Source organism: Manacus candei, unplaced genomic scaffold (assembly GCF_025592945.1).
Source record: "Manacus candei isolate 608988 ecotype Guabito, Panama unplaced genomic scaffold, ASM2559294v1 h1tg000049l, whole genome shotgun sequence".
In the NCBI taxonomy this organism is placed as follows: Eukaryota; Metazoa; Chordata; class Aves; order Passeriformes; family Pipridae; genus Manacus; species Manacus candei.
In genome coordinates, this window is record NW_026138097.1 from 6,901,197 (window position 1) to 7,045,375 (window position 144,179).

The window sequence follows — 144,179 nt, forward strand, 5'->3', positions numbered from 1 at the left end:
GCAGTCTGCACCCACTGGCAGGCAGATGAGCAGAGCCACCCTCCTGTAATGAAGCAAACAAGGGGTCTCCACTCAGTGGCCTGTGCAAGTTACAAGGACAGCAGTAGGTGTTGGGTGCATACAGCCCCGGGTATGTGCTGTAGAGGACAATTTCTAATCCAATGAACTGCTGTTTTGCCACCCTCTCTCCCCTTATAGACTGAGGACACTCTCATGTAAGGACACAGTGTCCAGCTTTTGTTCAACACACCAGACTTCTCCTCCTCCTGTCCTTAAAAGAATCCCAGAGTTGTAACATGCAGCCATCTGGAAAGTGGTGTCTTATAAATGTTGGTGGGTAGGGCGTGGAGCAGTGGAGGGTGTTCCATATTCCCCCAGAAAAATACAGTTTGTGCAGACAGCCTTCTATCTTTGTTTCAGTCTGCAAGTGTACAACCTTACAGAACAACACCAGCATCACAAAATTGCAGCATTAAATCCAATGCACATCTCTGGGCCATCCAGAATAGTTAGAGATTGTACCATGAGTGGTGACAATGCCTGATCAATACCTTTCCTTGCTGGATGGGTATGTTCAGATGAAATGCAAGCCAAACATATCTTCTATTGCGAAAGATGCACAACTTTTAGACTTCTTTTCCATCCCACAGCCCACCTGGGGCCTGCTTTCACCCCCTTAGCCGCCTTATGAATTTTAAAAAAGAGAGATTTAAAGTGCAATGCAAAAACAAAGCGCTGAAAAGTGGCTTGGGTTACTGACAGGAGGAGCCATCTGTGGGGGAAGATGTGTTTTGTGCAAGCAAACCGAAATGCCTTTTCGACCGGTGAGGGAAAAGTGATTATCAGTGATGGATGCTGGAAGACTCAGCTCTTGCTTTTTGAGGTAGGCTCTGAGGTGACACTGCTTCCTCGGGCAGCCTCCACCCTGAGGGAGAGTCAAGGAGGATGCTGGCTGATGGCTGCACCCTGTGGACTCAGCGTAGGGCTGCTGTGCATGTGGGTCCTGTGGTGGGGCTCCCCCTTGGTCTAAGAGGCTGGCTGAGAACGTGGATCCAAGGACAGAAAGTAAAAAAGCAGATAAATCAATTGGAGCATTCTTCGTTTGGTATTCAGTGTCAAGGAAAATAAAGTTTTTCTGTGGGTTGCAGCTATAAGATTAGGAGAGATGAAGTTGAATTATTAAAACATTTATTCACCCAAGTACATGTTGAGGTCTCTGAGGACCAAATACATTCACTTAATTAAAACAGAGAACTTCCCAAGCACCGTTTATATTGGCACTAAGTGACATATTTAATACTTATGTCCTGAAGGGTCATTCATATCCATTTTGGTAGATCTGAAAAGATAAAAAGCTTTTCTGACTTCTTGCTGTACTCCCTGCCCAAAAAAGCACCAGAGCTTCATCTGAAGGCAGCATGATGAGGAGGAGGCTGCTGCCTACAGGCTTTGTTGCTTACAGCTGATCAATAGCAATGGTAGGTTGTGCTTCAGCAAGAACAGCTTGCCTGTTGTGAAAGAGCAACAACATCCGAAGTCTGACAGACAAGGCCAGAAAACAATCTTGGGGACTTAATGATGTTGGTCTCCCTCAGAGCAGGGAAGGGAAGGAGGACTCAGTCCTTCAGATAGTCCTTGGCCATGGACTCATGATTAACATCATGAGTCATGACTAACATCAGTAGACACTCATCACTGCGATTTGCTTTATCAAGGCTTCCCATGGCAGATGTAGAAGGGACAGAGGAGAAACATCTGCACTGCTCATGTCCCGCAGTAGACTTAGAGAAGGATGGGTGTTCTGTCATTGCCTATTAAACCTACATGGCTTTGCAATACAGTTACTGTCTGCCAGCTCTGGAAAGAGTTTGGCTCAGGAAGAGAAGATCTGGCTCAGGAAGAGAGCAGTAGTGACTCAGGAGGAAGGTCTGGCTCTATTCTGCCTTCCAGTCTCCTGATGAGACATGCTGACTCATGGAGGACAGCTCAGTGGAATAGGATAGCTTATAGCACCCTGTGGACACAGCTGTCCATCCCACAGGTAGGGCAACAAAATGCACTTTTACCTCTGGTGTTACAGGTTAGCATCTGCTTGACCTTTAAAATGCCTCTAAACCCCCCCAGTGGCTAAATCAGTCCAGCTTCATCTTGGGATGGAGATCTTTAGAAGTGCCATACATGCTTATGTCTACCAGATGTGGCTCCTTGTCTTGCCAGGAAACAGAATTAGGATGGAGGATGGAAAGAAAAGAGAATTAATCACGCAGGAAACATCCTCTGCCCAGGGAGCTTTTTCTCACTAGGTAGCAGCACAGGCTCTGTGGGCATGAGAGTGGCAGGGGGAGAGAACTCCAGGGGGTTTAAAGCACCCATGCAAGTCAGCAATGTACAGTAATGCAAACACATCAAACCTGTCCTCTGCTCAATGCACACTACAGAGTATGTTTCAAAATCAGGTTCCACCTCCCCAAGTACATGATCTTAGTGCACTGGGGTTGGGGTCTACGCACAACCCCATTCTCCCCTGGGATCAGGCCATGGGCCATCTCTGCTCCCCTCCAGCAAAACAAGAAAGTCACAAAGAATGAGAAGAGCAGAAGGGATAATTGGCTGTACCAGAAACAGAGGGCTTGGCTTTTAGGTCACCTCTGTTTCTCCACAGTTCTAGCAATCCTGTGTTCCAAGTGCCTGGCATCCTCCTCAAACCTTGTTCCCGTATAAAATCTCAAGTGGCTCAAAAACTCCATGACATATATTCACAGTCTCATTAACGTGAGGAAGGGAATTCTCCAGTACAGTGTCTGGTACTGGACTTAGAAGACAATATGCTTCTGGCAACCATTCATCCAAAAGTTTCAGCTTTTTCAGAAACCCAAGAGTGACAACCACACCTGCTTTATGTCTTCACTGTCTTAGCCAGCACGGAAGAGTTAAGGAGCTTATATGACATATGCAACAGCAATCATGCTCCTTGTGTTTATTCTTTTTGCCCACCAAATCCCTTAAAAAAAAAAAAAGTGAGGGTGACTGAGCACAGCCTGTGAACTCTCCATCCTTGGAGATATCCAGAAACTAACTGGACATGGTCCTGGCCCTCCCTGCTTAAGCAGAGGGTTGGACAAGATGACCTCCAGAGGTCCCTTCCCACCTCAGCCATTTTGTGATGCATATATTGATGACAACAGACTTTGACTTTCTTTTTGCTTGGAGGAGAAAGATCACAGGGTACATGTGGGCCCAGTGCAGATCGAGGAAAGCACCAGGCCTAGCTCTTGGGGACAATGACTTAACAGTTGCTGGGAATGATTCAGTTGATTTACATGGGAGCCCAGACTAGAAGCAAAGGTGAATTTCTCTGTATATGGTTATGAGCTGTATGTCACTGAGGATCAAAATTTCCCTAGAAGAAAGATGTTCCTCCCTCCACATGGAATGACTCACACCCAGCCTACAAGAAGGCAGTGGTTTCACTTATCTATTTGTCAATGCTTTGTTACTATAGTTCATCTATCTATCTATCTATCTATCTATCTATCTATCTATCTATCTATCTATCTATCTATCTATCTATCTATCTATCTATCTATCTATGTGTCTGTCTGTTTGTCTATCTATCTAATGTATATAAAATAAAGCCAGCTGATGACTCTGAGTTAAAACAACTGTGGTAGCTACTTTCCACCTGTAGAAACTGAAACTTACCTAGATGGTGTACTCCTGCTGCTCCTGAGCAGGACTACCTTTCTGTACTTAAAGGGGACTTATAAGAAAGATGGGGACTGGCTTTTTAATAGGGCCTGTTGTGATAGGACAAGGGGTAATGGTTGTAAACTAAAAGACATTAGATTCAGACTAGATATAAAGAGGACATTTTTTACAATGAGGATGGTGAAACACCATAACAGGTTGCCCAGAGAGGTGGTGGATGCCCCATCCCTGGGAACACTCAAGGTCAGGCTGGATGGGGCTCTGAACAGCCTGGTCATCAGAAGATGCCCCTTATAATTCCAGGGAGGTTGGAATACATGACCTTCTAATCCAACATGTTCTATGATTCTACACCTTACCTGTGTGGTTGTCCCCGAGAGCTGCCTCTGTATCTACTGGGTTCATGTTTGGGGATCACGAGGCTTATGCTGGGCCAGCAGCTGGGATAGCAGCAGCACACCAGGATGAATAGAATCCTGTTGATAAAGCTTGGGCTGGGGAAGGAAGTATTACAACTAGTGCTGGTTTTGGAACTTGTATGTGGAGATCAGATATGTGATGTGATTGCAAGAAGAGGCGCTGTATAAACTGTATGTTCTTTTTGCGTACTTTAGATGGGGAGTGGAAAGGCTGGTAGAACAATATGATAAACTAACAACTATTAATGGTGTGTGAGTAGGAAGATCTCGTTAGAAAAAAACTGCAGAAAAAACCAGCCAGCTCAACAGGAAGAGCATAGGGTATGCAGCTGCAGCATATCTGTAGGTATGTGTGCCTGCTGCAGGTGATGCTGCCTGGGGGATTAGATACTGCTGCCTCCTGTTCATCAGAGAGGGAGGGGAGTGGAGGCTGTGCTGGGTGCTGGGCTCCAAACACTTCTGAAATGACAATAGAAGGTGGTACTGGGTAGGAAAAACAAATGTATAAAAAGCTTGCTTGCAAGTAGTGAGAACTTGGAGTCTTCTCAAGCTGAATTTTCAGTTTCATGACAAGATCCACTTGCTTAACAAGACCACTATATATTCATTCTTCGGCTTGTCATCTACTGCAATGCTCACTATAGTAAAATTAGGCAGAGCTGAGAAATCTTTAGGTACAGCTCCAGGTTTGTGTGTATTTTCACACTTGTAATACAGTCACCTATTCCGCAAGCAGTAGTGCCAAGAAGGAAACTTGAGACTTCCCACCCTTCACAGAGGATGTTACTATCTAACACTGAGAAGACTCAAGGACCCACTTCACGTATGCACAAAACTCAACAGTGAAAGTATTTACATGCTTGGAGCTTTTCACATCTCTGTGCTAAGAGACACCATTCCCTCATCTCCCCTCCTCCCCAGCACATGCAAAGGGAGAAAAGCTTGGCCACTCCCCAATGCTTTTTGCTTTTATCATGGGTCCCACTACATTCCCATCCCTGGAAACCTTCAAAGGCCAAGTTGGACAGGGCCCTTGACAACCTGGTCTAGTTGAAGATGTCCCTGCTCATTGCAGGATGGACTAGGTGACCTTCAAAGGCGCCTTCCAATCCAAACTATTCTATGATTCTATGATTCCCATCACAGCTGTGATGTCTTCTCATTTTCATAAGAACTACTTAGGGCAAATTGAAAAAAAAGGAAAACTGCTGGTCTTTAAATCAAAATGATGGCCCTTCCTAGTTCCTAAATAACCATCAGATCTTAGGAGCCACCTTCCCTGGCCAGCAGCGATATTCCATGCTTAGAAAGCTTAATGAAGCAAGGTGCACTGTATGCCCCTCCTGTGCTCATTTCCACGCCTGGTACCTTCAGAAACCAGCACTGCCCACTAAGTTCAATACCGTCACTGGGAGTCTGCCCTTTGCTTCAGTTGTGAGAGAGCCCTTGCTGGCAGCAGGTCCTTGCTAGCTACCTAATGCACAGAAGTAGGTCAGAAAGGTAGGATAAAACAACCAGGTCACTTAAGTAAAGAGTTAAGGCCATTTCAGAAATCACATTTGTTGCTTTTCCAAGGATGCTCCTGCATCTTCAAAGAAGTATAAGTTGGTGGGAGTGAGTAACAATTTTATACATCCAAAGACTCCTTGGTGGCAGGTTAGCCGGGGCATTTAACTTATCATCTACTAAATTTTCCGTTTCTCTCCCCTGCCTCTGCAGAGATGCTGGTGACCAGTGTGCTAGATACAGCCACTTGAATGAGCAGCAGTCTAATTCCAGGCAGCAAGCAGGCTCCCTGCCTTCTGGGTTGCTCTGGCAGTGAGCAATGGGTTGGTGCCTCTCGACTCTCCCTGTGCTCAGTCACCCCACTCCAAGGACTGGAGAGCACGGGTTGTTAGGGATACCTGAGTGGAGTTGTTGTCTGTGTCAACAGTTGTTGCTGCCTGCTCCCGGGACCATGGTGTGCCATACAAACTGCAGGTTTCTCTAACTCCTAAACAGGCAGAGGAGCCGTCACTGGCATCAGACCCCTAGAAAGGTGCAGTTCTGTCTAGTGGATAGGTCCCACTTGGTGTTTGCACAGGGTACAATTGATACCAGGCCTAGTGGAGTGCTGATCATTTTTACAACTCCTGCCCAGACACACCCTCCACCAAGTTAAACCAAAACCATCAGCCATAAAACAAATCTGGGAAGAAGGTACAGCCCTTCTCACCAAAATGCTTGTCCATATGGAATCCCTCTATGAGCATCATGAGTCAGCTGCCATGCCAGGGATGCAGCACCCAACAAGCAGCTCGAACCAAGGTAGAGCACTGCTGAGCCAACAGCAGCCTGCCCAGTTCTGCTCACTGGCTGTGTTTACATTCAGAGCCTGAATGCTGCCACAGAGTTGCGTGACTGGCAAAGATCATCGGCCAGAACAAAGTCTCTGCTGGAATTTGTGCTGTCAAGTCATTTACAGCATCACAGTGACCCGAAAAGCTGATGTTATTTCAAATTATTTCAAGAGGAGTTTCAAGAAAACACAAAACACACTCCACAACCCCTGACATTTTAATATTTAATTGCAAGGAGTCATCCTCAGACAGCTGGGGAGGCTGCATTTAGGTTGCTGATAAAAAAAGTATTTTAACTTCCCATTTTACAAGCATTAGTCTTTTTCTTCTGTTATACAATAAAACTCACTTAGAGACATCCTGCTGGTTTTCAGGGAGAGCTACAGCAGGCAGGGCACTGTAGCCTTTAGCTATGTGGCACCTGTGTAAATGTCCAGGAAGTTCAAAATTTTCCCACAAAATTTTAGTCCGTGGATGCTGACCTTGCATTCTGAAGTGGAAAAGCAGTATTAATCTGAAAAGATTCTTGTATTTTCTCAGTCTCCCTTTTATTGTCATTATGCAGCTTTGAAAACCAGGCTGTTATTTGCAAAGCAGCTGAGATTCTACTGAAATACTGTTTTACTGCTAAGTGAAGTATTTTGCTCTCCCAATTGAAGCAAAGACCAGACTCCCACTGAGGCTATTTATTGCAAAATGAAGTATTTCTGACCAGAAAGTGCTTCCTTTTAACCATGACATACGAACTAATAAGTCTTCTTCTGCAAACATATTTTTAAAAGGATTTGACTCTCTGTTGCTAACAATTGAGAATAAACCATGATTCTACCCTCAGAAATTCAAAACCAGACCAACAACTCTTATGGTAATTTCAGAGGCCAGTCAAAGACACCTGAGAAAATGTGAGGATGTAACAGTTCACATACCAAAGAAAAGGAAATCTTCTGAGCCAGTGTTTCTCTTCTGAGCCTCAGCTACCTGCCTGAATCTACAGATTTGCACTAGCTTTTGATGTTTTTCCTTATTTTCATGTAGAATAAAGGAAAGATTACAGAAAAGTGCCTTATGTTTGATGGAAGCAAATGAACATGAAAGGGAAACAAAGTGTACAAAATGAACCTTTATTAAATGAAAGAAAATCTGTTTTGTGGGTCAAATATGAAATAGAATATACAAAAACTTTACATCAGATCTCTTGTCAAAGAAATTAAATTCTATCTAGAATGAAGTAGCACTCATTCTTTCCAAGACAACACAAATGGGTGAATATGCATCTTATGGCAGAACAGGACCACATAGTATGCTGTGCTATATTTCTGGTTACAGAGAAGAAAAGTTAAAAATCTAAACAATGTCTCTAAAGAACCCAACTATTCAACAAAGTAACCTAAAACCATGAATGTTGATCATTATGTATCCTCTTAGAAGCAAATGACAGGTGGATCAAGTGCAGAGTTTACAAAGCTTGCATATCATGTTCTCTGTTTCTATACAAATATAAATAGTTCTTTTTTATTTCAAAAATCCTTTTATATTTGATAGCTTTATTTGTGGAAAAGGATGACCAGTTCATCAGGTTCCTGCTGTACTACCCAGACAATTCCATCTCCTTTCTCTCCTCCTTTTTTTGAAGACTGTAACCCATAAACAACAGCCTGAATTATTTTTAGAAATTTGATGTGTTTTTAATCAATCTTTGTATCACTGTCCTGTACATGAAGGTTCTATAGATCTCCTAACATGTCTTTGGCATAGCACACCATGTCCCACTTAATACTTTTTTTGTTTAAAAAAGTATATTTTCCTTTAGTAAAACAACTTAAAAGCATCTAATTCCAATTTTGTAAAATAATGTGTCACCTCTTGTGTTGCTTTGCAAAATATACACACACATTTTGGAAAAACATTGAGTACTGACATAAGGGAGTCTTCTGAAGTCTGATCTGTTTATGAGAAGTAAAATATAATTACAAACTCCATCTTCTGCATGAACCTCACATGAAGTCATTCAATTCAGCTTCAAGTGCTGCTGCCATTTCATCTGCTTCAGAGCTGCTTCCTTCCTCATCTTCATTGCTGGATTCTTTACTGGAGTCACTGGCAGCATCATCATCATCTAGTTTGCGCTTGTGACCCCTGGAAGGGCAGACAGAGATAATGTCCATGAATGGAGGTACCTCAGTGTTTACTGAGAGACTCGTATTCAACATGAGAAAAAAATGAGGCTAAGGGACTCAACTTTTTTTCAAGCCTAGACAGAAAGTACAGCACTTGCTTTTAAATTAACAAACAGCAGTCAGTTCACAAAATTCATTTTTTAATCGCTGTTGTTATTGTCAGCTGTAGGTGTAAAGAACAAAGTACTGTTAATTTTGTTTCTTCCATCCTTCTGAACAAGGAATGAAAACAAAGTATAAGACTATTCGAAAATAATGAGATTTACTTTCCTCTCGCATCCCAAAACAAAGAAGAAAGCCATTGTGCGAATGTGATATTGCCAAAATACATTATATGTTGTTACATAGTTTTGAAATATTCAAGTGTCTGCTTTTTTTATAAAAATAAAACCTTAACTGATTAACCAAATCTCACTGCATCAGCATCTACACTTTCATACTTCCAAACTTTGGGGGTCTCATGGTTCCCTTTTGTGTCTCTTTGGATTAGTACTGCCAGACTGAACAACACATTTCTTCACATCTCCGGAGAATGAATTGGTTTAAACAAGAAGCTGATGTGCACCATACCTTGCTGAAAGAATCATGTTCCTGGCTCTGAAAGATCTCAAAGGAAAATCTAACGCTTCAACTGGGACATAGTCATAAGCAAAAGAATTTGGATTTGTGGAATCCTAAAATCTCTTTTCCTTGCCAAATGGAATTTTATATCAGACATGTACTTCTGAGACAAAAATAAAGTTGAGATTCTGCATTGCACAGAATTCAAAACGAGCTGTAGAAACACGTTCAAAACCCTTCCTGATCATTTGATCAAATTTCAAGCAGAAAAATATATGCAAAGGGGATATCTCTTAAATAAATGTCCTTTTCGTTGTTGGGTGGGGTTTCATTAAGAAGAGAGTGAACCCACTTGCAATAATGAAAAACTAATAAAATTATCTTCTATCTTTTAGCAAAAAGCAGTAATTTAACAATAGTTAAATTACTTTATTTCTGAGAGCATAGAAAAATAGCATACAGCAAGAAAGACCTTTGATAAATACTGACATGAACTATGCATATCCAAAAGAAATAAACACAAAGATTAACAGTCAAACTTGTGAGTTTGTAAGCAATGTTGAAATACAAAGTCATTTTTATTTATACAGGCATTCCTACTGCTGTTCCCCAAGACACAGGAATGCTCACTAGCCCAGACTACTTCATTTGTAGGCTAGTTGAGCGACACTTGGCCTCCCCTTTCTCAGCTTTTCAGGGAGATGGACAAGAGATCAGGAGGGGAGACCAAATCAAAATGGGAAGTGAGTTTTCTTTTCTGCTGCACCTGTGGGACAAAAAGATAAACTGATGCTGCTTTACAGTGTTCCCTCACAGTGATGTTATGTGGATTTTGCTGTTCAGTGCAGAGTGGTAGGAGTGATGCTCCTGGGAGGTAAGGCTGAAGCCCTGTGATTCAATCTGGGCTCTAAATCCCTAACAAGGAAAAACGGGATGAAGTGAAAGCCTTTCCTGAATACTTTGCTACTGAAACTCAAATGTGGTGTGCTGAGGGAGTTTCAGGACACTAAATGCAGCCTAATTCACAATAAAAAGCAGTTTCTCAGGCATAACACTGATTATTTCCATGTAGCCTCTATTAGCATGCAGTTTGGACAAGGAAGCTCCCATACTTAAAATGCCCAGTTGGAAGAAATCTTAGTACATTTTCATTAAAAGCTATACAAATGTATGGAACTTGAGTTTCACTTGCTGGTTTCACGATGATTTCAGCCTTCAGAGCTAAAGCACTATTTTAGGCATTAATGATACCATTAGCCAGAGAAAAGCTAACTGGGAATTAAAGAAACCTAAAGGAATCTTACTCAGCAAAAGAAGAAACAAGTTGTGCATATTTAACAACTAGTGGATAAGAAGTATATGTATATATTTCTCAGTGTTGACTGAGAAATGAAGATAAATAAAGTCATGGAATCTATAGCACAATGTCCACAGCTGAAAACATTTGTATTCATCTGTTTGTAAGACTGCATCTATGGAAACTGATGGTATTTATCCACTGAAAAATGAAATTACAGTCTGACAGCTATCAGTTACACATACGAAACATGTCCACTGCAGATGCTGTATTAAAGAACGTGTCAGGACAAGCAGGTTTTTAGAGTCATCCCAGATACTGTAAGTTTATCAAGACAAAAACCAATAGCACAGAGCCCGTAGAAAAAAAAAAAGGTCTATGAAGAAATAATATCTCACTGAAATAATATCTCGCTGTCAGCTGATTATGTTTTGAAAGTGTAGAACAGTTAATTTACTAAATAATTATGGCAAAGACTAGCAAATTAGTAATTTATGCAACAAAGCCACTTTTTAATTTAAATGTACTTCATAGTGAGGACAATCAACAAAACACAGGGATCTGAAATACCCAGTGTAACTAGTTTATTAAAAAATGGAGTTCTAGTCTACAAAAACACTTTCCAGAAAACCTGAAGGGATGGTTCTTACATATTTTCATCCCTCATTCAGTTGTATTAAACAGTATCTTTGGAAACGCAAAAGATTGAACATCATCTATATTGTTGGTTCTTGTTATTTCAGCAAGGCTGGAATGACAGCTCTATTCAATCTAGATGTAAAAAATTCCTCACTCACAGGGAGGAAAAAGCCACGAAACAAAAAAAGAAAATGCAGCCAAATATTAGTCCTCTGCTAGAAACCCCCCCCAAACCTCCCCTGAATGTATTGTTTTTACTATGATATAAACACCTTTCAGTATCTGTGTACTGTAAACTGCAGCTTCACAGCTATTCCAAAAACATTGAAGTAAGTATCATGAAATCAAATGCAAAGCTAACTCTAATAGAAGTACGAAAGAAGAGCATCAGTAACACAGAGCTGCATTTTTTCTTTACAAATTCAGAAACAATTCTCCATTAATAAGTTCTACCTTCAGAGGAAAAGCAGTATATCCCCATGGCAGCATATCTACTAACATAACAATTTGAAACATAATATTTTAATTATATTTTTAATTATATTGTTCTCATTTTTTGTGCCCACTGCTTGTCATTTTCAGTTTCAGAGCCATAGTGCACAGCACTTCTGAGTGGAAAAGTTAAGCACATACAGGATTCCTTCTTACTATTTAGAGAAAATGTTTCAGTAGTATGCTGCAGGCTTCCATTAACCTAATTTGCATTTTTAAAAGGAATTTTGCTTGACTGCTATTAAAACCCAAACATAACCATAATAACTTTACATAACTTTTATAATCTTTAACTTTGCATATGAACAATTGCCAAAAGACTGAATGTAGAACTTTAAATATCTGACAATTCTGTGAAAAAACTTCTGCAATTCACATTTCCTTTCCCTTTGCACTAGTATTTTTCTTTTATAATGCCCACTACCAGGAGGCCCACCAATTCATGTGCTTGAGAAATCTTTCAAAAAGAGATTTACATTTAAAACCTGCCCACATATTTAAACTAATTATCAAGATATTTAAATCAACTATAAGTGTAATTCACAATGATATTAAAAATGAAAAAATATTTGTAATTATATATGTATAAAAGTGGTTTTAGGCAAATTTAATCTATAGAATGCTAATGAGAAATATACGTAGTGGTATTCCAAATGAAGAGACAGAATTACAAAATTGCAATAGCACATGGTTTATGCATATAAAAAATAGCACATGAAAAGTTACTGAAAATAAAAATTTATTCAGTTCTTGATCTCTTAAAATGATCACTAAAATACAATTGCAATATACAACTACAGGTCAAATGAAAACTTCATTCTTATAATTTCAATTTAAATTTAGTTCACTGAAAGAGCCATAGGGAACAAAGCAGTGAAAAAAATGTTCAGCACCTGATGCTTCTACAGTCTTAAGGCCTTAATTTATAGTTTGTTGGAAATAAATAATATTTGAAAAAACACTTTTCTTCTATTAACTGAAAAGCAGATTGTGTTTGGTTTGTTCTGCACCCTAATGGCACTCCTTTAAGAAACACAGTGCTACAATAAAATAGAAACATCTAAACTAGCAGAGGAACTCCAAGGGCAACATAACCCTTGTTTATAACAAAGCAAATGCAAAACTTTTCCAAAGCTCATTTTAAACTTGCAAAAGAAAACTATAGCAAATATTTAAAAAATTGTTCACATGTCCTTTAAACTCCAAATATCCACAATCCCCATCTCTCTCTGTAAGATGTAAACTAAATTATTGCAAATTGACCTGATTTTTTTCAATAACTCCTAGAAGAGGTACAGTAACAAAGTAGAGTCTGTAGACTAAATGTGTTTAGTCTTTTACAAGCAATCAATTTACAGCACTGACATTATAAATCAGGACTTAAATTTGCTACCAAATACAGCCAAGTTGCTGTCTAATTGGAACACTCACAGCAGCCATAAGCAGTTTGAAAGGCAAAGGGCATTTGGAAATAGCATGCTGCCTTCCAACAGCATTATAGCCCTGCAAGACAGCCTACACTGCCACAGGCACACCTCTGAAGTTCAACGTGGAAGGTGTGTCCTGTTTTCGCACACACCTAGAGCACAGCTTTCTGTAAACTCCTTCCATAATGAAAAGAAGGTGATGTGGCATTTAGTAATGCAACTGGAAGTTGACTCCCTTCCATAGTAATTTGACTATGGGAATGACTTATCTGGATAAACTAGTTCTGTGGCAATATCCTTCAGTTATGAAGAATTAGGGCTGGTTATCCAGGAAAACTGTTCTTCAACCAACTTTGAAGATGCCAGCCCAGTACTTGGCTAACAAAGTTAAAGTTCTTGAGATCTGAGAACACACAGACTGAAACTCAAAGTTGTGATCATTAATACGTTTCATGGGACAGACAAGATGGTTAAATTTTCAGGGAGATGTTCTAAGTTTTGCAGTTATATTTTCTTAATATGAGATACATGGCAATATCTTTTAAGATCCCTTCCAAGCCAAACCATTCTATGTTCTTTTCTATACACTTGACATGAGAGTGAGCAATTGTCCATAGCATGCCTGTAACTCAGGTGTCTGCCCTCTGGCAATTTCTCTCATTCATCTGTGCAGGAACATGGAATTTTCTGTCCCGGTGCTCTTTCCTGGCACAGCACAGCACACTGCCAAGTGTGCTTGTTTTAAGAGCAACAAATAGCACTAGCCCCACACTGGCAAGCTGGAGTGTGTGTTTTCACTTTTCACTTACGCTATGACAAACAGGACAATATTTAGTGTAACAGGAACAAATGCCAGACACCTCATATATTTCCTCAAGAACTCATCCAATGCTGTCTGCAGGATTACAGGATGATCCAGAAATCTAATATGCAGAAAAATGCACTGAGAATGTTTCTTGCACAGCACTGGGGTGCAGAGAGAGTCCCTGCAGTTGGAGGAACAGCACGCATTTAATGCTGCTCACAAAAGCGTCTTCACAGGCACCCACCAATTCCAACTGACAGCTCCAAAGCGTATTTTAACTAACACAACAGTAAAGTGAGATCTAATTAAATTCTGTACAGCTTCAGTGCCTTTCTGCTTTAAAATCTAGCACACCTGTGCACAATTCTAATGGTGAGAAACTGTTTTGGAAACTGAAAACCATCTTAACAACAGCTTTATAGTTAGTTCTCTGAAGTAAACACTCAATGTATATCTAAATGGAAAGAGTTTTTAGAGTCAGGAAGTCACAAAAAATTTAAAATAAAAACAGAAATTACTACAATGTGTCAACAATGATATTTTGCAAATTTTGCTAAAATTGTCCATTTGACAAGCCTGTGTTTCCCTGATATTTATATCAAGGGGAAAGTTTAATAACAAGATAATCACCGCAATGGTAGTTTCTTAACAATGTTTTCTTAATGTTTCCTTAAGAATGGTGATTTCTTAGCAACTAAACATTTGATTGGGATATTTCAAAAACAAACAGTGTAGCAATAAAACTTTAAAAGGAAAGGCTGATGTTCCCTGCACTGAACTAATTTAGATACAGATATTAATTAAATTGGGTAATGGAAAACTGAAAAGTTGAACATACAATTTTGCTTCTGAAAGATAAATAAACTGTGCCTCTAAAATATTACTTGCTATTTTATTAACTTCAAGTTGTTTAAAAATAATCCACATAGTTGTTACAAGAAGATATTTATGACACACAACATTGATTATTTCTTCAAAAGGCAACTGTGACAGTGGCAGTTTTATATCACACAACAAATATTCCTGTCGCTGATGTGTAGAAGACAACAGAAAATTAAATATCCTTTTGACTATGTGGAATGCCAGACTATTACCTGACACTTCCATAATGGAAAATGCACAGATGCACTCTGGCATATCACTTCTTAATTCTATCTTAAAGCTAAACCAGGCCGTTGTTGTTTGCAGCAAATTCTCTTTCCAGCTTCTTCTAGTTTACAAGTATCATCCATTCTGACAACAAATGTAAGATTTGTAGCTCTGTAGAGATTCTGGGTAGCTCTGGGAGGCTGTAATAGGAGATACCAAGAGAGGAGATACTTCCTTCCCAGTGCCTGGATGGGCATTGTAAAGCAACTCTACTTGGATTTGGTTTGAAAAAAGTCTTTTGAAAATGGACTAATTCTTCAAACTAACTTCTTTTATAGGAAGTAGTGAGAGATAGTTTCAGATAGTGATGAAGAATAATGTTCTCACTAGAGATCTAAATATGAGAAATTGTTTTAAGAAATGGTAGCATGCAATAAAAAAATAAGATGAAAAGTGGGCAAAAAATATAAGGTGTATGGGCAATTTAGAAAATTCAAAACCATACATCAAAAGAAGGAGTTAGAAAAGAAACAGCACCTGATTTATCTGAGAAAAGTCAAATTGCTTTCATTTTTCTCACAGGAGCACATTGTACGTGCAGGTACCCCTGTGCCAATATAGTGGAGTACAACTCCAGTTGGAAGACCCAAGCACTGCAAAGTAATGCTTGGAATCCTGGTTGGATTTGCCAGCACGGCTCAAACATTAAGAACACTCTTCAAGATGCATTATTGGGCTTCTTAACAATTTAGGATGTAATTTAGCAGATAACACGCTGACTGTGCTAACCAAGGAGGTTGGAAGTGGGATTTTGTATATAGCAGCTTTCAAAAATAGATATTCATAGATTATCTTAATATATATGTTAATACATATGTTAAGGGCTACACTAAGTTATACTGTAAGATAAGATGATTTTGTCAAAACCTTTAACTCTGATTTTTACTAACTCTTTTATTACTTTGTCCTTCTTTCAATAAATCATTGAGATTAAACTGCAAATAGCTAAACTCCACATCCTTCTAGGATGTTCATTCACTGAGTTTGCTCATTAGAATATTAACTAACAATATCTCTGTTTCAACATAAAATATAAAAAATAATACAAAACAAATCACTGATTCCGTATGGATACTGGTAATAATGTCATCTCCACTGGAACACAAAAAAACCAGACTTCAAATTCCTTTAAAACTTTATCAGAAAACTTCAGCACTTCCAAGGGCAAGATATGTTATCCTGGCACTTCTTATCCCCACACCTCCTCCTTCCCCAAATTCCAAGCCCTGGCAGCTTGTATTTTTCTTTATTTATTGGTCAAAACTGTATACAATAAATCTTCTTTTCCATGTAGTAAAACACGTTTGTGAAGACTTTGTTTTGGAGACACAACAGCACTGAAATACAAAGCTACAAAGAACCTAGAAAATAATTTATCAGCATTTGGCTTCAGACATTCAAGCGTGCTTAAAGATGTTTTAGAAAAGCTAGTAAATTACAAAATGAAATTACAGTGACAGGAAGTCACTTCTTGGTAAAAGAAATGTTGAAAAATTTGTTAGAAATTGGGCTAGAAACTGCTAGGTTTCCATGAGAAACAGAGGAAAGTTGTAAGAATATCTCACAGAACTATGTGACTTCTACATCAGTTTTATAAGGTTTGCATAAATGATATATACAGCGTACCAATAATAAAATACATTCAAACCAGAATACTATCCATCTTTCTTTAAACGTGCACTACCATTAAACTCCCTAAAAAGTGGGTCTGCATTAATTAAATCTGGACCTCTACAATACTGGGTCATTGAGAGCCACAAATTCCATCTGGATCAAACAGGCATATGCCAACCAGCCTATCTGCCAAATGAAATCACACCACTGAGAATTCACCATACCTGTTGTTTTCACACTATGACAAACTACCCGGTGCAGCAGATCGCAGCTCTTCTGCCTCACAGTCACCATCCCCTCTACATTCTGCTCCACAGTTTTTTCTGTCGGTATTTCTGGAATAAAATTGAACTAACAAAAGGCAGTTTATACCTGATCTGTACTTTCTGATGCAAAGTTGCAAATTTTTATGATGGTGCGGTCCAAAAACCAGATTCACAGTTCAGCTGCAGCCTTTCCCATACCACTAATGAATAAGACATCTGAAGAAGAAGATGCTCATTATCTATTATCAGTCCAGAGTAACAGGCAGAGTAACAGCACACTGAGCCTGTGTCCCAGTTACAGCTGGGATAGAGTTAATTTTCTTCCTAGAAGCTGTACTGTGGGGTTGGATTTAGTATGAGAGTAATGTCGATAATACACTGATTGCTTAGTTTTGCTCAGCAGTGCTTACCCTGAGCCAAGGGCTTTTCAGTTTCCTGTGCTCTGCCAGTGAGGAGCTGCACAGGAAGCTGGTCGGGAGCATGGCCAGCTGACCCAAATTGGCCAAAGGGATATCCCACACTACAGAACATCATGTCCATATATAAAATGGGGGGAGTTGGCCAGGAGAGGCCAATCCCTGCTGGGGGACAAGGCAGCAGGTGGTGAGAAGTTGTATTGTGCATCTCTCTCTTCCCTTAGGTTTTATTTCTCTCTGTCCTTTTAATTACAATTATTATGATGCTGTTATTATTGTAGTATTTTATATTTCAATTATTAAACTGTTTTTATTTCAACCCACAAGTTTATTTTTTTTTCTAGTTCTCCTCCCCACAGGGTGGGGGGAAGCAAGTGAGAGGCTGTGTAGTACTTAGATGGTATCTGGAGCTAAGCCATGACAACCTGGTCTTATTGATGTAGTGGTACCAGCTTTAGGCTCATAGAGAGTAAAATTATCAATTTACCTGGATACATGGATGCACACAAGAGGACTGTGTGAAAAGGTGTTTCTCTGGGCTCCAAATGACTAGAGAGCCACAGCACTTCAAACATTTATCAAAAACTAAGACTGCCACAAGCAGTTCTCTTTCTAGTTGCTGAGAATGAGACAGCCACACTGATGCCGGGACAGGAGCAAGGTCTGACATGCCAGGTAGGGGCCCGGATGGAAGAAAGACCAGACACTTCTCTGTGTGATTTCAGGAATAGAACTATTTTAGAGGCCCATTCCCAAGTGACTGAACACACTTCACAGCTGACCTCATTCAGACATACCCCTGCTCCTTTCCAGCCTGCACAGCTGGGCGACCCTTGGGGGTGGGGGCAGCAGCGCATGTGTGCAGCCGTGGCAGAGAGAAGCCTGACCACATATCGAGATTTTGCACGCAGTTCTGTCCCCACAGCTAAGGTGCAGTTCACACACCCTTGCTAACACAAGGAACACTAAAAGCCTTCTTGTATTACCATTCCAGACACAGTAGTCTGAAGCAAACAGCAACATCAGCTGAGACACGTCTTATATTTCTGTTGATTGCATCTGCAAGCTCTACAGGTTCTCTGCCTAGTAGGAACGTACTTTGCATGAGCATTTAACATGATCTGGTTTGTCTAATGCTTCATTTCACAGTAACTGGCAAAACATATACTGTCATGCATTCAGTTTAGTTTTCCAGTAAATATTTACTGGGATAGCTAAAGACACACTCAAGCAACACTGGTAGTTTGAGAAACAGCAAAAGGAGGCTCTGGACAGGAGACATTGCCTTCAGGAAATGGACCTCTTCTGTGCAATGTGGTGGCAATATGCTTGGGTAACACGGAAAAGGACACTTTTTCCTGCTGTGACATCTACTGTTGGGTGGGGAATTAAATCAATCCATATTCTGCTTTTCATGTGCTTCGCTGATAATAATGCAGGGACAAATCTCCAAAATTGGCTTGATACAACAGTCTTCTGAAGTAAGCTCGAGTTTTGTAAAAAATATGACTTTGTTTTTCCCAATGGAAAAACCTACTAGGAGTTCAAATCATTAATAAACTACTAACAAATGGGAGTATCTACTCATTTTGATTCCTGGATTTTCTCCCCCTGCATTAAAAAGCAGCACTGCTCTTCTTCTACCAATGTTTTTAGCGTGTGCTTCAAGCAGGCACATTAATTGTTGATATACACTGCTGTTTAGCAGCCATTACAGACTTGCAGGGGTCAAGATTAATGCACATTAGTTATTATGCGGAATTTAAAGTACTTTTAGAATTCATTAGGGAAATGAGAGCTATTTTTCTTGATCGGAACACTGCTGCCTTACAGAATTCCTGCTAATGTCCTAGGTCTCAACAGTGGCATACAATGAAGGATTAAAAACCTTCACTGACAGTTGTTAATGTACTTCTTGGTTTCCTTACTCTCAAGAGATATGTAGATATCCACATATCTTACTAAGGAAAAATTTAAATTGTTTAATAGTTCATAAATTGTACTGAAGCATTCAGCCTGACTAAAGAAAAAAAAGATGCTGCCTAAATTACCTGAAAGACAACCCCTGGCTATTCTTTAGTCCTCATGTCAGCTTTCTTATCAACACACAAACTGAAGCACTATGTTTACTACTTGCCTCACCCTGAACTTCTGCTTTACATCTTCCTTATCCCACTCCATTTGCCACAGATGCAAAACAGCATTAATATCTACGGACTGCTAGAATGGGGCAGTGGGGGGTGTGGTGGTAAGTCCTTAAATAGTCACACAGTGCTGGGGGAACTGTTATGTGAGCGGGAGCAGGATACTGGAAACGGGTGTTGGTAATTGCTCCCGTGCAGAAACAGAAATACATCCAAAACAACCTGATGCTCAAGTTCCTTATGTGAATCCAGAGCCCAGAGGAAGGAACTGTCCCCTGTGTGTGTCACAAGTGCTTTGAAGACACCATGACACCTACTCCTCCCTTTGTGAGTGAACACTAAGAGATGAGGTTTTTCAAATTCATTCAGGTTTTTAATTCTCCCCTTATCAAGTCAATAACTCCCAACTCGATTCCTATTATCCTAGTTTCTTGCAGCCTTCATTTCTTTAAACTTATATTGTACTCTAGGCATTTATGGATCTAGGTAATACCTTAATGAAATGCTTCATCCAATAGCACCTCTCCCAGTTGGACTACAGAAACCAGTACTGGGTAACTGCACTTTGTGTGTTGTTCTGAAAACTCTTAACTCCTGTCTGTGAGATTGTTTTGAACAATCCCACAGCCAACAATCTCAAGGGGTAGCATTACACTATCAAGAGTTCTCCTTAAGTAGAAGGTAAACAGCCAGCTCCCAGTACGCTGGGTTAGGGTTAGGCTGGAATGTTGTCAGCACAGGCTCTCCTCCTCTTTCACCTCATGCACCTCTGCTGTAGGCTCCTAGGACTTGCTCAGGGCTATTCCTACTCCAAGGTAGTTAATCCATATGCTTTCCTCCAACTCTAACCTCAGCTTAATGTTCACTTAATCATGATATGCTAATTAATGCAAACAAAACATTTGTTCTTGATTCTGAGACAAACTCATCTTTACTGCAGAAACACAAGAAAAACAGAGCTAGATAAAAAGACAAACGTTGACCTAATTTCTTCTCACTAGTCCAGATCACTGCTGAGGCTTAGGGCTAGGGGCCTGGAAGGGTGCCAGGATCCTCCCTGCTGCACACAGCTTCATCTCCAAACTGAAGTGCTGTTTTCCAGTGCTTTGCACTTTCTTCTTTAGCTTGTCTCACAGTTAAACAAGAATCTCCTGCTGGAAAGCACGTCTCTTCTCTGTTCTTTCTCTCTGATTATGTGAATACCTCTCATCACTTTTCAGCCCTCACTCTTCCCAAAATAATAGTAACAAATGATTTCTATAGTCAGCTTCTACAAAATCCAGCTCTTGTAGACTGGTGCTTCTTGCAGATATATTATAGAAAATTATTTTCCCTCAGGCTCTAGTCACTCCATTGTCCCAGGATGGAAGCTATTAGTTAATGGCTCTGCAGTGATAAAAGGCAATGACTGCAGAAAGACTTATTTCAAATACAGTGATGCATTAGTGAGAAATCCATTTCATTACTTCACTCAGAACTCTAAGTTATACACAGATTCACTAAATCATTATACACAGCAAGATTTAGAAATGAAAAATGCAAGAATAATGGCAATTCCTGTACATGCTTTGGCATTTATTAGCACATTTAAGAAGACAAGGAGAACAAGGTAAATACTTATGCCTGATGACCTATATTACGGTTCCAAACTTTTGCTTCTGTATAAACTAGAAAAAACTGGCAACTTAGATTCCCAGTTCATTTTGCAGGTACCAGCACACTTCTTATGGAAAGCACAAGGGAAGCCTATTTATTATAAAAGTAAATTGAGAAAAATAAAGATATATTTTAGCAGCACTTTCCCAATTCTAGTAACATACAGACTTTAAATTGCCTGTGTGTCCTTCCTGTGAAGTATTAAAGCTGCCAGAACTTAAGCATCACCTAGACTTACATGATGCTTACAATATTGAAGTAGGAAAACCCACTACCAAAAAATGGTATTGATGACTTGGTATATAGAGAATTTCATTAAAAACATACTAACACAAACTAGCTTTCAAATCTGATACTTAAAACAATATAAGAGAACTTTATGTTATTTTTCACTTTTCTGAAGACACTTCTCTTCCTGATCTCAACCGCATATCACTACATTAATTAACAGGCATAACAACAATATCATGTGCAATCCAAGTAATAATAACTGCACACACAGACACAAGTGGACTGAATAATACTGTATCATTGCATCTAAACAACTTCTAGGTATTTCCATAGCAGACAGTAAAAGAAGCTGAAGGCAGATGGCCATTCTAACTAGACTGTATTTCAAAGCATTTTCAAACTTCCCAACTGATGTGGCCTAACACAAACACAAGTTTTATAACCCAGCACTTTGTGACAAAAGCAGTCTTGAGCAGTTTATGTCTTTTGGCAATCTGCATATTGTGGAGGGAAATGTGATGATACCACAGAATTATGTTAAACTATCTCACACAAGTTCAAAGTACCACTGTCCAGCTTTTTAGTGAACGATGAAAAAATCTTTATAGTTCTGTAAACAACTTAATGTAAAACTTATTAGATTTAGGTGATATTTTAAGTGGAGAACACCACACTTATCCCACTAAATGCTAAAGAAACTTGGCAAAAAAGCAACATCATACCCATATGGAGAGAGACTTTGGAAAAAAATCTCTTAGAAAAAGGAAAGAAGGTCAAAAAACTCAACTGCAGTTTATATTTTATATGTCTGATGTGCAAAAAAACCCCCTCATATTTGTAGATATGAATCTTACTAAGCAACCATTTATTCAAGTTGTTTAGGAATGCTGTACAAGAAAAATAGCTCAGATATTCTTTCCAAAAAGAATCATCCCAGTAGAAACCAGCAAAACCCATTCAGTCCCCCTGAACTTCAGCTATGTCACCTGCCATGTAAGATTTATGGAGAAAACTCACAGGTATTAGTGATAATACTGATGTTTACAAGGACAAGATCAGCATCACTGACCATGCAACAACACTGAGCAGCACACTCACATGCATTCCATTCTGCTGCTGCAGGTGCGAGCCCTCACAGAGCAAGTAAGCGTTGTCCCTGCATGCTAGAGAGCACAGCCAGCTCTCTTAGGAGAAGTGCCATGGACATAATATGCATACCCACAGCTCTGGTCATTTCAGGACTGTGGGAACAGCCCAGCTACACATTCAAGAGCTGCCTCCAGATTAATCCAGGCTCTAGTAATGCACAATATAATGAAGTCAGTTGGTTTTCCCATTAATTCTATGCCAAGGTTTGCTTGGTTGGGCCTGAGAACTTTTAGATTGCACATTCACTTTCTGAAGGACTTTAGGAGGATAAGTGTCTTCATTTTAGAGAAGGAAAAAAAAAGCCGCAATGGAAACTTAGCACCCTGAAACTCTGAGCAAACATGTTCAAGCTGTGTACTTGCTCCTTGTAGGAAACACAGAGAAATACAAGACCAAGACTGAAGTCTCATGATCGAAATGTGAACCAGCACCTTGGTTAATTTTAGCTGCAGTTAATAGTCTAGATGTGTGAAAGTTCACACTCTCACTGTTCTCTCCTGTGACTTTTTTTTTTCTTACCCAGTTAATGATCTGAGGCTTTCCAAAATGCATGTTCCTCTTTAATAGATATTATATTAGACCTTTGCAACAATTCAAAGTATTTCAGAATTTGTTAGAAATAACTGTGAAGGGAATGATGTCCTTCTGTGATTTCTCCTGAAGCAGACTTTGTATCTATCACTTGTTCTGTGTGTACCAATGACATACATATGCCAGGAGGACCTTCCTCTTCAACAGTTGAATCAGCAAACCTTTTTTTCCCTATGGATTTATGTATTTCTGAATATAAAGCAGATGTAGTTAGACCTGTATTTTCTCAGCAACCCTTCAGTAATTTTCAGATTTTGCAGTAAACGGAGATGAAACCAATCAGGTATCTCAGCATCCTCCTGCACAGTAAAATTCCATTCTTCCTTTTTCACACATTAGTAATTTCAACACAGAAAAACTATTTTATCAAGGAGAAAGAAAAAATTCAGGATACATCTCTGACAAACAGAAAGAAGGAGAGATCTGTAGCATTTCATGCAAGAATACAGCAAAATGAGAGATAAATACAAATATATAAAAGAATTAAAATTGTTTCTCCATTTTGACATGAATTGTAAGCCTAGCTCAGTAGCTGGAAAAGTAGACTTTCAGGCAATTATATCTCAAAAGCTTTACTGAAGAACTCCCATTCAAACACATCTTTGTTGAAGTTTCAAAATCAAAAGTTTGAGCGTCAGGTGTCAAAGATCAGCTCTGGAATAATTTGTATTTCATGCAACCCCTTTCATTATGGAACAGTAACTTAGAAGAACAGGATGAAGACGTTGCTTCCACTGAAGTTCTAACTATAACAACCCATTTGTTAGAATCCTTAGTCTCCTGCAAAACTCGGTTTGTTACTGCAAACTCTGGATATGAGGAGCAGCTCCTTTTCATCTGTTCATCATACTAAAGTACTTTCAAAGCTAGGCTAGTACTTTAAACACTGTACTTTTCCCAGTACTCTGGAATTACTATTACCCACGCTATATAACAGCATTTTTTTTTTTAAACAAAAGGGGACTTGAGAAAAAATTACTATGCAATTCTAAGGTTTGTATCACCCTCTGAAAACTAGTTTACCCTGTGCTTACATCCTCCCCATCGCAGCATGGACAGTGACATGTTAAAGGCCTAGTCATGCATACACATCACTTCCATGACTCTACTGGAACTGTACCTTCTGGATAATAAAAAATCTGCACTTAAAAAAGTTTCCTGCTTTCCACAGGATTACGAGTATGCTTATGTGAAGAAGAAAAGCATACAAATGTGAGCAGTAGCTAGCTCTGTGTGTGTTGTAGCTTTGCATCTGCAACATTACCTTTCTATTTTAATTTAAAAACATATTTCTTCCCTGAAAACTGTTTGGAAAAACCTGAGATACCTTAAGGGGAAAAAAAATAAAGTATATTTTGAATTGATGTGTGCTTCCTCACATTGGACCTCTCTAGTGACCAATAATTCTTTTTGCTACTTTGTTTTTGAAGATTAGTGAAATCTACACGTTTCTCCCATTTGTCAAATAAATCCTAAGTAAATTCATCTGAAACATGATATAACACTTCAGAAGGCACAAATGTGCATCAGGGACAGGTAATCTCCCTTAAGTATTCCATAAGGCATCCATGAAGAATTTCTTATACCTTTAGCTTCCCTCACAGAATCTTAGCATAACTTTATAATAGAAGTGCTAAAGAAACCTAAGGCTAAAGGCTGTCAACATTGTTGTTTAATCTCTTAAATGTCACAATCAAGAATCACAGTAAAGGAAACTAAAGCAATGCATGCTTCCCAAATGAAGGTGCAAGCACAAAGCTTGCTTAATCACCCCACATACCTTTCCTAAATCCCCAGATTTTAACAGTATTCAAAATTTTCTTTTTAAGCACAAAGAATATACAAGATTACATCCCAGACAAACAAGTGAAATATATTTTAACAAGAACACACAATTTCCTACAAGATTCACTTATGAGTCCTCAGGGCAAAACTGCTAAGGTTGAGCAGCACAGATCTTTCTGTCAGACACACGTTTATCCCTCAGAGCTGACACCTGAGTTTTGGGGAGAGTTGCCCAGTTCCTTCCCCTTTTTATTTTTTTATATAATTGGCTAAGATATACTATAACTAAATATATACATATATTAAAAGCTAATTCTTTATTTATGTGGCAGTTATAGTATAAAAACTATTGCTTTTAAAATGCTTTATCTTCACCACGTACGTAAGATATAAATCACTTAAAATTTCATATAGAGATTGTAATTTGAACTTTTTTTTGTTAGTGTAACATAGCTTTATGTCTGTGCTGCCCAAGAAGTCATGAGTTTCAGTCTCCCTCTTACCATATTTTATGATGCCCAGATAAAATCAAAATACGGTTTTATCAATTGTCCTTTCAAAAATCTTAAAATTACTTCAAATTCCTTATGTAATGGAAACAGATGACAACTTTCTGAAGCCTAAGGAAAAAAAGAAGACAGATGACACTGAAGGGAGAAAATAAATGATCAGGAATTCAGAGAATATAAAAGCCTAAGCCGGCCAATGGGAATTATTAATTAATGTTTTTATTTATAGAAAGATGTTATGGCATATTCATTTAGAAGAGTGGCTTCAGAAAATGGGAAGTCTAACCAATTACAGAGCTGTAAAACACTACCAGTAAGACTAACTGACAAAATATCTAAGACAGGCACTTCTGTACTTAAACTCTTAAGACATTTAAAGAGTACGACTCAAACTTCTCTTCCTCCAACTTGGGAGTCACTGAAAGACATACCTAAAAGAAAATGCTATCATCCCATTATCTCTGAAAGGGATAGAAAGGGTGCACCACAGCAGGAAGAAACTCCAGTCATGACTCTGCCACACTACACGTATGCGGTGCTTTACACCCAAAGTACATAATTTTGATTTACAAGAGTCTATTTTCCTCTCAAATGTCTTCAGGATTTGATTTTGCCAGGTTCTCTTCCCTCTGATCCCTCCAGAACTATCTGGTTCCTTACATCAAGCTACCATCCCTGGCACTTCACATATTTTCTATTAGTTTCCCTAAAATTTTTATCTTCCTTTCTTCTTCTTGTGCCTTCTTTTCTAATTTAAACTCTCCCTCAGCATCACAAGAGAAACCTGCCTTTTTGCCAAGATATCCAACCATATTGAAAGTGATGAAATGGAAGGGATCCCCAGCTCAAAACAACATTGCAAAGTGTTCTGCTGGAAAGAAAAAGATATTCCTTGATAAGCAATATGGATGTCATAGGCATTACACTCTAATATTCATCTCTTATAAATTATACTTGTGTCCACAGCTTCTGCAAATAAAGCATCACATTAAAGTTCATATCTTCCTTTATGAACTGTGAAGGACATTAAATCCACGAGGAGCTGGAAGGAGAACTTCACAAAAATAGGCAATGGTAATAGTTCAAGGGGTTGTTTCCTTCAGTTGTAGACTGAAGGAAAACTATCTAGGCTTGAGAAAGTTTGTGTCACTGTTGTCGACCTCTTTCAGAAGATGAGCCTTTCTACTGAGAACATGACATTCTTTCCTCTTCTTTCTTCCACACTTTAATGCAATACGTCAATAGTATCTAGTGAAAGCTATTTTTATTGGGAACAGTTTTTAATAACTGGCTGCTATTGATCAAATATTTTTACCAGAAAACTATTCTTACAAAGAAATGCTCCTTAGTTTTACAGCTGTACAAAACAGGGGCAGCCAGACTCTATGGGGAGAGTCACTTCCTTCCCCTTCTTTCCAGCAAGATATACAAAGATCAGATCAACATCACAGGATAAGCTGGGTTATCCTTGACAATAGAGAACTCAGGTAAATCAAGTATTATCAGGTCCAGCAGCACAGTCCAAGAGACATCAAGCAAAATTTAGATCCATTGATAGAAGCTAGGGCACTGCAAGACCCAGATTTATGTTACTGCAGCTCCAGAGAATGTTCTCAGATGGGTGCAAAAGTAGTGGAATAAAGGAAAACACATCTCAAAATAAGCCCTTCAGAGATAGCACACTGGAAACATCCTATTTGTATTGCATGGACCTACCTCAGTTCTGGGGGCTTTATAAGCTACCCAAAAGAGACTACCCAGCTGGCAATTGTGCAGCTTGGAGGTGTCAGACCTGAATTTGTACTATGCTCGCTCAACTTCAGCATTTCAGTGTCCATAAGTATGCATCTAGCTCCTAGCTACCTTGGTCAAATATTTACCCCATGTTCCCTACTCCTTCACTGCACAGCATGGCCTCAGCCTTCCTCCTACAGCACTGCACACCACTGAGCTCAACCAACACAGAAGCCAGTGAGGAAAGGTGTTTTGCTGGATCTCATTCATAAATGAACAAGTGAGTGCTGAGGGAAGTGGGTGATGTCATTGTGAGACCACTCTCAGTCTTTAAGTGATTACGGTGATTGAGAGGTGCCTGATGACCAGAGGAATGCAAATGTCACTCCTATCTTTAAAAACAGCAGGATCAAGGGAACTACAAGGCAGGTCAGTCTCACCTCAGGCCCTGAGAAGATGAAGGAGCAGCTGATCTGGGAAACTATTTCCAGCCACATGAAGGACAAGGTGATCAGGAGTGGTGAGCACAGCTTCACCAACAGGAAACTGCTTGGTCAAACTCAAACTTCTACAATGAAATGACTGGTTTGGTAAATGAGGGGAAAGTAGAGAATACTAAGGACTTTGACACCATCTCTCACAAGATCCTCATAGACACTGTTGATGTAGGGATAGGGTGTGGATCTAATCAACATGTACAAAATCCTGAAGGGATAGTGTAAAGAAAATAGAGTTAGGCTCTTCTCAGTGGTGCCCAGTGACAGGACAAGAGGCAACAGGCACAAATCAAAATATAGGAGGTCCCCTCTGGACATCAGGAAACAGTTGTTCACTGTGACGGTGATTAAGCACTGGCTCAGAGAGCTTACTGAGGCTTCATCCTTGGAGATACTAAAAGCTGCAGCATCCTTGGAGATAATAAAACCCCGCCTCTCTAGCTCTTTTGAGAAATTCTGTCTTACACAGGATTGTCATCAAACAGCAGAAATTTCATGATTGCGCAAAGAGCCTGATGCAAACAAATGCTAGAATAGACTTGCAGAGACATGAAATCATTCATCTTACCTGCTATGGGAGCTACTCCCAGTGCTGAGCACCTGGGCACCCATGTGAGGGCCAGAACTTGAGAAGACTGTACTCACCTCTGGCGCTCTCCCTCCCTTGCTTGTTCTCCCCATCTTTCACCCAAATATATTCCAAAACTTTTGGAAAAAACAGTGGCATGCTGGTTCTGCCTCCACCACCACAACTATAGAGCACAGAGATGGGCAGACAGCTAGATGACTTGCTATAATGAGATCTACTTTTCCCATAATTTTCATCCTCCATTGCCTCAAATACAACTCTTCCCAGGTCTGGCTATGCCAGTCATAATCAATCACTGCATAGTCTCCAGTGCTTTACAGACTGATGCATCAGGTCTCACAGAGAAAAAAGGATCATAGCTGAACAAATCGGGGTTATACATTACAAAGACAAGACATTAAGAGATCTATCTTTGCAAACCTGCTGAAAATTTGAATCTCTTCCTCCCTGACAACTCATGACACCAGAAGATAACAGAAAAATCAGAAAATAAGAACAGCTTCCTGTGGTTGGAAGGGTTTCCAGAGTCTCATCTGTCTCATTCTGAATTTGGGATGGCGGTTCCTTATAAATTCTGTAAAGGAAAACTTCTCAAGGGATACTCGAGGTTTCTGGACAAAATCTACAGAATCCAAGAGACTTGCTTTCTAACTGAAGCATTCCTTCTGTTCACCTGGACATATCTATATTTGTGCCTACATTTTTGTATGTGGACAGAACACAATTTCAAGTAAGAACACACAACACTATACCATTGAAAACACTGGTAACTCATGACTCAGGCTCTACAGAGAACAGAGTGAATAAGTGCATCATACATTCCATTTTCTGATTTTCTCAATGCAGCAGCTCACATATCTAAAACTGAAGATGGTACAAACTGCCTGTTAGGTTCTCCCTGAGTGTGTAAGAAAATGTGTTTGTACACACTAGAAATAATTAAGCTGTTGGGCTGCTTGCTTTCCAAAGTAAGCATCCTGAACAGGAGAACAATCTTAGTTATTGCAGCTTTTCACCTTTAAGTCTTCCTGCAGGTTGTAAATACAATTCGTACACACAGTCAAGAGAAGACTTTGTAATATAAATCATAATTTTTCAGTGTAAGTGGATGACATTAGAGTCTTACAGACAACATTATAGGAGTAAAGCCAACTATAAAACTGCAGAGAAGACTTCTCTGAAAAAAAAAACTAGGCAAACTGCAATAACTTTTTTCTCTAACACGTTGAATATTCAAATTCATTTTCTCAAGTATTTTTCTTAGTTTTCTTGAAAACCACAGGCACACTGTTTACCAACAAGACTAATTTGCAGCTGCAAACACAACTGTAATTTAGTCTGCAACTTAACTGAAGTTATAGTAGGTATATTTTTAGTAACAGCTTGAAAATTTAGGCCATTAAATTCATTAACAAGCTTGAAGATATGAATGACTCATCTACTTAAGTGCTTTTATAAAAAACCTAAGCCATGCATTCATTTGCTTATATAGCTGATTTTGCCATTCATCAGTGTCACGCTTATAATTTAAGTAATTTACAACTTGAAATTTTAAAATAAAGCAATGTACTGCAATGTCCCAACATTTAAGGGATCAAGAAATAACTACAAAATTGTGTTCACTGTCTAGATATGAGACTATCAAAAGTGATAAAAAAAGGAATTGAACCCTGTAAGTGTATAGAAGTTTAAACAGAATAATTCCAGTGACTTTTCTACTATTGCCCTGTTGACACTGTATGTACTGAGAAAATACATTTGGCATTTATGCATGTGGTCATACAGCTGATTAAACTCAGAAAGAGGGTTTTACTCCGGACAAGCCCTCAGCTCATTTTGCAGATTGAAGATGTATTGGGGGCTGGTGTATGGAGTTAAACCCCAGCTTATAATGATCTAAAGGAAATTATGAACTCCAAGACCCCTCAGGGAGGCACACCAAAGTTTTGCTTCAAAGGTGCACTCCATATCTGGACTAAAACATGCACACTCACCATCATCATTTGCTTCTCTGCTGAGGGCTGAGTACCTAATACATACACAGGAACTTCATTTCCCATAACTGCTTTCAAACATTTACCATCACATGTACTATAGTTTCCCCCTCTGATTTATCTCTGAAGAAATCTGAAATAAATATCCATTTATTTTATGCTTTTGCTAATTTTGTTCTCTAAATAGTCACAGTAGTTCAAACTATACTTGATGATTCATGAGCTTTTAGATTTTTCCACATGAACTTTTCTATATGAGATCAAAAAGTTTAATTCCTTTAAATTAGGAAAAAAATAAAAAGCTTCTTTACCACAGGAGCATCAGAAAACTAAACACAAAAGCTAAAAGTGAAGGATACACAGACCAGGTCTGGAGGTTTAAGACAGTAATGTAAAGATCACTTCTCTTTAAAAACTCAACAAATTGGTACAGATTTTATCTTAAAAATCCCCCTGGGGAAAAGTCCTCTCAATCAGAGAGCATATAACAAATGAAGAAGAAAATTATTTTTCACTGAGTTTGTAATTTTGAGGTTATTTACTCGTATTAGAGAACTCCAATCAGTTTTTCTAAAAGGTAATGTCAACCTCCCTTTCTAACACCATTATCCTCTTCTGTGTCAGATCTCCCAGATACCCTTCCATTTGTAGAAATTATTTTTTTCTTTTCCTTTCTTTTTAAAATAGAAATGTAACATTCAACATAACAAACAATTTAGTCAGGCATGTCTGACTTTTTTCCCTCTACTATCAAATAAAATACCATATTGAAAATAGCACCACACATTCCTTAGACCACACCTATCTACCAGTAACTTTCAGCATCTTTCAACCCCTCTGTGGGTTTACAAGTGTCTGCATTTTCACTTTCTACTGACACCCCAATGCTGCAAAACCCTGATATAACTCTCATACACACATTTTTCAATCCAACATTTCCATATGGTTTAAAGTTACATGATATAACATACCATAGATACAATTCATAGCTTTGGAGAAGGAGGAAAAAAATACAACCTCTAGTTTTAAAGGGCATTCATTATAGCAGAATGGAGACTTAACTAAATTTAATATTGAGAAAAAACTTGAAAATCACATTTTTGGCACACAAAAATCTACAGAGACCTTTCTATTAGTAAAAACTTCCTAGGAAGATTATACAGAACAAAGCAGAGCAAATTAGGTATAATCCTTTCACAGCAATGGAATTTTGAATCTTTTGCGAAAAGCAATCTATATGAAGCATTATAACCCCTCCAATGCATCCAACAAAGTGAACACGTTAGCCAATTAAGACATGGCAAATGAGTAAAATATTTGTTTTGCAAATATAATTTCAAATGTTTTGTATAAAAGAGCTGGATGATTCAATCTTAAAGTCAAAAAGATTTCTTGAACGTTAAGAAAAGACAACTCAATTGGTAAAGTAGCTTTGAAATAGCATGTAGCATTAACACCTTAAACCTTTTACAAAAAACTATTTTCAAAGGAATTTCTCTCTGTGTCTATTTTGTCCAAATTCAGAAAACTTCTGAATTTCTCAGTGTATGTAGTTTTCAAAATATAATGTGAATGTAAAGCTGTAAGATTCTTCAATATTTTCCTTCAACATTGAGGGGGCTGTGTCTATAAACCAGGCACAGAAATACATATTTAACCCCTTAAGTCACCTGAAATGTAGATCTAAAGAGAGAATCCCTCGTGACTTTGACCAAGTCTGTGTGTTCCTTGTACTCCTTTCTGCTCACATAAGAAAAAATCTTCAGAACAAAAGCAGACTTTAAACAGAAGTGAACAATAAATAGCCAAAGGCTGAATACTGTCTGACCTAGCTAGAAGGGACAGCACAGTGACCTCAGGAGTTAGTGGTATCCTTCATACTCTTAACCCTGTTCTGTGAGCCTGGCAAACTTTGCTGGAGAGAAAAATGTTAAGCTCCAGATAAACTCTGTTTGGTAGCTTTCTTACAAAATAGGTGTTCTCCCTAGCGGAAAAACACGGGAATGTTAAGCTGAAAAAGAAAACAGAACTGTGTAGTCCCTCCCCACAGGAAGCACTCCTTTTCCCTTGCTTGACTAAATGACTTGCCTGCAACAATACTGCTCTTGAACACAAGGTAACTATAACTTTCTGATATGAGGAGACACTGAAGAACAGCAAGTGGTCAGCATAGTAACTTATTTTCTGGGTCATGAGTAACAAACAGGCCTCACAGTTCTTTTGGTTGCTGCAGACATAAAAAGTAATTTTACTCTAACAAGTTGATCTTAGCATGGTGGAGGCAAAAAACCAACCCTTTGCCCTGCCCTTTCCCCTCTGACAAAAAACACAGATAAGCACTGCCTGCAGCTAACAGCTTGCTCAGGGCAGAAGTCATGCCTGATCTCCCATTTTTCTATAATAACCAGAAAGGAAAAAGCAAGTAGTTTCTCTTACCAGTGAGCTTAAACCTATATTCTGTAATACTTTTACATTAATTACAGAATAACTCAGCATTTTACAAGAATGATGCTTAACCTCATTAATGATGAGACAAAGCTTCCCATCTTCTAGTCACACTGTTATAGGACTTACATTGTCATAACCATTCTAATGGTTATTTTCGATATTGCAAAAGTCTTCAAATAGTCCTTCAAAAGAAAGACTGGCTTAGCAAACTGCCATGTTACTCTCACTTGCAAATGAAGCACAACCCATTACATATAGATAATATTTGTGAGGCCACAGCATAAGAATGCTATGATTTGCATCTTTAAGAAAAAAGAAATCTAGTCTAAAGATAATAAGTGAGGTGATAAACAGAAAGATGCAGGCAAGTAGATGCAGTTTTAATAGTAATATTTCCAGCTCCCGATTCCTCCTACTGCATTTTTTAATTCTCCACTGATAGTTATAAAATGCATCCAATATGATGTTGGAGCAGTTGAGTTTGTCAATGACTTCTCTCGACACCTGCAATTACATTCTAAGACTGTTGAACTTTTCTGATTCAAAATCCACTTAATTTTCAGGTTTCAGTTAAAGCTCCAGAGATCAATGAGTAAAGACACACGCAGAATAACTCCCAAATACTTAGTGAAACTTTATGATAAAGATTTCTATAGGGAAGGAATCACTTAAGAGCTTGGACAGTTATTTCACTTCAATCAAATCTACTTTTCATGGAAACAGCTACTCAAATGAAACTGTGGTCTGTAACTACACTTTTCAAGTATAAATATCCTTTGCACAGTTTGCCCTTAAAAATAATCTTTTCTACTTTATAACAAAGACAAGGGGCAAAGGGTGGGATTTATCTTAGCAGATGCAGACATTCAAAGTCATCGAAACAAAGTATCTCCCCAAACTACTTTTTCCTCCGAGGAAAGACAGGGATAGAATGCCTGGTTCGGAAATACGTGTATTTGGAGTGTGACCATTTTACCAGGAATTTGAGAGACAAACAAAGACAAATCTGAGAATCAACCTAAGCAGTATATCTGAAACAAAAGTACCAGCTGTCAAAAGAAATAGTGTTCTAACAACCTAAAGAATGCAGTTAAGTGTGGATGGGATGCACCTCAGTTAACTAAAGCAACCCTAGCGAGCCTCTAAGGTGGTCACTAGTCAGATCCTAACCATATCAAAGACTGCGGCTAAAGGATGCCTGCTTTGCAGGACATCTCTTTACCTTTAGAATCCTAAACATTCTGGATTACAGAACTTTTATAGTTTCTCTAGCAGGAAATATTTGTTATTACTTTACTAATCTCATAAAATGGGGATGGGCTAAAATGTGCTGAACAAACAGTTGGGAGAAACACAATACCTGGAACTTTGCCACATTTGGACAATTTTCAAGAAGGTCTAAAAAGGCATAACCTTCATACATAAAGAATCTATCAACTGAGATACAACACTCCAAAAATCAAGAGTTACCAAGCCATGCACATCTTATTTTTTTTCAGTACAGCAAAGCTAGTATGGTTTTTTTTTCTTCTCCTTTCATATTAAACTTTGTCCCCCCTCAGCTTAAATGGCTGAATCTTTTTTACTCAATTCTTCCAAAAGCAATGAAGTGTAAAGCACAGAGCAAGTCTGAAAGTATTTTAGCTCTAACAGTTTGTCTGGCAAACTTAGATGCCAGTAAAATGGAGTTATGCAAGAAGGCAGTGTCAGGCAACTTAATGCTACTGATCTCACCTATTAAATTGTTTACCAAAAGACCATTTCTGCAAAGATAAATGCCTTCCACCACAACAGCTTACCACTTGCCAAACTCTTCATTCTGCCTGGTTTGCTTTTTAGCCCTTTTAATCTAAGTAAGCCCAAAAGGACCTCAAATTTAACAGGCTCGTAGGTGTTACAGCAGTGTGATTTCTACTTGGTACAACAGCAAAAAGTTTGGTTTGGATGAGTATTTTAAGTATTTACCCCACATGAAAAGAGAACCCCATAAAACCTTTACCAGGTTGCAGTTTAATAATTATGCAGTTGCTCTTTGCTACCTCCTCACACCCCTACAATACATTTTTACAAGACAACTGTAGGCACATCAGCAGTTACATTTTATAACCATAGGCATTTAATGACAAGCCTAACTAATTAGGAATATTCTGAGAATATAAGCTGATCCTAACATACTAGCAAAAGAGTGTGAATAAGTGGAGTGAAAAAGGGGAGAGATACAGTATAAATACTTTAACATCAAATTTTCTTTATGAGAAAATGTATATACATAAACTCAAAAATATTTCTGTGTTAAGAAAAAAAGCAAAGTATCAAATACAAACACTCATTTCCTGCGTGTTTTTGATTTTATGGCTTAATAATAAGGATCTAACAACGCCTTCTGAATTTTTTTTTTGTTTGTTTCCCTTTATTCAATCCTCTAGAACCTGGATCTACACTTTTCTAGCTGGCAAACAGTGAAAGGAACTTGTTCATTCAACACAGTACAGAGGGCAGAATACTTGGGACTAGACACATTTAAAAAAAAAATCACTTTTAGAGGAAAAAACATTAATTAAAATGGCTTAAAAAAGCTTTTATTATCCCAGTATTGATTTTCTCATGTGGAAATTTTGGGTAACACAACAGCTTTCAAGTAAAACCATTCCTAAATGAAAACTTAATGTTTACAGTAGACTCTAATTCAAAAATGATATTTAAGTACAGAAGCAAATTATGCTTTGCATGCCCAGAGTCCTCTTCCATTTTAGAGTCTTCATCAAAATCACTTCCAAACAGAAATGACATTAAAATTTTGCAGAACAGCCGGCTCATGTGAAAACAGCAAGATGTGCTGCCAACAGGAGTGCTTGTCTTTAGAAGCTGATCATGGACTTCAGTCTGGAGAGTTTCACAATTGCTTCTGGGAAAAAACCTAACTGAAACTGCAGTAATTTTTTAATTGCTTATGTGGACTACATCAAGGAGCCCATTTGCTTCCAAACTGTCAGAAATGTAAAGAAATTCAGTGATTTAAACATACTCCTAACTTGCTCCAGCTATGAAAACAGTTGTTGTAACAAGAAAAATTTGTGCCATGCGGAAAGAACAAAAATTTCCACTTTGGAAGTTGAATGCAATCAATAGTTTTGAGAAAAATGAAGTCAGTGGTAGTTTCAGTTCTTAACGCCTCAAAATACCCCTTTAAATAGCCTTTTAAACTCTTCACAAGAGTACTGTACAGACTTGAAATACACGGACCAGTCCAGGTGTTTTACTCCCTGTATAAGTTTTAAACACAAGAAAAAAGGAATTGTGGCAACCTTGCAAAAAAATCCAGTCAGAATTTTGTTCTGTTATGTAAAAAAATATGAACCACATTGCGTTATTACCTGAAGCATGTTTTCTTCTCCCAGATGTTTAATTTGGAATGTTGAATTAGATTGAACTTACAGGAACTAGATGAATCGTGAGAGACAAATTTGGGCTGCTCTCTGTGAAATAGACTTGAATCTTCATAAGTGCAATAATTTATAAAATTGGAGATATCACATCATCTATATTGAGCTTCCTTTACTTGCTCCACCTTAAGAAAAGTGATTTCCAGGGAAGCACCTTCAAGCTGACAAATATCACTTATCACTGCAAATTCTTAGGGCAAACCAGCCTTTCCCACAACTGGGAGAGGAGATGGTTACCTGACAAGGATCTCTAATTTTTTAGAGTTTAGGTCTGTTTTTTTCCCTAGTCAATAATTATACGTTCTCTTCAAAGGCTGAGTGGGTTTCCTCCTTTGTTAAGGAGACATACTGGATCTCACTAAAATGGAGGGAGATGCTCATTAAAATGCAATATTTGAGTAGGAAAACTACATTTATTTACCAAATTACATTAAGGAACAACAATGAGCTGCTGCTCCTATCAAACATACTTTGATTGATTTGGGATTCATGATACCATTGCCAAAATCAATAAATGGGATGTATTTGCTTCCTGTAGTTTTCCAGCAATCTTAACTCTATGCAGAGATCTTAAACCCCTTAACCAAGGCTGCAAGATTCAACCTAATTCACCAACGCTTAACTGAAATGCTGCCTCTGCAACACAAAGATAATAAGCTTTGAGGGAACACAGTCTTTAAAAGGAGACATTTTCATCTGTAATCCCACAGCCACTGGCATGGCAGGCCCACAGCCAAAACCATGGTGCAGTTCTAGAAATGAGCTGATACTCCAGTTCTGGCCAATTTCAACAGTAATAATCTCCTGTTCTTATAGAGGGAGTCTGAACGGGAGATTTTCAGAAGTGCCTCACTATTACACATGGCAAAACTCTAATGCTCCAGAAACATAAGTAGTTTAGAATGACCCCATATCACAGAGATTCAAACTCTGAAGCGATTACTCGGGAGAAGCTATATCAATGAGAGTAAAATAAAGTTCAATTTTCTTCAGACAAAATTTTCCAATTATCTGAAACAGCAAATAATTCTTTACTTTTTTTTTTTTGTTCACTCTGGAATCAAGGCTAATGTTTTCTGGAACATCCAAGCACTGACCACATACAGAAATTTTGACCCCCTTTCATTTTGCAGTTAGCCATCACTGAGCGTCCCCTTAAATAAAATCTACTCCAAGGGAAAGGAGCTAATGAAAGATTTAATTCTTAAAATTAACTTCATACAATGTATTTTTCTAGGGTGACTTTACACAGAAGCTCTTTAACAGACAGATTACTTTATGATGCTGATGCAACAAATGATCCAGGAAGCAGGAAAGGATGAGTTTAAACCATCAATAACTCTGAATTTAGATCTTCAGCTTTTCTATATCAAAACAACAGTATACTCACATCACCTAGACGGGAATTCTGGAAGAATATACAGTGTAACACTACAACTTTACTTGTGAAACAATGCAATGAGTTGTTTGGGTAAGAAAATAGATGAACCATCATTCTTTGGAAGAATGCTTGAATTTCTACAATTAATTCATCAGCCATATTTGAGATGTGCTGTTGGCTATTAAAGGTACTTTCAACAAGCCTTTGGCCATATACCAGTTAGTTCCTTAGTATGTTTTGGATAGTTTGTCACTGAAATTGTTTTCGAAAAAAATCCCAGACTACAACAAATGTAAGTCTGACAGCCTGGGAAGCACTGAGCTGTAAAAACTTAAGTCCCAAGATTCTCAAAACAGAGTGTCTACAGACTGAGAACTGGAATAAAGTTACAGTGACAGTGAATGTACTGGTTCAATTAGAATGAAAGATGTCATCAACAAAACTTTGCACAGGAGTTTGCAGCAGCCTTTTCTGTCACTAAGAAGAAAGGAAAACTATCATTTCTGTCTTCTAGAGGAGTGACTGTTATAAGGAAGTCACTCCTTACATGTTGTATTATATTTGAAAGAAAACACTTGGGAATTAAAATATCACTGTTGTTTTTAAAAGTCTAGTAAATGGGCACAGAAAAGACAGTTGAGGGACTTCTGAGGCTCTGAGTTCAATTTTCCTTGATTATCAACTAGCAAAGGATGTAGGAAAATGATATGGTTTGAAGTTGGCTCCCTGCCAAATCTCCAAACCTCACCACAAAAACTCCGCCTGCCTCCTGAACCAAGGGAAAAGAAAAAAAAAAAACAACCAAGAGAACCAAAACAAGAGAGAGACAGCTAAAGCAATATATATAAGTATATTTACACTTATATTACAGTTATATACAATTGAAATATATATACACAATTTCAGAAGGGAAAGGGGAGGGGGAAGGGAAAAAAGGAACAAAACCAAAATAAAATATACACAATCGATAGCCCAAGATCTAGCAACTAAAAGAATTAGGAAAAGAATATCTCACTACTCTCCTTGGGACAACAGAAAGTCACGCTGGAACGATCGCCGGCAACCTCTGCCTCCCAAGGTCGGCAAGGCCTAACCAGGCCTCGCTCCCCAGCACGGCAGACTCAACAGCAGGGAACCTGCACCTCCAAGCCGCCGGAAGGAAAGAGAGTGAAGGCCCCTCCTCCTTTCTTCTTATAGTCTGGCATATGTAAAAATCGTAGGGAATACTGGGTAAATCTGGGCCCTTCCTTGGTTACAAACTGGTCACCAAGGAAGGCCTAGACTAAACTACCACAGAAAAATACTGCATTTTCCCTCCCCTAGTAGCTATAAGTTTTCCCAAAGATTACTTTTTTCCTCCATGCTTGAGAGCTTCAAAAGTGGTCCCAATCAGAGAAATGATCAAGGTATTCTGTAGATATCAAGACTGAAGACTAACATTAAATTTAAGTGCTAGATTTTGTCTTATAAGTGCTGTGGTTCCAGTGTCACTAACTACTGGAGAGGTACAACAGAACAATGCTTACCAGAAACCTACAGCCTCTGCAGACCTCATCTCTGCTAGGAATGAGCTGAGCCAGAACAGAGGAGTACTGGATTGTATCTGGACTGTTTTTCTCTTGTTCATCTTTTGTTTTTCAGAGACTGTTACATTACCCTTCCTGTATGGTATCTCTGTAGCAGATACAACACTGACTGACCATGAAAACATCAATTTAAAGCTTCAAACTTCAAATGTAATTGGGATGACTGGCTCCTTTCTTATCAAGCAGAATTTCCTGCCTAGTAGACACTGGGTTAGCATCTGAACCAGCATGTCATTCAGGCTCAATCCTGAATGCAATTTAACAAACTGACAAGGAAACTCTTAAGAGGTCAAAAATAGAAAAGTTACTTAAGAAGCTGCTCAAAGACTTTATCCCAGGAATAACACTACTGTGTCTACATAGCTTCTGAGTGAAGAAGTATTGCCAAGCTTACTTACAATCTGTCCTGTATATAGAATACAAGTTAGAGTAAGTACATTTGTAATTATCTTTTTACCCCATACATAGAGAATAGTATTTATCAATATTCCTTAACAGGATTCTTTTTTCCTTTGGTTTTTAGAAATTGATGTATTTTCTACACAATGAAACATGACAGTAATATTGTCATGAATTAACAGTGACATGCCACCACCATGACTCGTTGCTTCAAATTACATTCTAAAAACACTCATCACCTGCTTGCTTCCTCTTCCAACCTTTATTTAGGAGAGAATTTTTCTTCTATCCATTTGAGACAAATTAAATTCTCATATCTTTAGATTGACTTTTTCTAAAGAACAATCATCAGAAAGACTGACAATAAAGTAAAAGGCTGTGCAAGCTTCCCATGTAGCTCCTTCTCCAATAAACCCCTGACACACAGAAACATTGCTACCCCAATCAAAATCTCCTCATAAATCTTTATATACAGCATTCTGTCGCAGTTTTTGCAGTTTTTCTCATACCTGCTTTGTGTGCTAGAACAAAGCTCAGAAAAGTTAAAATAATGTAAATAAGTCGCTTAAGTCCTACTACTTATATAAACCTCATTAAGGAAAAACTATCAGAGTTTAAATTCTTACGGCTGGGAACAGAGTTCGGTTAGAGAGCAGAAAGGAATAAAACACACATCTGAGTCATGTTTGCACTTTCAGCACCTTGTACTATGGGATGATGACTCCAGCAATTCTAAATTAAAAATGCTATAATCTTCATCTTATTCTAAATTGTTAGGCTTGAAAACTAGTAACAGGCTGTAAATTCAGAACCATTCATTAACATTATTAAAAGAAGCACTTACTTATATTAAGTTCTAGTTCACTAGCAAATTGGTTGACAGACATCATTCAACAGTCAATGCTGGGATACTAAAATCAATTTTGAAGAAGAGACTAGCAAGTTTAAATTTCTTTCTGAGTAGAGAAGCATTTTAAGAACCTCATTGTTATCAATAACCCATATAAAAGTATCTAAAAAATTCAGGATGAAAAAAACCATAGCTTCCCAAAACAACACTTTATTTTACTTAAAGTAACACTGCAGAGGACACAGTCCTATATCTGACACAGGATCAAGACTACTTTAAAAGCACAGTTGAGTAGACTTCAGTTCTTTCTGAACAGGCTGGTTCTCAACAGACATTTACTGAGATGACTTCCTTAAATCAATCCCAAAACATTGCAGAAATAAGCATGACAATTTCAGACTTACGAGAAAATGTTACTTACATACAGAGGTTAATGACAGATTGGACTGTCGAAAAGCATGCTGAATAGTGCCTAAACACAACAAAACATTAATGCTGCTTCTTATATTTGAAAAATTCATACCTGGGTATACTGCCTGTTAAGCTTCTTTCACTTGATGATGATGACGATGATCCAGGTCTCTGATCTGTTTTCCTTCCTAGAGTCTCTGTTGCACTAGTTTGAGGTTTTTCACCTTCCTCTTCTGGCTTTTTTTTTTCGCTATCACTTTCATCACTGCCTTCTCCTAAGATGTCATCCACCTGCCAAAGAGTAGAGAGTCAGTGTATCTTCTAACAAACTACTCTGTATCAATCTTTCATAATAATTGGGTTGCTCTTTAATATAATCATCAAGAATATGCTTCAACTTTCCTTGGCCTTCCCCTTGTAACAACTCTGGCAATATTCTGTTCAAATTGAATATATTCAGTTTATGCTTAGCTTAAGACAAATACATCTATACACATACATGATATAGTCACACAAGAAACTATTATAAAAGGAGTGCTGTCTTTTGAAATTAAAGAGACAATGTTTTATACTATTGTTAACATATTGATGCATGTTTTCTATTACATAAATTTTATATTATCATAACATATAGAATCATTTGGGCATATTAAAATCTCTAGTAAGTATTCTTACATTTACAGGTATTCCTTGATGCATATATAACTTTAAAGAAGTCTATTCATAAATAACATAGTATAAATGAAACAATGCACAAACCCCATTTTAAACAGATTGTCTGCTTCTGCTAATTAATAAGGGCAAATCTAGCAAAAGGTTTACATATTTAGTTAAATAATTGTTTGGCCTTTGCTTCTGAAAAGTTAGCATAAGATTTGATAATCCTCTAAAAACATACAAATTTGTTCTGACTCATGAGCCACCCTGATGAGCTTCAAAAGGTTATATTCTCTTTGAGTTAGCATTCAACCTTCAGAAAGAGACAAAACCACGAGAAAACACAGGTGAAGTTCCCACTGTCTCTCTATTGCTGTGAATGGCAGAAGACAGGGAAACAAGCTATGTGTGAGTATTTCTCTACTGATATTTAAGAATTTTTCTTAGAAGCATCTTATCTCAGCATAAGTTAAAATTTGCTTCACAATTACTCTGTTCTCAGTAATCCTCACCTGCTTTATCAAGAAGAAAAACTCTGCATATGAACATGGACCAAGAGTCAAAAGTTGCCCTCTGTTTATCAAACTCATTACAAGGTATACTTGTGAAAAACTATTTCTTCAAATATCTATTTGTTTCAGAGTTCTACAACTCAAGCTAGTACTGGATTTAAAAATCCAGGCTATATTATCCTTGTCTGGAATGATTTCTACACAAAATGAAAAGTAACTTGCAAGATTCTTAGATCTACAGTTTAAGCTGTTCTTCTATTTGCCCTTGTTTTGGTACATATTCACTATCTGAAACATTGCTGTCCAATGCCCAACTCTTTCACTGTGAAAGCTGCAAAGAAAGCATAATAAAAATGGAACCACATACCAGCTTAGTGCATCTAAACACAGATGACAGTTTCAGGTAGAAACTGTAGGAATTATTATGTCAAATCAAATTACATTGGTCAAAAAATGTTTTTCCTATGAGCAGAAGTTGTCATATGCACAGAAGAAGTCTCAAGTGTTTAAGTATTACAGTTTGGGACAGGATGGCAGGGAGATGTTCCCTGTATAGTTTTGGTAGGAGACACTCAAGGTAGCCAACACGGTCAGCAATTGACAGCCCAGTGGCAGCACAGATCTACAGCTCTAACAACTCCTTTCCAGCAAGTCTTTAAAATTACACTGTTTCATTTCAAAAGCAATACTTTTTCGGATAGTCTTATGTTTAAAACTACATTCTCTCTACTAAATATGTTAAGTTTTTCAAAGGACAAAGTTAGGCTGATAGACATTGAGTGTTACAAATGCTTCTCTCATACTTAAGTTTTATAGTCTTTTAAAATCTACTTTGTGTGAAGTTTTGACAGATTAGCAGTCTAGTTATTGCCATGTCTGTTTTTCTTTCACTCTGCACAATGACAACTATCCATTTGAACTCTGAATTACCATTTAGTATTAGAATTACTGAGTTAGTTGTACACATATATGTTCCATTTCTCTGAAAGGGCATATAAAATGCATGTATAAATCACAGAAATATGGCAAATTTTGAAAATCATTGCATATGCAAACAGTGTGGAATGGTCCTTACAAACTACTTTAACTAGAAAGGCACCCAATACACAGATTCTGCCTAATTATTGACCAAATTGCAAATGTGCTGAAAAATACAAGTATTACATCTTCATCTTCCATAATTTTCAAAAGAAATGAAAAACAAACCATGTTTTCATTACGGCAGTGAGATTTAAGCCCTTCGCACTTGAAAAAATTAATAGGTAAAAAAAGTGCATTAACATCTAAGCGCCAACTATCTATCTAGGCATCTATCTAACTAATTCATTTATTTAAACTTCAAAGAACAAGGAAACTTAATCTTGTTCAGAACACGACAGATGCTGATGTACCAAGCACCAACTGCAACTTCAGCTTATATGATTTTATACAATTAGTAAAATGGAACATATAACACTTCACAAGAAAATGCCAGCTAACACCAAATCTTACTGATAAGATAGAGCAAGGGGATGTTTACTGCTTAAACACTACCATAGCAGCCATCTTTAAAATAAAGACTTTTATAATCCAGCAAGAATGATTAACAATGAAAAATAATGATTCATCTCTTAAAAATGACAAAATTGTTCCATTCAGCAAGAGAATGAAAAGCCCGACAATTCTTTTAAACAGCCAATTATAAAAGCCACAAAAAGTCCTCAGCTGACAAAGCACAAAGACCAAAGAGCAATGAGATTTTCAGTCTCATTCTCTGATTGCAAGCTGAAAAGTACTTAAAGCTTTGTTAAAAAGAAAGTCAAAGCCTTCTGTAGTATTAACAAACCAGATCAGCTGGAAAATGTTTTTACTCCAGAAGTTGAGTTTAAACATTCAAAATGAATCCAGACTCCAAGAAAATGCCAAAAAAGAAACCGTCATGAGCAACCTCAATTTGTTATAAAGATTTTGGCAATATTTTGGTATAGTATTTATGGATATGACAGAAACCTACAGTGATGCCTTAAGGTTTTTGGAAGTAGCAATTACATAAGCAGTAATGCAAATGGCATATTAGAAAAAGAAAGGAGGCGTGAATAAATTTCAATTCTTGTTTTTCAACTAGCAAGTACTTTAAAATCCAAGTTTTAATAGAACTGAGAAGCTACCTTAGCAACAGGACAACACTACTTCAGTGATCTCTCTTAAAAGTGGTACAACAGTCTGAAACAATTCTTTACTGGAATTACAGAAAATTCTACAAAAAGGAATAGGTTTCATAAACAGCTGTAAATTTTGTGCTCCAGTTCTGCACAGAAGATACACACATTTCTGCCCCCTCCACAGTCTTTCCAAAATGACCTTTGCTCCCACTGATCACTTAAATTAAGGGAAAATCAGAAAAAAAACCCCAAGTATTTACAAAGAGTTCTTTAGGTATGTTTCTACTGCCACAAAATGACTGTTCATTGTTAGCAATGTAAACAATTAAACTGGTATTGACAGTAAGCACAGTTAAAAATCAGCTCCATTTCAGCATGAAACCTGCATGTCCTGAGCATGTATTTGAGATTGTGTTGAATACATTGCATCTTAGGACGAACTCGCAAAAACTAATATAATCTGCCATCTGAATGCACCAAAAGGTTTCTATATTTCAATACCTTATATTCCCCCCACAGCATATAAAGTAATAAAAAATAACTTAAAAATGAAAATCAGATGTACACTCAAGTACACCAGTAATTACAGGTATCTTCATGTAAAACACAGTGTTACCTCACCATACTCTTTAGAGATACTTTAAAATGCTGCTGTGTTCCGTGCCAGGGACCATGATGCTCTCTTAGCAGTTATTAAACATAAAAGCCAGCAGACCACCAGCTCCATCCAATTAGTGAGTAAATGGATGCTCTGCAAACAAATACAAGACTAAAAAAGACAAACAAGTGTTTTGTGCATGAATTCAAATTTCACTAGCTTTTTCTGCACTGCATTTCCTTTAATGCTCTTTCAATTACCTGAGTAAGTTTGACTCTCAGTGTTCCTATTCTGGATGATATACCTACATCAATAAACGCGACCAATACAGATTTCTTTTAATACATATCTCAAACTGTAAGTGTAAGGTAAAAGTTTATATATAAATATTATATAGATTATATGATATACATCTTGCTTTTCTTGTGGTATATTTTTGAGTGGGAGGTAATTGCCTTTTTCCTCTGTGAAGGGGGATTAACCATGTACAGCTCTCTTCAGTTTAGGTAGTAAACAGATTTCTGAGTTATACTGAAAATCAGGCCTTTGGAACGAGAACAAAACCAAACCTGTAACTTGTGCTTCCTGGCACTCGTGGTCTGGAATTGTTTTCATCTACTGTTATCAAACTGCACATAGAAATATTAGCAGCTCTTGGTAATGACCTACCAGTTTTAGGATGAAAAGCAATTATGTGAGAAGAAAAAGCTTTAAGTCTTAGCTCTATGCTGAGCATAGTTCCTACACCCAAATTTGAAAAACGGCAATTTAAAAACCACCATGTGCAAGTTACTTAGAGGAGCTCCCACTGCAGTTCCTGAAGGCTGGACTGAGACCCTGCTGGGAAATGAGCAGTGGCAATACAGCCCCAATAGCTGGAGTTCACAACACTGCTGACAGCACTGGCTACAACTCCTGCACATATTTTAATTGTAGCCCTGGGCAATAGAGCGTGCTCCAAAAAGGCAGATATTGCAGGAAAGAAAACCAAACACATTGCCTGTATTCATTTGACCACTTAACTTTTGGAAATGAAAAGGTACGGTAATTGTGACTACAGCCGTACAATTCACTACATTTGAGTTTTACTACTGCAGTTAATACTTTGACTAGAATGAAATGTCACTTAGAGATTACTAAAATGCAACACTAATAACAATCCTGTATCATTGCTCATGATTGAGACCTCATTCTTCAAAGAATGCCATTGAAAAGTTCTGAGTAACTTTGAATTTCCCACCTAGAAAAAAATTCCTAGATTTGAGTAGAAAATTCATAACCATTCTTAAGAACATCAAGAAGTTCTATGGCCAGAACTTGAAACTGCTAAAAGAAATGTGAGGTAATTCTTGGTAATTAGGATGCCTCAAGTGCTGACTTAAGGACTGTAGGTAGGCAGTCCTTCTAAAACATGAACATTATTATAGGACAAGGGGGAATAGCTTTAAGCTGAAGCAGGATAGATTTAGATTACATACCAGGAAGATATTCTTTATTGTAAGGGTGGTGAAACACTGAAACTGGTTGCCCGGGGAAGTTGTGGATATACCATCCCTGGAAGCGTTCAAGGCCAGACTGGATGGGGCTTTGAGTATCCTGGTCTAGTGAAAGGTGTCTCTGCCCACGGCAGGGAGGTTGGATTTAGATGATCTTTAAGTCCTTCCAACCCAAACCATTCTATGATTTTATGATTATTAGTATAATGAGAATTGCCATTTTCAATTAAATCAGTAACACTTACTGATATTGGAACTAGAAAAAAAGCCCATTCCTAACTACCAATTTGTGAAATATCAATTAAATTCACATGGACTAAAAGTTACTAATTGTAAGATTCACAACAATTTCTTAATTCAAAGTCTCTAACAAGAAAACATTTCAAGGGAGACAATACATGATTTCTCCAGAGTCTTCCTGAGTCAGTGACATTGCTGCAGCCTAGAAGCTATGGCTTTATCCGATTATAAAGCCATCCAAAACTCTAATCTTCTTTCCTTTATTCTGTTTTCAAAAGAAATCCTCTGCCAAAAGGTCATTAAATAGTAATAGACCTGTAAATCTACACTGTAATTTTTTTAAATGGTGAAATCCAAGATAAAGTAAAAATTACCACAATACCTATGGCCGGAATACAGTTGTTCACCCATCCAGGAGGATAGACTTGATGGGAGTCACTGAAAAACAAGGACAGCATTTCAACTCTGCCTTGTCTGTACACGAGCTTATGACTGGGATGGAAAGGAGAGAGAGCCTGAGCCCACTGGAGGCAGCAAGTATGGAGCTCTCTGCTTCTCTGGTTGCAGCATTTCTAAAATAAAGATAGCCTAGCAGAAATAAGAGCTCTGGCTGCTAAATGCAATGATTCTTCAACTTAGACTGCTGAAAATATCCATGCTAAAATTCCAGAAAAGGCTCCAACTACATAAGTTAAAGGCCAGCGCGTAAGAGGATGATCTACGGCCACCCTTCAAAGAAAGAATGTGTTTTTAGTCTGTTACTGACCATTACTTATGAAAAGTTCTGGCTTTAGGTAAGACAAAAAACAAGTAGTTGGAAAAGGTTTGTCCTGAGGTTCTTTGCATGGGAGCAATCCTCTGCTGACAAGGGGGAACAGAATACTGCCTCCTCAGCAGCAAACTGCTTCTCAGGTCACTTTCATAGCTATGAACAACTATGGGCTGCACCATGACCTTACTGGACTGAAAAGAACCCCCATAGTTTGAGATCATGAACGTTTTTTTCCAAATATGGAGAAGTCTAATAATTTTTAACTTACCTTTAAGCCTAATTTTTTCTTCTGTATATGAAAACTTTTCATTTTTTCCTCAATGAATTGAAAAGCTTTTTTACATATATTTTTACTACCCAGATACTTAGATACAGCTAGCTGAGGAGCAAGATACTACCATACATGTCTTCAAAAAAGCTAGAAGGTATTTTAGCATGCTTTTAAGAGGTGATGATGTGACATAATGCATGCATACAAACTTTCCTACAATATACATAGTCTGTATTAAGAGATTTGGGCTGAATTTAAGTTACTTTAAAACAAAACATTTTCTTATACAAAGATGTCACCGGAAGGACAAACTGCCTGAATTAGGTTAAGTTGTCCCTCAGTACGTAAAATTTAAGGGAGAATGTGTGATGTAACTTAGTCCCATTTCTTCCGAGTAACCTCAGAAGAACTTGCCTTTCACATTCTGTTTCATCTATTATTTTTCTCTGGCATTAGAGCATTTCTCCTCCTTTCAAATTTCTGACTTTTACAGTAACATAATATGCATTTATGCACGTTCTTCAATGCCCCTTTGTCTCAAACACTTCAAATGCATTTTTCACTGTTCTCTATCACAATTACCACTGGCTCATCTGGGCAGGTGATAAATCAGGAAAACCAGAAGTGTAACAAAAACCTAGTCTCGTTCATAATTAAAAAAATTCCCTATTTTTCCTCTATTTAAATATGCACACACTGAAAACTATCTCTGTACTATCCTGATTTTGATAAACACATGCTTTAGGTTGGGATATAAAGTCTGGCAGTGTTGTTATACCTACTTTGATAGCTTGGAAAACAATTGCTGTAAACAGTTTAAGGAATATTACCAAGCCTTAGGAAAAAACCTTCTATGAAATTTATTTCACATATAATTTATTTAGAGATTGTCTTTTATGTCCTGGATGACTACATATAAATTAAAATGCATTCTGCTGAAACAAAAGTTGATAAAAAAAAAAGCTATACATTTATATACTCAATCACGAGCTACACATTCTTCAGTACCCGTTTCCTTGCTGAAAAATCACGGGATTTGTCTAGTAAACACGTTCAATACTTGCAAGCTTGAATGAAATGGAAACCATTTGAGTGCTCAGCATTTTCACTATGCAGAATATTAATTTTGCTTTTACTGTTTTAATTATCCCATCCTTTTTTAAAAAAAACCTGATGGGATAACTCAATTAGTCTGTAAACACCTAGAATCACAGAATAATTTAAGCTGGAAGGGGCTTCTGAAGGTCACCTGATCCACTTCCTTGCTTGAAGCCAGACCAGTTCTATAAGGTTACTCAAAGCTTTGTCCAGGAGTGGTTTGAGTATCTTCAAATATGAAGATCTAAGACCACTCTGGGAAACCTGTTCCAAAGTTTGATTACCCTTGAGATGAAAAGATTTTTTCATTATACGCAGTCAAAGTAATCCACGTTGCAATTTGTGTCTGCTGCCTCCTGCCCCACCTTTGGGAATGGTTCGCCTCTGTCCTTTTAAACTCTCATGCTGTTGTTGACAGATGCTAAACTCTTGTCACCATCATTAAATGAGTTGCCATGAGATTGAAAGAGTGCATTTTTTTTAAGAAAACACACTAGTTTGGATCTTGGTGGGGCTCTAAGCACGAGTTTTAATATAGCACGGCTTTTTCTATTAGGATAGACAATCAACCACTAAACTTTAAATATTCATTTCTGATCTCTGAAGAGCTGGTACTTTAATGATAATGGCAATAAAGACATCAAGACTATGAATTAAAAAAAAATAGGGAGAAAGTTGCATGCTGGAATTTAGCCTTATTTTCACAAATTCAAAGCTTCTAATTTGCTTTTTCTCAGAGAGCCAGGATAGGAACATTGAAATTACATGACAAAAACTGAGCAACAAAAGGGAAAATGAACTTACTTAGATTTATCCAAAGGCTTCTTCCCTCCCCTGTGTAACACCACCCATCATCAAACAGAAACATGAGCTAGTATACCTTCAACAAATAAGTAGGTTTAAATTTAACTACATGGTTTCCTGGTCTTGCCAGATGAACAGAAGCAAGGAGGCAGAAGGATTGATACTTTAAACACCTTGCTGCTAGACTGATGCAACATCAGTTGAAAGCAGTTACTTTCAACTACTTTTTTAAGCTGGGTTATTTACTTAGCTGAACCACTTTCCTGTTCCACTTCAGTTTATGTCTACACTAACACACATATCATAAAAGTACGTGATAGCAGGAATAAACTGCTGGAAATAGACTTTGGATAAGCACCTCTATTAAATGTGTAGCCACAACTCGAGTAGTGGAAGACTGCAACAAGAAACTGAACAACGGCTTGGAAAAGTTCTGTTAGAAATACCTGCAAATCTCAGAAAACAAAACCAAAAAAACCTGAAACGGAACAGAAACTCAAGGTGCATGCTCAAGTTCAAGTGCTACACATTACTAAGTGTCCTGATTTCACCTCAGGCAAACCTTCACCTTAAAGAAGGCAGTGAGCGAATCCCCAGATAACAGCCTGTTGCACTCAAATTCTGTTGCACACTTTTTGTAGAGATAAACACTATCTAAATATCCAGAGACCCAAATACCCAAAGAGTCTGTTGATGCTATACAAATAGAATACTAAGGTACAGAAACTCCGAGGGAAGGAAAAGGAGCACAGAAAAAATTCTAATACACCTTTGATGAATTTCAATGCAGAGAAATTACATTTCAGGTGTGCAAAATGAACAAAGACTAACATCACTAATTTTTCCTAGCTAACAAAGGCTGGTAAAGACTAGTAAATAGTAAAGACGAGTAAAGACTGGTAAATAACTATTACCTTTTTGTTTAACACAGGTTTACAATTCAGGGATTTCAGCTTGCTGCATGCATGCATTAGCACAGCTCTCACCTTGTAAATCTTTATAGCAACAGGTTAAAAATTCATAACAGTCTACAGTAGTACTGCTCAACCTTGTTCTAAAACAAGGCAGTATCATACTTTTTGTTCTCAAAGTTATTTTTTATACTTGAAGTAAAATATATTTTGCTAAAATGCAGCAAGGAACAGCTTGTCTTAGAATTTTGCAAGACTAAGAACTGTCAGTGTGGCTATTAACTGAGGCACAGTTTTGCCAGAAGTTGTCATAACTTTCTTCTTATTCCTAGAGATTTAGCAAGAGACATGCACAATCTAGATTTTTTTCAACATCAATTAATCTAATTTGCTAATGAAAGAACACCTGCACAAGTTGTTTAAATACTGCCACAAAATACCATTGACATATTAGGTTACAAATCTTAACACACTATTAAAAATGACACATGGCAATTTGGGAAGGCACAGAGCCCAGGCTCTGAGTGATCTTTTCTGACATCTCACTGCCAAGGGGAGACATCTGTAGGAAGATGCTAATGAACTGCTAAGGGCAGCATGATATCAGTATGTTAGTATCATGGAATTAAAAAAATTTCTGAGCTCCTAATTTGGTTTTATATTATTTATGTTATAAAACATAAATCTGTGTAAAAATTACTTAGCATAGGAATACTTAGTCTACTTGTATTGCTTCTTAATCATTACCTCAGGGCAAGCTTCCTTTGGACATAAACCTCATTTTACAATAATTTTTTGATTAAAATATTTACAAATGCCCTCTTAAAAGCATCTACTGTCATGAAGTTCCACTTATAAAACACAAAAGAAAAAAATTTATGGATGCTCAACACATCTATTGTAGCATTTACCTTCATGAGCATTTTATAGAGGATAGTATATTGATGGCCCAAACCTAGTAAGCAATGGGATTCCCAGGTAACAAATTAGAATAAAGTGTCATTTACTGCTAAAGCTCACTCCCACTCTGGCCCAGCTGATTTAGTTTCTTTCTGACACACAGAGGCAGCTTTGAAGAGGTGTGGACAGGTTTCCTTCATCACTGCAGCTTGTTGTCTGTCCAAATGGCTTTTAAAATAGGATGGGACAGCTCTGAACACATATTCACTACTTTATCTGGAAATACCTGCTGAACTGGTGGAAAGAGTTTTAAAATAATTTTTTTTTTTTTTAAAATATAAGAAGTGATACAGGTTTTTTCAGCCTGCATTTCTAAACAGAAACAGACAGCTTTTATGAAAAAAGCACTAGGACACTAATCTACATATTCTCTTTCAAGTCATCCCCAAAGGCATTAGTCAATACTGCAGCCAACCTGCAAGTACACTTAGCACATTATCCTTCAAAACTTCTGAGAAGCATTTAGGGCTTAACCCATTTGATTATTCCATTAAAATGAGAAATTCCAAGAGCAGGAAGGAGCTTGATTTGAACTAATTTTCAATCATTTCAACCTGAATTACAGATTTAGACTACATCTGAAGCTCTAATGTGCTTCAGCTCAGAGACAAACAGTAAACTTCTGAAATGCTGCAACTAAAAATGCAGTGTCTTACTGTACAGTGTCATGATCAGAAAACATTGCCTTCGTAGAATAAGTCACAACTGTGGACTTCACTTGAATAGATACAAGAACTCAAGTAATCCTCACCCTAAAAAGAATATATATACAAGCACAGAAAATTTCTGATACACACAATATGCACACAACCCCTCCGTTTTTTAGCACCTCAACTGTTTCAAAGCTTTCTCTCAATGAATCCTTGTTATTAGATGTTTTAATAAGCCTCTTAGCACAGTGCTAGGTTTCACCATCCCAAGTTAACTGAGAGCATATCTTTTGCTTAGAGAGACTGAATATTCATTGCTACATACATATTTCAGAGAAAAATAAGATTTTTTTTCCATTTCAGAGGTTGAACTCCTGAACTTCTTGTTCAGCATGATAGGAAGCTGTTCAGAAGTCACAGTCTAAGGGAAATTGAAAACACTATGGTGAGAACAAAAGACTGGCAAAAACTGCTTTTGTTTACCTGCAAGTGTAAGCTTTCTGCAGGTATCACAGCTGCAGAGGAAAAACTACCGCCATGTAGAGTAACTGGGATACAGCAGGGCTTGCTAGCTCAAAACCACTGCTATATAAACATATGCTGTGTGCAGTATAGATTTATTCACTCATACCATGAAGAAATCTACTCTAAGAGGGGTGAGCCAGCTTGAATCTGCCATGACTTGCTAATTTTAACTTAGCATTGCCAGACATCAGCTGGCTTCATGAAGCATTATTCAGTTGTCATGAACTTCCCCTCTTCAGTAAGCCCAATTAGTTCGGTTTCATTATCACAAGAGCCAAGAGACACTTATCGATGTGTTCAAGCTAACAAAGCCACCTCAAATAATGAGCAATGGAGAAAACTATTTCTGAACCGGTTTTATGAGAAATTTAGGGATGACAGTGAAGACATGGCAGTTCTGAAAGGGTTTCTACCGAACTGGACAATGGGACTGCAAACAGACTCTGCACAGGCAAGCATGCAGCTTTTAAGTGAAGTAGTATAGAAATATGAGCACTGCGTATGTGGAAGTGTCCTGCATACCTAGCCTACTCAATAGCCAGAATTAGGCATGGAAGCAGTTAAGGGGGAAAAAAAATGAAAAACAATCCAAAACACTGTGAAAAATAAGCCTAGCAGCTGAAGAGTGGTCAGTTTCTACAACAAGCTCAATATTAAGGTGATGAATACTATGCAGGTTCTGATATGATCTCTGTGTCATGGTATGACAGCTATATACAGTCCTCAATACCTCTGTGATGAAGTAAGTTTGATGTTGGAGCACTGAAATATCTGGGATAGGCAGCTGCCTGTGTTCATCTCAGAGAAAGCAGTATCATCATATTTGCTAGGAGGAGAATATTGTCCACAGTTGACTGTGACTCTGGGCAAAGAGAAAGTGCAAGCTCATATACAAAAACTGCAATACAGAGTAACAGTGATGTTCTCTCAAAATCTGAAATTAACACCACTACTGTAGACATGAAAAAGTTATAACAGCATGGTCATTTGTGTAATTATTCATTTCGTGACTCATTGCAGCAGGGAACTTTGTACGTCAGTAGAGGGCTGTGGTTCTGCAGCTTTTTGTAACCTCTGTTAAAAGTTGCACATGGAATGGAAATCTTCTTAGTGGTGCTGACACAGGAGCTAGAACACTGGGACCTGACAGACTTTCACACCAGGGTAGAGCTGAGTGACTGTATTCAGTGTGTTCTGAAGCTGGTGCCTGACAAGAATGAAGACCATCAAAGCAAAGATGTTTTCCCTTGAAGATGTCTTGGAAATGATGGATTACAATTATGCATAAATTGAATTAAAAAATAAGTCACCTTAAGATAACTGATCAGGAACAGTTGATTGTAATGGTACAGAGTAATGGTACACATTCAATGCTACATTTAGAAATAACCCGGCCTTTTTGTCACCAAAATGGACTTGCATTTTTATAGCCCCAGAATTCCAAACACAAATTAAGTCTTCTAGCAGACTAGCTTTATGCTGATATTTGTAAAGATTACAGACAGCACTTAAAATACATTACGATATACTGCATATTCATATTTCTTTGTATGTTGAAATATAATAGCATCTTGATAAAAACAAAACAAAAAAAATCATAAGGAAACAGTTCAGACTTAGACCAGGACTTGAGCAGACACCTTTAAATATCACTCACAGAGAATATCAGCTCAAATTTAAATGTAAAAATATGTTAGACTTGTGATGAGGCTCAATCAGGCCCTGTATGCTGCTGCTCAGAATTATGTTAGGGATCAGCTTGCAAATTGTTTAACATGGCTCAAGCAACTCATTTTTAACTGTGGCCAATTAGTGTTGACAGCCTAGCTGCATTTCATTTAGCGTATGGAGGTACAAGTATATGTTAAAATGAGGTTACTGAACTCTATTTAAAGAGATTTTGCCCCATTTTCAGTGAGTAAACAAGCCGTTGGAAAAGGTTTTCAATTTCTCTTTACTAAGGCTAGGCTGCAGATACACAATGTACTACTAAAGTTGGTTGAAAAACCTTCACAAAATGTATGGAAAAGCCTTCTTCCCAACAGGATAACCAACCTTCAGTTTTTTAACACCTTACACCTACATTCTAAAGGTGGAAGTTTTATAGAACTATGTTCCATTTCATATGGAACAACATTAGAATAGCACATTTGCTATAAAACCAGGTAAACTTTAAAAGCCAGAAACATTGTTCATATCTGCAGAAACATACACAAAGCTTAAGATTTAATCTTATTTGTATAATAATTTTTACTCTATGCTTTGCAGAATGATAGTAACATGGAAAAAGAAGCTACTTTTCTAAAATCCCAAGTTACAATGGAACAACTTTGTGATCACCTTTGGAAGAATAGCAGAGTATAATATCGCATTTTAATTAACAACTTGTCATGACTGTTATCAAAGTAATCCTTATATATCTAAGTAATTTCCACTTCTATCTACAAAATGCAGATATTTATAGTGTGCCAAGCAAATGCCAAAAGGTTACAATGTGTCCCCTATTTCCTCATGGCATACAAATTAAAAAAAATAAATCTAAAATGAAAATAAGACATCCAAGTACACCATTTTTATGCGCTTAAATAGTATTTTCTAAGCAACCTGTGTAGAAAAATAGAAGAGATCCAAAGTTGATTGCCTACTTGAGATAATATCAACTTAGATAAAAATCCTTTTCCTATTTTGGTAATCAGTCGTCTCCTTGTAAAATATGGTATTACTTAAAAAAACCCTTTTTCCAAACACTTAAAAAAGCTGCGAAGGCAAGCTTGAACCATGATGCACTCTTAAAAAAAAAAAAGAATCAAAAACTAGCAGATAATCAGCTCTATGCAATTAGTGCATAAACTAATGGTCTGCAGAGAAACATCAGATTAAAAAACCCAGGAAAATATATGTTTCACATTTTGATAATCCATTCGAAACTCACAAGCCCTATCTACACTGCAAGTCTTTCTATTAGCTGAATAGCAATCAAAGTGTCAGTATTTATGGTCAGGATGATTTAACTTAAACGTGACCAACACTGCTTTCCAAAAAAATATGTTTATATCTTCTGTAACTAAAAACCAAATAGAAATGTGTTGCTGCTTTTTAGAATTGTTTCTATTTTTAAGTAAAAAATGAATTCTTCAAAGCAAAACAAAGAAAGGCAGAAGCAAACAACAGGTACCCAGTTTCTCTTAAGTGCTCGTCTTTACTCTCGCTATGTCACTGTACTGGTATCTAATGCTATGCTGCTGATTCTCACTGCCAAACTATTACAAATACTATTGGAAAACTCTACTTATTTCCCTGCTAATCAGATGAGATATGGGCAAAATAATTGCTTTAACATTTTAATACATTAATGTTTAATTACTTGTGTTATTTAACCATATTAGAGAAGGGTCAATGCCAAAATCTTAAACATGAGAAAGCAGTAAAAATACTGTCCTTGGTATACAACAGCTTTAAGCTATGCTCCTTACAAAACAGTGTTACATTTCTTGGTGCATCAGCCAGCCAGCCACCACACCATAGCAAGTGCTTCACAAAGACAAACCAGCACCCTGATTCCTGGCACTGTAGCCTCTCCATTTGTCTCCAGAAAACTCATCTCTCAGTGAAAGCAAGCGACACATTTAGTCCTGCTGGGTTAAGCCATTCCAGAATAAGCACTCCAGAATAAGCTGTCCAGAGCACAGGGACGAGAGGGGACACAAGAGTCAGCATGTGAAGGAAGGTGACAAAAGGGCAGTAGGTAAGGAAACAACAGCACCAGGAAGCATCAAGGCTCACAGCACACCAAGGCCAGCCCATCTGAGAGTTCCCAGGTCTGCTTTTGCCAGAAGATACTTTGACAAGTTGTTTTCATCCAGTCTCTTACTGTCTTGATGAAGAGCAGCATGTTTACCTTTGTTAGTGCTCCATGTGTTTTTTCACCCACAGTTACCTCAAAAAATTTTTCTAAAGTGCGGTTTGAGTGGAAGCTGTGTAATAACTGCAAAGCAAGACTTCATCACTTCTGAGGGCCAAGGTACCTGGATGGCAACCACTAAAAACAGCAAGTGTGCACAAAGCCTCATCCTTTTAGCTTCAAAAAAAGGCTATAATCCGTAAAAAGGGATTCCTAACCAAGTCCAGCATCTGCACAATTTGTGACATAGTACATGCTAAGGTGTCACACATGAAATTTTGTAAAAGAAATGTAGTTGTAGAAATTCAAAGAACTGCTAATGTGTAATGCAGTATCCAACTGAGCCCCAGGCTGCTATTATTTTGCTCTAGAGACCACATCCTCTACATTAAATTAGTACTTTTTAACTAACCAAGAGGCTAACAACTTACTGAGAATAGTTTTCACCAAATTGAAGGAGAAAAACCCCTGCTTCTTAATTCACTGCATGGTACAGTCACTAACTTGAAATAAAAAACAGAATTTAAGGGATAAATCTGCTTAGATAAAAGCAAAATGCAGAGTGACAAAATGGTCTTATGCAGGAGCACAATGTTGCAATTTCAGTCTTTATATATGGCACATAAATTCCAACTTAGTTAAAAGGAAGAGAATGTGCAAAATATGTCCCAAATAAAGAGAACCATGTTGAAGCAAAAGTAGTTCATTAGGCAATTCCCACTCAAGAAAAATCCCTATACTTAAATGCACTGGTGCACAGAACATACCTTTGCAATGTGGTCACTTTGCAGCTGCTGAGTACATATCCCAACCAGATGGTAAGAATCTTTGCAGCTCCACTAACTGATGTGAGAGATGGGAAAGCTGGAGGTCTGACTGGTATCAGATTCACTCCCTCTCTTCTCCTCTCCCAAGTCCCAAACTGAGAGGAATTTAAATCAGCAAAATATTTTACCTTAGATGGCAGAGATGATGACACTTGACAAGATACAGATGCTACTCTCAAATACCCTGACAAAAACACAGTTAACAAACACAAAAACATAAGGATCATTCAACTAGTAAACTATGTGCGCACAGTTGTTCCAGGACATTAGTAATCCTGGGCCATCTTGCATGAGAAGGCACCACAAATTATAAATAGAAATCTTTCTGCCTTACTGAACTTGATCTTATTGCCTTACTGGAAGTTCCTTTTGAACTTCCTTCTCATCAGTGAAGCCCATACTGGGGTATCTAAAAATTGGTCCTGAAAGCACTGACAGATATGAGTGCCTATGGCTGTCTGACTTCGACTGTTACTTCCACTCTACTGTGGATGCAGCAGCAGCCTAGATATGAGCAACTGAGGATAGAATCTTGAGCTCAGTTCAGGGTAATTTCTTTTTCCTTCATCACAGACATTTTATAGGGGAGCATCTTGGAATCTTTCTATGCATTTCTATTATTTATATGGACTGGTGAATTAGAAAGCACTTGAAAAATAACATATGGGAACTGTACTGACAGCCAGAGAATCATTTGTAGCCAAAAGAAAGAGAGGAATGAAAACTCTTGACCTTGTTTACTTATTTCATGGCCAATTGATTTATCATACACAAGAATGTCAACGTAATTATGAAAGGGACACTGATTAAAAAAGGAAAAGTCTTTAAGATTATATAAAGCTGACTCAGTTTTTAAAAGAAGCTAGCACAATGCATGAGGCTAAAAAATCACCTTTTGGGTCTGCAACAGATACCCACAGAGAAAGAACACATTTACAGAAAAGCGAAGTCAAGGTCCATCAGAAGGTCCATCAGAAAGCAATTAGTATGTCAAATCAAACACAGCTTATTAATAACACATAGCACATGACAGCATTAGGATTAGATCAACCTCACTAGGTAACTACACGTAATACTAGCCCAGTCACATAAAGGTTCTCTCCAAATATAATTTAGGAATACAGACTTAGGAGAAAACCATCCTTAATGAAATGGAATTAGCAATAGCTTAAACAAAATAAAAACAATTTCTAAATCAGCATGATTAACAGAGTTTGTTAAATATTGACCTAGTTGGCCTTCTTTAAACATATAAGTAATTTTGTCAGTGCAGAAAGGAATCAATATGCTGGAAGTTCTCAGGAGCAGTTCTCAATGAATTTTGAAGAAACATCCTCACAAAATGATCCATGAGTAACCTCTGGCAATGAGAACTGCATGGCATCCTAGACTGAGACAACTGGTTAGAATGGAAAGACACACGTACATCTTCACATAATTTGTATGTCATTCCCGTCCTTTGTGCAACTTGCTTTAGCTAATCAATCTTACTTCTGGAAATCAATAGTGTCATCTGAAGCCTGGGTTCTACCTTCTGGTTTTTGTCAGTAAACTACAGCAGATCCACAGCAACATTGTAGTGAGTGGTAAGTCAGCAACTTCCACCTAGCCCAGGGGAAGGATGATGATGTCACACAATTATATCAAGGGTTCTGTATCTCTGTGGTGAGCAGGTGAGCAAGTGGATTCCTGGTGTAATGGGGGATAAGAAGAGCTGCAGACAGCCTCATCCTTTCTCACTAGAGACAGGCTTCTGCAAGTTACTTTCCAACAGTCACTGAAAGGAAAAGTACTATCACTTCCCTGTAAGTGATAGTATTGGTTTTGAGAAAACAAAAATCATCCTGGTACAGCTATTATGGACAAGAGAGATTTCTACTTAAGTTATTGACTGCATTTAATTGTTTGGAAACCACTCTTTAAAGATTTTTAGGTGGTGAAATATAAACAGCATTTTTATTACAAAGTCATCTTTTGCAGGTTACGTAGAGGATAACCAGTTATTTAGAAACAAAAAAAAATTATCCGGACCTTTAAAAAAATCACGATAAGCAAGCTAATTTAACTGGCAGAATTAAATTCTGCTTCCCTTTACCTTTCTGTAACAGAGACAAACAGCATCAATCAGTTGCAAAGTACCTGTGTCTAGCTAGCACAGAGAAGAAAGGAGCAAAACATTCTCCTGACTGTGAGGAAGCAGCATTAGCAGGCTGTGTATTTCCTAAGTAGGGATATATTTCTTGTGTGCTTACCCTCATTTTGCAATTGCCTTTGAACTGAATTCTATTACATTGAATACTCTTGTGCTTACACTTCCCTAAAGTTCAAACAGTCCTTTGTGTCAGATGGAAGAAAAGCCACCATTGGATCTGGTCTCCCAGATCTCTGGCACTGAAAAAGATACAAAAGGCTAAGTGACCTTTAACTGCAATCCAATAGCTGAGATGTTACTCATTTCCTTTGATTTACTTGGTATCCCATAGCACAACTACAGCTAAAATAATAAGAGAAGGTACAAATCCACATAAGATCAAGTTTTAGTAGAGATGCCTATCCATGGTAGTTCTTCCTCATGGAATCATGGAACAGCTAGTGCTTTTTTACTAGAAAAAGTGACAAATATTTAAATAGGTAAAGGATGGAAAGGGATTTAATTTGGGAATATATCATAATTAAATTCTCTTCAAAAGCTTTCATTTTGATTCTTCTAACAAAACTCTCCCAACATATAAACTACATGCAAATTCTCTATTATTTGGGGCTGTGCGATCTTTCATAGATTTTTGCAAAGAAAAAGTAAGATTTCCTTTAGATGATTAAGTGCAAAGAAGTTACTTATTGCTAATTATGTCCATAGAAACAGTATATATGAATGCTTGCATTCCCCATTTAATTTCATCGAAAAAAATCCCAGTGCCTAAAGCTAAAAGACTCCTTTTGATCTTATCCGAATTTGCAAGGGAATTCAGTAGAAATACTGAGGATGCAGTTTTAAAGCTTTAAATGTAGTTCTGCCTTCACTGCTCATTCCCAGCTCTTTCCATCTTCTGCCTGCTCCTAGCACTAGTACTCATGCAGCAGCAATGATGTGTTATTTCTGGAAGCTGGAAATCATGAAGATTAACCTGGAAAGTGATCTTTTCTGCCCCAAACAGCTCCCTCAGCTTGCCTGCTGTATGGTCCCATGACTACCAGCAGTGTAGGGGCAAGGACACAGCAGTTGAGACTCAGGTTGGCTTACATTGCAGCAAAGGCACACTGGTTTCACTCCTCTCGGACTGCATACTCCTAACCCAAACAGGCTCAGCACTGGCACATGTAGCTGTGGAGCAAGACATCGCTTTTGCTCTGCCAAGGCAGTCTGCAGTCAGCTGCAGATCTTGTGGCTGCCATAAGTACTAGAATGGATACAAATGAAGCAAAAGCACTTTTGTGGCAGAAAGCAGAAATTTCACGTCGCTTAGTGACATGATTCCAGAAAGGTTCTTACCCTTTAACATGTTTTGAAAAAGAATGAGCTAGGGGCAAACACTTTTCTGTGGAAAGTAAATCAGTCACGGTGAACTGATATTATGTCCTGTGTGCAGCCTTCCTCTATGTCTCAGTGCTAACATTGGATCCTTGATCTAAAAATGTTGGGAAGCTAAAAGATCAGAAAAATCCCCCCCCCCACTTCTGCACCAAACCTAAAACATACCCCCCCACCACTGGTTCAGTTGCCCAAGGAACAGAGAGTGGTGGAAGGGAAAACTTCTGGCAGCACCTATAACCTCAAATCATACTCCTGGAACCAAAGCTAAGTCAACTATGAAAACAATGCACTGGAATTTAGGCTTCATTTGTTCTGAAGTTCATATAGTCTAGTTTCCAAACACAAATATGCAGCTTAAGTAAAAGCCTAATTTAAAAACAAATCATAGTAATTTAAGATATATTTGTAGGATAAGTAGAAAAACCTTATTTTTTTTTAGTCTTAACTGTAGCAGTACAGAGAGCAATCAATCACAAAATGAACAGTGCCAAAAGATTCAGATTTTTTACAATGTTCCTAAATAGTATCTTTAAAAACAGAACAATAAATACTTTATATGCAGTGAGTCTGGAAAACATGCACACTTCCTTTTGGCTCAGTGCACACATTGCATCAGCAATTCATTAATATTTTCCAAAATCCACACAATTAGAAAAAATGTTAGTACATAAAAACATGAAGGCAACCTGTAATAAAAATTTCCTTTAACTACCACTGATAACACAGATGGAAGGCACAGATGGATTCAGGGACTGGTATAATGACAAGAAGAAATACTATTTCTGGTAAAAGTTTGAGATAAAATGGGAAACATACTTCAGAATAAAAACCAAAAGAAATCAAAAGTTGTCAGTTCCAAGAGTTATCAGTTAAGTTAAAGCTTGAACTCACCTGAAATTCAAAGTAGATCACCACAGCAGTTGAAAGTTATTGGACTTTTCCCTAGAATACTAGCCCAAAGTTCTTCCAAAAGTCCATATCAAAATTACACTGTGCTGTATACATAAACTCTTCCCTTGGTGAAATATGCAGTTTCCTTCTCACAATTTTATTATATTTTCTGAAGATAACTCAAGGCCTGTTATGGCTAGAACCTTGGAACGAACTTACTGACGAGAACACGGAAAGATATATGCTCCTGTTCCCACCCCAGTGAACCATCTAAGCTCAAAGATGAATTCAAGCTCCAGGGCCACTAGATTTTATAGTAAAGTCATACACAGGGTTACAAATTCATGAAAACATAGTGCACAACGATAAGTATTTTTATCTGTATGTATCATTTAATGTTATTTAAGATGGTGGCTCATTTGAAGAAAAGAACACAGAACAATAAGTGAAAAATAAGAAGCTGCTAGAGGTTCATAATGAATTTCAAATAACATGCTTTTGTATGAAAGATGTACAGTTCACTAACAGAAATCCTCCTTCACCTGCAAAACCGTAATAGCTACAACTCAACAGCACTGCAATTACATGTCTACAGCTAATGAGACCTCGTGCTCCCATTTGTCTCCCTGATCTTCTCCACAATTTGTGCCTTTTATATCTGCAGACCTCTCTTCTCACACCCCACCACTGATTTTTGTCCAGATTATTTTGAGATATACTTTAAAAAGCCAAACCAAAACAACTCTAAAGTGACACAAGGCAAAGCTATCCACAGAGTAAATATGATACCATGTTTTGTGTGAAAAAGCTATACTTAAAAGAAGTTCTACTTTAAAGGCCTACTTACACACCAGAGTATTCTTTTCTGCTTTGCAGAACATAACTGCATTTTAGCCTGAGCTGTACTTTTGTCTGCTGTGGCTTTCATTTAAAGTTACTATAGTGGCATACAAGGTCAGTTCATGTACATGCATAATTCAACAGAAGTTAAAATTGTTATGAATAACTAACAATCATTATGTTAGAAACCTGTCAGAATAAGTTACGCTCACCTCTTTATCCATACTCTCTAAATCCTCTTTACATAGGGTGTACAGGGGCATTGTCTCAGACATACTTGGCTGGCGTTTCCGCTTAGATGGACCAGGCTGCTCCTCGTTTTCACTTGCTGGTAATTCTTCTTCTTCAAACATCTGCTGCTGATGTGGCTGAACAACTCTGAAAAATTGCAGGGGTCCCATATAAGAAAGATTTACTTAATTTACAGTTTGTTTAGAAATAAAATCCTAGAAACCATTTATGACTGCCATGTATCTATGACTTTGCTTAATAAAGTTCTGTGCTCATCAACACAAGATCTCCTGCTGAATACTTTGTTCAGTCTGAAAGCTTAAGTTTTTATTCTACCTTTGACAAGGTACTCATTCTCCTGCCTTCTCATTGTTCTTATAAGTAACCATCAAACCTTTCTTGATACCAATGCTTCAGTATCTGCAGATGCATTGCCCTTAAAATACTTTAACATCTGTGCGCAAGTGGAGTTTCTCCATCACTTGATACATTTATTATCCAGGAAGCAATTCCTACATTCTAACGCATTTTTTGTGATCTATGTTATGCTTTAATTTTTGAGTCTCAAAGTACACCTTCTATTTCTCAACCTTACAGACAAGAGTTCTGCAAGTAGAAAGCTCAGCTCGGCAGCATCAATTTTTACTTTAGATATTTCCCAGATGCTAAGTCTGGATAAGATGCAAAAGAGACAGTATTTCTTTTTGGCTAGTGTATTCAAATATGGAAGCATCTTCTTTTAGTCTGTATTTTATTACCTTGTTAGTTACTGTATTTAATCCAAATATGTAGATAAAAAAAGGAACGTCAAAATGTTAATTAAAATAAAATAGTCATAACTTCATGGGAGTTGCTTTATCATAGTAATAAGAAGTTAGATTACATGTAGAACAACTTTTACCTTTCTTGTATATATTTTTTCTGTGAATATTACTTAGGTATGGAAGAGTTGCAGAAGCTAAAACTACCACACAACACAGTTTAACTACAAGCATTGGACCGTCACACTAACTTCCTGAAACACGTTACAGCAGCTCAGCACCACCCGGAACTCAAAGGTCACAATTTATTTATGTTGGTCATAAGGCTGTGTGTGTGGGGGGGGAAAGACTACCACAAGTAGGTATAAAAGTATTTGAAATCACAAGCTGTTTCCTATTGCAGCTACCAGGTGAGAGACCATCAAGCTGTTTCTGAGGGTGATGGTGACTGAGAAATAGTAAAGTTGACAAGAGTTTCTGCACAGGATGGCTACTTCTCATCAAGCTGGGATTTTCAAGGAACAGCTTTAGACCAGGAGTCCTCCCCCCAAAAAAACCCATTATTAAGCTATGCAAATCCAGTCACAGGTAAAGTTCTACAAAATTGTTTCTCCTCTTGTGAATTTAACAGCTTCTTAGAAAGGTTATCTAAATATCAACATTTATCTACATTAGTACTTCAGTTCCAGAATGTATGATATCTGAAAGCCACCCAAAGCTGTCAATTTTGCTCATTTTCAGGGCTCATATTTCCCAAATACACATCTCTCTTCTCTCAGATCCCATGGATAGGTGCAGGAAATTTCAGTTGGGGGTGGTGAGAGAAAAGAGCCCAGCCACTGCTGTGCTACCCAGACGTGCACCCCCATCAGCACAGCAATATTCAGCAGCACAGCAGCCATGTGCCCCTTCGCAGTCTCTTGATTCTGTACAGTGGAACAGTTTGGATGCTGAGGAAATGAACTAATCAAACTGGTTTTTGTTAAGAGTTTCTCACCACAGCTAATTTTTCTGTTCCCCCCCCCTACTGCCCCCCCCCACTACATGTTTTCTATTTTAAAAGACCATTCTTTTGCTATTAAATTGCTCTCAGACAGTAATTTTCATAGGTAAAAGAGGAAAACAATACAGCATTCCACTATATTTTCCAAAAGGACATTTTAAAGTACGATTTCCATACCTTTTTAATAGGTACCCTAGCTAAGAGAGGTGGTGATGCCATTTACATTCTTAGTGAAACAGAGAATGACAAAGAAAAGCTATATGCACCTTACACAACTCTATTAAAAACATAAGAAGCTTGACCATGCCAAGAATTACAGAGAAGTTATATGTAGCAGGGCAGCCAAGCAGACTTTCTTAGACTAGAAATAAATCTAGCATATTTTTTAAGAACACATAATCATACTGATGACAAGAACTCCTCCTCTTATAGAATAAAATCTGAGATCATACTTGACTACATTATTACACACAAATATTAACCGTAAAATAACTGTACTAATAGGTTCTAAAGACTTCTGTCAGATGTTTTATCCACTGTTTTCCAACTGCTACTAGGTAAGAAACACTAAGCCTTCTCATGAAAGCATTCCAAAAGCAATATGAAACAAAGACTTCTTTAAGGTTTGTAAGACATTTTTATTTCCTCAAAGACATTTTCCAGGCTTTACATTTTCCACTTGCCCGTTAAGTTAAATAAAAACTAAAGACGTACAAATGCAGGAATTTACATTTACTTCTAATCAAATGAGATTCATGAGTACTTTTTAAAAAATAATACCATATTCAACCCTGCAGAGGTTGGTTGGTGCTTGCCAGTCTTACATGCACAAGGAAATACATATACTAGGTTGGTTCAACACTTGTGGAAGTAAAAAGCACTTCTGTTGATATAACACAGAGAGAAAGCTAAAATAGCATTATCATCATGGAAATGTTAAAAATATTTAAATTCAAGCCATGTATTCAATTTGGTACTTTATATTTTTGCTGTCATAACATGACTTGTAACATTAAGTAAAGAAAAACAGTAAAAATGAGCATGTAAATTCAGAAAAATTTATTAAAAAATTTATAAGCAAAATTAGTTTATAGAGGTCCTCAAGTATGGCTTCAGCCACCAACACCTGCTTGACACACCTCTTCAAACCAACCATTTGGTGCATCTTAGCATTATTTAAAACAAGGGTTCCATTTATAACTTCTTACATGTAAATTACATCCATATTTTAAGCCTTGCCTCATCTGTTAGTGTATTATTAGCATTCACTAAAATTTAACTTGCACCATTATTTTTCTTTATTCTAGTCCAAGATGTCATTAGCATTTGTATTATTTTGAACAACACTACATTACACATCTCATGACCTGTTACAACTTAAGTGTTTACTGCAACGCTTGTAGAAAACTGTTTCTGTATGAAAATGCAAATTTGTTGAGATACACGAGGCATGTCAAAGCTCTGACATGAAGGTTATTTTTAAAGAGGAATCCTTCCTGTTCTCAGAGAAGAGCTGCTGGTGCTGCATTCCCTTCCCCTCTAGTACAGCTGCAAACTCTTTGTCACCCTTCTACTCAGGCTGCAACAGCCATGACAAAAAGCAGGTTCTCATGTCTCACAGAGCCGAGCACAATGGCAAGACCTGTGCCTGTCACTCGAAATGCTGGCTACACTAACTGAACCACCTGTAATTCACTGGTAACAGTTTCACTGGACATTGCATGTAGATATTTAAACTGATTATATCCCATTTTAAATTATGTTTCAAGTTGAACCACGGAAACTGAAAATGTTGAACGCAAAATAAAGAGAGAATTGAAAAAGTTCTTATGAAATGGTACTTGGATAACTAGAAGCCCTTTTCAGTAACCAGCCTTGCAAGCAGGAGGTTATGTCCTAAGCCCAAGGAGGTCTATTCTTAGAATAAGAGACCAAGTACCATTGTTTTGCCACATGCAACTACCATGTCCCTGAGGGTTTCCTCTCACAGCAGTGCAATTCTGTTTCCCACTATCTGAAATTCAGAATCAGATGAAGATTTGAGAAACTATCAAAGATTATTGGAGGCTTTGACTGCACCCACCCACAAGAGGAGTGGCTGTGAGTGTTAACAACTTTAACTCTGCCTAAATTCAATGGCTTAGTTACAAATACTCTCATCTTTCTATAGGAAGTAAACATATGAGCATGTAAAGTCTGTCAGGACACAAAATACATTGCCCTGTACCAAGAAATTGCTGCACTAAGGTGGTTTTCTCTTAAGACCAGTATCACATCACGTTCTAAAGTGGATGTGAAGCTTTTTTAAAACCTATCATTGATGTATGCATTAAGACAAACCATACAGTACTGCCTCAGTTCTTCCCCAGTTGTAACACAGCAAAGCTGTTCCTACTTGGCTTTTTGTTACTTCACAGCCTTCGAGCTCTGCCTGCACTGTACTTCCTATCCACTGAAAGTACCTAAAGCAGTATTTGGTCACTGCCCTGCTTTGCTCCTAGACTTTACCAAGACTCTCCTCAGCATCTTAACTGAGGATGGTGGAACTGCTCTGAGGAATATATACATGCCCCAATTAAGACATCTGCATTCACAGGTCACTAACTTCACCATGAGGACCAAATCAACAGGAAATGGTCATGAAAATACTTTTTTCAGCATATATCTTATGCTCATGTCTTTTCTTACAGCTGCTTAGTTGTGGGGTGAAGTTGCAGCACAGAGTAATTGGATTCATCTTTTTAGACTAATACATCTCAACCTTGAGCATTTACGGTCAAAAAAAATGCTGAAGTGAAAAAATGGGAGTAGCAAGGCGACATAGTCTCACTCCAGGCCCAAAACCTCTCTGTAGCTCTATAAAACTCAACTGAGAGGGCACCTGAAGTACACTACTCTCCTTTTCAATAAGATGCTCAAGTTAAGAGGTACCTCAGCATCAACAAAAAATAGGCTTAGGTGAGGACAAACTCTTGAAGTTGTTGGCAAAGGTAGGAAAAACACTGAATGATGCATTAATATCAACATAACCCATTATACTGAAGAATCTTACAAGTGTTATGACAACTATATGCCATAAGAACATAAGAATGTGTATGACTTTCCCAGCTCTATTTCTAGACAAATTCCTTCCCACAATAACTGACAAAAAACCTGGAAAGTTTTTCAGCTCCTCTCTGGATACATGCTATGTCTTGATTATTTAAAGTTTTTAATGTTCATTTACAATGTCATAGTAAAGTAAAATAGAGATTTTAAAAGACACAGTTAAAAAGGAACTGAAAATGAGACATCTTCACAAACAAGAGAGACTCAAAAAGCCTGTGTTGACAGCAACAGGGAAGCTGAAATAAAAAAAAGCCTATAAACAGATAACAACCGAGAAAAAACAAGTTGAAACAATTTAATAACAGGAAGATAGAGTGGAAACATAAGCTACATTAGTATACTAAACCTTTACAAGTGACAACACTGAAAGTGGCAGGGAAAGGAGAAGAAAGGTAGAAAATTGTGCATTTATAGTTGTGATGTATATTTTTGGAGAACTGAATTGCTTTGTAACAACTGCTGTTGTTATGATCATATCATAAAAAGGAATGCTGATTGCATTTTACAAAGAAAAGCTTTGGCTTCAGTTGGATACTTTTTTACCACTGGAGTCAACAAGCCTTACTAAACTTGTTAGTATTCCAGAAAGTTGAATCTTTTATGTAGATAATTTGGCATGAATTTTAGGTATTTTACACATCCTTAAGAGACAAGTGGTGTTTTTGCAGCTTAACACAAATTTTGACAAAGTCCAGATGCCTTTGTATTTCAAAAGGCAGGCTGCCTCTTCCTCCTGCTGCTTTAGTGTCTTGATTTAGTGATCTAAGGATTATTAACTAGCAATCAGCCATATGGTCTTATTTAACAATACTCATATAGCTACACCCCTCTTCCATCACTTCTGATATTCCGCAAAAACACAAATCGAATGCCCCATTTGAAAGAAATTAGATGAAGAGGAAAATTTTATTAAAAAGAGTCAAATGCTATCAGATACGTTTTAGAATACTGGATTGTTTTCTGTTTAGAAGACCCATTAAGAAACATTAAGCTGCCCTGCTTCAGAGATTAGTTACTCTAGCATTCTTTAGAGCACACAAACTACACACTGAATTTATTTGATTTGAGGTTTCTAGTTGCACTTTGGTGAGGAACAAAAAGCACCTGGAAATGTAGCATCCCGATTTCACTTCAGTTGACTATTCACTTTCACTGTTTTTCTTGCTTTTTTAGAAAGGAAACAAAGTAAAGCAAAGATGACAATTTGATCAAAGATAACAAGGGTTAAATTTACTACAGAATCTAAAAATATAGATGAAGTGAGTCTTAGCTATGCTTTAGGTACCTGAAGGATGAGTGTTCACCATGGACTGGTAAGGTGATGGGAGGAGCTGGAGACTGGATGTACATTGACTGTCCAGATGTCTGTGTGCCTTTCCTGATTAGCTTTCCAGTGTTAGGATCATACAGTCGAACTTCAGGACCAGGTTGAGACTTCGGATGGATGGGTGTTGGGTGAAACAGAGCTGTCTGAAATGTGCTGGGTGTATCAGGAAACGTGGCAGGGCTATTCTCTCTGTTAGATGGAGTTCAGAAAAAACGGCATTAGAAATTTAAATGAGCTATGTAACCAGAACATAAAAAATTAGCATTCCTTCTTTCTACGGGAGAAAGAGAGGAAATGGCTTGGAAGATCTCTGAAGAAACATTTCTCCACCCCCATTAAAGTCTCACTGAATATAAAGCAGAAAAATGCAAATACACAGATAATGTCATATTTACATTATTAAAATATTATTAAATGTGCCTTAAAAGTTCTAAAAATATGAAGTTTGATGTGGCTTCCAGGTAGTTACAACTGTACAACTTGAGTAGCATGATAATCTGCATACACGCACTAAAAAGAAAAGAGGGCTATTGTACCAGATCTTTGTATTTGCTCTCCAAATTGACTCTGATAGAAAATAAACATACAGTATTCATTTGCAAGTCACTCAAACTAAGCTTTTAAAATACTAAGCTGCCTATGATGCATTTTAAAACAATTTTAGAAATGTCAGCAGAAACAGAGATCAATCTGTAGGAATCACCATTATGACATACTATCCAATTATCATGAAATGCCACAAAAAAGAAAGCCAATTGAATAATTAAAAAAATCAAATAAAACAGCATGTTATGTTCCATTAAAACAACACTATATTAAAAAAGATCCAATTAAATTACATTGTAACAAATATTAGAAGTGACACAAAAATGGAGTTTTTACCACATGCTTTTATGGACATTTCTGAAGTAGTCATGTAGCATCAACATTTAAGGTCAACCAATCCCAAGTTTGCATTTTTTTTTGCTGTTCTTAACTTCATTTTATATGCAAATATTTTCTCAGAGTTCACCCCCTTCCCTAGTTTATAAGTGCCTTGGACCAGTAATCGTTTCCAAAGTGGTTGCACATACTGGGTTAAAATGGAAGTATTTGCATTAAGATACATGTGTTACTGACTGAAGTTTGGGGGTAGGGGAAGCATGAAGTTATGCTGTATTGTATTTGAAATGCAGAAGTAGGAAAAAATATCATGTTTCAATAAAATGGAAGAGTAAATTAAGATAGGTAGGAGGATTAACATTCATTCTAGACATCAAAAAATGATGTTCGCAATTCACTGTCCACATCTGACAACTCAGCAGTGTCAGACCTCTGAGACAAATTAGGCATCCCATACAAGTATTCCAAAGTCTGATTAAAAAACATCTGACAGTACTTTTTAAAAACTAAGTATTCTAGTCAAGCCATAAGTAGGCTGCATCTCTTTCCTCACTTATAGGGATTTCATGTCTCTACCTAGTCTGTCATTTGATAAAAGGCTTTACTTCCAGATGTTTCTTCTTTTGGCATCTTTGAAGCATTTGATGTCTTGCACACACACATTCTGCCCACAAAGGGTGTTATTATCTTCTGAGCAGAAAGTAAATCACTAGCCTACTCAGTCACACCAACATCAGTTTAATACAGAAAACCCAATATGCTATGCCCCTTCCTGCCTAAACACTTAAGGGAGGGTTCTCCATTAAGCTTCTACTAATGTGGATCTATCCAAACAGGTAAGTCAAGAAGCAGAAGCTGGCTATACGATATTTTGTCATAAGTTATTTCAGCCATGTCACTTTCCTGAAGGGGACTGTTATTGATAGCCCTCTGACTTCCTCTGTGTTAGTAAAGTTTTTGGCTGCCACTTCTATTTATTGTCATACTAGTGCACGGATTATTTTTTACCTTTTCTTTTTCAACACTTTTCCTTATCCCAAAAACCATCTCTCACTACTTCCCTTCTTCCAGTTTTTGCTTCTTCATGTCTTCCAATTCTTATTAGAATTTTCTGTGGTATTTTTCTGTTTCTCCCTTTCTCCTCACTACCAAGTGTCAGAAAAAAATGCCATACTTGACCAATTTTTCACATTGTGGAAGTGTGTACATTTTTTGGCAGCATGAATGATCCTGCGCTGTGGTGACATTCCCTGTGGTTGAACTGACAAGGTCAACTTCTCCAGCTGAGAACAGCTAGCAACAGTAACTGCTAAAGAAATTACTGTTACTAGAAGTTTCTCCCCATTGTGCTACTTGTGGAACTGCCTCCTCATCCCTTGAGAAGTCCTCAGCTTAAGCAGAACAGAAATGGACAAAAACGGGGAGTTTTTCCATAAAATCCATAAATATCACACACCATTCTGAATTTGTCGGAAACCAATTTCATAGCTGCCTTAATAAATCAGCATCACTGTATGAATAACCTATTTTCATAGCCCCCAAGTTACCACTTACCTGTGTGTTTTGATGTAGTCATCCTTCAAGGGAAAGAGCTGTTCCTCAACCTTGTCCCAGCGCTCCAGGCAGCTCCACAGCCAATCTGGGTTTACAACATGGAGGTCCTTGCAGTCCTGAGCTTGCCGTACTTTTTCTGTGCCTATTACAAAGCCAAACATAACATTACAGTGTTCCCAGAAACACAGAAGATAAACCAGTGTATAGTCAAAATTAAAAAAATTTTGTGATCAATCTTAAAGGGGAAAAAAAAAAAAAGCAAACATTCCTCCTGAATCCAAAAAACCAATCCCAACTAATAAAAGTGAGAATCTAAATAAGACATGACAACCTGAGCCTCGAGATGGATGAAGGCAGCTTCGTAAAGAACTGGCACTATGGAAATAGTCCACTAAAATTTACACAGAGAACCTCTGCCTCTTCAGAGTTTTTTTGTTAGTAGTTTTTTGTTAGCTCAAAAAACAATACAAGTGCACTTTTGTATTTAATCTCCTTCATTTACATTTATCAAAGTTTAAGCATAAGCAATTTTTCAATGCTGTTAAAGCCTCATTTACACACAGTCCCCTGTTCATACAGTATGCTACCTTTTAACAAGCAGCCATCCCTTCAACCTCCATTTGCCAGAAGTGGGGGCAAAAGCAGACAATTTCATTCTTTTTTGCCAAAAGAGGAACAAAGAATGTGCAGTTAAATACAGAAGGCTAGCATGAAGCCCACATAAAACCATCAATAACGCAGCATGTAACAGGTCATCTCAAATTCTACTCTCTGGGGATGCCAGAACAAAAAACCTCAGTAAAGTTGCTATAAATGTTTGCCAAGAAGCATCAAAACCAGTGGCATGGTTTAAGCCCAGCCAGAAAGTACAACACAGCAACTCACTGACTCCTCCTACCACTGAGTGGGATTGGGAGGAGAATCAGGAAAAAACTAGTAATACCAGTGGTTTGAGATAACAACAGTTTAATAACTGAAACAAAAGTAAAATATAATAATAATACTAGGAGCTCTTGTCTGTTTTCACACATGTGACTTCAGCAATGAAGCCTCCAGAAAAAAACCCCCACCAAACTTCAGAACAATTCTGACGAGGAATCAAGTGATGTATCATGGTTCCCCAGAGTTTCATCTGCATGATTGTAATTTAACAACATGATTTTACTTGTTTCAATTAGGATGAAAATCTTCAAGTACTCATACTCCTCCATGTAATTTGAAGATGAGAGGAAAAAGCTAATCGCAAATACTCAATGCACTTTGTACAACCTGAACTACAATCTGCTGGGGTACAGATGAACTGAAATGCACCTGAGGATTGACCTAACTAGTTAGTTAGACAGTTCAGTTTTAAGACTTCTATAAATTTAAAGGAGTAAATAAACAGAAAGGGCAGGAGATAATTGTCCTTCACCAAACTGCTGAAAGCTTACATTATTGAGGTGCTGGAGCAGGTCCAGAGAAGAGCAACAAAGCTGGTGAAGGGACTTGAGCACAAGTCCTATGAGGAGAGGCTGAGGGAGCTGGGGTTGTTTAGCCTGGAGAAGAGGGAGACCTCCTCACTCACTACAACTCTCTGAAAGGAGGTTGTAGCCAGGGGGGCATCAGTCTCTTCTCCCAGGCAACCAGCAGTAAGACAAGAGGGCATGGTCTTAAGCTCTGCCAGGGGAGGTTTAGGTCAAATATTAAGAAAAAACTTTTTACAGAGAGAGTAATCAGACACTGGAATGGGCTGCCCAGGGAGATGGTGCATTCACCGTCCCTGGAGGTTTTTAAGATGAGACTGGATGTGGCACTTGGTGCCATGGTCTAGTAACCATGGCAGTGTTGGATCAAGGATTGAACTTGATGATCTCAGAGGTCTTTTCCAACCCAGTCGATTCTATGATTCTCTACTTTTCTTTCCCCAAACCCAATAGGAGTAGGGCTACATTTTCCCCTAGATACAAGTAAGTTTTTTCTTGGATTGAGATTAACAATAAAAAAATGTTTTGTGCCCAAATACATTTCTTCTATTATCAGCAGTAAATGCAAGCAATTCCATAGTTCAGGATATAAGAGCTGTACATATAAAGCTTTACTCCACACTAGTATCTTTGCAAAAAAAAAAAGTTTAAGAATACAAGATAAATGCTAATACAAAAATAAGTATTTCAAGATAAGGCCCTTTCCAAACCACAAATTATTTAGACTTGCTATATTTTAAATTCTGCCATGAAATAAAAATAAAACCACCGTCCAAAAAAGATTCACTGAAAACAATTTTAGAACTCCAACTGTTAATCCTAGCACACCTTTGCAGACCACGAGGTTTTTAACTGGCTAAAAAGTAGAACTCTAGTAAAGGAGGTCAGTGCACCCTTATCATTCACCCTCTGATTTAAGAAATCTGTTTTCCAATTAGTTATCAGTTACAAAAGTAATCAGCAACTCAGAGCACTTTCATGCAACAGTTCCTGGAAGTGAGCCAGTTTACAGTGCCAGAGGGAGCCTTCACCAGAGGTATTATTAACATTTATATAACCTCAATAGGAATTTTAGAAATTTCCTAACCTGCAGTTAGGAAGAGTTAAGTTTAAAGCTGCATTTAATTTTATACACAGGGTGTGTTTCAGAGGAAAGAAAGCAGACGTTCTGAAAGAGAATCAGGTTAAGAGATCTGGGAGAAAAAGAATTGAAAAAAGTAAAGACCTGGTTTGGAAATTGTTTTCTTTTGAGAGTAAAGGAGAAAAGCAATGACAAGAAAAGAAAAACAAAGAGGTAAGAAGACAGATGTTATAAAGTGGATGACAAAATCAGGTTCATAATCATACAAGTTTCGGGGAAAAAGCAACAAGAGCAAGAAGTCCAGTGTAAGTTTAGGTACTCGCGCCTAGTATTAGATACTGAATCAATTAATCGGACACAACTAGCAATACTGTCCTGCACATAACAGCTCTGGAGCTGACTGAATACAACATACAAAGTAGTGATTTCACTACTAAGCACATACAACAGTTAACCTGAGCTGGTGATACAGCCGGATAGATAGACTGCGCTGCTTCTTTTGGACTTCATCAAGGGAAACCTGGACAAAAACACAGAATCGCATTCACCTCATGTTAAATCTATGAAGTTACATGAGAAGATGGCTTCCTCCAACTGTTTTTAAAGCTGATGTTTTTCTGCACTGATGATGTCAGGTGCTTCATTTTGCTACCCCTTCCTCCCCACCCCCACGTTCTGCATTCACGCATATCCGATTATTTCATACCAGATGTATTCTGAAGAGTCAAGTAAATTCTTCTTCTAGTCAACAGGATCCTAACAGAAAACTAAAACACGAAAGCTAAAATGGTACTATTACAGATGAACTTGTTACTGTTCTGAAACAACAGCTCTGAAAGGTATAGGCCATTAACATAAACTGAAGTTGCGCAAGAAAGACATGGACCTGCTGGAGCAAGTCCAGAGGAAACCATAAAGATGATCAGAGGTCTGGAGCACCTCTCCTACAAGGACAGGCTGAAAGAGTTTGTCTTGTTCAGCCTGGAGAAGAGAAGGCTCCAGGAAGACCTCACTGCAGCCTCCCAGTACTTAAAGGGGGCTTATAAAAAAGGGAGAATAACTTTTTACAGAGAGAGATAGTGGATAGTGATAGAACAAGGAGAATGGTTTTAAATTAACAGAGGAGAGATTTAGATTAGATATTAGGAAGAAATTCTTTATTCACAGGGTGGTGAGGCACTGGAACAGGTTGCCCAGAGAAGCTCTGAATGCCCCATCTCTGGAAGTGTTCAAGGTCTGGTTAGGTGAGGTTCTGAGCAACCTGGAAGCTGTCCCTACCCATGGCAGGGGTGTTGGAACTATATGATCTTTAACATCCCTTCCAACCCAAACTATTCTATGATACTACGGAAGTTGGTGACACGAAGACTTGTGTATAACCAAACCCACCTCCCGAGGTTCAGAAGTCAAGTAAGTGTTTCTCACCTCTGCAACATCAAGGCTTTCTGCTTCCTCCCCATTTCTAATGCACCGCTGCCTATTGCACACCCCACCATACTGAAAACTGAACGAGGTAACACATCAGTATCTTCTCAGGGAGTGCTTTCTATTCCTGGCTGGCATCTTCACAAATTAAGATTTCACATGTATAATGTTCTTAGAGCTAAATTTGGTGAAACACCAAATTTAACCAGCTAGGAGAAATAGTAGTGCAATACTTAATATGCTTGCCTTCTCCTCTCCCTTTCCCCAGTGTATCTTCTCCTTTTGGAAGTATGCTTATTAAGACAAAACAGCAGAAAGATACAGTCCTTCTGATGCAATTAAAAACATCTCAATTATCCAGTTGGGTTGAAAATCACTTAGAGAAAATCTGTTTACCTGGACCACTTTTTTTGCATTGTTGTCTAATCACCTTTCCCTACTTCAAATTGAAAAGTCATTCCAAAAAGTTATAAAGGCACACAAGACTATGCACGTGAAGAAGCTACGGTCCAAATTCATCACATCTACTCCCTTGACAGATACAGTCTGAAGCACATAATATTGGGAAAAACACAATTTTCAAACATGGGGAACGTACCCATCGATTGCACTTTTGATCTTGCAAACAAAGGTTGAAAACATCCTCCCGCTAATGCTGTCAATTCATTACTAAAAAAGCAACAAAAATCAGTAACACAACAATAAAAACTTCTACAGCTGTTTCCAGGACACAATTTTCACTAGAGCAGTTTATTTTGTCTTACCCTAAGTATGGAACACACTTGGCACTTAAGCAACATAGATAAACAAGAACTAACCTGTATATTTACAAAGACTAAGAACTGTCATACCGCTATTTGGCTTATGTTCACATTACCACCTAGTACAGCCCAACAGGGAGATCTTTCAGGGTAAAAGGGTGCTGGAGGAGCCATGTCCAGGAGTTTTCCTTTGGATTAGCTCTGCCCAGTCCTGTGGGCCAAATGCCAGGGAGTGCTCAGTTGACTGCAACCTCCAATTCAATCTCATCCATGAGGAACTCCACGTGCGCAGGGCTGTGCGAGGACAAACCAAAGTACACGATGGGGAGCGACCACCAGAGACACTCAGAAAACACTCTTCTGATTCCAACACTCCAAAATCAACATATCCTCATGGCAGTTTGTAACCAGGTTGCCAGACATTGCTTGGAAAACCTGATCACTAAAAGTTTATATTTCTCTTCTGATAATTTTTATACATCGCTCTCTATTTACAATCAAATCCTGAAGCTCTTCTGCAATTACACTAACCTAAGACAAGGTAGACTGACCACAGTGTTTTGTCTAACAAAAATTAAGGGATCACAAAATGGTGGTATACGGGCTGTTCCAAGGTTACAGCTGAAGTCCAGCTTTAACACTGCACTGTGCTTTACCAACAAAAGCAACAGGGTTACCCGGTCACTGACTGAATTTAGAGTAGTGCTTAACTGGATTTTTTTTTAAAGACACAGGCCCTGAAAATATTTTTAAGAAAAAAAACCTGTTGACACATCACAGCTATGGGAAATGACATAGAATCAAACAGATTTTGAAAAAGAAAAGAAAAATTCAGAGCCCCAAGTTGACATATTTTCATCCCTACCACACTGCAATAATTTTTGACTGATCTGAACAGCTTTATCTGCTCCACCAGCAAAAACTCAATACAAAAATCAACTACAGTGTCTTTCACCTGTTCAGGAAGGAAAATAACAAGGTTTAAGAAATAGTGTGGTAACTGCTTAGCCAAGTGTGTACACAGCTATAACAACTCATCATACAGTGCAGTTTACTGATGCTTAAAGCAAAGACCAGATGTTTCAAAACCTGAACTAAGATTTAAGCAAGTGGAAAGGACTACAGGGTAGCCTTTTCTCAGTCACTCAGATTTATGAAAGGTGATTAAATGATACAGAATTCCTTGTGTTTTACAGTAAGTCAGGTAGATAGTATTCCCTGCCCTATATAATGAAGAAAATCCTAATTTTCTCCAAGAACAAGGATTTATTTAATTTCAGAGTTCAGAGTACCTGTGTCCACAGAGAAACAAGCTGCCCATCTCCAGAGAAAGAGACAAGTATACACAAAGGACAAAAGAAATTTAAATTATTTACTCTAATATGCTGGGAAGGATGCTGTAAATGCAACCTAAAATGGTTTTCAGTAGCTATTCATTTCAATACAGCAAGCTATGATGAGGTCACTTTGCAGGAAGAAAACCCATCACTTCAAGACCTCAGGGGCACATTGACTTCTTCCCTTTTATGTCCTCTGACAAACTCTTCCTTTGCCTTCAAAATGCAAAAGCTTACCCCCCAACACTGCTGCAGGTTAAGCATATGTCATTAATTACATCTCAGCTAATGCAAAGTAAGCACGCAAGCTCTACTGCTTGTCGCAGTCCCAAGTTTGCCATTGTTAGCGGGGTCTCCCAGAAACAGTAAACTAATAGGTATGTTTGGATCACCTTTTCACAAACACATTAAAAAAAGAAAAGGTTAAAAGCAGCATAAGAACACTGTCTGGTCTCATGTCTTTGAATAAAACTCAAGAAGGGACATGCTTTTGTAGACATCAAGCAGTGCCTCAGATGTTTGCCATGGGAGTCAGAGATGTGATATTTGTATGGCTTAATGGGAGCAAGAGAATTTGCTCTCTAACCACACAAGAATCACTATGAAAATCACATTGACAGATGAATTATCACAAATCCAGCTGTGACAGGACAAACTTACACCCTTTAAATCTCTGATTAAGTAGTTTCCTTCAAGAAATTAGGATGATGCAGCATAAATACTCCCACCTAACAAGAGGTGAGAATAATATAGTCTCAATTTGAAAAAAGCCAAAACCCCATCACAAAACCAGAACCACAGTCAATCCACAAGAATCCTACAAAGAAGGGTTATTGAAGAATACAGTTTTTTCACTTTAAATCCCCCTATTTCGATGCCAGTGTTACAGATATAATTACTAAGTGATGATGGAAGATGGTAATAGTATTGCTCATTAGGCAGAAACAACTGCCAAGTTACCTCTTCTAGATTTAGCGCTATATGTAATTTAATCAAAGCAAAGTTTAAATAGTTTTTTATATTCAGAAGTACTTTGGTGAATGATTCACTAAGAATGAGCAAGTGGTAAAGAATTTACTCATAAAAATGGAACACAATGATGTATATATTTATCTACATAAATAAACAACCCTCCTCATACTGTACATTCCAAAATCAAACAAGGAAAAAGTCAACTGTTTCTCATTATCACATGCTGTGTACCATAATATGTTATTCAACTCTTTTCTCTAGAGAAATGTATATGTTTGGGAGGGTTTCATTTACATGTATCCTATCAATTTTAACCCCTTGCACAACAGTTGCATCTGATGTACAACTACATTCAAAAGCCATCAAGTGCAAGGTAGACAAAGAAACTTTGAATTGAAGCATTCTAAGATTTGAAACTGGAAAATCAGCAGTTATATGGACAACTAATTTCATCTTCTAAGTTTTAGGTTGTTTTTACTACTAAAATCTCCATCTCTGTTTTTATTGTATGTTTTTACTCTTTAAATGCCTCCCTACATACACACTATCTACACTTAAGGTCATATACACTTCAAGGAAAGTATATACACGAATAGTATAGCCAGTGAAAATATATCTTTTTTAAAAAATACAAGCCAATGAAACAAAGTTGTTTCTGATGTACTAAAACCTTACATGAACATGAACAGCAGTCAAGAAAAAACAAGCAAAGAAATCAGCCCCCTATTGGGTTATGTCACCTAAACATGTCCTAAAACTACCCATAAGTTTTAGATGATTTAGAGCATGTAGTTTTACTTTTGGATTTCATGGGTTTGATAATCAGATATTTAGATTCCATGTAACTTCAAAAGGCTAACAAAAAAGTGCACTAGAAGCTAGTGCTGGCCTGTTAGCTCCTCTGCAGCAGCTACCAAAGGTGCATTCCTACCAGTTATAGCCATGTAAAAACAGGCAGCTTTGTCAAAGACATCCCAAAAGTTACACTATGCTCTCTTGCATCTCCCTTGACAAAAATGTACAGGTTAAGCACAGAGCAGTGACAAGGTACCATCAGTCTCAAGATAATTTGTTTGAATTCCATACCAAGTGACACTAAACCATGAGAAGTTAGATCTGAGAAACTGTGAAAGAGAGCACTGCTAGAACTTTATAGCAAGACCACTATAAACTTTTCTCTGACACAAATGTTGAAAGTTCAACAATTTTAATAGTCAAAGACTCAGTATCACCAATTCTTAGCCAAAAAGTGAGACATAACACATTACATCAGAGGTTATTTAGTGCATCCTTCTTTTAACAATTAAAACCCACACGATTAAAAAGACAAAAAGAAAAATCCTTTTCAAAAGGCTTCTAAATCAATTTAGGAAGAATCTTTCCTTAATTTCAATTCAAATCTCTGTTACATTAAAGCCTGTAGGTTATACAAAAAAACAGCTCAAGGCATGCATGAACTGTATCAGCCAAAAAGCTGCTGGAAAACTCAAGTCTCAAATACCTACCTGTCCTTGCTGCAATGAGATGTGTTGCTTTATCAGGATCATCAGCACTCAGTACTAGATTCTTCACAATTTTAGCTCCAAGTGCTGTGGCATGATAGTGTTCCCGTGTTTTCTCAATGGGGAAGTTTGTTGGGTAAAGTCCACTAAATATTATGGTTACATCTGACAACACTTTACTTTTTAGTTCTGGTACTATTTTTCTGATGTCTGGAATTTCCTCAATCTCTTTTTTCAGGTATTTGTCATACTTTGTGTAATAATCAGTGTGAACTCGCACAAGGATCTCTTCAAGATATATTAAATGGTCGTCATCATCTGTATCATCCTCCTCCTCTTCCTCCTCCATACTCTGGTCTAAGGACTCACCCATTGTAATTCCAGACTGTTCGCTATTCTGGGATTCTGTTTCAGCTTCTTTCTTGTCTGTACACCCATTACCTAAATCACAAAGGCTTTCCTGTTCACTTTCTTCTTGTGCTTCAAGATCAGTTTTGTCCTGGGTATTTTCACCAGACAGAGATTGTGTGTCCCCAGAATGGTTCACTAGACCATCCTTTTTCTCACTCACATCAGTGCAACTCTCTTTCTCCTCTTTCTCCAAACTGTCATCCTGCAGAGGTTGTTTGGATTTCTTCCAGCTTCTCTTTTCCTCATTCTCACTATCTGATACAGAAGTGGATGACTTTCTGGTATCCAAACCACCATCACTTTCACTGTCGCTAGACAGTTCAAAGTCCAAGACATTTGTTGTCTTCTCTTGGGTTTGCTGCTTCTCTGTAACTGTTCTATCAACTTGTTCGGAAAAAATCTGAGATTCTTTTGTATTTGTCAAATCATTAGTGACCTCACTGTCCATTTTGTGATAGGTGCTATCATTTAAGGAGTCCTGGGCATCAACTTTATCATGAGAGTTCATATCCCCATCAGATGTTCCACTGCTTACAGAAGTACTTCCATTTGCAGTGCAAGTGTCCTTTGCAGCTTTCTTGAGACCATTGCTTTGTTCTTCTACACATATAACATTCTTTATTTCTTCAGCATCCTTTGCTGATGTCACTGTTGGATCCAGTGCCTCTGGTTTTGTAGAGTGGTTTACTAAAACACAGGCAAGAAAGAAAACATATATATATTCTCATTCTTCATGTGGGTTTTTTTTTAAGATTAATCAAAATTTAATTTTCTTTTACCTTAAACACAAAGTTGACATATGGAGTCAGACTTCATTATGTCTGACATTCATCACTAGGCTTTTGAAAGTTGTTAACATATTCTAGGTATCAGTGAGTACTAGAAAGAACTGGAAAATCTAACAAACTTTACTTTTATAAAGAAGTTATGTAACCAGTTTTTTTTTTCTTTAAAACATGCAGGTCATAAGTAATTATTTGTTAACTATGCAAACATTAAACGATTTACCTTGTAGCATAAGTTTTATGATTACAACTCAAGGAAACAAAAATACTGCAACGGAGAGAAAAAAAAGGGGGGTGGGGCAGAATTTGCTTCATAAGGTCCTAATCCAGAACTATAGTACAAGAACTTCCTTTATAAACTTCCATGTCTTTCAAATATGACCTACTTTTCATAGCAAAATAATTGCATTTTAATACTTGAAAAGATATACATGTTTTAGCAATACAAAGATGCCATTCAAACTTCATTTGAGACTGACTGAATGCAAGTAAATGGGTAAGAGTCACAGACAGAAAAGTAGTTCTAGGATGTGTCTGCAGATGTCTCTTCTGGAGACAAAGAAATTGCAGATATCCAAAAATTTGCACACAAACATTCACCAGGAACACTGTGTGAAGTCACCCTACTTTGTCTCCCTTCTGTGTGCATGTTCCTGTCCTGCAAGTAACAATGAAAGTGTAGAGGTCCTACATCACAGTGACCTGATTCAGGCTGAGTACATTATTCCTGTTTCCATATTGGACACCTCTAGTTCAACAAGGGAAGAAGAACAATGTCACATGTAGTAAATAAAAAAACCAAACAAAACCTTGGCTAAAAAAAAAATCCCTGCAATTCTTTCCTAAGACACTGTGTTTGAAATACATTTTGCCCCCAAATTATTACTAACTTAGTGATACACACCTTCTAAATTCATTACGTGTATTACACTGTTAGGTTCTTCTGTTAAATGCTGGAACAACATGTTAAACAGATGCTAAAAATCCCACATTAATTTTATTAGCATAATAAGGGAGGTGAACAGAGATCAAAACATTCATTTTCACAATGTTGAGACCAGAGTTTAATAACTATTACTTCCAAGTCCCAAGGGCAAGGAAGGGGACCAAAAAGGAGAAACCTACAGAAAGCAAATAACTGAAATGTTTTACATGGGCATGTGGGAAAAAACTGTCCCCCTCTACATGTTCTTGAACAGTTTGGTGTATTGCCAAACCAGCTCTCAGCCATAACACTATTACCACTACTCCACTTCTGCTGTGGTTGCCTGCCAAAAGGAAAGCTCTCAAAAAAACAGCCTAGTTTTACCAAACTACTCATATTTGAGCTGTCAACTACAGTAGTCTAGGATTTCCCATCTGAGCATAACTGCAATACCACTAAAGACCACCACAATGACTTGTATCAACCATGTTTTAAAAGTGGACAAAGTTGTAAAGGTGGTTTAAAACTAATCCAATTACCTTTCTTCTTCATTTGCATTTCTCTGGATCCCGGAGGTGCATTAATATCTCCTATGCCCTGAAAGTATACATACTTCTTCACAGTTATCAAATTGGGTGCAAACTTCCAAACATCCTCTCTATCATCAATGATGCAAACCATGGAATCCCCACATGGAAAGAGATCTCTAAGAGACAGAAGAGTTGATAAAATTGATCCAGTTTTAGAAATTTATATAGCAATGAAAGTAGTTTCTGTTGATGTTCTGGTTTATTATGAGCATGTCTGCAGAACATTATTATTCATTAACTTACAAAAATCTCAGCAATACTAAAATTACAGAATTCAAAATACAATATTCAAACAGATTAAAATTAATAAAAAAAGAAACACCTATTTTAAAATCTTTATCCCAAAGGCTAGAAGCAGAAACCAACAAACCTCTGCAAGAACAAAACATTACAACATTTCAGTCTAGTTTTCACTGTTTTTGTTGACAAACAGCCCGAAGCCAACTATCACATGGCCAATACACTACCTATATATAAATAGGAAAAAAGACACAAGAAGAGTTTTTAAAGAGTAGGCTCATCCAATCCAAGATAAAGGAAGCAAAAATACTAATATCACCTCTCATGTAGGTGGAGGAAGAAGAGTACCTAAAGTGCATATTAAAAAACCAGAGCAAGAGAAGAAAAAAGTTTCTCATTTGCTACAGAGAGATGCAGAGAGGCAATAATTTTTAGTATTTCATAAAGCTAGATGAAACATATCTGTTTTTATACTCTGAAAAACGTGTGAACGCGAATTTAGATTACAATATGAATTCAAGGCTCTAGATGACCTAATTTCAAGAAACACTAGAGAAGAGAACCTGCTTACGGCACATTTGAAAGCCAGAATACTAGATATCCAACTATAAATTAACCTCAAACTGAGAGTTTTGGTTTAATTAAGAAAACCCACAACATACAAATCATTATAAAGATCACAAGACAAAGTGGAAATGTGGTTGTTGCAAGAATAAAAAGTGCAAGTGAAAACATGATGCCATTGCTTCACACTTTCACTGTTCTGCCACCACAGAACCCATTAAGTAGATGAAATAATGCAATGCCTAATATCTCAGTTTTACTGAGATGGTGTTGATATTTAAGAGGCAGATAAAGGACTATAAACATGACAAGTACAGAGGGAGTACTTTTTATTTTATTTAGCATATTTTCTCTCCTTGTTGTCCTGTTTTGTATAATGCTTAAGACCTGTATACATACCTAAGATTGCCAGTTTTAGAAAACGGATCGATACATTCATCCCTTGACAATATCCGATGGGAAAAAAGCTTCTTTTCAGGGTCCAAAAATCCTTTTGGAAGAAGAAATTAAAAAGTTAATGTTCAAGATGTTTGTTCCTTATTGACGTTTTACATAATTCATCTCTTTTAGTCTGCACAACAGCAGTTTAACAGACAATTTTAAGGTAAGAGGTTATATGGGAGAAAGTACAGCGGATCAAGTATTTGTAGCTAATTCAGTTGGATTAATTTTAAAAATCCCATCTCACTGTCTTTCAAGATGGCAATAAAACTGAAACGAAAGTAACTTAATTTGACCGCCAAATTAATAAGGCTGAAAGAGATATGGCAGGTGATAGATACACATGATTTTTGCAACTTACATTTATTTCTCTATAGCTGGTTCTTTAAAGCTAAATGCTCTCCTTAGCTCATTATTCCTAGGGACTGCAGAGAAGTCTCAAGAGTCGGCAATGTGCTGCAATACTTAAGCACAGTGGGCAAGTTAAGGGACAGTTCCAGCCGGAGCTCTTGCGTTTGTAGGTTTTAAGTTGTACCTCTAACAACTACTTCAGTACATCTACATATAATAAACATATCCTGGGATTCCTAGAAATATTTAGGCCCAGTTGCAGTAACTTTTCTGACTGCACTCTTTAAAAAAAAAAAAAAGACAAACCAAAACTGAAACAGAAGCTGTGCTAGCTGATCTTAAAGCAAGGTAAAATGCCCTTATTTAGGAAAGTGGTGATTTGGGTGTACAAACACACATGCATATGCTTCTGAAGTAGTCTCCAATAATGAAGTTCACCCTCATGACCAGATCAAAGTCATGTAATCGTTTAGAAAGAAACTGGCATTTTACATGCTAATCTGTATTTTCATTTTACTGAATTTGTACTGAAGTTAGCATCAACTTCATTCTTATGAATAATACAAGGCAGTCAATACTTACTTGGGAACAATTTTTTAAAGTTTTATTTTCTTTTATTTTAAATGGTGGTCATCTTATTGTCAGAAACAGAGTTCAAAATGACCACAGACTCTAAGGACCAACTTTAATTTTCTTTCAAGGAGCTTTGAGATTTTCACAGACAACACGTTCAAGTCTTTTTAGCTCTCTAGCTCCCAGGAGTACGTTAAGTTGGGAGTTCAAAAACAGAGGGTATAAATAAAAAAAAATAATAAAAAAAAAATCAGTCATCACGTCTGAAAGTTGATCTTATATGTACTTAATATTAATGTGTAATTGGAATAACTTAAAACCCATAAAAGCAAGAAAATTCCGAGTTAAGGACAGAGGTTCAACCTTAACTCACCCGACTATGCTTAAGAATTGCTGCAAACTCGAAGAATCATCCCCTGTAGTGAGACCCTTGCAGTACCTAGGCATAATGAATTGAGAGAATTAGCTACAAAGATTTATTGCCATACACACAGATACTTTGACAAACTACATAAGCTGTCATACAAGTTGCTGTTCTTCCCAATAAAATTCTCTTCCACTAATTGTTTTAATACACTAAATTGGACAGGAGTGCACTGATTACATGGTAAAACCGCAATGATGCACTCAGTTACAGTGTTGTCTAGCTAAAACTGTAAGAAAAAGGAAGCTGAACTAAAAAAGCCCAAATGCAGAAACCCTGTCTGCCAAGGATTAGAGATGAGGTAGCATAATAAAGGCAATGTTTGGTGAAGGTTTATCAATAAGCTACTATACTGAGGATACCGCTCAAAGATCCATCTGCACAGATAAAAGCCCACCTTAACAGAGTCGGGTTTTTCAAAGCTACTTGAATAACACAGAAAACAGTACTGGTCTTTTGAGAAAGTTCTTTACAGGTCAAACTGTTTGGTTTCTTTTAGATCCTCCCTAGTCAACTAAATCAACATAACAAACAACCTTGATGTTTTCCCATCTCAGGGGAAGGGCAGATAAGATTTTACTCATCATACATCATTTGTTTTCAGCAATAGTATATTAATATAATCTTTAAAGCTTGGAAAAGGCTATATTGGTTATTCACTCTCCTATTCAGCAATTCTACTCCATGCAAGAGCAAACAAGACAACTAGTGAGTAAAGCACATACTCTTATAATAATTGAAACATTAACTTTTAATTGGTATATGACAGCAAATAGAACATAAATCTGACTAAAATCGTTACATTAAAAATAAGTAGATGCAGGTATTTCCACTAAGATAAAACTAAGCAGAGGCTACAATTGGCCAAAATAATTATGTAGTGGTGAAATACTACAGGAAGCTCTAGATTATAAAATCCAAACTCATCTTCATAAACATACTACTAGATACCATTTTGTAAATGAGTCAAACTAATAAGGGGTTTAGGATAAATTATTTCAGCAGATATGAATGGTGTTTACAATTATCAGTTAATCCCACTTAACAGATGATAGAAGGCAGCTGAGATGAGAGAAAAGGACTGACAAGATATTATCTGTTTGCAAAGGCCTTCTGGGACATGAAAGGTGCAGCCCAGAGTTCAGATTTCACAAAGAAATATAGGATGTATATACAGGACGTAAGGAAACAACCTTCTTCTTATGAGAAAAATCCCCAACATTTTGTTACAAGTTCTTTCTTTATGTAACATAGGAATAACGATAAAATATCAAACTAACAGGTCTCTGAGAAATCATTTAACCAATACTGCCATCAAGTGTTCTCTGTACGTATCAGCTATGTATTTCTGTTACCGCATCTTGGTTGCACAGAGACCAAAGACTGTATCAACTGTTTCTCCACAGATTTCAACTGAAACTATCACCATTACTGCACAAGTAATTCACTTGCAGTTTGAATGCCTTTGATGAGGTTAACTTCAGGCAAAAATCCAGAAGTCTGGGGATACAGGGAAGCAGCAATACCCTAACTAGCTCATTTGGTGGCCATTTCCTCTATAGAATAATGGAGCAGCTTGAGTATGATGCCCACTAAGAGGCTTGTAACATTTCAAGTATCAGTCTATCCTAGCATGGGGACTGTAAAGTAATCCAAATTTTACCTCAGAGATTAAAATGGGCAGAGGACCAAATGACACATAAAGAGAAGATTGAGCACTCCTATATTATGAGTTAACTACCTCTGCAACTCATTCTTTTCCCTGGCTCTAAAGCTTATTTGCTATACATCTTCTGATTTTATTTGGTATACATCTTCCGGCCTTAGGACACATGCCAGATTTTGGCACACAGATAGAGGTGAGGAAGATTGTCCACCCACTTCTAAATACCACACAGGTATTTAAATCTAGTGTATGAGAAACTATCCCCCTTTTGTTACACAAGATAAAAACAGATTCTAAGAAGAACAGCTGGGTACAGAAGTGTCAATGCATTAGCAGTACACAATGTATAAACCAACAGTAAGACTGAAAAAGCTTTAGGAACATTCTTCAAACAATAGTCAATAAAGACTGAGTAACGTAGAAATGTTCACTTGGATGGGCAGGACAGGACACGGCTCTCAAACTTTCTTTCAAGGAGACTTAGCTGCAGACTACTGATGCCTTAAGCCCCTAATGTTTTTTTTATTTTTCTAATATTTGTAAGAATTGTAAGTTTTATAAGTAAGTTTTAAAAGCAGCAACCTCCCTCCCCCCTTGTCCCTTGTTCCTTTCCCTCTCTCTAGTACCCTTGTTTATACATTCCTTAACCCTCTTACCCCATTCTATCCTCCCTATATCACTTATAGCCCCAAATATAATAGAAATGTTTAGTCTTTTGTCAAGGCAATGCCTAGATGGTTGACAGAACAGCATATCTGGGCCTAAACCACAGAATAGGTCAGGAATTAGGTAACTATGTACCCTTTGTGTTCTGATGATGATGAAGATGGGAAGAAGGAGGGGTCCCAAAATACCCCCAGACCCATTTCAAGGAGGTGGACCCGGGGCAGACCAGAGTAAAGGTCACAGGGTGGGCACATCTGGGATTGGATGGATGGTATTATAAAATGTAACCTCTCAGGCACGGCCTGCCCGCGTCTTGTAACATCTACTGCCTTGGTAGAATAAACCCTTTCTTATCTCACCCCTAATTAACTGCTCCTGGAGATTTTTTCAGCACCAAAATACACCAGCAACACTACAAATAGGCATCACATTCTGATTACAGAAATATTGTATGTTGTCATTCAAAAGTCTCGTATTTGTCATTACAAGCCTTTTCTGTGGTATTCAACATGCATAGAGATTTGTTTACTTATATATTTTTTTTCTAAACTGTTTGAAAGTTAACTAGGATAGTTAGCTCTCTGACTATTTTGGAATCTTCCTCTCTTGCTGAGAAGTGGGATAACTGGGACAGTGTTGTTCAAAGCACTCCTGGCAATAACACAAAAAAAGTAGATGTGAAAGACAACTTAAAAAAAAAGCTAGGAGACATGGAACAGCAGCACGGACAATTTGACATGCAGAGTCAACCTAAAACATTGTTAATTATATTGTCTTAGACCAACAGACTTGATAAAGATAATGCTTGAGGAGATAATGCTATTCTGCCAGGGTAGACTAAAATTGGCTTTCACCCCATCTTGACAGTTTAAACATATGGTCACATTCCTAACATGATTCTGACCCATATCCTTGCATAACCAGGGCAGTTTTCTTTTCTACTTGGAAAAAAATTTCATTCAGTGACCCACACAATAGACTACCACTGCTATAATTCAAATGCAAGTTCTCATTTACTAGGAGAAAATATTTCTAAGTTCTTGAAAAGAATATGTGAAAATTCTGCTAGACTTCTGTTTTTCCTGAAGTAAGTGCATCTCAGCTCCAGGACATAAATAGAACTGCTGTAAACTGTTTTATAGCAGCAAAATTTCCTTTGGTGGAAGGAAACAACGTGGGGGGGTTGGTGTTCCCCACAGGAGGAGATAATCTCACATTGTTCGTTTTTATGGAATGGTTACTTTAGATTTTTAAGACAAGTGATTTTGTAGATGATTTTTAGAGCCCATCGACGTAATTCCTTAATTCAATAAGAAGGCACAAGTTGTCATGCCACAATCTGATTCTCTAAAGCACATCTGATGGTGGAAAAAGGTTATTTCTACTACTATTACAGGCCATACAGGCACTGTCTTGTAAACAAGCTAAGAATTCTACTTACAGGACTATTTAGGAGATGGCTTTGCACAAAACAAAGAACAAATACTTAAAAACAACCACAGAAGGAAAATTAGTCATGTGAGTATGAAGGCTGAGGATGCAAATATTGTTAAAACGTAGACATACTACTCACCTGCAATTGTATGTGCATACAGCCTGCTGCCAAAAGTAAAAACATGTAATTCATAGAGCTTGGCAATTTTCTCCAGGAATTCCTTACAATGAGGACGCAAACGCGTGTGCAACATTGGCTCACCTCGACCTAACTGGAAATGAAATATTCCCTAGAAGAAAAAGCATGTTGAATGTTATCAAAACAGTAAAAAAAAATGTCAGCATTCCAGAAGTGCCCTCTTCCATGACTTCCACTACCTTTATTTGGTCTGACTAGACTAAAGCAAGTTTTGGCCACAAGATTATGTGGATGAGTAAAATTCGAAGCACATTTTTGCTCTGTGCCAGGCAGTCCAACAGTAAGGTTTTCAAATGCAGGAAGCTGTACTGTTGAAAAGGTTATGATACAGGTGTGGTTTTCAATCAAATCTTTACTAATGGCAAACTAATCCGAGAAATTTCTCAAGCTGCTTTTTTCAGAAAAGTTCAGGATCTCACTCCAGTCAGTATCTCTCAGTGAACTTCACACATATACGTACTGAGCTCAGAGAAAGACTTTGTTGGATGAAAAAAATATGATGTCTATGCAAATAAACCATCAGATGCAAACCAGGAAGGAAGCTTGTAGATAAAGATCCCAGTCAAAAATCTCAACATTTTAAAAAGTATTTTTCTTCAAACCATGCATTTACACAGGCAAAGGCATAGCCTTTCAGGTAAAAATGGAGGGTTTTTTAATCCTTAAGTTGAATATTCACGGTTCCCTTTCCTCTTCATTGCAATGTACGTTGTTTTTTGCTAGGAAGTGTAAACACGTGTTGAATCTACTGGACATGCAAGAATGTCAAGAGGAAAGAAAGAACAAATAAGCAAACACAGTTTGCATGATACTGACATTTGAATTTGCATCCTCTGGTTCAAAGGCACGGTAGACACATTTCAACATGCTTCTGGTTTTAAAGTTTCCAAATTGGAAATGTTACAAGCTAACAGTCCTTATCAGCTCAATGACAAGCATTTAATGAAGAAATTAAAAAGTAACACACAACCTCTCCCTCCCCACCCAAAAAATCCCCAAAGAGGATAAAAAAACTAGACATACTGAAGGAATGACAAGCATAGCAACACAGAGAATTGCTCAAAAAGGGACTTTGAACAGTAATTCACTATATCCACCTCAGACTTGGAGGGAAAATAGTTTCATTACCGAGTACTCAGCTTGTGAATTGCAGAGAAAGGAAAGCAGAGATTAAAATTAGCTACCTGAAATTTCTCTCTTAAAGTGATTAGACTGAAAAAGTGCAGGAAAGCTTGAATGGAAGAAAGAAAACTGTCAGTTTCAATGTAGAGAGAAAGGAACATATTTCAGAAGACTTGTTTCTCATTTTCTGTTATTCTTTAATTGCAATTTTATCTAATCACAGCATGTTCTCTTAAAAAACCATCATTTAAATGCTAGAAACATTCCTGTTGTTACACTGGTTTGAAAGTTACCACCAAATACCTTGTTGGACATTTGTTGGCAGTGCTGTTCTGTAGTATGGATCAATGTCTGGTCCAAATCTACCATGAGCACCAGTTTTCTATTTCGATGTAGTCGCTGTTGATCTTCCCTTCCTAGCTGCTCAGCTTGCTGTAACAAAAATATTCACTGCTAAGCTTAACTTAAAACAAATAAAATTAGGTTTGTTGCCTTTTGTCTATTGCAAACTTGGGAAGTAGTTCTGCTACAAACTAACTGCATAAGAAGCTATGCTTCAACATAACTGTAGCAATGACAGCTTTGCCAGCAGTTTTTCTACAGAAAAAAACCCCACTCTCAAAGTCTACTTTCAGATCTTTGTGACGCTTGTAACTCTTAAAATTGATAAGTTCAGCACAACTTTCAAATTTAATAAATAAGTAAACCATCAAATTAATTTAAGACCTAGTGTCTTGAGAGGAAATAACAGTAGCTCTGGGGTACACAAACAAAAAGTTCATCAGTAGGTCTGAGAACTTTAACTGCTACGTTCAGTAATTTTGCATCAATTAGGTACAATCTGGCTGACAACACCAGGGTGAGTATAAAACTGAAGCTGCTAATGACAGAATCATAACTGTCAACTTCAGATTAAAGAATATGTGCCTTCAGACATATTTAGTTAAGATTATGTAGTCCTATGTGGGCAGTATTATCAAATTTCTTATACTCCAGTAAAACTGAGAGAAGTTTATTCCTCTTGTCCACATTTACAAACTTTCAAACTACCACAAGTGTTCGCTTGACCCACTTCTGATAGCAAGTTGCAGTGTTACCCTCAAGACAGATAAACTTAAAAGCAAAGTTAAGTTGGAGCATTACAAAGCAGCAGGAGTCAAGTGTGAACTGCCCTTTCTAAGTCTCTATGATGGGGACAATTCCAGCTGCTTATATCTTCACAGTTCCTCTCACTGGTGTTCTTCTAAGAGTTACCAGGAAAAAAAAGCAAGCAGTAACATAAAGTAAAAAAAGTATCAAGCTGGTAAGGAAGACAAACAGAATGTTTATCTTCAAAATAAACATGCTTTTTCCCCCTTAAGAAACTGAGGGACAAACAAGCATATTTTGACAACTCAGATTAACAGAATATTTGAAAAATAATGAAACAATTTTAACATACAGGCAAGTTGCAAACAAACGAGCTTCACTATACCTAGTGGGAGCAATTACAACGTGAAGGGTAAAGTTAGATTTTAAAGATATTGCAAGTTTTGAATAAATTTCAGCTAGTGGAGCTTTCCACTAACTGCTCATTCAGAGATAAAAACATTCCACCAGTAAGTTTTCAGGCTGTCACAGATGTGCCATCTTTTCAGTACCCAGCTCAAAACAAAAAAAAAGAAAAGTATAAAACCTGAAAACAATCAATCTCCATGAAGTTAATACACAAAAACCATAGGCTACTGATGTTTAACCCCAAATTTTCTGTGTGAAGTATAAATTAAGTTTCTCAACTGTGGAGCTACTGTGAAAGGTGTGAATAAAGCAAGCATGATGGTACTTACCTCAGAGCTAACTTTCAGTTCTGGGACACTGTGAACCATTGACACGGTTGCTGTGGATAATGGCACATTCTGCTTTCCATTCCTGCTTCGTATCCTAATCACATAGGAAAAAGAAGCATCAAAAGAGAGCAACAGTTTAGTGAAAAGTTGAACATGCTAAAATCTGTAGTTTCAAACCAGTCCCCACCAAAAAACTATGACTTAAGAGAGCTATTTTGACTAACACACTTCCAAATTCTTGTTAATGCAAGTTCCTAGACAAAATGGATAGAAATCAAAGGAGTTCACTAGAAAAAACTCTGCAAAAAGTCACTATAATATGTTATACTTCCATATGGTTATTTCATGACAAAGGACACTACAATGAAACACACATCTGTGTATTGATTTGCACTAGAAAGCAAGCTATAAACTAAGTATAACCACCAAATCATTCAAATTTAAAACTATTCCTTTCCTTTTCTTGCAATCACTCTGCATGCAATTGTCTACTTTTTTCCAAGCCAGACTATGAAATAAATTTAAGCTAAGGAAAGGCAAAGTTACTCTTTACACACAGTAGAGTGACTTACAAGTGACTGTTGCTTCAAGAAAAGCATCCGAAAAAAACCCCATACGTGCTCTTCCCATTGGTACAAAGAGAAGAGGAGCTACGCATATGCATGTATTTATTTTCCGTGTATGTTATACACGTAGCCTTACTCAGGTATGTATCCACACGTACACAGATACATACTAATACACGCAGAACAGGCATCATCCTTGTGTGCATATGTGAGAGTGTGTGTGAGTACACACACAAATCCAAAATTCCTCGAAAATTGACCAAGTAATCCTACGGATCATCAGTATCACTAGCTTCCAGCTTACACAGATCACTTTATTTAAAACTTTGACATCTAATTTATGATTCAGAAACATTAAAAATATTACTGTACAAATTTTGTTCTGTGTGACACATGCACATCTTTTAATTCTCCCAATTACCAGTCCTGCCAAGAACAAGATTTGGTATCATATCTACAATGAGAGTTAAACTTAACCCAGATTTCACTTCACGATAAACAAGCTGCTGAGGAACAACTGTTACTGCGCTGTGTTGAGGCAGACACAACCACAGACAGATACGCTTTTACTGTACCCTAGTGCTTGGCACCATCTATGCCCAAGAAGGAAAGATATTTCATTTGGTCCAAAGTTTACATCCTTTGCTTCAGAGTTCAGAACAACTCAGATATAATCCTGAGTGACATTTTAAACAAGTCTTCAAAACCAACCATTTTCAACCATTAGTTGAATCAGCATTAAGAATTGTTTAACAGGAAGGATGCAACTGGCTGTATGCTTTTCTTTAAGCAAGAAAAGCATCAATGTTTTTGAATTGCCTTCTGATGTAGGTTCAGCAGATGTAACACATTATTTCAGATGTTTAAGCCATTTTGTATAAAATGAAGACATGGACACAAAGACACAGTAAGGAGTATTAAGAGAGAAAAATTAATTCACTGGATACATTGAATTCATCTGGATTTTTAATGAAATGATAGCAGTACAGCAATATTTAGATGTGACTGTATTCAAACCTCAAATCAAGTATTCATTCAGGGCAGACAAAGCCCTGTTCATAATTATCCTTTGTTAGATTTGCCAAATTATACTTGTTTACAAAATATTAACATTCAACTTCTTATTAAAAGTTATATCCAACCATTGACTGAGTATGTATTGCATAACTTTCTCAACATTCAGTCCACTTGCACTAGTTTATGGGATAATGTTCATAACATAAATCTTAATAATGAGCATGAATTAAAATGAAACCAAAGTATTTCCTGCCAAACAAAATGAGCATGTGACATTCATTTATAAAATCCAGGGAACTATACAGCCCATTTTGGAAAACAGCTGTTGAATTAGTAATTTGATATGCATAAGAAACATTCTCTTTACCAACTGTATTAGCAATGAGACAGAGCAAAGGAGAAATACAATTATCGTTCAAATTTGCTTTCTTTTTTGGCTTAAGGCTTAAATTCCTTTAGTTCCGTGGCAGAATATTTCACAGAAAATTGAAAACAGTTCTAACAGCCTTAAATTGAAAGCACTGGAGACAAGCTAGCTCCCATTCAGACACAGTACAAATAAAGTAAGGTCATATTAACAGGACTGCTATTACCTCAGAGCTATTTATACCTGCACAGGTGTAAATAAATTCTCAAGTTTATCAAGTCAATGTTGACACACCACACAACTCTCAGCCTCAGCAATAAGTACATGGAAAGCAAAGTAGGATACAATGTGATGAGAATTTGTGTCTGTATGCATGCTCTTTACATCTTCTACCTAGGGTACTAAGTTACCCTACACTACCTCCACAGAAAAAGAGCATGCACAGGTATTAAGTCCTAAATTTGTAACGTGAAGTGTAACTCAAGTACCCTTATGGCATCTTATTCACTCATATTCCTAGTTATAAGTCCCTGTAATGGCTAAATTGAAATGCAGTTCCAAATAACGTATCTGTGACTACAGTGTCATACACATAAGGACAAAGAGGGCACACATTCAAAAATTTCAGAATGACAAAACAAGTGCCTTGTGTAAATTGCAAAAATAAATTAAGACACTTGGCAAAACTGGCCTAGATCTTGCCTTTTCATGTGTTGGTTTTATCCACAAGGAACACAGATTCCTGTCTAGAAGTAGTAATTTTTCAGTAAAGAAATATGGTTACACTATCAATCATGTGATCAAAAATTAATATATTCAGACCACTCAAATTTAAGCAACAATTTAATGAGCCAATCTCAAAAGACACAATTTTTTAAAGGAAATGTGAAAGAGTACTCTATGCTGAAATTTAACTTCAGAGGAAAACTCCCTCTCAGATTTCCTTGTAGGAGTGCTACTTCTGTCAGAAAGTATGAATACTGTTCTCTCCTTCCACTACTACCTACCATTTCACAGTTAATATTACAGGTATGATTCACAATTACCAAGACCTGGAAGAAAGCATCAAAGGAGATGTTACAGCAGAATTCCAGTGCCTGAAGGCCCTACAAGAGACCTGGAGAGGGACTATTTACATGGGTCCTTGACAGGACGAGGGAGAATGGCTTTAAACTGAAAGAGAGTAGGTTTAGATTAGATATAAGGAAGAAAATGTTCTCTGTGAGGGTGGTGAGGCACTGGGACAGGCTGCCCAGAGAACCTGTGGATGCCCCAGCCCTGGAAGAGTTTAAGGCCAGGTGGGATGGGGCTCTGAGCAACCTGGGCTAGTGGAAGCTGTCCCTGTTTGTGGCCAGGGGGTTGGAAGTAGATGATCTTTAGGGTCCCTTCCACCCAAACCCTTCTACGGTTTTATTAGATGAGAGAAAGAGCTTGGGCCCCTAATCAGAAGCAAGGCAAAGTTGGAAAAAAGAGCTGACAATACTTACTGAGTTAAGTCCTGACCACATTCTGCACACAAGCCTTTCATAACAACAGGATGGCTGCACCCTTCCAGTCTCACCAAGACAGTCCTGAAAAAGACATAGGTATTCCATTTATTGCAGGTAGATTACAGACACCTAAATTAGAAACTGCAGATTGAAAGAATTCTAAGAATAAATTCTGGTTATGATTTGAGTGTCAGTCCCTTAAGATATATGCTTTTACAGCAACATGAGGAAGAAGACAACCAACTAAGTATTCAAATTATTCATTGTCACAACTTTAAAAGTCACTGAAACATATATTAATGACAGTTTCTAACCTTGGTTTAGCAAAGAAGTTCAGTAAAAACAAGCACTGTTTGTCCAAAGATAGTTTATATTCAATTAGATACAACTCTCCATTAATACACTACTGAACTACACAGTAATGAAAACCAAATGTGGAAACTTCAAAATCATGGAAGGGTTCAGGTTCTCTTCTCTAAAATCAATGAGTCTAATGAACCTAACACTGCCAAGTCCACCAATAAACCATGTCCCTAAACACCACATCTGCATGTCTTTTATGCCTCCAGGGATGGTGACTCAACCACTTCCTGGTTCCAGTGCTTGACGACAATTTCTGTGAAGAAATTTTTCCTCATATCCTGTCTAAACCTCCCTTGGCACAACCTGAGGTAATCTCCTCTTGTCCTATCGCTTGTTACTTGGAAGAACTAAGCAACCCTCACCTGCCTACAACCTCCCTTCAGATAGCTGTAGAGAGCAATAAAGTTCCCTGAGCCTCCTTTTCTCCAGGCTAAACAACCCCAGCTCCCTCAGCTGCTCCTAATCAGACTTGTGCTCCATCCTTCTCCAGCTTTGTTGCCCTTCTCTGGACATGCTCCAGCACCTCAATGTCTTTCTTGTACTGAGGGGCCCAAAATTTAACCCAGGATTTGAGGTATGGCCTCACCAGTGCTGAGCACAGGGGCAGATGAGTTCTATACAGACTTCATCTTAGCTTATTATTTTCTTGCATCATGGCAGAAGCATATATTGCTTCAGTCTTCTCACAAAAATAGTTTTGTTTTTGATCCTTAAGCCTTGCATTTCCACATTTTAAAATAAAGACATAAAAAAGGATACTTTATTCTTTCTTCCAAACAATAGCTAAATCAAACCAGAAATTAGAGCTGGAAACCCAAGGTGTAACATTCATATTCCAAACTTTTTAGAAGACAAAGTATGCTTTTCAGTTGAGTAGTCCAATTAAAGTATTCCTTGTTTAGTTATCAAAATTCCAGGTCTTAAAAATATAATCATTTACTTTTTCTCAAACACTTGAACAGTCATTATAAGATACTTTTATTTTCTTCAATACAGTTGGAGGAACCGATCTTTCAGACTTATTTTTAAAAAATTCTAATAAGCAGACATAATTCAGCTACTACAAAATTTCACCAACTCTGATCATGAGCTGCAGCATCTCCCTAATATTTTTTAGAAAAATAAAAAGTCAAGTAAAAAAAAGCTAAAAACCATCCCCCAAAACCCACCAACAACATCCAGGCTCTTTCATAAGCTGGTTGTAGTGGTTTTTCTGTAGCTTTAACCTGTACCGCAATAAGCAGAATGCACCAAAAAGAAAACTGTTTTGCATGCTTAAATGTCTCATTTGTATCTGACTACCAAGTGTTGGGCAATTCCAAACAGAAATCCACTTTTTAAATGATACCTCCAACTGCTTACTTGCAGTGCATCACTTGTTCCTCAACAACCAAAAGACTGATGACTAGCAACAAAACTGCAGTTCATGCCCATGTTGAGGATTTTTTCCTCTTTGAGAGCAAAAACTAGATTCAGGTCCGGTTTATTTCATGAGAAGTCTTCACAAGCCATCAAACTACCAGTATTGCCATTTACAAAAGCATAGATTTATGTCCTTCTCAGTGGCAGGCACTATCTGCTTGGAAATTACACCTCCTCTTCCTGTGTGAGCAGTTTAGATCTTTTTTAAACATGGTACAGAGTTCACAGAAAACAAATAATAATTGCTCGGTCTTGATTTTTTAAAAGAACTGCACAAGTGAACATATTTTTGTGGCCTTTCACTGTTGACAATTCACTGTTTGATTACTTAGTTCTCCTTTCATCCCCCTACATTTGTATTACTTTATGTGACTCTTTTCCCTGCTCCCTTTGACAATACATTTTTCTTGTTGTCTTTTACCTTGATTTACTGCTAAGCTCCTTTTTAGGCTACCAACTCACACTAATAACCATGTCAGAACTGCTCATCTTCACCCTGTGTTCAGTGTATGAATCTGAAATTACTGACACCTAAAAAGCCAAAAAAAAAAACAACCCTAATGATATGAGCTACAGAAACATATATGAGATTACAATGACTGAGTTTTTACCTCAAATTAATTGGTTTTCAAACCACAATATCTCTAGGCATTCTCTACTTTGCATCCAAGCTAACCTCACACTCCAGGTATGCAACAGGAGGAGCTGGCATACTCCTGGGCTGAGGTATGATTCAAATTAGGATATGCAAGAGCAGAGATTCTTAAAAGAAGGTTAGAGTTCTAAGTTATTAATTGATACTGTTCCTAAACAACACCTCTATACTTGGTCTCATACCAAACATCACCACTAAATATCAGGTTTGCCCCTGCACATCTAAGTATGACCACAGCTGCCACGTTTAAATGTGCTAGAGATAAAAGGTACACAATACCAAGCCCTCTGTCATACTGTTCTCTGTGCTGACATTTAACCCAAAGGCCAGAGGAAGAACTCCAGAGCACCAATGAACTTCTGAGCAGCATATAATCAAGTGGTCAAGTTTCAAGTACAACTGTCAGGATCTTAGGCAAACTTCTGCCAGGAAGAAAACCCAATACTACTTAGTGCTGCAGAACACAAGCCTGAACTCCACAAAGACTTAAACATACTTAAATTTTAGTACATATGCTTTAATGACTAAACAGCAACAAACACAGAACTCAAGTAGAATGAGTTGTGAATTTCAGACCTCAAAGCTCTCCTTTTACTGGTGAAGTGAGGGATTTTCAAAATATAATGGTCAAGATCCAAGACAATTATCAGACAAGAGCAACCTGAATCAAAGGCATTTTTAAATGGCTGCATATACCAAACAGAGGTTCAGGTTTCTGCATGATCTCTTCTCTGGGTCATAAGTGAAACCCACTTATAAGAATAGAGCCTTTCCCTACTCCATTTCTGCAGAGAGGAAACAGATTCCCCACCTGCTCTGCACTTCAAATCTGAAGAATTCCAATACACTCTACTGCTGGCAGCATTAAAAGCATCTTCCTCTTCTTCCCCAAACTCCTTCAGTACTGAAGGATACAAACTCCTTGGGTACTGAAGCAGGGCTCATCCCCTACTTCAACAAAAATGTTCCAAGGAAAACTGCCACGAATGATGCAAAATCTTTTTCCAGTTTTACAAACTGTCACAACTGTGCAGGTGAGCTGGGGGAAGCAACTGGGTAAGAACCAATTGGGTTATGGCAGTGGGGGTTATGTTTTGGGGGCGGCTGTGGAGGCGGTACATCACTCCAATACCCAGCCTGAGAGCCAAAGGACTGCAACAGGACCACAAACTGCCCACATGGTTTCTTTGTTCTCTTTTAAGTAAAAAAATACAATGGGATTTAAGTGAAACTTGAACTAGTAAATAAGGAAACTCACTATGGGATCTTATTCACATTCCTTCCAGATGTGCTTTCAAACAAACAGACACTAGGTGTGCCATTATAGCCAAATCTTACTTTGTTTGTCCGCAGTCTCATGAATAGGGACAGACATTTACTAAAAGCGTCAGAATGGAGATGATCATAAGCCTGTCACTGTTCTCCCAATACTTCCGTACTTATTCTGTTTCCAAACCAAGTCTTTTAACAATATCTGCTTTGAATTGGCACCATGGGACAGAAAAAAAGGGAAAGCTTTAGTGAAATCCAGTATGAGCATTTTGCTTTTATTAACAGAGGAAGTCAATGCCCTTGCTAATTTTAGGGCGTGGTCATTAGTGTTGACTCCAAATGAAGAACTGTGTATCAAGTGTAACCAGGCTCTGGTTCCTGGTAAGTTAATTACATTGGGAAAGCCAGCACGGAGTTCTGGTGTCTATGGTACTCCCCAGTTGTAGCAACCAGTTTATGTCAACACTGAAGTGAACAAAGTGCAAACAAAAAGCAATCCCCTAAAGGTTTTGTTAGGTTTTTTTTGGTTTGTTTTAGTGTTTTTTTCTTCTCAGCATGATCTAACACTTCCAGCAAGGAAGAACCACAGCAGTAAGTGCAGGACTTAAAGGGGAACAGGAGCAAGAACTTCTTGAGATAGCCTATCACAGAAGACAGCAACTCCATGCATCAGGAGGGGCTGGCCAGCTGCAGCACAGCTGCAGAGTACAGTGGCCATGAGACAGCTTTACTGGAGACACCTAGAAAGAGCTGTACCTTAAGGGAACCCAGGATAACACAGGAACAGAGAGGTTATCTCTGTTATTCATAACCAGTCTATCTTGACTGTACATTAGCCATGTCCTTTAGTACAGCTTGGCTTCACTACCAGAAGCAACTACTCCAATAACATGCTGCCAAAGAAAGGCAAACTTCCTCCCCACCCTGAGGTTTCCTCTGAAAGCCCACCCCCTTCTTTGGCACTTCAGTACCCTGGAAGACAGAAGAACTCACCAGGCATATCCAAGTTTTCTGCTGGGTTTAGAGTCAAAGCAGCAGATAAAAGCAGTCCAGCAAGGGTGACTGATAAATGGTGCAAATGTTTTAAAAACAGTGCTAAGACTGGGGAAAGACACAGGCAGTTTCAGCAACTCACATTTTCTCCCCACAGTGACCAGGCTGCTTTGTTAGCATTTATTTTGCCTACGTATTTGAGACTAGCTTGAACATCTCCAAGTCATGAAGACATAAGTTTTACGTAAAGTTTGTTTCAAGGAACCATAGAAAATGGTTCCTGGCATAGAAAATATAGTGCAAAAATACAGTGCAAAAGTTACAAGATGAAGCTACTGCTCTGCATTCACTTGTATCTCATGTGAGTCTGCCAGCAGCCAAGAGATTGCTGAGTTTCCTCAGATCAGTTTGGGATAAGGACCCACATCACATACCACAAGAGACACATAGCCCAAGTTGTCACTGTGATCACTTAAAGCTGGTGTTCTCAATCTGATGCCATGTACCCTTGCAATTAGCATTAGAAGATGTAAAACTGTACTAATGCAGCAAAATGAGACAAAAGTCCCTGCCCTGGTTCTACAGTACGCTCATGGGTATCTCAGATCAACTGTCAAGGGGTAGAAATACCAAATGAACGTATCTTCAGATCAATGATTATTAATACCAACCCTTATTGAATGAACCAACTGATCTAGAACAAATAAGAGTATACAATCTTTTAGCTGTCAGATGAAGTTAGATTCAACTTAAAGCCTGCTTCTACAGTTTAATGTACTCCAATTTCTGAAACGCTGACATTTTTGTTAGCTTACACTGGAACAATATGTTGCGGTGTGTGACTGCAGCATTTAGAACCACTACTAAGAGCCCTCGAGACCAATCTGCATGAAACCACAGCCTCTATAACACACAGGACTCCAGTTTTGTAGCAAGGATTTTTTCAAATAAATCACCTTGATATACCATGTAAGAGTATTTAACCACTGGATTTATATTTATTTAACCCTCATTAATATCTGGAAGGAAGCAGAGAGTCCTTGAATAATTGATTAAAAATACCAAGGATCACAGGGACACATGGCCCTTGTTCATACAGCCTCTTTAAGATGTTGGAAGAAACATGTCTCAGCAGTTCACTACAGAAGCCACTTGACTTACACTCGAGGACAAGCAGAGAGGGCTGTATTTCAAATATGCATGAGTCCCAAAAGCCTCACCCAAAAAGCCAGCCCTTTAAATAAAAATAAATTAAAAAAAACCCCAAACAATACCCATGCCCTATCCTAGAATGATGCAGACATGAGGGTAAAGACAACTACAGAAAAACTGCTGCGAGCAGTAGCTCACAGAAAACATAATTCGCACTTCAATGCATCATCTCAGTTCTCCAAAGCTAAGGTGGAAATCATGGGTCTTGATATTTCCCCCCCCCCCATTAAACACAAACTATTCACAATTATGAGTTTAAGTGTTGTGAAATTTTTTCTTCTACTTTTTAGGCAAGATATCTGTTCAAGCTTAGACTTCGGTCATGAATGCCAAGAGAAACTTAGGTCCAGAGTTTCTCGATTTTATTTATAATCCAAAAAACATCTTAAGCTTGAAGTAAGTCTATTTCCATTTGCAAATGTGCAAGGCTTTAAGTATTTCCATTTATTTCTGGAGAAGAATTTGCGCTACAAGCAAGGAGGTAACCTTCTCACCTTCCATGCACACATCTGTGGACAGCTTCCTGCATGTTACAAAAAGCCACAGTTAAAAGTTAACAATAAAAAGGTATAAAAAAAAGGCAAATGGGTTTGCAGTACACATTATATAAAATCTAGTAAATTTTTCAAATATGATTTACAATGGGTTTTTCAATTTTATTTAGAACATTTTAAGCCAGAAGTATTATTATTTGAGAGAATCTTAAAAAGGTGAAGGTAAGAATATGGTTTTCTATACTTTTATATAAACCCCCCTCAAAACAATGAAGTTCATACAGAATGAATGATGCAGGTTCTTAATTCTTGTTTCTTTAGTATTAAGCAGCACTTCTTAAAATAATAGATGAAAATAGGCTATCATATCTCAACAATTCACTAAAGCAATAACCAGTCTGCAGTCCACTCCCCCCCTTATTATTGTCAGCTACTGACATTACTGTTTTATGCATTTGCATTTCTATTGCCACCTCTCTCTGACTGCAGAGTTTGTAGTCAGACAGCAGTTCCCAAATACTTGCCACAAAACTCTGCCTTAGAGTTGAGGAACATCCATCTGACAGCAGGATAAAAGTCACCCAAATCTATACATAGCAAATACATACATATGTGATGAAACCTGCCAACCTAAGTGGCATTTATTCAAATACTTGAAGAGTGGTAGCTGTATACCCTTTTAATTGAGAGCACAATAATCAACACGAACCTGCAGTTTTCTCAAACCACGCTTCAGCTTTTACAACAGTTACTATAGAATGTTATTCACAGATGAACTGCTGCAAATCCAAGTGACAGTCTAGCAACCTAATCCCACCTCTAACACCTTCCCACCCCCAGGTATACATTTCTCGTTCAGGTAAAGGCACATAATTTCCCCTTATCTCAGACCAGCTTACCACTGCATTCCTCCTACTCAGAGTCAAGATCACCGGTAATTACCTGAACAAATCTGGTTTGCCTCCTGCACCCTTAGGCCCACATGTAGAGAAACAGCTACATAGGAACAGCAAAACAGCCTGGACACCAAAGCAGAGAGAGGTGACTGAGAAAGGGTAAGTATAATAAACAGCTGTAAAATTAATGAAGTTCCCTTCTTGTCAAGCAATGCCTTCCCTGGCTAGAATCACCTGCCACCCCTACTTCCTGTGAACGGGAATTCATAGTTCATTCCACTAAGCTTGGACTGAGATCCTTTGCCTTTCACATCAGTTGAATGATGCAAAATATTAGATGTGATTTTTAAACTAGCAAGCAAACAATGCAAACAGTTCTACTCTAAATGTCTAAATCGTTGCCTTAATCTACAGTTTTTCTCAAAACACTTGCAGAAAAGCAATTTTAGTATTGTTTTGGTTTTGTTTTACTGGTGTAATAGTGGCCTCGTGATATCCCAATTCTTTCCTTAAAAAAGGACATACTCAGAAAAACTGATGTGTTTGTAAGAAGTAATATACATGGTATACTATCACCTTTCACACAATAATGCACTAAGTAAAAAATGTTCTTCTGGATCAAAATGTTTCTGATGAATGATATATTTTGCATGAATCACCCAGCACCAGCCCCATTAGCCTAAATCTAAATAGTTTCAGTCCCATCATATGACTAAAGAAAAAAATCCCTCCCCATTGCACTGGAAAACACAAAAACTTTGCTCTTAGTTTGAACAAGTGTTACTACAGACTATCATACAAAATGCCATATTGGACATGTACAACCTCAATAATGTTATTTCCCAGTGCCAACATGTCATTTATTCCCCTAATGACCCTACTGGCATTTACACAATCACTTTGATCTGATCTATATACAGGCTACTGCTGAAAGGACAAATTACCCTCCCTTTCCCAACACCATACTTCTGTTGCAGGAACTGAACAAAATGTGGGAATTGATTGCTATGGATGATTTCACAGGAGGTTGGGTGGGAAGGATGGAAAGAAAAAAAGGATGACAGACCAAGCCATCTTTAGCTACGTGACTTCCAACGCCCTACTTAACGGAAGCTAATGGTACACAGAAGTTTGAGCATCCCTTCCAGTCAACTCTTGTATTAGCCTGAAGCAACCAGGAAAGCATGGTCCAAGGAAGCCATACCGAGAAAAACTGCAGGCACAAGGCTCCTACAACCACATTACTGGTAACTTCCAAGCCTGATGCCTGTTTCCAACCAAACTTGACTGAGTAGCTTATTCTCTTAGACAAAGAAGTTCCTACAAGTTTTGTGAAAACATGGTCATGTAAAGAAAAGTAACTGTCCTCTACTGTTCAGCGCAATGAGCTATAGTGTGAGCTCCCAATTTGTTGGGTGCCAGAGAACTAGAACAACAGAAAGAGAAAGTAACGAAAGACAAAACCCCCTAATTTAGAATTTGCATTTTTTCAATATCCAATTCAATTAAACACCAGAGAGAAGCATTAAAAAGTAGGCTTTCTTACTATCACACTATATGGTGGGAAGGAAAGGGGAAAAACATAAAAAAGAGAGACAGTAAACAGGTCAGAAAAGTGAATACCAAAACTTACTACATAACAATAGGATGACTCCAAGCATACAAAGGAATTCAGCATGAGATAGAGTGAGCTGGAATTGTTAAGTATTATTCAACAGTACTCAGCGTTTGGCAATAAGGTTTTTTCAAGACTTTTATAAGCTCATTAAATATTTGTCAAGATATTATGAAAACATTTGTGTTTAACTGAAAGAACAAGTTGTTTTTCCTGTAGTTTGTTACAAGTGTCATCACTTCAAGATAAAGTGCAATTCATTAGCATTTTATTCCCCTTAGAAGACTGTAAGATGCAAGGTACTGGGGTCTGGGGTTAAGTGTCCTCATCTTGGGTGGTAAGCTAAGCCCTGAGGCTGCAATATCAGGTAAATATATCAAATATATCTGAGGAAGATATATTTTCTTCATATAATCAAGTTTCTGACACAAAAAAACCACTGAGCAACACCACAAAAATCTACAGTTTTAGAGAACAAATTCCCACCTTTTTCCTGTTATCTTCTCGAAAAAGAGAAAATACAAGTTTTGCTTCACTACAATTCAGACAGGTTTAAACAAGATTTTTATTACATATGCTTTGTAGAATAATGCAAGTTTTCATTATTAAAGCTATGTGATAAGACAGAAAGACATCCAGGTAAAATGTACAGGTAATAAATATTCTGTAATACTCTACTAATGTGAACCAAACTAGAGACTTGTGATAATCTTATCCCATCAGCAGGGCCCAAAAGCAGATCATCATTTTATATTAGAAATGCTTATATAAATATTCACATAAAACATTAAGGATGACCCAACCCAGAATCCTGACACACCTGTAGCAGCTTCAGAATGATTAACACTGATGGGTAACTGGCACTAATAATACACAGAGCAGTGCAGCATTTTAGACATTTTATTTGTTGCTCCTGCCAAGCATAGAAATTATGCTTCATTAACATCAAAGGCCTTTCGTTAACTGCTTACTGTCATCCCTGCTATCTGTCCTAACAGGTCAAACATGTTCCTCTCTCAAGCCCCAGTTTAACGTGTGATGCAAGCCTACCTCTGCTAAAATAAGCAAAAGTCACCTCCTGCCTGCCTTGGGCAGGCATCCTCTCCATCCTCTGCTCTGTGGACAGTTTGCACGCCTGCCAATGCTAAAAAGTGGGTAACCAAACTACAGGAAAATTAAGCGCTATATTTGTGCAAAATTACTTTCACATAGCAAAAGATTTCATCTCATGCCTGATATAAAAGAAAAATAACTAAAAGTTGGAAATGTGTCTTCTTAATAGGGAGAGACTTGTGCTAAAAGATGTCATCATTTTCAGAAATAATGATGACCAAACTGACATAGAAGAAACCTCAGATCACTCACACTGTATACTCTCAAATAAGGAGGTCTGATGAACTTATGTTTTCACTTTCTGACGGGAGGGAAAAATACATGACAGAGAAACAGGGTTTCCTACAGTGTTTCAGGACTGGACAAATATTTGCAAATATTTTTTGGTTATAGAGAATGTGGGGCTAAACTGACAGAGTTGACTCTTCTGAAGGTAGCATGGCACCTACCATTCTGAATAGTCTGGATTAAAAAAACTGGTATTTTCTGGAGACAGCTATGTTACCTACTTAAATCACACCTGTATTTCAAGAATGCACAACATGAACAAATATTGAAATAGTGCTGATAAGTAATGAAATACTATTTCTATTACACAAAAAGGGAAGCCACAGGCAAAAGATTATATGCTCTCCCCCACAAAAAACAAACACCAAAAAACAAAACACTTTTAAGTGACCAAAGAAATGCAGTTAAGTCTTCAACTGCTGACCAGTTCTACTACCCTTAGGTCATGCTTATTCTGTCTCTTCACTTGAGCTTTTCTTTTGCACTCACATGGTAAATACCACTAAAGCATGCAACACAGAATGTACACCGAAAAGTCAGAATTCCAGACGTGTAACGACTAGCAATGTTCAATATCAAATACTAACTTCTAGTGGCATACAATAAAAATGTTTTAGAAGCCAACAACAACAGTAATAAAGAACACAATTTATTTTCTAGTTATCTCAAAGCAAGGACTTGCAAATTATAATCAAGTGACTCAAGAGCAGACAAATCCAATAAGATCACTGTATAAAAACTGATGCATTCAAGTCCTGAAGTTTACACTGAGAAAAGCTAAACCTACAAGGTGGCTACATCAGAGCCAGACTACTTTAAACTGATTATATTTACCATACAGAATATTTTTATATTTTGTTTTTCCTCCCAAATGCTTAGCTAATACAACAAAAAGACAAGATAAAGTTATCTCCCCTTCTACTCGGCACTATCAAGATGAATTTCACAATGCACATGGTGTTTTAAAATTTTAGTCTATATTCTTAACATGTGTTTTAGTCTGACACAGTACCTTTGTTCTAGACCAGGTATTAAAGATGGTCCATGTTGCACTAGATGCAATAGCAGAACACTGATGTGGCACAAAAGGAAAGCCACAGTCTTATCTCAGAAAGAGAGATCTCTGTAGCAAGAAAAGCACAGCTTGTATCTCATCTATAGCACATTATATTATTGACTGATATAAAAATGAATCAGACTGGTTTTTTCCTAACCTTTGAGAGTACCCCCATACACAGATGTTTTGCATATACTAGTGACTTTCAATCAAGAAAGTTTAGGCCTGGCTGTACCCACCCAAAAATCAAGAGAACTGCAATAAAAAAAAAAAATAGCTTGCTAGAGTTTTTCATTAGTTTCCTGCTGAGGAAAAAAAAAAATCTGCTTGAAGCACAGCGTAGCAAATTATTAGCCCAAATTAATCTAGAAATTCGAGAGGCCCACTAGCTATTAGGCAATTAAGAATTTAAAAGTCAAACAACATCAAGACAAACCCATTGCAAAACTATGGAAAAAAGTCTCATTTAATTCCTTGCTCTTCTGAGAGTTCAAATTACACTACCTCATTTATATTTGTGAAGCCTTATACATTAAAACATCTACAGTATTAAAAGCATTTAGGCTGCTGCTATTAGATGTATGGTATTCAGTAATTTTAAAATGTCTTTTCGCACCACTATTAAAATTCCTGCTATTGAGTAGGAAATAATACATTTGCTATCTAAGTTTTGCATCAACCTAAGAGTGAACTGCCAAACTAAAAAAGAAAAAAAAGTATTTTAGGACAAGAGGCAACAAGCAGAAATTGATGCACAGGAAGTTCCACCCGAATACGAGGAAGAATTTCTTTACTGTGTGGGTGACCGAGCACTGGAACAGGTTGCCCAGAGAGGGTGTGGAGTCTCCCTCACTGGAGATACTCAGGAATCGTCTGGATGCAATCCTGTGCCATGTGCTCTGGGATGACCCTGCTGGAGTAGGGAGGTTGGACCAGATGGCTCACTGTGGTGCCTTCCAGCCTGACCCGTTCTGTGATTTCCCCCGACACAGCCGGGAGATGCGCAGCTCTCTACGACAGGGCCCACAGCGAGGCGCTCCGCTCTGAAACGCGGGACTGCAGCACGATCCCTCCCCGGCCGCTTCCTCCTCCTCCTCCTCCTCCTCGCACGGCTGCTTCCCTGCGCAGAGCTCCTCAGGAAGGCTCTTTGTGAGCAGGGCCCGGCCCGGCCCCCTCAGGAGAGGCGCGAACGCGGCGGGTGCCGCCCCAGCCCCGCACTCACCCTGGCGCGATGACCTGCCCGGGCCGCGCACAGAGCTCCCGCACCACGCCGGGCCGCTCCGCCCGCAGCCTGCGCTCGGCGCCGCCGCGCTGCGCCCGCCCGGGGGGGCCGCTCCCGGCGGCGGACGGCGGCGGGGCGGGCGGCGGCAGCGGCGCGCAAAGCGCCAGCACCGACCCGATCTGCACCGCCGCGCCCACCGACACCTTCCACTCCAGCAGCCGCAGCGGCCGCGGGCCCGGAGCGCGGATCTCCGCCACCGCCGCAGGGCCTTCCGCGCCGGGCCCGCCGCCGCGCTCCTCCCGCTCCTCCATCGCCCTGGGCGGGTCGGGAGTGCCGGCGCTGCGTCCGGTCCGGTCCGGACCGGGCGCTGCCGCCGCCGGGGTTTCGGGGCGCCCCGGGAGTCTCCGGTGCCGCCGAGAGCTGCGGGGTCACGGCGGCTGCGCGCAGGCGCGGCGCCGCGCGCCCGGCCGCGTTTAAAGGCACAGGCGCAGCCGGGGAGGCCGCGGGGGCGGGACTACAGCTCCCGGCAGGCGGTGCGCGCCAGGACCCGCCCCGTCTCTGGCCCCGCCCCATCTCTGGCCCCGCCCCATCTCTGGCCCCCGCCCCCAATCCCGAACTGCTTTTGAGAATCCCGGGAAAAAATCGCACCGGGTGCCCGACGGTGTTGTTTAAACGCCTCTCGAAATCTGTCAGGCTTAGTGCCGTGACTGCTTCCGTGGGGAGCCTGTTCCAGCGGCCAGCCATCCTCTGGGTGAAGAAACTTTTCCAAATATCCAGCTGTCGTGTTTTAACCCCAGCCAGCAGCCAAGCAACACGGAGCTGCTCGCTCACTCCCTCACCAGCAGGATTGGGGAGAGAACCAGAAAGGTAAAAGCTAGGAAAATCATGTCTTGGGATAAAGACAGTTTAATAAGCTAAGCAAAAGCCGCACACACAAGCGAAAAAACCCAAAGATTGAATTCACTGCCTCCCCTGGGCAGGCAGGTGTTCAGGCATCCCCAGGAAAGCAGGGCCCCATCACACAACAGTTACTTGGGAGCACAAACGCCATCACTCCAAAACTCTCCTTCCTTCTTCCCCCTACTTTATATACTGAGCATGATGTCATATGGTGTGGAATATCCCTTTGGTCAGTTTGGGTTACCTGTCCCAGCTGTGTCTCCTCTCATCCTCCCATGCACTCCCAATTCCTCACCCAGCATGGCAGTATGGAAAGCAGAGAAGGCCTCGGCTGTGTGTAAGCATGGCTCAGCAATAACAAAAACTTCTCTGTATTATCATCCCTGTGTTCAGCACAAATCCAAAACACAGCCCCATACCAGCCACTATGAAGGAAATTAACTCTACCCCCGTCAAAACCAGCACACCAACCTAAACTTCCCTTGACTCAGCTTCAGGTTGTTCCCTCGGGTCCTGACACTGGTAACCAGAGATCAGTGTCTGCCCCTCTGCTTCTCCTTGTGAGGATGTTGAAGACCGCTGTGAGGTCCCCCCTCAGTCTCCTCTGAGCTGAACAAATCAAGTGACCTCAGCCACTCCTCATACAGCTTCCCTTCCAGACCCTTCACCATCCTCAGTACCTTCCTTTGGCTGCTCTCTAACAGCTTCATATCTTTTTTATATTGTAGTGCCCCAAACTGCACACAGCCCTCGAGGTGAGACCACACTAGTGCAGAGCGTGGCAGGACAATCACCTCCCTCTGCTCTTCACTGGTGCTTCCTCAGGCCCCGGACCCTGCAGAGCCCACAGAAGCTCTGTGTGCCCTCCGTGTCTCCCCCGGGTCAGAGGGCAGGTGGAGAGAGAGTGTGCCCTTGCCTGGTGGAACAGTTGCTTCCCCTGGACTCTGGCCCGTGGTCGCACCTCAGTGCGCTGACAGAGCAGGGAAGAGGAGGAGCAGGGGTGTCCAGCAGAGAGGAGCTTGGATGCAGACAAGTCCAAGCTGCATGCCCCTGCGCAGGCACAGCCTAATGGAGACACCTCTGCTGTTCTCCACAGGGCTCTTTGGAGCCGAGGTCAGAGGTGACCCTAAGGGCAATGCTTGTGTCTCCATCAAAAGAGGCCAAGGGCACACTTTCCACCCATGGCAGCCACAGTGCAGGGTACATTTATTTCTTCAGCCACATGCCAAGGAAGGACACCTCGTGGAGTGTGCCAAGCCTTGTGCAGCCTGCCAAAGAGGGACAAGATGCTTTGAACATCCATGGGAATACATGGCTGCCTCCACATCTCTAGTGCACTAGCAAGTGTGCCAAATCTTTTTGCCTCATTGATGCTCCTGGAATTAATGTGTCTCGACCTAGGAGCTCAGAGCAGCAGGCACAAGGGACTTCCACAAGAGTTCTTTCCCAGAGAGTGACTACTTGCTAGCAGATAAGATTTTGACAGGGATGTTGAGGAATACGTTTAGTGCTGGTAACTTGGTAGTTCAGTGTGCAGCTGCAGTTCAAGCTGCAGGTTGGGCTCTGGGTGGTGGGAGCCCAAGCCCTGGACAAGAGGCATAACAAAGGGCCCAGGGACCCATGGCCCATCCAGGGGACTGGACACTCAGAGACACAGCAGGAGCCAACAACCCACAGACTTTCCTACACTTAGACTGTGAGGGTACAAAAGCCCAAGGGTTCCTTTGTTCAGGGTCACTCCTCAGAGGCATCAGCTCAAGCTATTATTTTGTTACTGCATGATGAAATTATTTTAAGGATCAAGATGTCTGAGCCTCTGCAATGGGAAACCTTGAGTTGAACTGGTAAGGAAACCTGGTCTGACTGTGTGAATGTGGGGTACGTAGCTACAAAGGGGCCTTGGTCTCAGCTCAGATGGTGTGAGAGTGACTGCCAGAGTGGCTCCTGGATGGTTGAACAGGGAAGTTTCCTTAACAGGGAGAAGCCTAACAGCACACAGTCTATAGGCAGTTTCGAAACTGCAGATTCTCCTGAGTTTTTTCCTCCTAACATTAGTAGAGATACCTTAAAACAAGAACAGTCTGGACTGGTTGGGAATTGGGCCTGCAAGACATTGCTATGAACATCATGATGAGATTGGGTTGTGAGGCAGCCACCATCACCAACAACCAGAGATTGGGAAATTTTGAAGTGAAAGTTGCAATGCCTCTTTTATCAACTCCTTGTACACAGGCACAATGACACATTGTTCCCTAGTGTGTATTATTTTTAATATTCTTTTAATTATGTTATGTGCAGGCAGTAAAGCTATTTCATAAAAGGTGAGTACTTCCCTTTTTGCATACTATTCCTTCCTTTACAAGGCTCCACAGTTCTCACTGGGGAGACTGGTAGTATTTCTCTACTGCATATGTTGTGTTGCTCTATTTGTTCTTTCCTAATCTGAAACAAAAATCATCAACACTGAAGAAACATGTCCACATCGTTTCGTTTTGCATGTGAAAACTGAAGTTTGCACCAGCAGTGACCACTGACGAGGCCACTGGCACACTCCATCAGGAAGTCCTGACTTGCAGCATTTCTCCTCAACTCTCATCTCAATGTCTTTATGAAATTTCCCTCACACCCAGGGTTCTTTCTTTTGAGGGGTGGATTGATAATTTTTTGCTCAGGGGCAGCTGGCTGAGGTCTGCCTCAAGAGTGCAAAGGAAAAGAGATAGCCTTAAAGAGCAGAATTCATCAGGAATGTCACTTCATTAAAAATTTCATAGACTTCCAAGTCTAGCAAAATCTGGTTCCATCAAGAGCGGTAGTCATAACAGTCAAGGAAAGACTGAAATAATTGCTGAGGTGGGAAGGGACCTCTGGAGATCATCTAGTCCTTACCCCCCCGGCTCAAAGCAGGGGCAGCTAGCAGATTGCTCAGGGCTGTGTCCAGCTGGGTTTTGACTGTCTCCAAAGGTGGAGACTCTACAGACTCTCAGAGCAACTGTGCCAGTGTTCAATGAACCTTACAATGATAAAAACTTTTTCCTGTGTTTAACTGCAATTCTGTGTCTTTCAGTTTGTGCTTGTTGCCTCTCATCCTTTCACAAGGCACTGCTGACAAGAGACTGCCTCTGTTGTCTTTATCAACCCTCCCTCACTTCCACCAGATGTTTACACACATTGATAAAATCCCTCTGGAGCCTTCTTTTCTCCTAGCTCTTTCTCTCATATGATAGATGCTCTAAGCATTGTAATGCTGTTGTGGCCCTTTGCTCCTGTTGTTCCAGTATGTCCATGCCTCTCTTGTACCTGACCCAGCACACCGAATGTGGTATCCCTAGTGTTGAGTATAGTGGAAGGAGCACCTCCTGCAAGCCTATGGGGATGCTGTTGTTTTCTTTGCTGCAAGGTTTACATTTGCGGGTTCAAGGGGAGCTTGGTGTCCATCGCAGTTCCCAGGGCCTTTACTGAAGAACTGCTTTCTGGACACTTGGCCTTCAGTCTATCCTGGTGCCTGGGTTTGTTCCTCCCCACAGGCTGGACTTGGCATCTCCTTTTCTTGAACTTCATGAGGTTCCTCTCTGCCCATTTCTTCAGGGTGTCAAGGTCCCTCTGGATGGCAGCACAACCATTTAGCCTGTCACCCTCTCCTCCCAGCTTGGTATGACCTGCAGACTTGCTGAATGTGCCCTCTGGCCTCATTAATGAAGATTTAAGCAGTATTGGCCCTGGTATTGACCCCTGGGCAAAGCACTTGTGCATGGATAACTAGTGACAGGATACTCCTAGCAAAGTATGAAGCACCAGGGACAAACACCAGGAATTTTTTTTTTTTCTCATCTCTGCCATGGAGAATAAACTCTTTAAGGAAACCAGGAAAGACTGTCAATTTTATCCAGATTCCCTGAGTGTAATCTTGCCTTGTGTTTGAAGATTAGCTCAGTTAAACATTGTTGGTACTGAATGTCCCCTATATTGTAGGTGGAGAAGATAGCCTTGGCAGCAGAGCAGAACCATGGCACAAAAATGATGTGGCTTTGTTTATTCTGCGCATATTTTGAACTGATGATACTCTGTTTTCCTTTTACCTGCTAATCCCCCCCACTCAAAGATGTACATTTAAGGTGGTACAGCCATTTTCTTGAAAGCTGGCCTACCATACAGCCTTTATATATTTCAACATCATATCTGTTCTACCAGTCCTCCTTGGATGGATAAGGATAGAGAATATTTGATCCCTCACTGGCATGTTTGATGCATGTGAGAATGGAGTGACTGAAATAAGGGATGAAGTGAGAAAAGCTCACCTTACCAGTCCTAACATCTTAAATCTTATCTCTGAAACAATTCAAAGATGTGCTGCAGCTTCTACACTACTACTGACCTCAGGAAGCCTCGGCAGCCCCTCCTTCCACAGGAACTACTTTGTGATTTTCTCTGCACCTGTAATTGTGGAGTTGAACAGCTCAGTTGGGAGAGTAACAGCAGAAATCTACATAATTATTATTGTTTCTGGCTACTTTGGTTGCACAGAGACAAGGCTTTACAAAATAATTGTGCTGATCAGTCCTAGGTAGGTGCAGAGGAAAATCCCCAAGATGGTGTGTGATAAGAATATTAGGGGAAGAATCTGTAATGCTCTTAAGCTAGTAGAATTATAAGGAGCGCACCATGTTAAAATGCTTGACTTCATGTCTGGTTATACCAGATGGCTTCCATCAAGAGACAGATGTTTTCTCCAGTCTTCCCCTCAAAAAGGACATCAGAATTTAACCACACCTTTTTATTTGAATACGTAACATGAACAAAAGCATATGGTGTCGATATCAGCTTCATATAACTGTTGACTGAAAGCACTGGGGTGGTAGATACAGCCTTGTGGGAAAGCATTTCTTGAAGGGAATAGATTTTTAAAAGTACGTGCATTGTAAAAATACAACTGACTTCCAAAAGATAAAGGAGATAATCTGCAATGTATTAACTTAAGGTGGAAACATGCTTAGCTAAAATTTCTTTTAAAATAAAAGACATGTAACTCTGCTTTGTGTATTCTAGCTTTAATGAAAATTCAGAAGGCATTATATAATGCCTCTTAAAGGTGACTTGGCTGAGTATTTTCCTATTCAGACTGATGCCGTAAGTTTGTCACAGCAAACTTAAACTTCACTAATTCCTGTTCCATAGTAATTTTTGGGAATGAGTAGAGCACAAGGCGGTCAACCTCCCAAAATCTATAAGTGGCTTACAGAAATCTGCAAATGGGTGGGAGCCACAAAGTGCACGCTGTGTACCTCACCTCCCCCAGGAGAGCTGTGGGGTGGTTTGCAGACAGGACGTGACAGCAGCTTGCCAGTGATCCACAGACCCTGCTCCATCCTGAAGCCCGGGCGTGCAGCTGCGGTGCAGAGTGTCTGGGCAAAGACACTCTTGGCTTTCCCTGTGGCTGGGGATTTGAATGAAACAGCCCCGGTGCTAGACAGCCCCGTTTCCAATTACGTGATGTAATGTTATTATGAGAGCTGTTGCTGAACTACTCAGAAGTGATGCAGAAGTTGTTCAGGAGTCACAGATTGGCCAGTCCCTATGGCAGGGAGTTTATAGCTCTTTATATATAATTCCTCAGTGCAAGATGTCTGAAAGGTGGTATCGCATTTAAATATTACAATGAAATATGGAGACATTCAAAAGGTCTCACAGCTCTCCTATACCCAGACACCTCATTGGATCTACTGTGATAACCAGTGACAGATTTCAGTTGGGGAAGTGAAATAGCCTCATCCTGTTTTTAAGTATTTCCAGTAGGAAGGGAAGATCTACCCACCTCAAAAGCTGGCAGGACTTAGTAGTAGAAAATATGTAAGCACCCTGTGGAAAAGAGGTTTGGGTAGTTTCCATTGTGGCAATCCTTTCCTGACTCTAAACTCTTGACTTCTCAGCCAAGGACCTTCTGCTGGAGTTTCTGCTGGCTTTTACAGAAGCAACCCAGAGAATGACTTTAACACACAGAATGCAATAAAATGCATATTGGGGGCTTGATCCCACTCAACACTGAACTATCACAAATTCTGTCAATTGCCTTCAAAAGGAGACAATGCAAATTCTTAGCATCACAATAATCAATTAGTAGACGGTTTAAATTACGCTGTCACCAATTTTTACATTAGCAGGCTCTTTGTGTCTGAAAATGCAATCTTCATGTCCTGTTAACAGAGCATCTTTTTTTCCAGAAAATACCTTTGGCAAATCTCTGTGGTCCTCTGTGGAAATACAGCAGAGACTAATTTAGCTTCTCAATTTTTGTTTTTCTTGGGCAACCTGAAAGAAAAGGATATAAAGAATAAACCATTTGTGAATGTTAGTGTTACATTTTTCCTGCAGTTCCTTCTCTATGAGTGGGGTTGGTTTTGCACTGATGGATCTGCACAGGTGTATTTTCAGCAGTGCAACTGTACATGCATATTTTTCTGTATAGCAGCATAAAAACTGGCTCATGCCACATCAGCTGCACAGGAGATTACCACACGTATATCTTCAGGAGTGGGGCTGGCTACAGATACATGTCCCAGCATAGACACATCCTTTTGGTCCTGCTCTTGAAAACCCTCCAGGTTGCTGTCTTTACTCATAAAGTAAACCATTATTTATTTTGTTAGGGCTACTTCCATGGTGTCTTCACAGCCACACTTCACATCTTGAAACCCACATAGTTTTGAAATGCTTGACTTGGAAGCATGAATCAACATTTCTCCCTTTCCTTAGCAGCGATGAATACAACTTAACATCCCTTACCTCCTCTGCACAAGAAGAGTATGTCTAAACATTTTCATTTCAGAAGAGAAGCTGATGACAGTTTCCTGTGCCATCACAACAGAAGTTCATTCAGATGCTAGACTGGGCCATCAACCAGAGAGAATAGTGAATTTTATAACTGAGGCTGTTTGTGACTGCAGAACTTTAGAATGGTGATTTTTCCAACTTGTGTTTTGCAGGCTCCTGGGACTGGCGAGTCCACGGATGATGATTTAGAAAGATACTGTGCTGTCTAGTAATCTACAGCTCGGAAACTTTTTCCTCCCCTCACCTCCATGGAAAATATATAAAGATGAAAACCAGCTAACAGCCAAAAAGGTCTGCCATAGTGAAACATCTGCTCTTCTTATCAGACTTGTGTGAAAGGTTTATTCAGAGCAAAACTTTTAAATTTTCACCCTGCTCTTCCCTTTGTGGAAGGCCAAAACTGAAAAAAAAAAAAAAGAAAAAAAAAAAAGAAGTTTTTATCAGACCAGAACTTTTTGCAATGTCCCTGGCAGGTGGCAGGGCTGAAGTGCTCCTCCAGCCTGGGAGGACTTGCCTTTCTCCACTGTCTTCTTTCAGAAGAGTGTCACAGGGTCATTCATAAAGAGAAACAATGATGAAAATACTTACTATGACAACTCTTACTTAAACAAGGGAAAAAATATCTATTTAGATCAACGGGGGGAAAAAAGCCACTTAACTGGGAAATAGAAATCGTCTTGTTTCTTCTGCACAGGCAAAATGGGACAGATAAGATTCAAAGTTCAGAAGAGGATTGAAGGTAATAATTTCCTGGTTATAGTGGATCAGGAAAAGTTCAGAAAACCAAGCAGGAATGTAGGGTAGGAAGGAAGAAGCTGTCAGTAGTGATTTTTAATCAGAGACAAAAGTCATAGCTCTGCAAAGAAGATGAGCAGAATCAAAAGTGATCAATAACGGAGCTGTTGATAGAAGGGACAAAAAAAAATCATTTGGTCTGGTGCCTTGCTGAGGAAAGATGTGCTGGAGGCAGAAGTCATTAACAAGTGAGAACAGGGTGAGGCAAGCACCATTTTTTTTTTATTCAAAGCAGGGATGAAAACAAATACATCTGAAGCGGAAGGGGGAAGGTGGTACAACCACATAAATGATCAAAGAAGACATACCAAACACTGTTTTAGTGTAAGAGACAAGCATGGTAGGTTCAGAAGCTGATCTTACAAACCATAAATTATGACAGTAGCATTAGTTGTGAGCGTCTGAATTGGTGAAAGCGAGGTTCCATACACATTATTAAGAAACCCATAATCATGCATTGAAACAAGCAGAAACAATGTGGTTGTCTGCACAAACTGAGAGCTAAATGTTTTTTCCCCTTTTACTTTATCTGAAAACTTGCTGTATGGATGGTGCTGAGGCTTTTTTTCCTATTATTTCAGGAATATTTTGTGGGAGAGATATTTCTGTATTCTATTCTCAGGAAGGCAAAATTTGAACTCCCCTTCATCCTGCTGATGGGCAGTTTTAAAGCAAAGGAGAGAAACTGTTAGCAATGGTCATGAAGGAGCCTCAATCAACATCCTCTCTGCTCCAGGTGTCAGCTTCTTATAACTTTTGAGGCATCACACAGGGGGAGAGGCCAGCTCTCGGTGTGCACAGTCCTAGTATATGGAATTGTTTACAAGATTAGTCCCCTGATGGAGACAGCAAGAACTAAGAAGCGACACTATACTGGGGCACTCCATCACTGGTTTTAGGAGAAATCTATGTTTTGTATTCATCTCAGTTTGACAAAAATACTTCTGTCTTAGAAATGCAAGTGAATAGGGTATGTATCTGGGGTTATGTTTGGTATACTAAATGCACATTTTTGTAGGAGCAAAATCATAGTCTAGTAGGAAAACAAGCTTCAGGTGTGATAGCTCAAGTCAGAACCATCCTCATGCAGAATTCAATCGTGGTTAAGATCTGGTAACATTTTACTTTTCAGCTGCATACTTTGCACATTATTTGCGTGACATCTCCTTTTCTCTCTTTCTCTTGTTGGCTGACTTTGTGCCCTTTTGGCTTGTCCCCTTTTTTTTTTCATTTTTAAGCCTAGTGGTGATTCACAGGAAAAAAATCCATTTAGCCAGTGAGGAGAAATTTATGACCTATTTACAAGTGAACTTCAGTATACTTTTCATAGGTCAAAGTCAAGCCCCAAAGCACCCCCAGACTGCCTTTTAAAACTGTGTCAAGTTCCCAGTGACTGCTGAGGGCTCCCCTCCAGCCCATCTGTGCTTACCTCATCTGGTCTGCTGTGTCAGAGGTGCTATTCCACTGCTCATCTATAATATTTTCCCTTAAAAGAACCTATATTCTTGGAAATGGACTGTATGTCTTCTGAAAGGTCTCTAGAACATACTGCAATGCAGGAGGAATAATGAACAATAATGACATTGGAGGTTCTACTGTGCTTCTTGGGGTAACACCCAGTGTAACTCTTGGTCAATGAGCTGTTCCTAGCTCTGCTGCGAAGTCTGCGTTTCCGAGAGGATAACCGCGTGTCTGTGAGTAGGATAACCTCATGTTTTCCTAACATTCACCACAGGATGGCAGTGCAAGATTTTAATTTTCAGCCCCTGTTTCAATCGTACGTGTATGTGCCTTGTGCGTGTGACAGTGTAGTTAGACAAAATTAAAACCAGTAGTGCTTTCTTCCACTTAAAAAAAAAATAAATATACTAACTTCTTTTCAAATAGAGCTGGACTGTGAAAACACGGAACCAATAAGGAAACAATGCTGCTGCTGCATGTGAGGTGCTACCATAAACGCCACATTTCAGAAATGCACCTCAGCTTTGTTCCTACATTGACTATACATTTAATTAATTTACACCTTCCCCCGCAGTATAAAACTTATATTGCAAAGATTGTTTAGATGATGTATTCTAAGTGGCTTTTGAATTCAGGGAGCTTTTGTCCTGACATTGCATTTTTGGCCTGTGTGCTAAGGCATACTTCCTGCTGCTGATAGGGCTGTGAGCAGTTGTCAGAAGGTTTGTTCAGCCTTCCTCCTCTGTCTCCAGTTTCACCTTCCCATTTTCTTTTTACGAGGAAAATCAGGAAATTTGGATTGTCTGAAAATGTACATAACAAAACTGAACAGTTTTTAACCTGATTAGGTACCCACTTTGGCTTGCAACTTGAGTGCCAGCATGGGCAAGAGGAGGCAACAGGAAGCCTGGGATAATTGCTCTGGCTGCACCTCACGCCCAAGATGGTTTGTGAGATGGCAGAGCTTAAGAAGGCTTTCAGGCCTGGGCTCTGCTAGTTGTTGATTCAACTAGCTTGCCATCACAGGTGCTATTTTCTGGTTTGGTGTTCACGGTGAAATGCTGATGGCATAGTTTTCTCCATGACATTTTTGTCAGAATGCAATACAGTAAAGTGTCATCAGGTCTATACTATTGCAAAGCACAAAGCAGGATTTAAACAATTAATCCTGCTTTGCACTGCTGCTGACACACCCCCATACACTCAACTCCTTACTGATGCTTATGTCTGTACTAGTGCAGTGCACTCACTGACTGCATGGCTAAAATCTCTACAAAGATCATGCAGGTGAGCTCCAGGAGACTGAACACTGTATTGTCAAGTGTCATAATTTCACAGTTACTGTGATTATATGAGCACCTTGTTGGTCACTAAAAAAACTATACAGTTCAACTGGACGGTTGACAATATGAACTCTCTGAGTCAAAAACATGATGGAACTATTTATTCATAAATCCATCATCTTTATGGTAATGCTGAGGATCTGCTTCGTGATTTTTAATTTTTGTCAGTTCTTCCCTTCTGCATCATCCCAGTGGCTGAGTGAGGAGTGGTGTTATGGTCTTGGTTTGAATGCAGAGAAGTAGATGCTGGACACTGAGCTCTGAACTCCACCACTCCTGTCAAGGAGAAACTCTGAGATGCATAACTGACACAGGGGTAATGGTCACCTATTTGCTCAGACTGCTGCTGAAGAAAGATAATTTGATAAACAAAAGTTAAAGGGTTCTTTAAGTGGCAGCTATGAGCCGATGCCACTTTTTAAAAGCCTATGTACGTGTGTTTACTAGTCCCCATAGTCCACTGACATATAAACAAAACATACAGTTCAGCAGTGCTGCTGGAGGTGTGATAAAGGCTCCACATAAATGCAGCAGAGCAGCACTTACTTCTCTTTTCTTCCCTTCCCAATAAAGGGCAGTTTTATGTTTCAGAAGGTTTCTGAGATGACTAATATGATCTGATACAGAACCAGCCTGTATGTAGCAGGAATCTACACTAGAAGACTTAATGGAGGAAAAATGCATTTTCCATAGCTAGTAGCACCCAACAGTCTTAGCCATATCTGAGAGAAGTGCTACTCTTACACTGAGTGTCAGTCTTAGACTTCAGCCTGTATCAGTAACATTTCTGACATCTGGTATTTTTCTTTGCAGAATAACTTCAGGAACATGTCCATTTTATCTAAAGAAAAGACTATTTTTATTTTTTAATTTTTTACAGGACATACCTTTCTCTCTGTCTGTTCTTATGGTATAGTGGGAACTGAGAAGTGGACAGAAATGCCTATTTAGTATAAGATGTGGCTGCATTGTCTAAATCAAACTGAGAAAAAAAAATCTATGTGTTCACTGAGAACTATACAAAAGCTTTTACCTTCTTTTCCAGATGTGATACAATCTGCGTTTTCTTCTTACTTAGAAACAGTAATACATAGTAAATGTGTGCATGCAACTGCAGTAACCATTCAAGAATAAACCTTTAGTGCTACAGCTAATATTCTCATATGTTTCAAGATGCAGTATCCTAAAACAGAGACACTGCAAGTTCACAACTGCACAGACTCCAAGCATGTCACATGGCCTGTAAGAAGTTAAGCATCACCAAACCTCTGTAGACAAGGGATGGTGATGATCTGTATTTCCATTGCAGGCAGTGAGTGGGTCCAGCTGCAGCTATGGTATAAGCCATGAGCTGGTGTGGTGTGCTGGGGGGGGGGGAGTGGAGTTGGGAATTAGGGGCAGAAGGGGAATGCGACGGCATCCCTGTAATCTCTAGGTTTGTTGTCCTACAAGCCCATTTAAGAGTAGTTATTTTCTTTCAGGAGAGTTTGCAACATAAAAGAGACCAGACCAGTAATGTGGAGGGGGCTGCAACACAGTTATCAGGAGCACTGATACCGTACTCTCTGGCACACGTGTTCATCCATGTGTATGCACTTCACAGTGCCTCTCTCCAAGCACTTTCCTTTGGAAGGGGCAATTTGGGGCTGGAGAGGGGAGGGGAAGAGATGGTCAAAACCAGAACCAGAAGTGTGCTAAGGGAAGAGGAGTATGAGAAGAGGGAAGGAAAAAGGAAGAGGGCAGGAAACACGGAGGGCATGGAGACTTTAGGTACCAGCTGAGGACCTTCAGTGGTGGGAGAAGGTCTTGAAAGAGAAACAGTAATCAAAGACCAGCAGACCAAGTGGTATTTCTTGTACATGCACATGTGCTCACACATATGTCAGAATTGACAGGAAATGGGTATTAGGAGGAAGGGGACTATCTCACTAGAAAAAAGGAGGGTTAAGACATCTGTGGCTGTCCTGGTTAAAAGAAGTTCCCAAAAGTTTCCTCCTCCGCGCTCAGTGGAGCTGCTCTGGGAATCCTGAGGCTCTGGAGGTGCTCACAGCTGCTCTTCCAGAGCATCTCTCCAAGATGCATCCTTCAGCCGAGTAGCAGGGCAGGTGGGCAGGTGGGCAGGTGGCCAGTGGCGTGGTTCTCCGTGGCTGCTGGTGAGCAGGCAGGTTGAGCCATGCATTTGCAGGAGCCAGGCAGTGCTGAGAATAAACCCCAGGTTTCCTGCTCTTGAGCTCTATCCATGAGGCTGTTGCTTCCCCACACGCTAATCTGACATTACAGAACGTATGGCAATGCAAAGCCACAAAGAAACTAAATTAAGAGAGTAGTAGGCGTATGACTTGCATGCAATGTTTCCCTTTCACTGCAAATTTCTCGCTTACTGTTATTTTTGCATAGGCTCGTGTGACTGAATTCCCATAAAGTGGTCTCCCACACCTCAGGCAGTTGTTAGAGCAAGAGGCAGTCACTGGACCAATCCATGCCTGAAAATTAGAGAGACACAGACCAGGCATCTGAAAAAGAGACTGCGGTGTGGGAAGGGATATATGAACCACTCTGGCACAATTCAGTTGTTAGGCAAATGATTAAAACTAAAAGGGAGGAAAAATGAACTGCTTCCCAGGTTGTATTTATAAGCTGGACATTTGTGGAGAGTGAGCAAGTGGGGTAGTTATCAACAATAAAAGAGTAATAAAAAGATAAGATCTTTGCATTCCAATTAAAAGAAAAATCATTGCAAGAGGATCAGATGTTTTCCCTGGCAAAGAGGAAAAGAATTTCTCTCCAGGCAAGAGACAAATACCTACCTCTTCCCTTTTATCAAGTAGTAACCCGTAGACCTCTGATAGTAAAAGGCAGAGAACCAGCACAGGGATTTCTATTGCAGATGGGAAAACATTTTTTTTTTCCTTTTTTTTTCTCTTTGTTGAAACTTGAAGAAAGATTGGACCAATGAATCAATAGGGTGGAGGGAAACTAGGCAATTAGAGATTAACATCAGGGGAAACTTTTGAGCAAGATAGCTTTTCTGATGGAACTGAGTAAGAAATTAAAGAAACAAATATCAGCTTTGCTTCCCCTTCCTGCTGTCTGCACATTAGCCACATCTTCGCAAAAAACAACATGCAGCATGTGCTGCTCCAATGGCAAGGCTCACTTCTGCGAGAAAGCTTTTTCTCACTGAGACTTTCAAATCTCCAAACAATGAAAAAAACAAGTATCAGATGAAAAGATCTAATGACAAATTTGCAAGATTCAGTGGTGAGGTAACATGCGTACAAATACTTGAGTCAATGGAACAAAAGTAGGTTTGCCTTTTTTGTGCTGTTTTTTCAAGACTGTTCCAGCTAGATTGGTGCCTACGGGTTAAGTACACAATTTACTGAAGACCTTCAGAGGCCACATTCTGGCTTGTCTTCTCTTCATCAGTGCCAGGCAGGTAGACAGATAATCAGGGAGAAAGTTCGTTTCACTGATTAACCTTAAGAATCCATTGTGGAGATTGCTGCTTTTTATAAAGTCAAGAAATGCCATTGATATAACTCCTTGGGAAGCCTGCTACCTTCTTAACCAAGAGGTTAATTTTAGAAATTATTTGAAAAATTGAAGTGCTTAATAATTTACTATCAACTACAGTTTTAAAATCCAATTGTTGCTTGTTTTTTTCAAATCTATTTTCACTGGAAGACTGAGTTTTTTATTCTGTGCATGTGCAGTGTAGACCTGAGAAGTGTATCTCTTTATTACCATGGAAAATATTGAATGTAACTGAAAAAGCAAATGCCTGAAAAAATAAGGAAATATGCCTAAAAATATAAGGAAATACAATATTTTGGCCAACATATTCAGCCAAAATTATTTCATTTGAATGTGGCACAGTGAATATCAGAAACTCTTAGAAAATTAGTAACTCTTAGAAAACGTAATGCAGTGACTTCGTTTTCCTTTTCTCTTCTATGAACAAATTTCCTATTCTGGCTTCAGCTCTCACAGTGCTGGGGGAGGCATGTTCATGCTGGGGACATCTATACCGAGCCATAGGAGTTGTGGACTGATGGGGAAACTTCCTCGGGCAGGTGGAACTTCTGGCCTAAAATGAGATACTGCAGTCAGATTTATACATCACGATTTTGAAGTTATTGCTCCTCTGCTGGAAGATGTCAATTTTCCAGTGGGAAATCTATTCTCCAGATTTTCTGAGCAGAACTTATGTTTATCAGTCTCCTAATTCCAAAACCTCTTCTCCAGCACTTCCTTTTCTTTGACAATCCACTAATAGCTTCATTCCCTTCCCTATCATTGGCTCATCTTTCTTCTTATCTGCAAGCGTAGATGAGCTGAAACATGTATATCTCTTGTCTCCTTCCAATAGCAGTTTGATGCTTTACATTAACCTTAAATTTAAAACATATTGAGGAGAAAGGTAAGAGGCTTCTGTACCTGTCATTTGTTTCAGTATTGGGAACTAAACAGAACTTCATTACATCCCTCACTTTTAAGTTTTTTTCTATACATTATAGAAAATATTTTAACAGCATTTGGTAGAACAATTAGCCAGTGAACAGACCTTCCTGATAAATATTCACAGGTTCAAATCTGCAAGCAGTGGGATGAATTATTGTCTACACTTATCACATATGTTAAGTGGGATGTCGTGGAAGCACTTCAGCAAGTTTCTAGTTCTTAGTGGATGTGTATATCTATCTATATCTATATCTATATATAAATCCAGCTGTAGTTCCAGACAAGATTCCTCATATAGGCACTCAAGTGGTATCTTACACTCATTCCTTGTGGTCAATGAGTATGATGTGGCATCCTTAGTGGCAAGATGACAGTTACTTCCTCATGCCAGGGGAATACCCAGAACAACATTAATAGATGTCTGTTGCAGGAAAATTATCTGACCCATTTTTTGCAGAGTAGATAGCTGCTATTTATTTAAACATTTTTAATGTCCCATATATTTCAAGAGGTATGTGTTTTAAAAAGTGGGTTTCCAGTACTGCACGAAGTATTTGTCTAAGTAACCTTAGTTAGCAAGTTTAGGAAACACCTAGATCCATCTTAATATAGGCCAACAGGGAGCTTCTAAAGGGTACCTGCTAACCTAGGTATTTCTAATTTACCCTTAACTTAGAGCCCTTAGAGCCTAACTTAGCTTCCTAGCTTAGGTATCTGAATACGAACCCTCCCTCCCACACAGTTTTGTAGCTTTGGTCTCAAACAGGGAGTTGAACTTGGTCTCTCAAGTTCAAGGTGACTGCCTGAGTGACCGGTCTACTGGCTAATATGGGGTGAATCTCTCATCTTCTCCTGTGAGGGGCACTCCACTTAGGATCAACAATTAAGTACTTATTTGAGAAGGTATTTGAGATCTGAACTTTGCTGTATTTCCCAACTAATTGGCTAGAAAAGCAGGGTGTCTTCTCTCTCCCTGCTATCTTCCCTCTATTTCAATTTCTAGACCAGTGGTAGTTAATAGTTTATATGAAGTGGAACATTTCCAACAGTAAAGATGGAAAGAAACCAACCCCTTGGTAGATATTTCAACCCCAAGTTGTGTCACTAAGGAGAGATTTGGAAGAAAGTGTTTGGATGCAAGAACTATTTGGATGCAAGAACAAGAGTTTGGATCCAACAAAACTTTTTGATTGAGTTGAACTTAATACTCTTTGGGGTTGATCTTTATCTACCAGTGCCCTTATACTACCCTGACTCTTCCCCATATAGTGAATTTTGGGGGAAATGAGAGAGACTGAGACATAAGACTACCTATTAAAAGTATTTTTAAAAAAATGCAATTCTGAGATACATACTGCGACTCTGTTGACTTTATACTGTCTTTGAAAGATATTACTAAATCCACTTTCTTTAGTACATTTTAAATGTTATATTCCCCTGGTTATTTCTGTTAACTATGTTTCCCTAATTTTGCTTTTAAAATACTAAATTAAATATTAAAAGGTTAAGGTTTCTTTTTTCTGCTTTCCTCCTCCCCACCTCTTCTGGTCTAGCCTAAATGCCAGCAGGAGAAAATGCATTCTCAAACTTAACTCAGCCGCTAGCTCTAAATATTCTGTACTAAATTAAGTACAGAAACAGATACATGGTACTCTGGAAATATGGCTTTAACCGACAGAATTGTGATAGCTCAGGAAACTGCACTGCCAATCAGCAAGAGCTCTATCCTGATGAGTAACGGGGAAGATTTGTCATTGTCTTCTCACACCCAAGTATTTACAGATGAAATCTACTTTCAGAACCAATTAGACCAATTAGACACATTTTCCTGAACAATAGGGGAAGGACAAAGTTTTGAATTAAAAAAAAAGAGAACTTCAGATCAATCATGCTTATTTTCATCTTGCTTTAAACATGCTGTTTCCTTTTTTTCTTTAAATAGTTTTCTATGTGGTTGCTGAAACGTCTGTGTAAGTAAAGCTACAATACTCACGAGGAAAGTCCCTGGTGGTTTTTAAACACCATTTTTATTGAGATTTTATAATTAAAAAAAGAAAGATCTCATAAGCACCTCAGTCATAGAAACCCTTTATCACCATGACTACTGTTTAAATTTTATGAAACGTAACAAAAATTACATCTATGCCACGGGTTAGTCTATGGAGGTGTCTAAAATGGTTTGGGAAGGTACATTCTGAAGGAAACATTTTTCTATGCAGAAGAGTTAGATCTGAAACCATATTTATCAGGCAAGGAGTTTAGCCATGCAGATGAGCATTCAGATGTGTAACTTGTGTTAATTATTGCACGATTATATAATTTTTGTACAATTACCCCACATACAGCCCCACCAGCAAATTAGTTGATTAGCTGCAAGAAACATAAGCCTGTCTTAGAAATATTGTCCCCTTGTACATCAGTTTTCTCTAAATAATGATCTAATGATTAAAGCTGATAGTTCTGGAGACTTAGTTTTAGTCCATGCCCACTAGGTACAACACAGATTTGACAATCTCTCTATATCACTATATAGTTTTCTCAAGAATTTCTGGCAGACCCTTGAAAAGAACTTTGAAAGAACCAGAAAAGAGATTTTTCCTATGAAATGCATTCACAGTACTCCACCAAACCCTTCATAATATTGGGAAGGACCCCAAGATGTTGGGGATGGTAGGTAAAGGCACTGACAGAGCAGACACATACATTAAAGATCATGGTTATGTACCTTTGCAAAGTCTCTAGTGTTCATTTTGTAAATTTAAATACAGGTTCCAGTGGGTGGATGAATTCTGTCAAACCATGTTTCCTCCAGATAGGACAGTAAGTCAGACTTTCTAAACTATGCCAGTTGTCACTTTTTACTGTACAAATCTCAGCCTGATTCACAGGTGGTAACTTTTACAGTCAGGAAGCAGAAGGTAAATATGGTACTGGAGCATGTCCAGGGAAGAAAAATGGAGCTGGAGAAGGGCCTGGAGTGCAAGTCTGATGAGGAGTGGCTGAGGGAGCTGGCCTTGCTTAGTCTGGAGAAAAGGAGGCTCAGAGGGGACCTTATTGCTCTCTACAACTACCTGAAAGGAGGTTGTAGCTGGGTAAGGTTTGGTCTCTTTACCAAGTAACAAGCAATAGGACAAGAGGAAATGAATGACCTCAAGCTGTGCTAGGGGAGGTTTAGATTGGATATTAGGAAAAATTCTTCACTGAAAGGGTTGTCAAGCACTGACACAGGCTTCCTAGGAAAGTGGTGGAATCCCTGTCCCTGGAATTGTTTGAAAAATGTGCAGGTGCAGTGCTTAGGGATGTGGTTTGGGGGGGTACCTGGCTGTCCTGGGTTAATGTTTGGACTCAATGGTCTTAGAGGTCTTTTCTAGCCTAAATCATTCTATGACTCTATGAATTCCAGAACTGTGTGAACAAAAGACATTGTGTCTTTTGTATTTCTTTTTTACCACATCACAGTTTAGCGCAGAAAATCTAATGACCGAGATAACTTTGAGACCCAACTTTCAATAGAGGTAAAACCATACCTATTAGGTAGCTTTTGATGACTATGAGATATTGATGACCTGACTGCATCAATTAGCCAGGCTCTGCAGGATCAATTCCTCTCTGTAGTGTTCTGCCAGCTGCTCAGTACCCAGCAGTGGGGGTCAAGCAGTTGAAGTGGACCAGAAGAATCTGAGGAATGGCTTAAGGAGGAGCACGTCTAGAGGCTGTTACCTGTATGATGGCATCTGTCCTATTGCAACTGGTTTGATGCAAGGGTTCCAAACAGTTGTCTTTGCCTTGCTTCCCCTATCTACAAATTTAAGGTGCGGTCAGAAACTACTTCTTTCAACTTGAAAATGTTGGAAGATGAGGCCTTCACATCTCATCACAGGAGTTCACATCTAGCATTACTGTAAATCATAGTATCTTGGAATCATAGAATAGTTTGGATTGGAAGGGGCCTTAGATATCATCTAGTTCCAACCCCCCACCATCATCAGGGATGCCATTCACCAGGTCAGGCTGCCCAATGATCCATCAAACCTGGCCTTGAACACTTCCAGGGATGTATCTCCAGGCAACCTGTAGACTGCTCTAGTGGGGGCTGCCATGGCACATGGGGCTGCCATGCAGAGCGTGGGTGATGCTGAGTGTAGCAGGATGACAGCATGCAGCACACCGGCTGTGAATCAGCAATGCTGCACTGCTTCAAAAGCTGTGCTAAGTACTCGCCTCTAACAGTGTTGACAGCAAACACAGCTCAGAACCATTGTAGCATGCAAAACTGAAAACAACAGCAGGCAAATCTGTGGTGTTGCCTGTTGACCTGCTCCTTACTGTGGAAATTAAGACCAGACGAGTAGAAAGATGAGCCAACACTGAGTTGTTGTCACCCTCAGGGATATCTGAAGCCACGCAGTTGATTTCCAGTGATTTTTAACTGTGCTTTTTCCACATACATGTGCAAGCAGCCCAGATTCCTTTCTTCTTCTGTATGAACTACTTGGAGTTAGGGACCAAGGGTATTTAAGTGTGTGTAAAGTTGCTAGATGCCTACTTTAAACACATTCAGATACTCTGGAAAGATTTTATCTGCCTAGAAAGACAGGATAAAATTATGATCATTCTGCTTACTGGACCAGACTGATTTTTTCCTTTAAACTCTTAGTTTTAATTATATTTGAGCTAAGCACTCAGAGGCCTTAAGGCATGAATCCCTTCTTTACTAACTTATAATTAGCCCTAATTGTTCCTTTTTGTGTCTGTTATGAGCAGGAAGCACAGAAGCTCAGAACATGTATCGTTATGCGATGACTATTCAGCGTCTTTCCAACGCTGAAATAGCACAGTCTCCTCATAGGACAGCTGATTCAAATATATAGTGTTATGCCACCAGAGGAAGAACTCTTACTTATTATTAAAAGGCAGCAATGAGGCTGTCTAGGTATTAATTTCATATTCCTCATAATTACTAAGTGCTCGCCTCTGCTTGCGAAAAAGGTAGTGAGTCACGTTCCAAAGCTTTCAAACCTTCCTCTTCCTGTCACTTAGGCCCTGTGCTACATCGTTCTCAGTTCAACAAGAAAAAAATAACCAGGCAAAGCTGACTTTCAGCAGTGACTTCTTAGGCTTCTTTTACAATGAGGCTGTGAAATGAAATCATAGTGTTTTGTTTTCTTAACTTTCCTTCAGTCCATTCTCAGTGGCCTCCTTCAGTGTGCAAATTAAGCCTGGCTCTTGTGGTTCAGCCTGTTTTCAGCATGGTTGTAGTTAGCAGTTGGCTGAACACCCAGCACTGTCACTTTGTTTCATAGCTTTGCCACCAGCAAATGACAATTATAAACCAGTTTTTTTAGCTCGTTCCCCAGGTGCCTGCCTGAGACTGGAAATCTAGTATTTGAATCAGTAAGATTTTTTTTCTAAATTAGCATCCCTAAAAAAAAACCCAAACAACAAAATCATGGCCACAAAACACAAAGTTTCTGAGCTTGGTTGTCTGAGCTCGCATGCTCTGGTAAAGGAGAGCACTCTGTTAGGACACAGGTGTGAGCTGAGCAATCAACATATGGCAGCAACAAGAGGTGCATGTTACTTCATGAGCATTAGACAGTCTTCATGACAAACCAATCTCCTAAAATATTTCTAGGGACTGGAAAATTTTAAAGTTAATAGATTTTTGAAGGGTAAATGGAACAAGTATCATCATATCATGGGGCCTCTAAGCACAGTTTTCACCTATCCTTAGTGTTGGGCCCTATCACTGAAGCTGAACTTGAGTATTGGTTCAGATTGATAAGACTTTGTCTGTAGCACTTAGAGATCTCTAGGCATCTGCAGAGGAGCCACTCCACTGCTGCCTCTGTTCCATCTCAACACTAAAGCACAGTTCCAAACCTTAACTTCTCCCATGTATAAGTAGCTCTTGGACTGGGACAGAGATTTCAATTGGGTATATGCTAACCAGATGCTAACCAGATGCTAACCAGATGCTAACCTGGCTTCACACAGCTAAGACCCCTTTTATCATGCAGTGTAACTGTATATGCATCATCAATGAAGATGTAAGTAAATCTGTCTTCTGTCTGCTTCCTTGGTTTGTTACTGCTCCTTATCTGAGTATCATTGCTGGCAATATGAGGACTCTGTGTCTGCTTCACTGCAAAAGAGAAAACCACCAAAGGTAAATGAGATCATGCCATTAATAATTTCCAGACAGCGCTTTCCAGTGACACGACTTACCTGCTGGATCATCAAAGTTCCCTGAAAAGGTTAGATTAAAAGAATAAAATAAAAACATAAGCAAGGAAGTGTCAGCATTAGGAGATTTGTTAAATTGTGATAGTGGAATTAATGAAAGAATTAATTTCCTGAACTGATGAAAGAAGGGACACACAAAAGACTGCCTGTCCCTTCTCCTCTATGTAATCTCTTCTGCACAGAGGACTCTTCCTCTCTTTATCTGTGGTATCTGTGGGGGTTGGGAAGGGGAAATGTTCAACTTGCTCTTCCTTTAAGTCCCAGTAGAGCTAGATAAGAGATTTTGTAAAGAAAAAAAAAAAGAAAGAAAGCAAAGCCCACAGCACATTTAAGCACTCTCCAAATTGAGATGCCTGTTCTGGAGTGTTATATCTCATATTTCTTCTCCCCAGCTTCTATGCACAGAATGGGCACACACTGTGCTCCCGTTGGAGCTCCTCCATTCTTTTTGCTGTCCTGTGACACAGGGCAACAACAGGGCTTTCCTCCTGGGCCTGTCTCACAGACTGACCTGCTCCTCTTCTATTTCTCCCATCATCAGCAAACAAATTGCCTTCTTCTCTTCTTTGTCTTCCTGGTGTTATTTCAATATTCTTGATTTCGCTGTTCCAGACATTTCATTTAATAGAGTGAAATTTCAGAGTGGATGAGAATAGCAGTTCTTTAATATGTCTTTCTGAGTGTCTTTGCACTGAAAAAGTGAATCTTATTTGTGAGTGTTGGTGTAAGAAACATGAATGCAATTTCCTGAAGTTTTGCATGAGACGTGTGGGAGCAACAATGTACCTTTCATATCCTGCCAATTTGATTTCATAAGGTCTTGGAGAATGCCGACCCTAGGGACAGTTGATAGCCAACTTGTTCTTTTGTATAGCTGATAGTTATGTGACATTTACATGAGCAGGCCTTACTGTATGTATACAGCATATACATACAGCAGCATGCCTCTCCCTCTGCCTGTGGCCTAAATCCTTCATAAATGCAAATGCTCTACCACACTCTTGCTTTAAAGACAGTTGGTTCTGTAGCAGTTGTCCATCAGAGTAAAAAGGCTAATTCTTAAATTAATTACTTCTCATTTAGAAGGCCTAATAAGTTTAACCAATACTCTTCCCCTTCACCTCATATCAGAAAACAAAAATTACTGGGTGCTAGGCAGGAAATGCAGCTGCTAGCATACTTAGAAGGAATGACAAAGCTAGATTAAAAGTAGTAGGTGCTATTTAATATATGTCCCATTGCCCTTTCTCCAGATCCTCAGTGCTTTATAATTAATAAATTTTTATAGCATCCTTGTCAGGCAGGTGGGGAGACAAATATTATTATCCTTATATTACAGAATGAATGAAGTGAGGGAGAGAGGGTCTGAGGATATGTCTCTACTAATCATCCTATTAGTATAGACATAGAATAATTAGTATACAGTAATTCTATATTAATATAAAATGATAATAAAATTATGATAAAATGGGCTATTGCCAATTCCTTGACACTGACATGACTGGTGCAACATATTTTGTGTCCATACGACGGTGAAACATTTCAGCCCAAACAGGGGTGGCCACTGTCAAATTGCCTACCAGGAATGATTCCTAGTCTGTGTTTATATCCAAAAAACATGCCTGCAAGTTGTCTAGGAGAATGTTAGCTGGCTCGGGTCAAAATGCATAACAGATAATTTCACAGTATGCCCTGCCCATAGTTTGTGAGTACAAACATAACCAGAAGATCTTACTTAGTGCCATGCAACAGCTATATTGCTGTTTTGGCATCAACTTTTGCTTCTGCCTCTGTTCCTCTCCTCCTCTTCCAGCCTGGCTAGGGTGTGTTGCCACTGGGAGGTAGATCTCTAGAGCAAACAAGCATGTTTCTTTCTTTCAGGCTCTCTTCTAACAAGGTAAAGAGCCTTGGCAGTAATTTGGCATTTTGCAGATGTTTCTACCAGCATTTAAGTTACGATTTACTGGAGTTCGTATTTAAGGACTGGATTCTGCCACCTATACGACCTTGAAGTGGCACCTGTGCGCAATCCTCTGTTGAAAGCAATAAGGCTCATTGTTAGAAAGGATGGGAGATTGTGGCCATAAAGTGTTATGTTATAGAGGAAAATAAAACCACAGAAAAAGTTCAATACAAAGTGACACACCATACCTCTGCCACTGTCTCTGCCAAAGTCTCAATTTTGAGCAACTGGAAACTGGTGCAGCTCTGTATTGAATATGTAGGAATCCTACAACACTGTATTGTAAGAGAGCTTCATATCCTTAATTACGCAAAGCGTGTGCAACGTGGGCCAAATTAGTCTCTGGCTCAGTTCTGTCCAATGCATTAAAATCCCTAGGTTTATTAATTAGTCCCAGAGCTGAGTATTTTTCTACCATTATGTCTACCACTGTTGAAGCAGCAAGATTTTCATTAATTTTCATGCAACACAGCAAATTACTTCCTAGAATTTAAATCCTCATTTATCTTGTAAAAATCAGGGGCCTTTGATGATTATGGGAGTGAAGCCAACATTAGTGGGACATTATATCCTGAAAAAGCTGCGTGTAACTTGAGGTGTACCTTTCTATATACAATTCATCTACTACTGTGGGCAACATACAAGTCTGTTATAGTGGATTTGAGACCCATTGAGACCCAAACAAAATCTCTGTGCACCCATCTTGCAGACAGGACAGATGAAACAGAACATTCACTTGCTGTCCAGGGTGAGAATCAGAATTCCTGTAATGGTGGGTCAAAAAGTAAGGGGAAGTAACCTTAGGTACACACAGGCAGTCAGAGCAAACTCCTAACAGTTGTAGAAAAATGAAATGCTATTCGTTCCATCTCCAGAATGTTTAATATCGAATCACTTCAGTGCACTAAACAGCCATCACATGTGCTGCAGTTCGAAAGGTGCGTATGTATTTTAATTTCCATCCCACAATTTGTGATCTACCTGGAATAACAAAAAATTCTTCTAAATGGAACTTACTATGCTTTTTCACAGTCTTGTCACCTCAAGATTAGCCTCCTTTAATATGCTTTTCTTTAGGCTATTGCTGGAGATCATTCAGAGCCTGAAGCAAGTCAGGCATGCAGCAGTCACACATTAATCAGATCTTAAATTGGCAGCATGTCACACCAGCGCTCTCTGAGCTGCCTTGGCTGCCAGCAGGATTGAAGGTATTGGTGCTGACCTTTAAAACTCTGGATGCAGGCTCTCTTCTCAAAGCACGCTACTAGAGGGCCATCAGTAGAGGCATTTGGGAGGCAGTTTAACTGATGGCAACGACTGCCAGTGGGGCATGGTTTGCCAAAGCCACCTTGGCTCAGCATGTTGGCTCACTGCACTAAACTGCCAGACATGCTGCTTAAGCTTGGTGTTTCTTTTTTTTTTAAGAATTTGGAGAAGGATGATCTGAGGGATGGACTGTCTTTTCTCTTTTGTGAGCTGATTCCAAAGCTTAGTATGGATGTACCCGGTTTCACCACGCCTTATAAAATAACCCTGATATAGATTAAAATGCACCTGCAGTTAGCACCTGAGATGCAGGCTTACTGTACTTGCTGGGTTGACATACCCATCTAACCGGAACCTCTGTTTTACCTTACAAAGTACTAAAGAGCAAATCTAATTACTGTGCTTCAATGAGAAATGTTTGTATCACGTCAATGGGACACAAGAGACAAGCGCTGAGTGCTTGTTCCAAACCTGGCCTGTGGAAAAACAGGACCTAAGCTAGTTAATGTAAAGTCCAGTTATAGCACAGTGTTTTCTCCTGGGTGCTAGAAATAGCCGAACATTCAAGCATCTGTATGTTGGCAGTAAATGAATTGTGTAAGTGACCCTGGCTATAACACTGGATTTTACCATCCACAGTGCTAATAGAAAATGCACTGATGCATATTACTGAAGGAGGGTCCTGAATATGAAGTAGCAATAGAGTTAGAAACAATCCTCAGGCAGGATTGTAAGAGGCAGGAACTGATAGCAATAATGGAGGTTTCTACTCCCTGAAAGGGGCTTCTCTTCAGTGACAAGTGAAGTGCAGTGACAGCTGTGTACTGAAGCACACATAGGGACTGAGTTATGAAGCAGAACTGAAGTGTGAAATTATACCATAAGCTGTTTGGATGGTTTGGAGGAGATGGTACCCATAATCTCAGGTCGTCTTTTGAGAAGGCTCAGGAATTATGCAGCTCTTGTTCTGCTCTAAGCAACGATCGTGTTTGTAAAAAAATAATCATGGATTCTCTCTATAGGGGAATCACCGCTGTTCTTTGCAGTGCTCTGAGGCTTCACGAAGAGGTTATAATTTGATAACTTTTGTGCCTCTTACTCATTCATAGAAGCATGTGTTAAAGCCAAAATTTAAAACACTAGAATCTGTTAATAATTTTTAAAATTCTTTGTCAATAAATAGTTGTTTATTCCTACATAAGAGTGCACTCAGAAAGCTATTTTTTTGAGAGAGCAGATAAGTATAATATTTTAAAGTAAAGCCACACAGAGGCAGTTTTACCAATGACTACCTACTCTAAGAAGTTATGTCATTCTAAACAAACTGATGACAGTGACACTGGTGCCCAGTAGATCTCCTGCTACTTTGCTATACTGACCTACTGAATATTTTTCCACATTATACATACCTAGCCTTAAAGACTGCTTGTAAATGGTCTTTCCATTTCAGAAAATAGTAACCAAATATCACTGACTGCATCCCCTGGTCCTTAGTGCTCATCCAAATGACTTTCTTATTCACAGTTATCACTATGTCAAAAGTAAAATATCCATTGCTATGGCTTTTACTCTTATCTGATTGCCCTATGGGATTACTCAAGTAGGTAAGGAATGCAGCAGCAAGTCCAAAATCTATCTCTTTCTGGTACAAAAGATTAAAAAAGTGGGAAAAAAAAAATAGAAAAAAAAATTATGTTCTGTGTGACCTCTCCTTCTAACACCACTGGGAACTGAGAACACTCTGCACCTTTGCAGGATTAGGTCCTGTGGTGGAATGTGGAGGAACTTTGTGAGAACCCCTCATCTACACGTCTCAAACTTGATCAAGAGGAAAACACATCTGTCAAACAGTACAGTGTTTTGCTGAAAACAGAACAAGATTCTCTGTCTGCAGACAAAATCGATGCTCAACTATGGGCAAAATTGTGAAATTTTTTAGTTCTAGACTGTAGCCTAATTTTTTACAGAGATGTTTCCCTATTTTTGTAGCTATGGAAACAGCCTTTTGTTTCTTTAGAAATAAGCCAAGAATTAGGGGCCAGGCCACAAAATATTTTGTTTTATTACGAAACCACCAAAACGTGATTTCTCACCAGTTTAACTGGCAGAGAGAATATTTCACACAGCAGTACCATGTACTGATGCTCTCTTGGGGAAGCTGAGCAGCCATAACTTTGGCTGAGAGTTAGGACTATTTTTGGAAGCTTCAAAAGTATCCAGGGAAAGTACTTTTCACTTTTATTCATATAAACAGTATCTCTATTTATTAAAAAGTGAGAAATGGCTTCTCTTCAACGTCAAATGGCTTTGACGATAAAATTCTGCTTATATCAAGGTCTTGGGAGACACATGAAGCCTTGTGACAAATGGGGTGTTTGGATGATGAAGAGATGACTTGAAGACTCGGGAAGAGATGCTTCAGACTCCTGCCCCTGGAGCACAGTGAAATAAAGGTGAATGCACTTAAATCCCAGCTCTGTGTCGCATACCCCTTTAATCTCTTGCATGCCTGCATGGGGATGGACTATGATAAACTATACAGTCTTTTCCATCTTAAATTACTAAAAGGCTAAGTAAGTCATTCCTGCTGTGAAAAGAAGAAAAAAAACCCATGTAAATGTTTAGGTTCCTAAGTACAGGCTTAAATCTTATTGAAGTCCATAGAATTTAAAGTGCTTAAGTGTTTTGCTGAATAGGGATATGTTCCTGAATCATGGCCAAGACTTCTTAAGCTGATGTACTGTTACCCATGAAATTACTAATATGCTCAATATCAACCCTGTACTTAAATGCATTGTTAAAGGGGAATAGACTTTTTCAGGCCTTCTGATTCATCATCTGCAAGAGCATCTGGTTGAATCAGGGATTCAGAATAAAGTCAGTGAGTAAAAATATTAGAAAATATAGAGCTTAACCAGAGCAGGAAACCGTGGGATGAGCCAGGGCAAGATTTTCTAGACAACTATGCTGCTATTGACAACTTTAATGTTCAGTACACTCTGCTGTGGTGTTACCTCTCATTCTGAAATTTGCTTTCCATTGAACAGAAAGTTTGGGAATTTTACTGGAAATGTACCATCTTCATTGATACAAACTGTCTGATTTCCATCCCTTTGTGTCCATTGCCTAAGGATATGCCCAATTGTTTCCATCAGCAGCAGGCTAAAGCTCATGGTATGAACAGGAAATAAAGTAGATTAACAGAGTTTGTCACTGCATAATAATTTCCAGTACCCTTTTCTAACTTTCTTTTTCTGTCTTCCACTACTTCTGCAATAAACTGTCTGATCCACCAGTGTGTTAAACCTGCAATATACTCAGATGCTCTTGCTGCAAGGTGTGTGTCAGTGTATCTGTTTGCAGTTAAGCATATATACACTGAGAGGATTTACTGGTTAGGGCTGGGGTGATCAGCAGTGAAGAGATTAAACCAAATTTTTTGAAGAAAACATCAATGAGGCTTTACACATCAAAGATGGTCTTCAACACTTTGTCTCTAAACTTCAAGAAATGACCTGGTTTGAGGTTAAACATTGCAACCTTGGGCTGTTCAAAAGCTGTTCAAATGAAAACCCACAATGAGGTGGTGTGTCTGTCACTCCTTATCAAAAGCACCAGTCTCAGCTGTGTGGCAGTACCTTTTCCCATTCTGTCAGGTGATGCATTATTCTTTGCCCTCAGTATCTCTCTGTTTTGGCATTTGTGAGTTTCTGGAGGTCAGACCTCACAAAAAAATTGTTAGGACTTGATTTCTGAATCCAGGCCATTCAGAGAGCAAACCCACAGTGCCACCACCACCAGGGTCCCCACTCACCCCCCAGCCTGGAGCAACCACCGCATCCGTGCCCAGCTCCGTGCCGAGATGTACTTTTGAAAAAGAGCAATGGGAAAAATGCTGCACTTCAAATGACTGCAAGCCATTGTCCGCTGTGTGGAAACAAGAGGCTCCAACCAATCCCTCTTTTCATTGCGCGCTCCTCTGCGCTGGAGCACTTTTTGTTACTCTTTCAGTAGCTTTCCTTTGCCAACAAATAACAGGCATTAAGGATAGAAAAACAATAAAATTACATGAGGAGAGAGCAACAATCAGTACACAAAGATAAACATCAGCAATAAACACTCACAGCTGCCAGCCCTACAACATATACAAGTGACAGAAGGGTGTGGGTGAGGGAAGGGAACAGAAGTGGTGCGTGCAGATCCAGAAAGGGATGGTGTAAAGGCTCCTGGTAGGAGCTTGGGAAAGCCCATGCAGTTCAAGAATGCTGGAACTAGAAATAGTCTAGGCAGGAGAGCTGACTATGTCCAAATGCCACATCACTATGTGTCCTTTTGGCTTCTTGGAGTTGAAAATTGAGCTGTAGGATTAATGTGGTGTGTCAAACGTCCAGGAAGATTTTTTTCTCTCTATGATATTGAAGTCTAGTCTACAAATATAATAAAATGCTCTATGTTTATGGGGAAAGAGGAGCTTTGCTAAGTACTTGCTAGAGGTATTTTTCACTGTCTAGTATTCACTTCTAGGTGGCAGGTCTTAGCTTTTTCATTCTCCCAGTTTCAATACTGACCAGCCCAAATCTCAAGTTGCTATTATTTTGAGACCCTAGGGTTAGGGCCATGAGAGGTACTTGAGCCCCGGGTGGGTATGGGGGCTGTAACAGTTTGTTTGTTTGTTTGTTTTTGGCTCACCTGTGGCTACTGCCCAGGTTTGGTATGTTCTGGATATATTTGTTACATTCTGAAAGGGTGGTCAGGACAAAGGCTTGTTTCTGAGTATTTCCTTGGGACTGAATATAGGTAGACAGGTGACAGAAAAGTAGGAAGTGAAAGACTTGCCCTAATTGCTCTAATAGGAATGAAGCCTGTGTACCCCTATGTGGTTGCGAGCTATGCTGGTGATGGTACATGCCTTTGGTAGGGTCGTCCATGCCAGACAGGTTAAAATCATAGGGCCAGATACAATACATCCTTGAGCAGGAGGAGCTCATTAGCCTTCCGGCAGTCATTCTAGGAGAAGGACAACTCTAATCCCAAACCCGGGCAGATGGAGCTCGCTTAGCCCTGTAAGGCCATCCATCTAAGAGAAGGTCACTCTAATTAAACCTACATCCTGAGGACCTCACTGCCACCGTCCAAGCTTGCTTGGCCCTGGCAGATGAGCATTAGGATTAAAGGGTGGGTTCAGTTCCGCGCATACTACATCTCACCTTAAAAAAAATCCACTGCGCAGGCTTAAAGGCTCAATTATTTCAAGAAAGAAAATTTTTAATCCAGTTAAAAGAACAACACTTCTTGCAACAAATTGACTGGAGAAAAAAGAACTTGCTCTTTGGTGCTGTTTTGAGATCTGGGAGGTGGTCCACCAGAAGAGGAATGTGATGGACTGAATGCAGGTGAAGTGGTGAGGAGCACATGCTGAATTCAGTTTGCCCAAGGTGCTCTGTAGCTGACAGCTCAGATGGCCCCTGCAGCCAGAACCAGAGTTTCTGGGCCAGCTCTCTATTTTTTTGTTTTTTTGTTTTTTTTTTTTTCGTCTTCTTCTTTTACCTGTTGACGCTAACACACAGTTTCACAACTGTGGACAATTTCAGCTTAACTTTATGCATGTGGGAAGTGATGGCTGGCAACAGATATTTGCTGGGATACAAAACTCTGACAACAACTGCTCCCTGAAGTGAAAGTTTGATGTTTTAACTGCTGTTAAAACTGATGGGCACTCAGCTTAATATCACTCTGCCCCTCTTTGTCTAGAGTTACAGCCCAGACACTACTATTTTGCAACAACCAAAGACTGTTTTGGAATGATTAATTTATTAAAGGGATTAAGGGAAATAGCTACTACAGTTAGGAGTGATTTGACTTGGTGTCCAAGAACCTCCTTTCTAGGCAGATACAGGCCCAATGTGAGTGAAGAGGCACTATTGCTGAACAGGCCAGCTGTGTTTAACTGTGAGGATCACTGCAGATGGTGTGGGGCAGACATGGAGATCCTGTTGCTCTCCAAATAGCTAAGTCCTATTTTCCCAACATCTGGAAATTTAGAAGAAAAACTGAACTATCATCCACGTGACATGGGGTTTGTCATGTGCAGACTTTAAGTGCAACTTCCATGGAACAACAGGAGGATTTCATCTGATTCAAGGAACCACGTGCAATGGAAAAGCACTATAGCTTGTCCAAGTCAGAGCAGTCCTTTAGCTCAGATTGTTGCTTTGATAAAGAGGGATGGATGCAAACTGCAGAACAAAACCTGCCATGTACTTTAAAGAAATACTAGAATGAAATGGAAAAAGTAACTTCTGATGACATTCAAGAATTGTCAAAATGGGGAAATATTTTCACCTTTGATCAAATAGAAATAGTGCTTTTCAGTGCTTGAGACAGATACAACTAAGATTGCACAGCAGCAAACTGGAGAGCAGTTTTAAAATACTTCAAAGAAATTATCACTCTTGGCTGTAGAGCTCCTTTAAATGTATTTCTTTATCTCTGAAATGAGGCTTTTATCCATTTTTTTTTTCAAGCTGGTACCTCAGAGACTTTTCTAGGGTTACAAAACAGATCTGTGGTAAAGATGAAACGGTATCCCAGTCCACTGATCTCCAGGCCTAAACCACCTTTCCTATTCACTCTTTGGGGATGTTACAGCCTCCTAGCTAGTGCATGTTGCTCATTTTTCTCCAACATTATACTAAGCATGGAGTGACAAAAACAGAAGTTACTTCACATATTGATTTGTCTTTATAAACTGGAAGTTGTTTCAGTCAAATCTTCAGAGTGTCTGTTGGTTGTTTGGGGGTTTTTTTAGCCTGTTGACAAGATTTTTCAGCTGATCCAGTGTCCTAGTTTTAGCAGAAGCCAGTGGCAAAAGCAATACTGATATTAAATGGATTGTTATAGACTGCAGGATGCAGTCCTATTCCTGCATGAAAAACTGCCAGTCACTTCATTTCTCTGTGGATGTCTGGTGTAGTACAGCAACATCTGAGCTAGCTTTAAAATTACTTGAGTGTGATAGCATTAGCACTTAACTGCAGCAGCACAAGTCTTAGCACCGGGTGGGAAGCTTATGTTTGGTAATGAATGGAGCCCTCTATACTTGTGGTGAAAGGACCCTAAAATTAATATCTCCATGTTATAAAACACTGTCCTTAAAAGCTCATTATACTTAGTACTGCTGGATAAAACTGGATGCATGTCACATGCACTTCCTTTTTGAATTTGGAAATGGAGAAGTTAGTACAGTGAAAAACCAGCTAAGAAACTGATGATCTGATGCTTCAGAAAGCCAGCACACAACACCTTACCCTTCCTTTCAGGTCATAATTAGTATGAGACTCTAGGACAAGCCATTGATGAGTAATGTACACATGAGGATGTCGGAAATATTCAGCACTGCCTCATCATTTGCTATGCACCCATGTTGAGCATCATTCTGTTTAACCATACAGAGCCCAGCCTAGAGTACTTTATTGTCAGGCATCAGGAACGACTCACACATAAGGAATCTCATTAAACTTTTCAAACCTCAGATTAACATTCAGTTTGGTGCTCCTTGGCTGCATTTTGCAATTTGTTCTCTTCTTTAGAGAGAGGCAAAATGCTCATAAGTAGGCTCAGTCAACCTTCAAGAATAATGAGAAACCAAGACCAGCTTTATGAACCACACTAGAAGAAAGACCAACAGTAGCCCATGTTTGATAGTCTCTTCACACACTCTAGTATGTAATTTATGGCATATTAGGATGATCTGTGAAATTTAAGCCTGGCCAGTTGTCAATAGACCATCTGTTAACAAGTTACAATAGTTCCAGTTTTCCCAAGTGAACTTTTTAATAAATGCTTCCTCCTCCCAGTGAAATAAGTAAATAAACAAACTGAACTTACAATAGACATCTTTTAGAAACACGGACAGTAAAAGAGAATTACATTTTTGTCAGGTACACCCTTTGTCAGTGGGAGAAAAGGCAGAATCTCTCTCATTCACTCTCTCTCTGCCAAAATGTCCTGTTTAAATGCTGCTGAGATGCATGATTTAACAAAGTTGTTTTATCCCCATCAGGGAAAACTCTTATCTGTACTGGAGGTCATAACAACTCCTTGAAAAGAAAATAGACACGATGTTTTCAAGCTGCGAGAAAACACATCTCATATTTTTTTACTAGCTCATCAAGAGAGTTTAATACTAAAGTGATAATGAAATGACCTCATAACTCTTTTCTCTTGGGTTATGACAGGCCAGTCAAGAAAATTAAATAGTTCTACTATCACATGGGAAACAATTCCTGCTTTATACTAACTGGAAAGAAACACTATTATTAAGTGTTCAAAAAAGCTGCAGTTCTACAGCAAGGAGCGTATCTACAACCATAATGCTTTCCAGCAGAAGATGTGGCCTTGGTGAGTCCCTCTCTCAGGCCTTCTAGGTGGTCTTCAGATCTAATGATAGGCCTGTCAGAGTAATTTATGGCACTTGTCCATGCCTCTGTGTTTTTTGCTCCTCATCTTTGGGTCAGCTCTGCTCTCCAGCTCTCTGTGGTTGTTCTTAACACATATTCAGTAATTGCACAGACTGAGACTTTGTTTTTCTATATTTGTGTTTTCTTTCATTCCACCTGTCTTAGAGTTTTCAGTAACATTCATCACCACGGGATTCTACTTCTATATTTTATCCATCAGTAAAACTTAGCTAATCTGCTGCCACGAACAACCCTCTCTGCTCTCATATTTACACACATGCACATAAACTCAAACTAAAAATGTATCATTGCATTACTACTAGTTCCAGATCCTTGTGGCCCCCATGCTTGACCGACATCCCATTAAAATCATTAGGAAGTTTACCATAAATTTTAACAGGAATTTTAATAAGCCCACTTTACCTCATGTGGGGAGGGACTGAATTCTTCTATGTGGTGCACAGACAGAAATAATATAGCACATAAACCCATTTCCATGCTTCTCCATGCATGCAAGTTGCACTAACACGAAGAGCTGGTTACTAGTTTTTGGGAGAAATACACCCTGAGCAGGGCTGTGCCAGGAAGAAACTCTCTGCTCCACATTCCTGGGGCACTTTGGTCACCTCATAGCATGAGCAAAATTCCTCCAGGACTTGGGTTGCACACCCCTGCAGAATGAGAGAGCAGCAGCAAGTAAAATGGGTGAGAGAGCCCATAGCTTGAGACTCCTTCGGATGACCATCTTCCCTTATACTTGGCTCGCTAATAATAAATCACACATCATTTGCTGTATAGACGCCAAACAGGGCACCACCCATTCTTTTTTATTTAGCAACTATATCTGAACAGTGCTGCTTTATCTGATCACAGCTCTAAAAACCAAAACATCCCCGAGACAGATACTTTTTACAGGATCAGTAAAATATTGGAGGTCTACATAGGGTGGTCTAAAGCATTTCCATTGAAAAACATATAAAATTCTGTATTTCAGTGAAGGAACAGGCAGATAAAAAGAATTCAGGCTGCTGTGTTAGTTTAAATTAAATGGAAGGAAGAAAGGGCTGTCATATGGGTTTTACAGACAGAATAAAATGCTACAACTTTTCTGTAGGTAAAAATTCATCTCAGGTGAATGTGAGTTTTGCCCTAGCTGCAGAATCAAGCCCATATTTACATTTCTTTGCATGCCTGAGCCTATATTTCATGATTAAATAAAATTCCACTGAATGGGACCTCTGTCTGATCCTCAGTGGTTACCCACAATGTCATTTCTCCCTATCATTTTAGAAGAATATTCATTTTGGAAAGCAACAGCCATGAAAAGAAATAAACAAACAAACAATTAAAATAGATAGGAATACAACGGTCATGGTGTTTTATCCAAGATGTTTCACCACCACCTAGGAGTCATGTTCTGCAAGAAATTACATTGAAGTAGCCAGTGGAGAACAAAGTGCAACTCAGAACAAATTATGAGCTAAAATTTCCAGTAACTGTCTATGATTTGTTTTGTATTTTAACTTGGATTGTAGGAGAGATGGTAGGAAGTTTAGTTAATTTTCAACAGGAAAAAAATAGTTTATCAGTAAAGAACCTAGAAGATACTGTATTTTCTAAAATTTCTGGGACATCATAAGAGACAAGGAGCAAACCAATGTAAAACACCTCGTGCAATGGTGTTAGGGGTAAATATATCTGTCTGAGACAGCACAGTGTTGATTTGTGAGCACAAAGATGACAAGATTTTTCTATTTGTACGTGACTGACAATGGACAGGAGACCTTATCAATGAGTAATCCTACCTCAGTTTGTGCCTTTTCCATAATTACTCCCATTCTTGTCCTAGAAATACTAAATGTAAACCCTTCCCTCCTATGAGGTCTAGCTGTCTCAGTCTTCCTATAGATGAGAAACAAGACACTGTCTCATTCCAACACTTTCCATAACTCATAATAAATATCTTCCAGCTGGACCCAGGAAGGAAGACAACCAGGGAAGTAGGGGGTTCCCCTGTGCAGGACTAGCCAGGTATGAGCCTGATGGTTAATGGCTAGCAGAACACTATAAGAGGCACTAAGTTTTTTGGTAAACTTGCACAGGTGCCATACTAAGCCCTGACACCTGACTCCAGTTTTCTTCCATCAGAGCTAATTAAGGGAGAGCTGTTGCTCTCAGGGTAGGGGTAGCAAACTGAAAAATCAGAGATATTTATCTCAGAATTTCCATACAGTTTTCTCTTCAGGAGAGGCAACAGGTTTGGAGGTTCCAAAGGGGTGACCTTGTTGAAATAATATTCTTGAGCATTGTGGTGAACCTCTATTTACCAACCTTTGCTAGCATTTTGGAGCTGAGACTGTCTCTAGGCAGCAGTAGGATCAAAGACTTCTGTGAGATGGTGGGAAGAAGCACAAGAAGGAGGTAGTACCCTCTCCCTAGCAGGAATTACCAGTAAT

The 144,179-nt window shown here is 38.8% G+C and overlaps 1 protein-coding gene across 2 annotated transcripts; it reads right to left on the reverse strand.

The window, feature by feature from the left end:
• Positions 1-8,073: 8,073 nt before the first annotated feature.
• Positions 8,074-108,451, reverse strand: CTDP1 (CTD phosphatase subunit 1). Of its 2 annotated transcripts, none has more exons than XM_051798880.1 (13): positions 108,002-108,443; positions 95,397-95,480; positions 91,960-92,053; positions 90,437-90,565; positions 88,952-89,102; positions 83,657-83,747; positions 82,403-82,569; positions 79,746-80,840; positions 71,199-71,340; positions 68,721-68,951; positions 62,545-62,710; positions 40,819-40,997; positions 8,074-8,602 (listed from the first exon to the last, which is right to left on the reverse strand). In XM_051798880.1, exons 1-13 carry the CDS (start codon positions 108,310-108,312, stop codon positions 8,461-8,463), a joined length of 2,982 nt encoding a protein of 993 aa, XP_051654840.1. In that variant the 5' UTR covers positions 108,313-108,443; the 3' UTR covers positions 8,074-8,460. The 2 variants fall into 2 exon arrangements, with proteins under 2 accessions (XP_051654840.1, XP_051654841.1); XM_051798881.1 differs by lacking the exon at positions 8,074-8,602 and adding an exon at positions 57,010-57,164 and having other exon boundaries at positions 40,884-40,997; positions 108,002-108,451.
• Positions 108,452-144,179: the final 35,728 nt, after the last annotated feature.

Excerpts from the sequence above, each read along its gene's own strand:
- CTDP1 (XM_051798880.1), bottom strand. The coding sequence starts at position 108,312 with ATGGAGGAGCGGGAGGAGCGCGGCGGCGGGCCCGGCGCGGAAGGCCCT. Across the intron at positions 95,481-108,001 it reads GGGCAGGTCATCGCGCCAGG|GACTGTCTTGGTGAGACTGG; the intron begins GTGAGTGCGGGG and ends TGTCTTTTTCAG. Across the intron at positions 80,841-82,402 it reads AATGCAAATGAAGAAGAAAG|TAAACCACTCTACAAAACCA; the intron begins GTAATTGGATTA and ends CCTGTGTTTTAG.